We start from the raw sequence: 144,179 nt of genomic DNA, 5'->3' as shown, positions 1-144,179 counted from the left end.
ATGCCCCCTACCAGCTGGCTATCCAACACTGCCAAAGCTTTGAGAAGTGCATCGCTTTGTGCTCTCAGCTGTGAAATGGCGCACAAACATTTGTTAAAATGTAATTGTATAACAATGATGGGTTTAATGCTTACGTTGGTTAAACTGAGGACAGGGTGAAACATTATTGGCCAACTCAACCCACAGTTAACTTGTTTGGCACTCATTGCACATACTGGTCTATTGTTGCTCGAACGGATTAGTTCACAGAAGAGAAAGAGCTCAGAAGGAGGCCTTTCATCCAATCATGTCAGCACCAGCAGCTAAAGCACAGCAGTCCACCCCAAACTATTGGACCACTGGGTAACAAAGAGAGTGTTTTCTGGATTGTATTTTACTTCTTTTTTTTTGATTCAGATATTTGAGGTCGATCTATTTTTTTTAGAAACAGTGGGTCAATTAATCATGTTCCTGAGAGGACTTCATTGTTCTGTGGCTACAGTGACCAATGAGCATATCTGATTGTCTATGAATGAGCTTTGTCATGTTGCCACTTTGTTATCAAACCACAAGCTGTGAGTATGTCGGGGCTGGTTTAGCACAGGGCTAAATTGCTGGCTTTGAAAGCAGACCAAGGTAGGCCAGCAGCGCGGTTCAATTCCCGTACCAGCCTTCCCGAACAGGCACTGGAATGTGGCGACTGGGCGCTTTTCACAGTAACTTCATTTGAAGCCTACTTGTGACATGACCTTTACTTAACTTCTGGATGACCAGCTCTGTGCGGGTAGATAAGGCCTTTATCTGAGTCCCCACATGTGTCGGCTGGAAATCGTCAGGTTTGTCTCGGCTGTGGCTTGTCTCTCTCAATAACGATCGCGGGTCTTGAACTTGGCTGGTCGTTATGCTGCAATTGGTGTGGGCACAGGCCAATCCCACAAGAGACAGGAATCATGGCTGCATTATCTTTTAACTGGCTTGAGTTTTCCCCGCCCCTTTTGTGGGCAGTTTCTGGGTCACTGTCAATCAATTCCTCAGGGCTCCACACTCTGATTGGTCATATCACTTTTGGTGTGGGCACTCAGTGGCCAATCCTATGAGGGCTCCGAGCAGGAGCTCGGTGCCGCCCAGTCTGGAAGATGATGCGATGGACCTGATGGTCCCATTGTTACTTTAATCGCCTTGAATGGCCCATTTGCAGGTGTGAATTCCTGCATACTTCTGGGCTGCCTTTTGCAAAGATACAAGCTGCAGCTTGTCTGTGTCCCAAACCTGGCCACAATTCCCATCATTCTTTGCGGACAGCCATTTTAGATGGCCACAGTCAGAATAGATGGGGAGCAGCTATCCTGCATGGATTTTCTTTCTTTGTTTCAACACTTTGGTCCAGAATTAATTTGGCAAAATGTTTGGACTGGTTATTTTCAAATGTTACCACTTACAGCTGACAGGCAATCGAACAGGCGCCAGAATGTGGCGACTAGGGGCTTTTCACAGTAACTTCATTGAAGCCTATTCGTGACAATAAGCGATTTTCATTTCATTTCACAAATGTCCTCATCTCTTTGAATGATAAGGTGGTAAGGGAAATATAGGAAGTGAATGGCAATATCTATTAACATCACACCCCACAAGGTGTGAAATCTGTTAAAATCTCAGTATGTTGTCAGCTTAGAAACGGGTTTCACAACAACATAGAATTCCAGCACTAATTACTTAGCATTAGTTCTGACAATGAATGCAAACATTGGCAAATAACTAGAATTTGTAACATATAACATTGGGCTGGATTCTCCGGTCCCTTAGCCTGTGTTTCTCGGAGGTCTGCCATTCGCTAGTAGCGGGATTCTCTCTTCCCCCTGATTGTAAATGGGATTTTACATTGAAGCCACCCCGTGCCACCTAGAAACCCACGGGTAGGGGTGCTGCACTGCCAGCAGGAACAGAGAATCCCAACGGACGGAGAATTCCAGCCAATGTGTTTGTTTCCTCCAAATTCCCTGTTGCCTACCAAACTATGCAAGGAACAAGTTCTGGTGAAGTGTTTGTTAATCACTTACAGTGACTCCACATTCCATTCGAGTTTCCTGGCGCTCTTGTAAGAAGCAGAACTTCCATCTTCCTTTCAAGGTAAATGAGGCTGGTAATGCAGAGGTGGATCCAAGTCTACCTAAGATAGAATTCCCACTCCTGAGACTCACTGGGGACCCAGCATTCTAGTGCTAGCTGGTCGGACAAGAGAGATAAGTGGTCTGCACTGCTGGACTTGGACTCTGTCCAAGCAATCCTTTTCGGAAGGGACTAAAATGGAAAGATAGATGTTATTAGTTCCATTCCACCACTACTTTTGCATTGAGAAGTGAAGAACTGATCTGGCTCTGATATGTTAGTTGAGACCATCTTTTCCAAGACATCATATAGTTCTTGGGCTTCAATGCAGGACTTTCAAATTACACCATTGGCTGTTAGCTTACAAACATTTAACATAATTCCTCTCTCTCTCAATTTAAGTTGTTAATATTATATGGCGCATAAGTTTCAATCGTATATCTGATGGAAAAATGACCAGCATTTTTCTAGCACCTTTTATGACACCAGACATCTCACAACACTGCAGCAAGAGCTAATGAAACACAAGAAACACAGCAGGAGTAGGCTATTTGGCCCATCAAGCCTGCTCCATTATTCAGTACGATCATTGCTGTTCTTGGGCTGCAACTCTATTTTCCTGCCTGCTCCCCATATCCCTTAATTCGCTTAGAGACCTAGGGCGGGATTCTCCAACCCCCCGCCGGGTCGGAGAATTGCCGGGGGCTGGCGTGAATCCCGCCCCCGCCGGTTGCCGAATTCTACGGCACCGGATATTCGGCGGGGGCGGGAATCGCGCCAGTCGGTGAGCCCCCCCCGGCGATTCTCTGGCCCGCGATGGGCCGAAGTCCCGCTGCTTGAAAGCCTGTCCCACCGGCGAGAATCAAACCACCTCTCTTACCGGCGGGACCAGGCGACGCGGGCGGGCTCTGGGGTCCTGGGGGGGGGGCGCGGGGCGATCTGGCCCCGGAAGGTGCTCCCATGGTGTCCTGGCCCGTGATCGGGACCCACCGTGGGGGCACTCTTTTCCCTCCGCCTCGGCCACAGCCTTCACCATGGCCGACACGTAAGAGACACCCACCTCTGCGCATGCGCGGGGATGATGTCAGCAGCCGCTGACGCTCCCGCGCATGCGCGGACTTCCCCCGGCCAGCGAAGTCCTTTTGACCCCGGCTGCCGTGGCGCCAAAGGCCTTTCCCGCTGGCCGGCGGCCCCAAAGGTGCGGAGAAAGGTGCCCGACGCCGGAGTGGTTCCCGCCACTCCATCCCGCCGGGACCCCCCGCCCCGCCGGGTAGGGCAGAATCCCGGCCCTGGTATCTGTCTGTCCCAATTCAGAAATCTATTGTATTCAATAATGGAGTATCGACAACCCTGTGTAGTAAAGAATTCAAAAGATTCACATTAACATTTGCGCCAAAGAAATGGTTCAAACTCTCTATCATGCAGAATCAGGCAACTGGCAGCATAACACCGTAAACCTCAAATACTTGATTTTATTTCACTCTGGAATTTTATCCCACCCTGGATCGGGAATGGTGAGAAAACGTGAACGTCACCTGGCCAATTGACGCTTGTCGGCGGATGCGCTTCTGTATCCCGCGTACCCGCCAACTGAAACACTGCATGAGGGCGTCATGAGGTCAGGATGTGTGCCCAAAATCTTCTCACGCAATTTTACGCGAGTTTAGGTCGGATGGGGGCCCACATAAGCTGCATAAAATTCTGCCATGGTTTCCATTTGTGAGAGAGTTCTGAACATGAGGCAGAAATATAAAATCGACTGTTTGTCGATGTACCATTTGTTAATGTACTCTGTTGATTATTCTTTATGTCTACTATGTACGTACTGTGTACGTTCCCTCAGCCACAGAAAAACACTTTTCACTGTACTCAGGTACATGTGACAATAAATCAAATCAAATCAAATCAAAATGGCAGCTAACAGATTCAATGAAGAGCCATCGACTCCCCACAATGCAGAAGGAGGTAATTTGGCCCATCGAGTCTGCACCGACCCTCTGAAAGAGCACCCTACCTAGGCCCACAACCCGCCTTATTCCCGTAACACCACCTAACCGTTGGAAACTAAGGGGCAATTTATCATGGCCAATCCACCTAATCTGCACATCTTTGGACTGTGGGAGGAAACCGGAGCACCCGGAGGAAACCTACACACACACGGGGAGAACGTGCAGACTCCACACAGACAAAGGGACACAAGGCCGAAATCGAACCCGGGTCTTGGTGTGTGAGGCAGCAGTGCTAACTGTTGTGCCGCCCAATAATAATAAATTAAAGAATTTCAAAAATAAACAGTACTGTTTTATAGTGAGAATGTAGAGCTTGCTGCCACGTGGAGTGATTTATGCAGGCAGCATTGAAACATTGAAGGGAAAACATGAGGCATACATGAGGGAGAATGTCGGGACACAAGTTATACAAGTGCGGGAGGAAACCCAAGTGATGCATAAACACAAGCATTGGTCCAAATGACCCATTTCTGTGTTGCATTCTCAAAGCTCTTTTCTCACTGGAGATCCCAAATGTGCATAGACAGCAGTTAAAATAGGGCATTCTACCAAAGATAGCACTGAGGATTGCATTTTTTGTCTAACTATTTTACAAATTGATTCCAGTTGCAGCAGATGATTATCTCACATGAGAACGCTCTCCAGAAAAGCTGAAAATATTGAATTGACTCTTCAACCAAGCAAATTGATAATTAACTGAGAGTTTATTATTTTTGAATTGAAATGGACAATAAATTTTCCGCCTTCATTTGAAAAAGCCGAGAGACAAAAACCGGCTACGAAAATATTAACAGTCAACATCAGGTATATTAAACTAGCTATTCTAGATTTCCTAGGTTACCCAATTTGGTGTAATTTTTACAAAATAGTAATAAATTCAGCAGCATGATGTCAACACTGGCATGATAAGGCATATCTTCAAAAACCAATGGGGAGGGACTTTCCACCCTCCCAGCCGTGAGATCCTCCGGTCCTGCCAAGGGTTTCTCTCCCCTCCACCCACCCTCGTGGCAGGGCGGGCGGAACATACAAAATGCTGTAGACATTGGCTGGACCAGAAGATCCTTCCAGCGGCCAGTGGGAAACACATCTTTGGTATAAGGTGTTAGTGAGGCCATACCTGGAGTATTATGTTCAGTTTTGGTCTCCTTACCTGAGAAAGGACGTACTGGCGCTGGACGGTGTGCAGAGGAGATTCACTAGGTTAATCCCAGAGCTGAAGGGATTGGATTACGAGGAGAGGTTGAGTAGACTGGGATTGTACTCGTTGGAATTTAGAAGGATGAGGAGGGATCTTATAGAAACATATAAAATTATGAAGGGAATAGATAGGATAGATACGGGCAGGTTGTTTCCACTGGCGGGTGAAAGCAGAACTAGGGGGCATAGCCTCAAAATAATGGGAAGTAGATTTAGGACTGAGTTTAGGAGGAACTTCTTCACCCAAAGGATTGTGAATCTATAGAATCCCTTGCCCAATGAAGCAGTTGAAGCTCCTTCATTAAATGTTTTTAAGATAAAGATAGATAGTTTTTTGAAGAATAAAGGGATTAAGGGTTATGGTGTTCATAGAACATAGAAAAATACAGCACAGAACAGGCCCTTCAGCCCACGATGTTGTGCCAAACCGGGCCGGAAAGTGGAGCTGAGTCCACAAAAGATCAGCCATGACCTCATTGAATGGCGGAGCAGGCTCGAGGGGCCAGATGGCCTACTCCTGCTCCTAGTTCTTATGTTTCATTGAATTTACAGAGCAGAAGGAGGCCATTCAGCCCATCGAGTCTGCACCGGCTCTTGGAAAGAGCACCCGACCCAAGGTCAACACCGCCACCCTATCCCCATAACCCAGTAACCCCACCCAACACTAAGGGCAATTTTGGACACTAAGGGCAATTTATCATGGCCAATCCACCTAACCCGCACATCTTTGGACTGTGGGAGGAAACCGGAGCACCCGGAGGAAACCCACGCACACACGGGGAGGATGTGCAGACTCCGCACAGACAGTGACCCAAGCCAGAATCGAACCTGGGACCCTGGAGCTGTGAAGCAATTGTGCTATCCACAAGGCTACCGTGCTGCCCCTGTTCTTATGTTCTTTGGTGGGGGAGGGAGGGAGTTGGCAGGAAAATCCCTCCCAATGCATTTGTTTTTTTATCCCCAGATAGATTTATCCCGTACTACTTAATTTCAACAAACTTGGAAAAGCAAAGTTTGATTTATCCATTACTAAGCGTGTGGGGAGAGAGGCTGCCAGAGGTTTTCCGATTGGCAAGTGTTGGGAGTACAACAGGCTTTGTCTCTGGGGATAGTTGAGGCAGGGACCACTGCAATGTTTCAGGGAAAGAAACCCTTGACGCCTGCATTGACAGAGGAGAGAACAAAGAATTGGGAGTACCCTTGAGGTGCTCAAACAAAGAGTCAGCACTGAAGCAATGGTTGTAAAGTTCGATAGTTTTACGATAACGGACATTTTGCCCAAAAAGGTTTTCTCAAGGTGACACAATTAAATAGACGTGTATCCTGCTGGGATTCAAACCCAATCTATTGAATTGCCTAGATTAATCCAACAATTGCTAAAAGAAGCTCTCCTCACCATTCCAGCAACAAACATTGCTTACATACACCTAAAATGTCAACAAAATCAAATCTTGTTTGGAATCTCCGACCTAATTGACCGAAATACTCAGCTCATAAAATGCATGAATAAATAACTTTAGGAGCATTCCATTTTGCTTCAATGAAAATTGCCAAAGTGAGAAGTGTGATAATTACCATTTCATGAGTTGAACAGTCGCCATATTCCACATACCAACTGGCATCGCACAATTAAGGTGCCGACTGTTTTACCCCAAAATGTGGAAGAAAATGTTGATCCGAGTATAGCACTGATACAATATGCGATGACATAAAAATAAAAGTTCAATTTAAATAAATAAATAGATACCTGTTGGTTAAGAAGGTTAATTTGATTTTCATTCAACTTGCTTAAAATCATCATTTATAAATCCCTCCAGGGTCGGATTCCACCCTATCTCTGTAATCTCCACTAACCACACCCACACCCAGTGGTTGCCTGAATTTGAATGATTACATGTGCCTTCCCTTGCTTTATGCCAGCATCAGAGACAACACCTTCAGACAACGCTTTAGAATTCTCATTCCTAACTATGCCACCTTGCGGTGGAGCAGATGGATCTAGGACTATGGGCGGGATTTTCCAGCCATTCACACCCATGGGATGGTCTGGTGCCAGCAAAGTCAACCAGGATTTGAACGGCTCGCCACATCTGCCGTGGGGAAACGTGCTGCGGTGGGCCCAGAAAGTCTCGGTGTTTCTGTACACAAATCGTCGATGGTGATAGGACAGGCTGAGAAAGGAGTTAATACAGCATGAAGGATTTATAATTAATTGTATGCAGTCCAAAAGCTAGGAAGTGTTACAACCAGGATAGGAGGAGTGGACAGTTTATCCAGTCCTACTACACCATAGGTCACATCAATAGTGTGGTTTAATCTACTCATCAAAATGGCCAATTAGTAGCCTTCACAAATATTGAGTGTGATCTACTGACCACACTGCACCCGAAAAGGGGCGCGATGCTGCGCAACATGGTTGGCAAATACCGGGAGACCGAGCCATCTCACGGGATCCACCTGGGTTGGTACACCTCGTAAGCTATAACACGAGCTATCAAGATGCTGTGATGTGAAGCCCGTCCATTGTGGACGGGATCATTTATTGGCAAATCTGCATATTAGAGCGAGAGCACTGCCAAGGGGTTCATGTGGCATTACCAACTGGCAGAGGATGCCCTTATACATGAGTTGGGGCTTGGGGGGCATTTGGGGTCATGTTGGGGACTCGCAGGCTCCTCAGTACAGGAGATGGGACTAGGTAGAGCCTGGGCCGCATGTCCCCCGTTGAGGCCTGGTGTCTAACCGGAGTCGCGTTAGATAGTGGGTGGTATTCTCCGGCTGCCCGCGCTGAAATCGCGTTCGGCAATCGGCCAGAGAATCGCAGTTTGCGCCAAAATAGGGGCGGTGCCACTTTTGCAATGCTACGCTCCCTCAAAAACAGCAAAATCGGGTAGTACGGCGCATGCAGTATGGACGGCCTCAGGACATCGCCTGAGGCCCTCCCCCGTAGGGCCGGGGTCCTGATGCTGTGGGTCACTCATGTTATATTTTTTTTGTGGACCCTGTGTGGCGGCTGTGAACTGAGTCCAGCGCCACCACAGTAGGGGGGGGTGGGGGGGGGGGGGGGGGGGGTGGGGGGGGGGGGGGGGGGGGGAGTTGTTCCGTGGGCACGGGGGGGGGGGTGGCTTTGGCAGAGGCTGAGGGCCACTGGTGGGAGGGTGGTCCGGGGATAGCGAGGGGGGTTACTGGGGAACAGTATGTGGCAGGCCAGTCCGTGCATGGCCGGCGGCGTGTTACACGGGGCGGCCGCTGCCGTACGCATGCGCGGCCACGGACCCGGCAATTCTCCGGCCATATCTGCAGGTAAAGCCGGGGTCTTTACACTGCATGGCTGCTGGCCCCCCAACGGGTGGAGGATCGGTGCAGCTGTTGCGCTGTTTTTTTCTGACGTAAAACACCACTGTTCCCACGCCGGCATCAGCACTTAGTCTTCAAATCGGAGAATCCAGGCCAGTGTTTTTTTTCTTGGCGCTGCGAGTGGCAGAATGCACCCGGCTCAACGTGTTTGGTATGGGACATAGTTCCCATTTGGTTTGATTGCACCCATTATACCCAAAATAAAATAAACTTTAAGCAGGCTTCTTTCGATGAACTTTAAATTATTGAATTATTATAAAACAAAACTTTATTTAGAACCAAGTTACAAGAACTGGTTAGTACACAGCTTGTAATCTGGAAGTGTAACTATCTATGTCTTAAAATACCCCGGCACATTGTAGCCACCTGAGTTGGCCAATTCCCGATTTAAAATGGCGAACGGCAAAGGCTGAAGGGAAATTCAGCCAACACAGGGAGAAACCAGCAGATGCAAGTTTGCTGTGTATTTAACTCTGCAAAGGCCCAGACAGCATCAATACTAGCAGCCACCTGCATAATAATGGAGCAACAATCTACATTCTAATAAGCAATCCCCGGGAACAATAGCAACATTTGGGACAAACAAAACTAAACCAGACTCCCCGGCGCCAGCAGGAGCCAACACAAAAGAGGTTAACGGACACCTCAAGACTGCCCATCGATCAGGGAACCGCTCCAGTATTGGAGAAATCGAACCAAGCGATTGGAACGAAGTCCAATCACCTAGAACCAGGTACAGGGTCCGCCCCGAAAGGTGGGAAGCCCCTGGGGACTATAAAGTTAAGCCCCCAAGTTCAAATCGTTCTTGTTGACTGGGTCACCCAGCAACGCGAACCAACATTGACCGTGACCGGTTCAACGGCCGCCGAGAGATCGTAAGTCTTAAGTCAACGCTTGCTATGAGATAGGCGCTCCTAGCTATCAATCCGTACCAACTTCGAATCCCGCAGACTCAGAACCCGAACAAAAGGCTATTTGTTCCCCTGACCTGGTAGGCCAGTCCGAAGTTAAGTACAGGCATGTTATTCGTAGAAGTAGCTTAGACGTAGAATTTGTGCATGAGTAGCGATTGCTGTGTATAATAAATGTGCTTTGATTTAAATCTTACTAATCGTGTATTGAGTTATTGGTCATTACTCGAACTTGAACCTCGTGGCGCTATCATAAAGATACCTGGCGACTCGAGAGCAAAGGTTATAAAACAGAGCCAAGTGAACCAACCAAAAGTTAGCAACAACATAAACAAATACACACACACATGAATAAAAGACAAACAAATCTGGGGGTGAATCTCTGCCGGCGGAATTCTCCGTCTGCCGTCAGCGCACCACGGCTTGCGGGTTCCCAGCGACATGAGGTGGCTACAATGGTAAATCCCATTGGTCGGCGACAGGAATGGAGAATCCCGCTGCCAGTGACAGTGCGCCACTGAAGAACATGCGGCTGGGGAGGTGGAGACTTCACTCTCGCGTCTCTGCATATATTGGCGGGTAAAAAATGTAATGAAAAGGATAAAGTCGCAGGGTGTTGATGCTGTCAATCTGACGCTTCCTCGAATGAATATAGATCACTAGACTCAGTAGTCTGGAGGTTCTCAACAACAGCAATTCAATGTGGAGGAGAATCGAGCCAGATCAATTCTTAGGACCTCCCTCTGATTTTCAGCCTCTCAGCTTTCCAAATGCTGACAAGTTCAACTGAGATGAGGATTGCTAGCTGGATACTGATATCACTGTTGCTTCACAGTGCCAGGGTCGCAGGTTCAATTCCGGTTTGGGTCACTTTCTGTGTGGAGTCTGCACGTTCTCCCTGTGTCTGCGTGGGTTTTCTCCAGGTGCTCCAGTTTCCTCCCACAAGTCCTGAAAGACATGCTTGTGAGGTGAATTGGACATTTTGAATTCTCCCTCAGTGTACCCGAACAGGTATCGTAGTATGGCGACTAGGGGATTTTCACAGTGACTTCAGTGCAGTAAGCCTCCTTGTGACACTAATAAAAAAGAGATTATTTATGCAAGGCAAAGAGAAAACAAGTTGAGCCGTTTTCCCCTTTTCATTTCCAACTGGGTTAAAAAAAAACAAGTTCAAAACATAAAGCTCACCTTCAGCAAGTGATCCAGTAAATCACCAACGAGTTTGCTTTAAAACATTTTCCCTCGCAACCAGTAATATAATTACAGTTCAAATAAGCAAATAACTCCCACCTTCAAGTGCCATGATGTACGCATTCTTGGAAAAGGTATGCACAATCTAAGGTGAACCAGATTCCCTGACATCAAAATCGTGTTTGGCGATCAGCCGGAGAATCCACTTTTACGCTGAAATTGGGAGTGGCGCCGTTTTTGTGATGCTCCGCCCCCTCAAAAAACGGCATACGCCGCACGCCATCTGGACGGCCTCACCTGAGGCCCTCCCCCGATGCTCAGCTCCCGATCGCCCGAGTCCCCGACGGGGTCACTCACGTGTGCTCACACCGTTCGGGGACCTCGAGTGGCGGCTACAGACTGTGTTCAGTACCGCCATAGTTGGGGGCGGGGGAGCCATTCCACAGGCAGGGGAGCTTCAGCGGAGGTCGGAGGGGCTGGTGGAGGGTGGTCCGGGATGGCGAGAGGGGTTACAGCAGGGCAGCTTTTCCAGTGGCCATATCTGCAGGTAGAGCCGGGGCGTTATGCTCGACCATTTTAATGGGCAGTTAAGAGCAACCACATTGCTGTAGGTCTGGACTCACATCTAGGTCAGATCAGGTTAAGATTTCAGATATGTGTTTCTATGACAATCAATGATAGTTAAAGACAAACTTTCAATTCCAGATTTTATTAATTCAATTTCACAAGATGCTGTGATGGGATTTGAACCCACTCTCACAAAGTTTTAGCCTGGGCCTCTGGATTAATAATGCTACCACCTGTCATGATATCCATATTAACATATCATGGTGCAATCACACACGCACACTGGTGGACAGGTTGACGGACCAATCAACACACACACAACATCACAGCCAATCACCAGTGAGAGCACACGCACTATAAAACAGGGAACACCACAGTTCCGCTCATTCCACCAGGAGATAGCTCAGAGCACAGAGCTCACAGCGTGCCACTCAGACATACACCATGTGCTGAGTGCCTCACTAAGATAGTGATAGGGCTGGGTCCACAGGTTAACTGGTGAAGTACGAACCACAGCCAGAAGTTAAGAGTTGTTATTATACAGAATAATAAAACAGAGTTGTACCATCTACAACCGCTTTGGTTCGTTTGTATATCGGAACACCCAACACGACATGATACCAGGTTTGGAAACTCGCCAGAAACTGTGAAACCTACCTGCACATCTTCAGAGATCCGCCATCCTGCGCCATGGACACCATCAGCCCGCCGCAGCCGCTCCAAATCACTGGAAATCTCGGCGTCAACTGGAAGCTGTTTAAACAGCGCTTCCAACTCTTCCTAGAAGCCACAGACAGGGAGAATGTATCGCACACCAGGAAGATCACCTTCTCCTCTCCACGGCAGGGCAACACGCCATCCACATCTACAACTCCCTGGCATTCACGGAAGACGAGGACAAGACGAAGTACAAGACGGTCCTTCTAAAACAGTGTCGAAGTGAATGAGAGCTTCGAGAGGTACCTCTTCCAGCAGCGCCTGCAGGGTAAGGATGAGCCTTTTCAATCCTTTTTGACACACCTCCGTATCCTCGCGCAGTCCTGCGACTATGTGGCCACCTCCGATTCCATGATTCGGGACCAGATCGTTTTTGGGGCCACCTCGGACACCCTATGCCAGCAGCTCCTCAAAATAAAGAGCCTCGCCCTAGCCATCGCAATCGAAACCTGCGTCCTCCACGAAAACGCGACCAACCGGTACTCCCAATTCCAGGCGGCTGAATCGGCATGGCAGGGGTCCTACGAGGCCGAGCGGGTCCAGTCGATCGAGTTCCTCCCGGCTCGCGGCCCGGACAGGGGCGGCCATTTTGCGCGCTTTCTGAGGCCTCCCGCGCTTGTACGTGCCAAAAGAGGGGACGTCGACACAGAGGGACGTGACGCGCAGGCTGGCTCTATGCAGGACCGTCACGACGTGCGGCAACTGTGGATCCGCACACTTAAAGCGGCAATGTCCAGCCAAAACTCGACAATGCCTCCGCTGTGGCAAGATGGGCCACTACGCTGCCTGTTGTCGAGCAGCTCAACCTGCCAACGCTCCGCAATTCCGCCAGCCTCGCAGGGACGTGCGGGCCATTCAGCCTCCATACACCGAGTCATACCCTGACGACGTACAGGTGATACCGACAACCGGGAAGCCTTCCGCGTTGCGGTAATAGACAGAAATCGGATGTCCCCAAATAGGACCCACCAGCCGTTGCCAGTGCACAGCGTTAATCCGGGCGATGAATGGTGTGCCACCCTAACGGTCAACCGATCACCAACCACATTCCGTTTAGACACTGGTGCCTCCGCCAATCTCATTGCATGGTCAGCCTTCCACACCTTGAAGGTCAAACCACAGATTCGGCCATCCCGCTGTCAGTTGGTCGATTACAACGATAATGTTATCCCGGCCATGGGGTCTTGCCAGCTCGAGGTTGCACACAATTCATACACAGCCACACTGTCTTTTGAGATAGTTGGATCATCGAAGGACTTTCTGCTAGGCGCACAGGCGCGCAAGATCCTCCACCTCGTTCAGCAGGTACACACTCTGTCTCCAGAAGGTACGTCCGATTTCCCGGATGCAGACTTTAGGGCACAGCTCCACTCGCTCCTCGCCCACAACCAGGAGGTTTTCGAGGGCATGGGCACACTGCCCTACACTTACAGAATACGGCTCAAACCGGATGCCACCCCGGTCATTCACGCACCCCGTTGAGTCCCAGCACCACTCAAGGACCGCCTCAAGCAGCAGCTACAGGATCTGCAGGAGCAAGGAGTGCTTTCCCGGGTCACGGAGCCCACGCCATGGGTCAGCTCCATGGTGTGCGTAAAAAAAAGCCCTCTGGCGAACTCCGGATCTGCATCGACCCGAAAGACCTGATCAATAACATCATGAGGGAACACTACCCCATACCCAAATGGGAAGAAATCACGAGCGAAATGGCCCGGGCTAAAATTTTTACCAAGCTTGATGCCTCAAAGGGCTTTTGGCAGATTCAGCTGGATCAGTCCAGCAGGAAGCTGTGTACTTTCAACGCTCCCTTTGGCAGATACTGCTACAACAGAATGCCGTTTGGCATCATCTCGGCATCCGAGGTGTTTCATCGAATCATGGAACAGATGATGGAGGGCATCGAAGGGGTGCGCGTCGATGTTGACGACGTCATCATCTGGTCCACCACACCACAGGAGCACATCAGTCGTCTCCAGCACGTCTTTGCTCGGATACGAGAACACGGCCTGCGCCTTAACCGAACCAAGTGTTCTTTTGGCCAAACTGAGCTAAAGTTTCTGGGGACCACATATCCCGGTCAGGGGTGCATCCAGATGCAGACAAAGTGACAGCTATTGCAGCCATGCCGCAGCCGGCAGACAAGAAGGCAGTGCTATGCTTTCTCGGGATGGTCAACTTCCTGCGGAAGTTTATTCCCAACCTTGCCTCCCACACAACGGATCTTCGCCACCTGGTCAAGAAGACTATGGAGTTCCAGTGGCTGCCCGTACACCAGAAGGAATGGGAGGAGCTCAAGATCAAGCTCACCACTGCCCCGGTATTGGCGTTCTTCGACACTACTCGAGATACAAAGATCTCGACTGATGCCAGCCAGTCCGGCATTGGGGCGGTACTCCTGCAACGGGACGACACTGCATCATGGGCCCCGGTCGCCTATGCCTCGCGGGCCATGACCCCTACAGAACAGCGCTATGTGCAGGTTGAGAAGGAATGCCTGGGTTTGTTAACCGGCATAGATAAATTCCACGACTATGTGTATGGTCTTCCTCAGTTCACCGTGGAGACCGACCATCACCCCCTGGTCGGCATCATACAAAAGGACCTCAATGAGATGACCCCTCGCCTCCAGCGCATTCTGCTCAAGCTCTGGAGGTACGACTTCCAACTTGTCTACACCCCGGGAAAGGACCTCACCATCGCGGATGCCCTGTCCAGAGCAGTGAGCACACCGCCCGAATCGGGGGGTTTCGTCTGTCAGGTCGACGCACATGTAGCCTTCACATCGGCCAATCTGCCAGCTACTGATGCAAGTCTGGCCCACATTCGCCGTGAGACTGCGGCTGACCCCCTTCTACAACGTGTGATGCGCCACATGACGGAAGGGTGGCTCAAGGGGCAGTGCCCACAATTCTACAATGTCCGGGATGACTTGGCCGTCATTGATGGTGTCCTCCTAAAGTTGGACCGGATTGTGATCCCACACAGCATGCACAGGCTGGTCCTCGAAAAATTGCACAAAGGCCATCTCGGGGTTGAAAAGTGCAGGCGGAGGGCCCGAGAAGCTGTGTACTGGCCGGGCATCAGCGACGACATCGCCAACATGGTGCTCAACTGCCCCACCTGCCAAAGGTTTCGGCCGGCGCAACCCCCTGGGATGCTTCAGCCCCATGAGTTGGTAACGTCCCCCTGGGCAAAGGTGGGTGTGGACCTTTTTCATGCGCTCGGCAGGGACTACGTCATCATAATTGACTATTTTTCCAATTATCCGGAGGTCATACGCCTGCACGACTTAACATCACCAGCTGTAATCAGAGCATGTAAAGAAACCTTCGCTCGCCATGGCGTTCCACTTACCGTCATGTCGGACAATGGGCCCTGTTATGCGAGCCAAGAATGGTCTTCTTTTGCCGCCGCTTCATATGGCTTCACACACGTAACGTCCAGCCCTTTGCATCCCCAGTCAAATGGCAAGGCGGAAAAGGGCGTCCACATCGTGAAGCGGCTCCTCTACAAGGCTGCTGATGCCGGATCTGACTTCTGTTTAGCCCTGCTGGCCTATCGCTAGGCCCCACTGTCCACAGGCCTCTCACCAGCCCAGCTGTTGATGGGTTGCGCCCTCATGTTCCTAAACCCGACCATGCTCCAGTACTGCAAAGGATGCGACAGCAGCGTGCTCAGCAGAAGGTGGCACATGACACTCAGGCAACTGATCTTCCTGCCCTGGCGCCTGGAGACAACGCCCGCATACACCTACCAGAGGGTGGCTGGTCGGCAACTGTCGAGGTTCTCCGCCGCGTGGCTCCCCGCTCGTTCTTGGTTCGCATGCCTGATGGCACCATTCGCCGGCGTAATCGGTGTGCCCTTTGGCTGCTTCCGGGCTCGCTACGTGATCATGCACCGGTGCCACGCCCTCCTGTTGTCCCTGATGTCGACTTTGTGGAGCTTCCTGCCACTCTGCCTATTGCTCTATCGCCCGTGGCCAGGCCCATTCCTCAGCCGGTGGATCCTAACCCACCCTTGAGGCGGTCAACCCGAATTCGTCGCCCACCTACTAGACTGGACTTATGAGCCTGTTTGCACATTGGACTCACTGACTTGTTGTGCAACAATGTTAACGTGTTTATCTTTTTGTCGTTCCAGGAGTTCTCTTTCGATATTTGATGATTGCACTTGTTTTGTTTATGGTACAACCTCGTTGCTATGTTACACCTGACACCTTCCTATGTATATAGTTTAGCCTCATGTACATGTTGTAAATATTGCACACACATACTCAGCCGCACTCAGTACACACCAATATTTATTACCATGTAGGCACATATTCTTGTGAAAAGGGGGGATGTCATGATATCCATATTAACATATCATGGTGCAATCACACACACACACTGATGGACAGGTCGACGGACCAATCAACACACACGCAAGATCACAGCCAATCACCAGTGAGAGCACACGCACTATAAAACAGGGAACACCACAGTTCCCGCTCATTCCACCAGGAGATAGCTCAGAGCACAGAGCTCACAGCGTGCCACTCAGACATACACCATGTGCTGAGTGCCTCTCTAAGATAGTGCTAGGGCTGGGTCCACAGGTTAACTGGTAAAGTACGAACCACAGCCAGAAGTTAACAGTTGTTATTATACAGAATAATAAAACAGAGTTGTACCTTCTACAACCGCGTTGGTTCGTTTGTGAATCGGAACACCCAACACGACACCACCTTCCCCCTCAAGGGATACCAAAGACACATGCTCGATAATTAACCATGCCCCTAGCCAAGATGTTCCAGTACAGCATTGGTATCTATCTGACAATGCAGAAAGTTGCCCAGGTCGTTCCTGCCCGCAGGCACAGGACAAATCCAATGCAGCCAATTTCTGCCTCCAATCAGCCTCCTTTCTACCTCAACAAGGGGTCACTGATGGTGCTATCAAGTAGCACTTACACATGAATAGCCGGATCCCTGCTGCTCAGTTTGGATTCTGCCGGGGCCACTTGGCTCAGTAGAACCTCGGTTCAAAGCTGGACAAAAGAGCTGAGTTCAAAAGAGCAGTTAATAGTGGTGGCCCCTGACCTTGTGACAGCATTTGACTGAGTGTGGCGTCAAAACAGATGACTCCAGCTACTTCATCGATGGGTCAGAAGTGGGGATGTTCTCTGATGATCGCAGTGTTCAGATAATGAAGCAGCCCATTGTCCATTTGACCCGGACAACATTCAGACTTGGGCCAATAAGTGGCAAGTAACACTCGTGCCACACAAGTGCCAGGCAATGACCATCTCTAACAATAGAGCACCTAAACATCTCCCCTTGCCACTCAATGATATTACCAATGCTGAATCCACCTGGAAACTCCCCTTCAAGCCACACACCATCCTTTCTTTGAAATATATCACTGTTCCTTCAGTGTCGCTGGGTAAAAATCCTGGCACTTCCTCCCTAACAGCACGAACAGATGGACTTTCTCAAGGACAATTAAGGGTCAGCAACAAATGTTGGCCTAGCCAGCGATACCAACATCTCATGAAAAAAAGAAGCAAATGAATATCGGAAGGGTTCCTTACAGCTGACGCATTTAAATACTCACATTTTGTGCAAGCAGCGTTTTTTTGGGACAACTATAATTTTATTCAGTGAACGAATCACACTAAGGGCGAGATTCTCTGGCCTCCCCGCGGGTGTGTTTCCCAGCGGCAGGAGGCAGCCCACTGTCGACCGGTCGCGGGATCTTCTGGTCCCGCTGCCGTCAATGGAATTTCCCATTGAATCCACCCCACGGAAAACTCGCAGGGAGGGAGCACAGTCAGCAGGAGCGAAAGATCCCGCTGGCGTGAACAGCGGACGATCTTGCCCTATATATTTAAACACAAACTGCAGTGGTAGAATAGCTAACACCAAGCTGCCAGACACATTTTCCTTATGTTTAAAATTTGCGAGACAACCAATGTGCTTTATGAACAGCGAAGCAACATTGAGATTGGTTTTAACGGGTAAGTAGCTGCCAACTTTTCCATACTCCGCACATTGTTTACGGAATGAATGATGCATGAATTAAAGATACTTGATTCTTAGCAGCAATCAGATGGTGGGCGGGATTCTCCAATAATGGGGCTGTGTCCCCACACCCGTGAAAAAACGCGGGTGAATCAGTCCGGACTTTCCTGAAGAAAGTCCGGAGTGATTCACGTACCTGAAAGGGGCTAGCAAGGCCCTGGGGTACTTTCCACAGCTCCGACTGCCGATACGGGGCCCTGCACTTCCAGTCGGGGGTTGGCGTATGCGCACGGCGGCCGCCTGTGGCGGCCGCCCCGCGCGAAATGGCGGACCCACACCACGGACCGGCACCGAAAACATAGGACCCTCAGATCGCGCGTGCCCGCGGATCGGTGCACCCCCGATCGGTCGCCTGGCCATCCTGGAGGCACCCCCCCCCTGGTGAGGGATCCCCCTTCCCCCCACCAGGAGCGGCCGTGGACTGAGTCCGCAGCCGCCACGCCGAGTTCCCGACGGGTGGGACCATGAGAGAACCACGCCATCGGGAACTCGGCCAGTTGACGTTGGAGTGTCGCCGCGGGGGCCTCTTTCAATGGCCCCCGACCGGCACCACGTAGACCGCGCATGCGTGATTCGCGGCGTCGGACCCGACCTTAGGTTTGATGCCCATTCTCCGCCCCCGCGCCGTTTGTGATTTCGGCTCGGAGAATCGCGCCCGGTAAGTTTGCGAAGGCTGATCAAAGTGGAATGGGCGGAAAAAGGAGAGGAGTCGTTGCATTTGCATAGCTTCTTTCTTGACTTCACAAAATGACAAAGTGTTTTACTTTGCCAATAAAGTTATTCTGAAACAATCAATTTTCTCACAACAAGCTCTCACACAAATTTCAATCAGATAATTGACCAGATTGTCTGTTTTAGTGATGTTTCTGGCCCAAATAGTGAAGCTTGGTGGTAATGCTGAAGTTATGCGGCGTTATACACAACGTGACCACACGGCATTGCAAATCGGTCTTAAGAAGCAATTTAGCAATAAGTAGCATTTTGCAAGTTTCATACAGTGGCAGCGCACAAGGGTTTTAGATATATGTTTACAGAAAGATTTTATTCTTGCGCAATAATTTTGCAACCTATGAAACCCTGGTGGAATAATTGAGCAGAAGATAAAGAGAAGAATTCAGTATTCAAAGCTGCTGTAACACAATTTGTAGCCAAACTGCTATAATTACTTCATCCTATACCTCCATGAAGTACTTATATTGTATTTGAAGTGATTGCTAAAAATGGAACGCCGACAACATAATGATGATCGACTGCTGCATTACAATGAAGAGGAAAATTATCCTGCTGCATTTTTTATTCATGCAATTGATCAGTCATACTAAAGTTACTCGAAACCTGAACACAAGTACAGTAATTTCAGCAATTATAACACATCCGTACATGCACTTCAACTGGCAAACAATGTTATTGCCAAACTGCGTGGAAAATAAAGCTCACCTCAAAACTTTCAATGAGAATGAGAATGTTACACGCTCCATCTACAAGTGCTTCATCTTGCCATTTTTTTCTTTTCAGAGGGTGGACTTAAGCTCTGAATGCTGTTTTCTAATTGCCTGCGCAGTGCCAAGTATGACAATTTCCTATTGAAACACAAAATGGGCAAAAGACCAGACAACTATATTGGATCAGAGTGCATTGCCAATACTTGGAACAGTTTTTACTGTATTACACACAACGTGAAGCCAATTAAATTGCTGGGGAATAAGGCTCTGTTTAAAAGCTAGAGGAGTGTAGCTAAGGACGACATGGAAGTAGACAGTTAATGATCTTCCACTCACCAATTAAAGATAATTCCATGTGTGTTTTATAAGGCCACGAAGGAGTCCACACCTAGTAGTTCAAGAAAACTTAGTTTATTTACAATAACTATTATATACATCACACGGTAAATCCCAACTGGATCTGCCTTGCTGGTTCCAAACTGTCTGGCTTTATATACCCTATAACTATACATTGTTTAGAGGTCCCCCGCCTCTTAATGGGGAGCTCATAGTCTACAAGGTTCATGGAGAAGTTAATTGTTCCTATCCTGTGTAGTGATATCATGGTTGTGTTGTAATTCACCGACTGACCACTAGGAGTCTCATTAGTATATCAGTGAATGTTAGAGTCTGATGGCCTCAGACTGACTAGAGAGCTGGGTGAGTGATTGCTTGTGCATGTTCATACTGTTATTCATCTGTTTTTTTGCATATATTTGACCCACAGTTAATGTTAATAAATCATTTATAGGTTTAGCTACAGTGCTCAGAAAATCAGACTAAGGTAAGTTCGAAGCCTATACCCCATCAGCATTTCAGCTGGGGCCACCCCGTTCACTGCGTGTGGGGTGGTCCTCTCGCAAAATAAGCAACAAGCCAGCCTTGTGTCCATCAAACTTGAAGATTGCGTCTTGAGGCCGCTTTTGAATGTCTCTACTGCCCTCTCCGCTAAACTATTAGAAGCCGTGTGGTATGGGGCGGTACGAAAGTACCGTATCCCATTCACTTCCAAAAACCCTGAGGAATCCTCACTCGTGAAAGGGGTCCCATTGTCTGTAACAAGCACTTCAGGGGTGTCGTACGTGCAAAATGACAATTGCAACTTCTCGATGGTTGCCCTGGAGGTGGTCGCCACCACCTGTGGATGTCCGGCCATTTCGATTGGACGTCAGTTATTAAGAGGAAGATTGAAATGGACCAGCAAAGGCACCGTCCTGTCCTGGTCATTCCTAAGGGTGAAGGGGCGCAGCCAGTGGGAGTTGCTGGTGCTTCTGATAGACTGAACATTGCTAGATCATCTTCTCAATGTCCACATCCAGGCCCAGCCACCAGATGTAACCGTGTGCCAACATCTTCATTTTGGACACCCTGGATGTCCATTGTGGAGGTCCTTTAATATCAACTCCTGGCCTTTTTCTTGAATGATGACGTAAGTACCCCATAGCAGCATATCGTTCTCCACGTGTAATACTGACAGTGAGACAAAAGCACCCTTAACTCGCCTAGTGGCAGTCGATGTTAACCTCCATACAACACAATGTGTCAAACCTTTGCGAGAACCAGGTCTGTTGAGTCCATTCACTGATCTGAGACACCATGACAGACAAGGAGTCCATGAAGTTTAGAGCAGCGACCACTTCATCCGGCCGGGGGCGCGATGTGGAGCTAGTCAGTAAAGGCAAACGGCTCAGTGCATTGGCATTCGGTATCTGGGCCCCGGCCGATGTTCGAACGAATAATCATAGCGGCCAACAGCAGGGCCCAACGCTTGTTCCTCATGGAGGCAACAGGCGGGACCGCTTTGTCTTCATTAAAAAGTCTAAGTAAAGCTTATGGTCAATAATGATAGCGAAATGGTGGCCATAAATGTACTGATGAAATGTTTTCACTGCGTTGTTTACCGCCAGACCTTCCTTTTCGATCTGTGCATATTTCCATTCTTCCGCAGCCAGTGCCCGAGAGGCGAAAGCAATCGGCCGTTCCCCGCCATTCTCCATCCGGTGTGGCAGGACGCCCTCAATACTGTAAGGCAATGCGTTGCACATGATGAATAGGTTTGGCAGGATCGTAGTGGGTCAGTAATCCGGAACTCAGTTGCGAGGTTCAAGATGAACTTGCCGCAATAGTTAACAACTCCTAAAAATGAATCAAGTTCTGAGGCGTCTGTCGGAGTGGGGGCCTGCTGAATGGTGCACACCTTGTCCACGATGAGTTGTAAGCATTCGCGGGCCACCCCATAACCGAGGTACACCACTTCCATTGAATTGAGGACACATTTCGCCCGCCACAAGCAGACACCCGACTCAGAGACACGTTCCAGGGTTCTCCAGATGCTCTCGTTTGGTCGCTCCGTGCACAGCACGTCATCTAAATAAACCGCCACGTGTAGCAACCGCCTCAGGGTGTTCTCCATGACTCGTTAAAATATAGCACAGGCAGAGGACACCCCGAAAGGCAGCCGAGTGTACTTGTACAGTCCTCTTTGAGTATTTATTATAACATATTTCTGGAAGGCCACATCCATCTCAAGCTGTCAATATGCACGGCTCATGTCGAGCTTAGTGAACAAACGTCCACCCACCAGCTTCTTGTAAATATCTTCAGCGCGGGCATGTGGTAGCGATCCAACATTAAAGCTGTTTTGTCTGGTTTCAACAGTGGCACCACCAACGCTGCGCAATTTGCAAAACTAACGGGTCTGATTCCACCCAGATTCTCCAACCTACTGAGTTCAGTTTCTATTTTTTCCAACAAAGCATAGGGGACTGGCCATGCCTAGAAATATCGAGGTTGGGCTCCTGAGTCAACATAAATGCGAGCTACCGCCCCTTTTATCTTCCCCAGTCCGGGTTGAAATACTTGGGGGTCCAAAGATGTGCAGATTAGGTGGATTGGCCATGATAAATTGCCCTTAGTGTCCAAAATTGCTCTTCGTGTTGGATGGGGTTACTGGGTTATGGGGATGGGGTGGAGGTGTGGACTTCCAAGAGCCGGTGCAGACTCGATGGGCCGAATGGCCTCCTTCTGCACTGTAAATTCTATGATAATCTATGATAATCTATGACTTGCCAAACACTTTGCTTTAGCCCCCTGACCCAACTGGAGGATGCACTACCAATTTCGCTGTAAATGGCTCAACCAGTCACGACCCGACCCGAAAAACTGGAGATTTGTCCCCTGATCACAATAAATGAGAGGCGCATCGATTGGCAACCATAAACCCCCGGAGTCATGGTAATACCTGCAATGTCCAATGACTCACCATTGTCGGTGGCCAAACTAGGCGTTGAATCGGTTAGGTCCAAATTCTGTAGTTCTTGTTTAATGCAGTCGAACATACTCTGCCCCACAAAGGAAACTGCCAAGCCTGTGTCCAGTTCCATGTCCAGCAAATTTCCGTTCACCTGCACCATAATCCTGATGGGGGCCAGCCGAGGCACCGTCATGCAATTTAATTGCATTCAGTCATCCTCTCCAGGCTCATCCATGTGGAAGGCACAGGCTCTGGGCTGATGTCCACCTCTACCGAGGCACCTGGATCTCTGGTTGGGCTGCGTTCTGCACTCTCACCTGGACCAGTGACCACACACCTCGCCCTCAGCGGATTCTGGGGAGGTTTCCCGTTAGGACGACTTATCCTTTGGCCAATGGATCGTGCCTTTCGGGCACTTGGCCCAAGGCAGGATAGTGGTCAGGGAGGGGTTCTGTGCCGGGAGGGGGCGCAACCTCAGGCATCTGCTTCCACGCCTTGTATTTCCTGCACCCCTCGCTCTGCGCTTCCTCAGGACAGCAAACTTTGTATGGCTTGTTGTACATTCATGGAAGTTCAGCCAATAGTTTCTTATGGGTGGCTACATTGTTCATGCCGCACACTAGACGGTCTCACAGCATTTCCTGCAGGGCAATGCCATATTCACAAAGCTCGGCAATCTTGCACAGCCTAGACAATTTCTCAGTGACGGACTCACCCGGGGTCTTCTCTGCAATATTAAAATGATACCGCTGTATGATAATGGATGGAGTTTGGTTAAAGTGCTGCCCCACTAAAGTGACTAAATTGTATCACTCTGAGCGTATGTGTGCCGCAGGCAGTCAGCAAGATGGATGATCTGGCGATCATTCTCTGTGATATTGTTTGTCCTGAAAAAGTAATGCATTCACTCCATATACTGATTCCAATCTGCCAAGCTGGTGTCAAAGAATCTAACCATCCGATAGAGGTATAATGAAGAGAAAATTCCAACAGGGACCAGGAGATGGCTTATCCAATAGTGTAGCGATGTTGATAGCTACTCAGTTTGACCCTCATCGCCAGTTTTATAAGGCCACAAAGGAGACCACACTGAGTAGTTCAAGGAAACTTAATTTATTTACAATAACTATTATATACTTCACATGGTAGATCCCAGCAGAGTCTGTCCTGCCAGTGTCTAACAGGCCATTTTATTATATATCTTACTCTGGGTCTGTGCTCGATAGCGTTTAGAAGGATGAAGGGGGATCTCATTGAAACTTACAGAATACGGAGAGGCCTAGATAGAGTGAATGTGGAGAGGTTGTCTCCACTAGTCGGAGAAACTAGAATCCGAGGGCACAGCTTCAGACTAAAGGGACGATCCTTTAAAACAGAGAGGAGGAGGAATTTCTTCAACGGTGACAGTCGGTTATCAAAGCTAGTATATAATATCATTCTCCACAACAATTGGTGCATATAATTTCTAGGATAATCTCTCGCTCCCACTCCTGCCACTCAGAATGTGGAACTGAATTTGGTCCTTTATTTAAAATAGATAAATTAAAATTAGTCTTTTGTCAGTTTCTGACCATTTTCTGAGACTGTTTTATTCCATTGCACTAACAGTGCCAAGTTAGTGGGATCAACAGTATGTGGCAGTACCAACGCATAGACACAGAACAAAACCGGTATCCAAGCCACAGGTTTTGCTCATTTTGAACTGTTTCAATCTTGGATTAAATGTTCCCTTTAAAAATAAAAATGACTCGTATTGTACATATGCTATTTTAGATGTCTCTCGACCAGTCTTCTGTAACTATGGTGGTAAGCATCAGTTTCTGGGTTTTTTAGATCCAAGGTATGTGGCCTGCTAACTAAAGCAATTGCAAAATATTTCCACCCAACAGAGACTCAACTGTGCAAATCTAGAATCTTGTTTTTCGTGGTGTACAGGGCAGGAAGGGTGCAGGGGGCATGATGAACATGGCACAGCCATGGGTGTGAAGGCCCCTCTTATCGCGCACGATCCCACTGCTTACAGGTTTGTCAAGACAGTCGGTCACTGCTCCCAGGCTTCAGGCTAAATTTGACATGGTCTCACCAGGAGCCAATCAAACCTGTCCTGCCTATTTAAAGTTGGATCCGCTCCACTTTGGGCGGCCCTGTGACACAGTGGTTAGCACTACTGCATCACAGCTCCAGGGACCTGGGTTCAATTCCAGCCTCGGGTAACTGTATGTGTGGAGTTGCACTTTCTCCCTATGTCAACGTGGGTTTCCTCCGGATGCTCCAGTTTCCTCCCACAGTCCAAAGATATGCAGGTTAGGTGCATTGGCCATACTAAATTGCTAAAGTGTCCAAAAGGTTAGGTGGGGTTACTGGGTTACTGGATGAAGGCGTGGACTGAAGTAGGGTGCTCTTTCCAAGGTCCAGTGCAGACTCGATGGGCCGAATGGGTCTCCATCAGCACTGTAAATTCTATGATTCTATGATTGCTGCTGGTGTCCTACTCGCCTGCTTAAATGAGGATATCAATTTTGCCCCCACAACCCAAAAATGTGCAGGGTAGGTGGATTGGCCATGCTGAATTGCCCCTTCATTGGAAAAAACGAATTGGGTACTTTAAATTTATGAAACAAAATGAGGATATCGAGACAAAGTGAGAAGGCACTGGGATTGGACAGTGCAAGTAACTTCTCTTATTTTAATTCCTCCTGTTGCCACCTAATCTCTGTCACGTTGCCACAGTTAAATCAGAGCCACAGAATGTTTGGTAAATAGCTGGCAGTTGATGGAGGATTAATGGAGTTTAACTTGTGTGAAAAGGGGAGCCCCAGTGTAAGTAACCCCACATAACTGAATAGTATTTGGAAATTGAAGTTGGAGGTGTTCCACAACTAAGCCTGGGATTTTTGATAATGAGTTTCAAACTATTGTCTTGTCCTTCAGTCAGGCAGTTTAACTTTAATCCCCTTGACTATACTTCCATCGTATCTATCATTGCTTCGTTAAAGAAAAATGGATTTTTATTCAAAGCCTTTCGACACTGATATTTGATGCAGTACAATGTCACATTACCTGAGAAAAGCAAGTAGTTCAACAATGCATTATTTGTCAAGTGGCTGCATTCTTTATAGTGCAAAATGTCAATGCAAGTGATTTCCCACTGTTGAATAGAGACTATTTTTCTTCTGTGGAATCTCACTGTATAATGTTGAATTATCCATGAAGGTCACTTTGTAAGCACATCTTTGAAATGTGTATCTGAACAATGAGATAAAGTAAGTGCATTTACATAAAGACTTTCAAAGCACTAGAAACAAAAATAAGTTTGCAAATAGAACATGAAGAAGATTCTTGAATGGTTGAATCATGGAGCGAGAAAAATTCCAGCAGTCTGGAACAAAAGTACGGACTGTAAAAAGAATTTGACTGGGCAAATCATTAATTTAACAAATATTGTTTCATTCTTTTTTTTAATGTTGCTAATTTCTCTCCAAAGGTTTTTCATGCTTCCTTCTTATGCTGAAATGATTGATTCAATGTTGTGGAATAGTTCCGTGGGACAGGTCACCCTCTGTTAACTTGCTCAGTTAGTTAGTTGTTCATTTGTTAACTTTGTGAATCGGAAGAGGCAACACGGTGGCGCAGCGGTTAGCACTGCTGCATCTCAGCCCGGGTCACTCTCTGTGTGGATTGGATTGGATTGGATTTGTTTATTGTCACGCGTACCAAGGTACAGTGAAAACTATTTTTCTGTGAGCAGCTCAACAGATCATTAAGTACATGGGAAGAAAAGGGAATAAAAGAAAATACATAATAGGGCAACACAAGGTATACAATGTAACTACATAAGCACTGGCATCAGATGAAGCATTCATCGAATTGGCACATTCTCCCCGTGTCTATGTGTGTCTCACTCCCAACACCAAAAGATGTGCAGGGTAGGTGGATTGGCCATGTTAAATTACCCCTTAATTGGAAAAAGAAAGAATTGGGCACTTAAAATTCAAAAAGAAACTTTGAGAATCGGTGAGCAGCGAGAGCCGGTGTTTAGCATGAGATGCCATCGTGATAAAACAGCTCAAGCACACACTAGGAACAGTTGCCAAGTAGTTGCTAAGGGGCTGCTTGACAATTGCCAGTGACCACAAAGGAGGGCACTCGGTGAACTTGGGTCACTAAAAAGTAACAGCATTATGATGGCCCTCTCCTGACAGCAACCAGAGTTACCGAAAGGGATACTCACTTTTCATGTTCACTTGCAGCTGGACCTGCGAAGAGCATCTCAGAAAGACATTAGGAGACTGTCTGAGATACTTTGTTAAGAACTCTATGTGATATCTGTGTAGAGGTATTCTGGTACCTGGTAATGCTGGAACCCATTGGCTGATATTGTATGTTTCCTATTGGTCAAGCTGTATGGTAGCTCCGCCCTGCAAGGCGGGGTATGCAAGCCCGTGCCATTCTGTACCTGAGCTGCTGGGGGAAACATCTAGCTTATTAAAGCCTTCAGTTGGACTACAACCTCGCTTTAGTGGTCATTGATCGTGCATCAATTTAATGAGCTAGATTTAAAAGGATGGAGTTTCGAGTCAAGCCGGAGTGTCTGCAACTCAGCCCCCATGCGACGAACTCAGCGGCAATCTTCAAGCACTGGCTGGCGTGTTTTAAAGGGTATCTCGGAATGGCCGAAAACACACCCACGGCAGAACAGAAAATGCAAGTCCTGCACTCGAGGGTGAGCCCTGAAATTTACACCATCATCGAGGATGCGGAAGACTTTGATGCAGCAATAGAGCTGCTAAAAGGGCATTATATTCGCCTGGTAAACCAGGCCTACGCTCGACATCTGCTAGCAACGAGGCGACAAATCCCTGGGGAATTGCTGGAAGAATTCTACCGTGCGCTCCTGGTGTTGGGGAGAAACTGCAACTGCCCGCAAGTTTCGGCCAGCGAGCACACAGAACTCTTGATCCGGGACGCTTTCGTGGCAGGTATGCTGTCCTCCCAAATCCGCCAGCGATTGCTGGAAAAAGACACCCTATACCTCAAGGAGGCACGGGCCCTTGCAGGTTCCCTGGATGTGGCCTCCAGAAACGCCCGCGCTTACGTTCCCGGCCACGCGGCAGCCCCCTGGGCAACATGGAACCCCTCCGCAGCCGACCTCGAGACATCCCCCATCCCCCCACAAGTTTGTGCTGCAAGGCAGCCTGGCAACCCCGGGAGGCCCCGCAGCTGCGTTTGCGGGCAGGCCAAGCGCCCCCGGCATTGCTGCCCGGCCCGCGCATCCAGCTGCAAGGGATGTGGTAAAAAAGGTCACTTCGTGGTGGTATGTCAGGCCCGTGCGTTCACCGCGAATGCGGACCGCCACCACAAGCCTCTCCACGGTCCCTGTGTGGCCAGCGGGCGCCACCATCTTCCTACTCCAGGGCCACGTGTGGCCCCCGGGCGCCGCCATCTTGTCCTGCGGATGCCACGTTCGATGGACAGGCACCGCCATTTTGTGCACCCCCAGCCATGTGTGACCAATGGGAGCCGCCATCTTGGATGGACTCCCAGGACCCCAGCTCGGCTGACCGCACACCCCCCGAAGGGAATACTCAACTGCTGAGATTAGCCTCGGTGACCCTGGATCAGACCCGGCCTCGAACACTCTCAACTGCTACAACAACAGTACTAACCAACGGGCATGAGAGGTCCTGCTTAATCGACTCTGGGAGCACGGAGAGCTTCATACACGCCGACACGGTAAGGCGCTGTTCTCTCCTCGTCCATCTTGTTAATCAAAAAATCTCCCTGGCCTCCGGTTCCCACTCAGTCGAGATAGAGGGGTTTTGTGTAGCAAACCTCACAGTCCAGGGAAGGGAGTTTAAAAATTACCGGCTCTACGTCCTTCCCCACCTCTGCGCGGCCACACTCCTAGGTTTAGACTTCCAGTGTAATCTCCAAAGTCTAACTTTCAAATTCGGCGACCCTATCACTGTCTGCGGCCCCGCGACCCTCAAGGACGATCCGCCTTCCCTGTTTGCGAACCTCACCCCGGATTGCAAACCCGTCGCCACCAGGAGCAGATGATACAGTGCCCAGGATCGGATCTTTCTTAGGTCAGAGTTCCAAAGGCTACTGAGGGAAGGAGTCATTGAAGCTAGCAACAGTCCCTGGAGAGCTCGAGTAGTGGTGGTAAAGACCGGGGAGAAGCATAGGATGGTCATCGACTACAGTCAGACCATCAACAGGTTTACGCAGCTGGACGCATACCCTCTCCCCTGCATATCCGACCTGGTAAACAGGATCGCGCATTACAAGGTCTTCTCCACGGTGGATCTTAAGTCCGCCTACCACCAGCTCCCCATCCGCAATAGTGACCGCAAATACACTGCCTTCAAGGCAGATGGGAGGCTCTATCACTTCTTAAGGGTGCCCTTCGGTGTCACCAATGGTCTCGGTCTTCCAGCGCGAGATGGACCGAATGGTTAACCGGTACGGTTTACGGGCAACATTCCCGTATCTCGATAATGTCACCATTTGCGGTCACGACCAGCAGGACCACGACACCAACCTCCGAAAATTCCTCCAGACCGCAAAGATCCTTAACCTTACATATAACAAGGATAAATGCGAGTTTAGCACCGATCGCCTAGCCATCCTCGGCTACGTAGTGCGAAATGGAGTTATAGGCCCCGACCCTGTACGCATGCGTCCCCTGATGGAGTTCCCCCTCCCTCACTGCCCCAAGGCCCCGAAGCGCTGCCTCGGGTTTTTCTCTTACTATGCCCAGTGGGTCCCCAACTATGCGGACAAGGCCCGTCCCCTGATCTAATCCACAGCTTTTCCCTGTCGATATAGGCCCGCCAGGCCTTCAGCCGCATCAAAGCAGACATTGCAAAGGTCACGATGCACGCCATCGACGAGTCCCTCCCCTTCCAGGTCGAGAGCGACGCGTCTGACGTAGCTCTGGCGGCCACCCTCAACCAAGCGGGCAGACCCGTGGCCTTCTTCTCACGTACCCTCCACGATTCCGAAATCCCCACTCCTCAGTCGAAAAGGAGGCCCAGGCCATAGTAGAAGCTGTGCGACATTGGAGGCATTACCTGGCCGGCAGGAGATTCACTTTCTTCAATGACCAACGGTCGGTTGCTTTCATGTTCGATAATGCACAGCAGGGCAAGATACAAAACGATAAGATCTTGCGGTGGAGGATCGAACTCTCCACCTACAACTACGAGATCTTGTATCGTCCCGGGGAGCTAAACGAGCCTCCTGATGCCCTGTCCCGCGGCACATGTGCCAACGCACAAGTGGACTGCCTCCGAGCCCTCCACGAGGACCTCTGCCACCCGGGGGTCACTCGCTTTTTCCACTTTATCAAGACCCGCAACCTGCCCTACTCCATCGAGGAGGTCAGGACAGCCACCAGGGACTGCCAAATCTGTGCAGAGAGCAAACCGCACTTCTACCAGCCAGAGAAAGAGCACCTGATAAAGGCTTCCCGTCCCTTTGAATGCCTCAGCATGGACTTCAAAGGCCCCCTCCCCTCCACCGACCAAAACACGTACTTCCTGAACGTGATTGACGAGTACTCCCGGTTCCCATTCGCCATCCCCTGCCCCGACATGACCGCAACCACCGTCATCAAGGCCCTCCATAGCATCTTTATACTGTTCAGGTTCCCCGCTTACATACATAGTGATAGGGGGTCCTCCTTTATGAGCGACGAACTGCGTCAATTCCCGCTCAGCAAGGGCATCGCCTCGAACAGGACGACCAGTTACAACCCCCGGGGTAACGGACAGGTAGAGAGGGAGAACGGAACGGTCTGGAAGACTGTCCTACTGGCCCTAAGGTCCAGGAATCTCCCAGTCTCCCGCTGGCAGGAAGTTCTCCCGGATGCCCTCCATTCCATCCAGTCACTGCTTTGTAGCACAACCAACCAAACACCTCACGAACGTCTCCTTGTCTTCCCCAGGAAGCCCTCCTCTGGGACCTTGCTCCCGACCTGGCCCGCAGCTCCCGGACCCATCCTGCTCCGAAAACAAGTGCGGGCACACAAGTTGGACCCGTTGGTCGAGAGGGTCCACCTTCTCCACGCTAACCCCCAGTATGCCTACATGGCGTACCCCGACGGCCGACAAGATATGGTCTCCCTATGAGACCTGGCACTCGCCGGAGCCCCAGGCACACCCCAGCCACCAGTCCCACCCTCCCTCCCACCAGTGCACCTTACAGGAGGATTGGTTCTTCCGCCGGCCCCGCCTAGGCCCCTCCCACCCACCGACGCACCCCGCAGACGCTCCCTTCCCAGGTCAACCGTTTTCCCCACCAGTGCCGCCTAGGTGTGTCAAAGCTGCCACAGAGACCAAGGCCACGCTCCCGGAGTCACAGACGCCCGAGCCTCCACTGGAGTCACCACCGAAGCTTTGACGATCACAGAGGACGACCAGGGCCCCCGATCGACTGACTGCTTCATTTTAAAGTGTATAGTTAATTATGAATCATAAATTGTAAATAGTAAATAGAATTGTAAATAGTTACAAAACGCTGTACGGAGGTATTACGGTACCTCTATAACTATAATTTCTACCTCGTTACCATATTGTAATATCAGGCCACCACCCCCGTCGGACTCTTATTTAACAGGGGGTGAATGTGGTAGTCTGTATAGAGGTATTACGGTACCTGGTAATGCTGGAACACCATTGGCAGATATTGTATGTTTCCTATTGGTCAAGCTGTACGGTAGCTCCGTCCTGCAAGGCGGGGTATAAGAGCCCGTACCGCCCCAGCAGCCTTCATTCTGTACCTGAGCAGCTGGGGGAAACATCTAGCTTATTAAAGCCTTCAGTCGGACTACAGTCGGACTACTCGCTTTAGTGGTCATTGATCGTGCATCACTCTAGCAATACTTCATCTGAAAATTCTTTGAGGATATCACTTAAAAGGAGTAAGTGAAATGAGTTAAGTGTCATGCTATTCCACTTTATGGTTTGCAAGTCACCAGGAGAAAGAAATTGCTTGGCCTTCTTGATCTGGATGAGGTGCGAGAGGAGGAAAAAAGGGTGGTCAGAGCTGCACTCGCTGCTCTAGGGCTGGAGGCAGGAGAGCATTGATGTTGCTCCTTGAAGACATGGGACATCCTTTTCTTCTGAAGTATAATATCCTTGTTCTCATTGTAGTGACGCAGAATATTCAGGGGCTGTTTAGCACAGGGCTAAATCGCTGGCTTTGAAAACAGACCAAGGCAGGCCAGCAGCACAGTTCAATTCCCATAACAGCCTCCCCGAACAGGTGCTGGAATGTGGCGACTAGGGGCTTTTCACAGTAACTTCATTTGAAGCCTACTTGTGACAATAAGCGATTTTCATTTCATTTTTCATTTCATAGAGTCTGTTGAGGAAAGGAAAACATCATCTTTATTGGAACCCATCTTATTCACTACTGCTTCTCACCATCAGGGTGTACAAGAGAGAGCAAGATCATGAAACATTGCATCATTTCCTGTGATGATGTATAATGTGTTTCATGAGCAGATCACACAGTTAGAACCTATTGTACAACATCTCCCCAAGACTCTGATTCTCCCCATAACACATTTCACCCCCACTACCCCACGTCCAATTCTCTGAATTCAATTTCTTATTTTTATTGGGACAATTGCAGTGCCCATCTATCCAAACAGGTTCACAGTTCCTTTGAAGGAGATTGGGGTCCTGCAGGTAATCTATCAGTCGCTGCTGAGCAGACAGAGAATTTGTAGATGACTCTCGTTCACCAAACTGGTTGTCATTGGGACCTCTCGGTGAATGCAGCATCTCTGGTCTGTTCAGTTGGACTGATTTATCCATGTAGGAGGTTGCTTCTGTGTAGCAACTTGTGCATGTCTGTTCCTTTTCACCATATCATTTCCAGTTTGAATGAGGTAGGACTGTGGATGTGATGTCTGCTTGGAATGTTGTGCAGTTTGTGACATTTGTCATCATTTCACATCTGGCTGCAATGATACTCATCCTCTTTCTCCACCACTGTTTCTAACTCATCAGTTTTTACTCCTGGCATGAGTATGTGTGGGAGGGTAGGAATTTGAGATCCTGTCTCTTTCCCATTGGGAGTTTACATGGTGCTAAACTATACTGGAATAAAGTTGAATGAAAGCTCAGAATTGCAATGGATGTTATTGCTCTTTTTCAGTAATGCTTTCACTGAACACATTCCTCTTTCAGCTTCATCACTGACTTGAGGGTATCTTGGTGAGCAAGTACTATGATGTCAATAACTCTTCAAAGTATTCATAGACAAATTGTGGTTCATTGTCTGAGATTGAAAGCTCTGGGATTTCATGTGTTGCAAAAATCTCCTTCAGCAATGTAATCACTGCTTCCGAAGTGGGACTCTTTAATGATTTGACTTTTATCCATTTGGATAGCTCTCTGCTACAATCAAGAATATCTTACCTCAGTGTTCAAAGAGATTTATCCCAAGACGTTCCCATGGCGGCATGGTGGCACAGTGGTTAGCACTGCTGCCTCACAGCACTAGGTTCAATTCCAACCTCGGGTGACTGTATGGGTTGAGTTAGCACTTCTTCCCCGTGTCTGTGTGGGTTTCCTCTGGGTGCTCCAGTTTCCTCCCATAGTCCAAAGATGGGCAGGTTAGGTGGATTGGCCATGCTATATTGCCCCTTTGTGTCCAAAAGATTAGATTGCTTCAGGAGATCGGGTGTGGGAGTGGGCCTAGATAGGGTGCTCATTCCAAGGGCTGGTGCAGACTCGATGGGCCGAATTGTCTCCTTCTGCACTGTCGAGATTCTACGATGATTCTATGGTCTTGATGAAAGATTACATCAATGGTTCCTTTATCCCCTGAAAGTGAATAAATAGCACAAGCAATAAAGTTTGAAATCATCTCTCCTAATAACTTACACAGACCTGGCCACCTTGCTCAGGCTTGCCAACTTGCAAATCCCAAATGTCCCTTCTGCAATCATTCTCGGAATGACCATTCTCTCGTCATAGATGAGTAAATCATCAACTACACTGAGGTATTGTCTCTCTTCACAGAGAATGGGATTGTGTGGCATGTATGTTGGCTATCCTTTGGCGCAGTACAGTACTGTGTGTCCTGAGCACATTCTTCCTCAGATTTCTCGGATTCCCTTCAGTCACTTAGATTGTTGCCGGTAGATATGGGCTGTTGTCGATGGAAAGGCTTAAGACCATAAGACATAGGAGCGGAAGTAAGGCCATTCGGCCCATCGAGTCCACTCCACCATTCAATCATGGCTGATTTCAACTCCATTTACCCGCTCTCTCTCCATAGCCCTTAATTCCTCGGGAAATCAAGAATTTATCAACTTCTGTCTTAAAGTCACTCAACGTCCCGGCCTCCACCGCCCTCTGTGGCAATAAATTCCACAGACCCACCACTCTCTAGCTGAAGAAACTTCTCCTCATCTCTGTTCTAAAGTGACTCCCTTTTATTCTAAGGCTGTGCCCCCGGGTCCTAGTCTCCCCTGCTAATGGAAACAACTTCCCTACGTCCACCCTATCTAAGCCATTAATTATCTTGTAAGTTTCTATTAGATCTCCCCTCAACCTCCTAAACTCCAATGAATATAATCCCAGGATCCTACTAGCTTTGCAACAAGGGCACTATCACCTTGTTCAGGTCTTGCCACTTGGATAGGGGACAAAGCATCCGCTGTGGTGTACTGTTTTTCTGGGACATACTTTGCCTTTGCATCAAACGTCATTGTCTTCAGTCTGAATCACTGTGCTACTGTGCCGCCCAGGACTCATTGTCAACAGCGAGATTGGGCAGAGACTTTCCGATCTGCTCTATCATATCAACGAACCTCTGCATCTCAGTCATGATCCAAGGAGCTGGAAACTCTGACACCGGATACATCCACAACATTCCCAGGGAACTTGACAGGCAGCTCGGGGAATTTGCATTTCTGGGTTAGTGCTTCCTGTCGGCTTTGGAGCGCAGCTCGCACTTTAATCTCACATCCTTATGAGTGCAGTAAGAAGTCTTACAACACCAGGTTAAAGTACAACAGGTTTGTTTCGAATCACAAGCTTTCGGAGCACTGCTCCTTCATCAAGTGAGTGAAGAGATGGGTTCCACAACCACATAGGCAGACAAAGTCAATGATGCAAGATGATACTTTGATTGGAAGTATTTGCAGGTAATTATGAGTGGGCACATGTATCAGGACATCATCCATGCGACATACAACTCCAGCCAGTCCCTCCAGATACTTGACATTGACCTCTGGAAGATTTCTGCTGCTGACGTGATGCCAAAAGGTAATCTGTTGGAAGAAAAACTTCCCAAATGGTATGATAACGGTTATGAGAAACTCAGTGGTTGTTGCCGAGACCACAATTTGCATTGTGCTTTGTAAAGATTGAACTCTTTCCCAATTTGGCTTTGTGCTCATCCACAGACAGTTTTTCTCACCTCTGTAAGATCTACTCAAATTCCGATAGATCCGTTGGGTTTTAGGACCAGGTCCATCCCCGAGCACCAGCTTGTTAGTTTCTAACATAGGTGAAATAACCGATTACTTCAACAGGGAGTCGATTTTCTTCTTTACCTTTGACAAGAGTGGGTGAGGACCTTTTCTGGATGCACACAGATCTACTGGCCTTGTTTCTAGATATGGAGTGATGTGGAATGCTGTCTTCAGTTTTTCCAGTCCTGTGAAAAACTGTGGAATTTCAGCCCTGAATTTTTATGACTGATCTCAGTTCTCCAGTTCCTCTAATCTGCAAATCAGATGGAAGTGAGTGCAGGCTTTCCTGCATCAAAGTGAACAGCCCTTGTTCAGCTTCACGTATAAAGTTTGAGTGTGCTTTCTCTCTCTATATTGCATACGAACATACAAATGTATGACTTCGGAGAAGCAGGCCACTCGGCCCCTCCGTCCTGATCTGCCATTTAATAAGATCATGGATGATGTGATTGTAAACTCAACTCTACATTTGCATTTATCTTTCACCTCCTTGCTTATCTAGAATGTATCTACCTCTGGCTCAAAGGGGCAGCATGGCGGCACAGTACTCTGCATAGCTACCTCACAGCGCCAGGAACCAGAGTTTGATTCCGATTTCAGATGACTGTGTGGAGTTTGCGCGTTCTCCCCGTGTCTATGTGGGTTTCCACCGGGACCTCTGGTTTCCTCCCACAGTCCAAAGATGTGCAGGTTAAGTGGATTACCCGTGCAAAATGGTCCCTTAGTATCCAAAGGTTGGGTGGGGATAAGGGGGTAGGGCTTAAACAGTGACTCATAGTTCTAGATTCTTCCACAAGAGAAAACTTCCTTTCTACATCCACCCTGTCAAGGCCCATCAGGGTCTTACATGTTTCAGTCAGGTTGCTTCTTACTCTTCTGAACTCCAACAGATACAATCCTAGCCTGTCCAACCTTTCCTCTTATGACAACCCACCCATTCCAGGTATTAGTCTAGTAAACCTTCTCTGAACTGCTTCCAATGCATTGAAGGGTTGCATTCAGTCCTATGATCTTGGCTCCTGGCATGTTTCATCTTTTAAGCTGCCATATTGAGAGTTCTCTGCAGGTCCATACAGATCGTTGATAAATATGTCAATACTTTTCCCTTGTCATTGGAAATGCTTGTTAAATTTAGCTTGCGCAACAATGGTATTCTTTCCTACGGTAGAAGTCAGCATCAAGTGCTTTTATTGGTTCATCGTATGTTGTTTTTACTTTGTCGATTCCTTGCCTGTTCAAGACATCATCTGCACAGCCACACATCCTGATGCAGTGCATTATCTGGTAAATCTTCGGTGCCAGTCAGCCATACCTCTGCTATGTTGAGGCCTGTGACCTGCTCAAAGCTTTCTGGTAAAGGCAAAGAGTTCTCTATTCTTGTTCTTTCACTCACAGCCACCATGTAGTATTTTTGATCTCGTTGTGCTCATGCAGTATATTCACAGTCTGCTGACTTCGGGAAAGCATCAACTGTTTTGGAAACATCTTACTATGAATCTCACCATGAGGATGTACAGGAAAGAACAAGATCTTGAGACATTGCATCACTTCCGGTGCTGTGCATACAGTGCCTCATTAGCAAATTACCCAGTTCGAATTAACCCCCTTGTACTACATAAACCTCTGGCGTCCCTTGGTCCCAGAGCCATCCTGCAATGTGCTGCTGTGTGCTAGCCAGTACACTGCATGCCTTCAGTGAAAGTTGACGCAAGGGGCCCACACATACTGCTCCATGAAATTTTGTCTACATGGCACTTGAGTGCTAAACTGCAGGTGTCTGTTTTAGCACCTCCAACAATTAGAATCAAAATTGTGTGCCAAATCTGGATTTTCAAACTGATGTGTGTTATTAGCACAGCACTCATTTTCTGCCTATTTTTACTCTTTCATTAAAATAAATCCCACAATCTTTGATTTTGTTTCTACTTTTTCATTGTCGTACAATAACAACAACTTGCGATTTTAAGACCTCTTTAACATATTAGAATGCCCCAAGGTGCTTCACAGCAAAAACAAAATTAGACCCTGAGATACTGATGGATATATTCGGATCGATGAACGAAAACTTGTTCGAAAAACGGTACGTTTTTAAGGATTGCCTTGAGAGGAGAAAGGTGGGTGGAAATGTTTAAGAAGGGAATTTCAGAACTTAGTTAGAAGCCTGGCATCTGAAGACACGGCCATCGTTGGTGACGCTATATAAGTCGGCCAGAACTGGAGGGTGCAAATATCTATCTCAGAGATTTGTGAGGCAGAAGGAGGTGACAGAGAGGGGGAGCCGAAAGAGCATGGGCTGTATTCTCCATCGGCGGGCTTCTCCGTTTCGCTGGCAGCGCACTCACGCCCGTGGATTTCCCCCACAATGGAAAACCCTATTGGCCGGCTGCCAGGATGGAGGATCCCATTGCCAGCGGGGGCGCGCCGCACCAGAAAATAGGCTCTGCAGGATGGAGAATCCCGCCCCATGTGTATCAGAGTTGAATATTAATAAATAGATAGTAAAGAAATGATGGGCTTATAAATTGAATTGTTTTCTTTTGTAAATTATTAGGCAGCACCTTCCAAACCCACAATCGCTTCCATCTCGAAGGACATGGACAGCAGACACATGAGAACACCATGTTGCCTGTAAAATGTCAGACACTTTGACCAGTTTATTATTCAAATGTTTTACCCAGGTGCTCTTATTTGCGAGATGAACAAAGGACATATACAAGCTTATAGTTCAACCAAATTTATGATCAAATACAGTAAAATAATTACCCCCCCCCTTAAGTTATCCCAACTACAATAAACCAAGATTATTAATATTATTTGTGCCGATGAACTCAATCGAGCTGCAGATCTAATCCTGCAGATCAGGCCCCCGTCCATGAAGGTGGATCTCGCACTCTGCTTCCATCCATCCTCTGATCCACCATTGAATCTTCGCTGGTGCCTCTGCACTGAGTCTGTGCTAGGGGGGGGGGTCTCTGGATTCCTCTTACTTATACCCCTCTTCGTGTCCTTCCAGAACCATCTCTGGCCTTCAACCAATGCGGTCTCGGGGCAGGGGTTGCAACACCCAATGGAGGTGCCAAATGCAACTCTGCAGGACACCAGGAACCCACCCCAGGGGCCATCTTCAGGTATATTATGCACACATAACCTTACTCCATATATGGTAATGGCAGGAAATCTGGGTGCCAGAAAGTCTGGCTTCATCTGTGCAATCCACAACAATCGATCCATTTGAATGGGGCCGATTTTCACCTGATGTCCTGTTTGCAGGGTAGGCCCAGACTTGTCTATCTCTGCTCAGTATTCAAACTTGGCTGTTAGAATTCCCATGCCTACCTGTGGGCTGACTGTGGCTGTGATTTAAAATGTCCAATTCTTAATATAAAGTGTCCAATTAAATATCGAGCCTAAAATTCAGGCAGTTGTCCACTTTACCACAACCGCCACCTGGGAGTTCTACTCCAAGTCACTCACCATCATGACTTGGAAATATGTTGCTGTTCTTCACTGTCACTGGGTCAAAATCTGGGAACTCCCTCCCGAACAGCACTGTGGGTGTACCTACACCACATGGACTGCAGCCATTCAAGAAAGCAGATCACTAGCACCATTTGAAGAGCAATTGAAGATGGGCAATACATGCTGGTCTCGCCAGCGACATCCAAATCCAGCAAATGAAAAGAAGAAAAATAAACTCTCAGTGCTCAGGTTCCATATTTGCACAATTTCAAGAAGTTAAAGAAGTGGGTGAAGATACAAGAATGCAGGAGTTCCTCAGGATAGTGTCCTAGGCCCAACCATCTTCGGCGTCTTTATCAAAGACCTTCCTTCCATCATAAGGTCAGAAGCTGATGACTGCAAATGTTCAGCACTATTCGCGATTCCTCAGATACTGGAGCAGTCCATGTTCAAATACAGCAAAACCTGAACACTATCCAGGCTTGTGCTGACAAGTGGCAAGTACTATTCATGTCACGCAAGAGCAGGCAATGACCTTATCTCCAACAAGAGAAGATCTAACCATTGCCCCTTGACATTCAATGGCATTACCATCACTGAATTCCCCCACTATCAACATCCTGGGGGTTACCGTTAACTAGAAACTAAGCTGGACTAGCCATATTAATACTATGGCTACCAAAGCAGGTCAAAGGCTCCTGTGGCGAGTAACTCACCTCCTGACTCTCTAAAGCTTGTCCACCATTTTTGAGGCAGAAGTCGGGAGTGCAATGGAATATTCTCCACTCACCTGGATGAGTGCAGCTCCAACAACATTCAATAAGCTCACTCCATACAGGTCAAAGCAACCCCCTTGATTGCTGCCCCTTCCACAGACATTCAATCCCTCCACCACTGACGAACAGTGGCAACCTAGTGTACCATTTACATACATAGAATTTACAGTGCAGAAGGAGGCCATTCAGCCCATCGAGTCTGCACCGGCTTTTGGAAAGAGCACCCTACCCAAGGTCCACACCTCCACCCTATCCCCATAACCCAGTAACTCCACCCAACACTAAGGGCAATTTTCGACACTAGGGGCAATTTAGCATGGTCAATCCACCTAACTTGCACACCTTTGGATTGTGGGAGGAAACCGGAACACCTGGAGGTGTTCACCACGCACACACGGGGAGAATGTGCAGACTCTGCACAGACAGTGACCCAAGCCTGGAACCGAACCTGGGACCCTGGAGCTGTGAAGCAATTGTGCTAACCACAATGCTACCGTGCTGCTTACATTGCAGGAACTCACCAGGTTCCTAAGGAAGAATTTTCCAAACCCACAACTACTACCATCTAGAAGGACAAGAGCAGCAGATACCTGGGAACCCACCACTTGAAGGTTCCTCTCCAAGTCCCTCAACATTCTGACTTAGAAATGTATCACCATTACTGCATTGTTGCTTGATCAAAATCCTGGAATTCTCTCACCAGCATCATTGTGGGTACAGCTACACCTCAGGGACTGCTACTGTTCAAGAAGGCAGCTCGCCACACCTTCTGAAGGGGAGCTAGGCATGGGCAATAAATGCTGATCTAGCCAGTGACGCCCACATCCTGTAAATGAATAAAAAGAGGTACAGGTGAGTGGGCCTCGGACACCTCCTGTGTAGCATTAGTTACCATAAACCTTTTCCTCACTTTATCTTACAAGTACATCTGGCATCTCACTGGTGTTGGTAATCATAAAAAAACAGTTGGTATGTCAGCTAATTCAAATCTAAGTCCCAGCAAAAACAAATTATGAAATGATTGGAATGTACTTACATTAACATCACAGCATCCTTATCATTATAGAGTACTTATCATAAACATTAAAAGCTAGTGAACAGGTAAAAAAAAAAATTAAACGGCGAATGAAATGTTAGCCTTCACCTCACAAAGGGTGGATTAAGGAAGGTGGAAGTTTTTTTAAATTTTTCCAATTCAGGGGCAATTTAGAATGGCCAGTCCACCTACCCTGCACATCTTTGGCTTGTGGGCGGTGAGACCAATGCAGACATGGAGAGAATGTGCAAACTCCACACAGACAATGACCTGGAGGTCAGGATTGAACCCAGGTCCTCGGCGCCATGAGGCAGCAGTGCTAACCACTGCACCACTGTGCCGCCCCTGGAGAAATGGAAGTTATGGGGCGGGATTCTCCGTGAATCGGCACGATGGCCCGAACCCGGCGCCATAAACGGCACGAATCACTCCGGTGTCGGGCCCCCCGAAACGTCGTGGGTTCTCTGGCCGGCAATGGGCTAGTAGCGGCGTGACGACATTCGCGACGGCGTCACCCGTCACGGACACGCGTGGCGTCACTGCACAAAAGACGGCCCCCACTCCCCCGGAGACCCGGCAAAATGGCCGCCTGCCGCGCAGCGCTAAGTGAGACCCCCCACTGCCTGCCCCTTTCCCCCATCCCCAACCCCCCTTCCCCCATATCCCCCTTCCCCCATATCCCCCCTTCCCCCATAGCCCCATTCCCCCATATCCCCCCTCCCCCATATCCCCTTCCTCCTATCCCCCTTCGCACATATCCCTCTTCCCACATATACCCCTTCCCCCATATCCCCATGGGCAGCACGATAGCATTGTGGATAACACAATTGCTTCACAGCTCCAGGGTCCCAGGTTCGATTCCGGCTTGGGACACTGTCTGTGCGGAGTCTGCACATCCTCCCCGTGTGTGTGTGGGTTTCCTCCGGGTGCTCCGGTTTCCTCCCACAGTCCAAAGATGTGCAGGTTAGGTGGATTGGCCGTGATAAATTGCCCTTAGTGTCCAGAATTTCCCTTCGTGTTGTGTGGGGTTACTGGGTTATGGGGATAGGGTGGAGGTGTTGACCTTGGGTCGGGTGCTCTTTCCAAGAGCCGGTGCAGACTCGATGTGCCGAATTGCCTCCTTCTGCACTGTAAATTCTATGATGATATTGGGGAAGGGTGATATGGGGGAGGGGGGATATGGGGGAAGGGGGGACAGACCCAGCCCATCAGGCATATGACACCCCCAGGACGTTCCAGGGATATTGGGGAAGGGTGATATGGGGGGAGGGGGGATATGGGGGAAGGGGGGACAGACCTGGCCCATCAGGCATACGATGCCCCCAGGACGTTCCAGGGCGGCCACGAGCCAGGGAGACCCGGAGCACCATGCGGACGCCGCCCACATCTAGTACGAGTGCGGAGACGCCGGCGGGCCACACCTAGCAACGAGGAGAGCAACCACAGCAACAGGCCCCCGTCGCAGCCGACCCAGGGCACTGACGCACAGGACACTGACGCCCAGGACACTGACGCCCAGGACACTGATGCCCAGGACACTGACACACAGGACACTGACACACAGGACACCGACACACAGGACACCGACACACAGGACCCTAACACACAGGACCCTAACACACAGGAGCCTAACGCACAGGACACTGACACACAGGACAACGTGACACAGGATACCAACACACAGGACCCTAACACACAGGACCATAACACACAGGACCCTAACGCACAGGACACCGACGCCCAGGACACTGACGCACATGACACCCACACACAGGGGACGGATGGACAGAAATAACCACTGCAGGGGACCCCGGACTTCGGGTCGGATGAGAACCACGCCATTACACCATTGCTGTCTCCTACACCCTCCACCATCGCAGAGACACTCACCTCGGTTGGGCACTTTAGCAATGGGGCATCTGGGACACTAGCTGGTGTGCACAACACAGCCATCCTGGTACAGCAGGTCGAGGCAGGAGCAGCCGAGGGGCCGGGCAGTCGGAGGGCAGCCCGGCGCAGGCAACCATCTGCCGCCCAGACGGGTCCCGGGTTCCTCAAGTTACCACACCCACCCATAGACCCGATGCAGTCACAGACAAACAGACGACCAAAGGGGGTTACGGCCGGCTTGCGGCAGCTGCAGACGCAGGTGGAGGAGTCCACCCCCGTGCAGGTGCAGGTAGTGGTGCCGGTCATGTGTGCCACCCAGGCTGACACCGCATTGGTGGCCTTGGCGATAGAGGCAATGTGTCAGACATGAGTCGCAGTATGCAAAGTGTGAGCCTTTCCATGCAGGCGACGTCCGTGGCCCAGGACATGGCTGCCCTCTCACAGGAAGTCATGAGCCAGAGCCAGCAGCAGATCGCAGAGGCGCTCAACGCCATGGCCCAGTCTCAGCAGGCAATGGCCCAGTCACTGCAGGCCATCGCTGAGGGCATCGGCGCCATTGCCCAGGTGCTGGCCGGCATCGTCCAGACACAGACAGGGATGGCCAACTCCCTGAGCTCCATGGCTGCAAATTTGCAGACCCTTGTTGATACCAGGGCGGGCCTCCAGGACTGGCAGCGCAAGGTGTTGTGGGGCGTCGGGTGCTTGGTCCGTTCGCAGCCCCGACCCATGTAGAGGCCAGGGGGCCATCAGGCACCTCGAGGGAGGAGGAGGTGTTGGGGCCCGTTCTGGGTCCCCCTGTAGGGGAGGTCCCGGAACACCGTGACACCTCGGACTCCTCCCCCTTCCGTGCCAGGTGCATCTGGTGGGCAACGGGCAGGACAGGCTGGCAGCTCGCCATCCCAGTCGCCCGAGGAGCAGCCTGGCCCATCCAGCCAGACCGCCCTAGGAAACGGCCATCAAAGGGGTCCCTAATCACAGGGCAGGAATCACAGGAGTCCACCTCCAGTTCTGCTGTACCGTCTGGGGAACCACCTAGACGTAATCATAGGGCCCCTAAGGCCAAAAAATTAGACACTGAGTAAGTTGGCACGGGTGCAGCCCGGAACGGTGGGCAGCCTCCCATCCATGTCCAGCGCGTCTGTCCTGACCATTGCCCCCATCCTCCACATCTGGGGAGATCTGCGCCTCGTCTTGTTGCTCCTCCCCTTCCCCCTCCTCTGCCTGCAGCACATCGCCCCTCTGCTGGGCAATGTTGTGCAGGACGCAGCAGACCACAACGATGCTGCCGACCCTATCTGGCGGATACTGGAGGGCTCCTCCAGAGCGGTCCAGGCACCTGAAGCGCATCTTCAGCAGCCCAAAGCACCTCTCAGGCACACCTCTGGTCGCTGCATGGGCATCGTTGTAGCTGTTCTTCACGTCAGTCTATAGCCTCCGTAAAGGCGTCATCAGCCACGACCGCAACGGGTAACCCCTGTCGCCCAGCAACCAGCCACTCAGCCGGGGGGGGGGGCGTCCCTCGAACATGGTGGGACGAAAGATTTCGCCAATACGGATGAGTCATGAACACTGCCCGAGTACTGGGCGCAGACGTGCAGTATCCTCATGCGGTGGTCACAGACCACCTGAATGTTCATAGAATAGATCCCCTTCCTATTCGTGAACACGGCCCTGTTATCCGCAGGTGGTCGCACGGCGACGTGCATCCCATCAATCGCCCCCTGGACCGTGGGCATCCTGGCCACCGCAGCGAAGTCCGCTGCCCGGGCATCCTAGCTGGCCCGGTCCACAGGGAACTGGATGTAGCGGTCCGTAATGACATACAGGGCGTCTGTCACTACGCAGATGCACCGGTGCACCAACGCCTGCGAGATGCCGGACAGGTCCCCACTCGGCGCCTGGAATGACCCCGTGGCATAAAAGTTCAGGGTCACCGTAACCTTGATGGCCACGGGGAGAGGGTGTCCTTCCCCAGTGCCATGCGGTGCCAGGTGTGCCATCAGGTGGCAGATATGGACGACGGTTTCCCGACTCATCCGGAGTCTCCTCCTGCATGCCCGGTCCGTGAGGTCCTGGTACGACGAGCGGGGCCAGTACACACGGGGCCTCATCGGGCGTCTCCGTCGCCATGGCACCACAACCACCTCCTCCTTTTCCTCCTCGTCCTGTCGTGCAGGCGGCCCTCCAGCCTGGGCGGCTGCCACCTGCCTCCCTGCGGCGCGCGCCTCTTAGGCAGCCTCCGCCGCGTCCCTGGCATGCTCCTGCTCCAGCTCCCCCAGGGCAACATGTAGAAGTGCGGCTCCCGCCACGGCATCGCTGGGTGATGACCAAACATAACGGCCTGCAGGGGGTGCAGGGTGGGGATGGGAGGATAGACGACACCCTCCCCAACCCCCACCCCTCTCCTCCCCGGCACGCACCCTCCCCAACCCCCACCTCTCTCCTCCCCGGCACGCACCCGCCCCAACCCCCCCGCTCTCCTCACCGGCACACACCCTCCACAACCCCCCAGCTTTCCACCCCGGCACGCACCCTCCCCAACCCCCACCTCTCTCCTCCCCGGCACGCACTCTCTCCATCACACGCCCTCCCCGCCCCCCCCCCCCTCTCCTCCCCGGCACGCACCCTCCCCAACCCCCACCTCTCTCCTCCCCGGCACGCACTCTCTCCATCACACGCCCTCCCCGGCCCCCCCCTCTCCTCCCCTGCACGCACCCTCTCCATCACGCACCCTCTCCATCACGCACCCTCCCCAACCCCCCCTCCCCTCCCCAGCCCCTCCCCCCAGCCCTACCCCCCTCCCCCCAGCCTCTTCCCCCATCCCCCAGCCCCAGCCCCTCCCCCCTCGGCACGCACACTCCAACGGCTCCTGCGACCCTCCCCCACCACCTCCGGCCGTGCCGTCACTTCTCCGGAGGACGCTCCACCCCGATCCCTACCTCCGCGCTGGCTGGTGTCAACCAGCACAATTGGTTGATGCCGTTAAATAGGTGGTTTGATTCACACCGGCGTGACCCGTGGTCACGTCGGCGGGACTTCGGCCCATCCGGCCCGGAGAATTGTGGCGGCCCCGGGGCCCATTGCGTCACGCCAGTCCTCGACATTCTCCGAGGCGTGCGGCGTGATTCACGTTGACCGGATTTGGGGGGGGGGGGGGGGGGGGGGGGGGGCGGAGAATATCGTGGGGCGGCCGGGTGGGATTTATGCCGCCCTTCAGCGATTCTCCGACCCGCCGGGCTATACAGACTCTGTGCATACAACATCTGCAGTACTGCATTCAGCTCTGAGCTGCACACGCTCAGGAAGGATGTATTAACCTCGGAATAGGCCCAGCATCAGTTCACCAAGATAATATCAGAGCTAAAAGGGTTATATCCTGAGGACTGGTTACATCGACTCACTTTGTATTCCCTGGCATATGTAGAAAATGAAGGGGTGATCAGATTGAGGTGTTTAAAATGATTCAGAAGTTCGATAGGATAGAGAGGAACAATTTCTTCTCGAAGGAGTGTCCAGAATAAGAGAACATAATCTTAAAATTAGAGCTGGGATGTTCAGGAGCGAACATACTTCTTCATACGGGTAGTGGAAATGTGGAACTCTCTCTCTCCCACAAAATAGCTGTTGTGACAAGGTCAATGAACATTTTGAATGATTGTTTATTTCGGCCTGCATATTCGGGGGTACGGAACCCAAATGCATCGATGGAATTAAGGAATAGATCAGCCATGATCTGATCGAATGGTGGAACCGTCTCAACAGACTGATTGGCCAGTATCTCTTCCTATGTATCACTTGACAAAGAGAGAAAGCAACCTCCATCCTCGCTCGACATGAATATTAAAGCAGGAGGAAGAAAAAGAAATAGGAGTAATGTGGGTGAAATACCTTGTGTAAACAAAGGCAGGAGAGGATTTGGACACAATGATTTGATTAAGACTAGTTTAATTCTGTCAGACAGCAACGTGAAGTAAATTTATACAACAAAGATCAAATTGATATGGAGTTGGATTACATGCCTATGTTTTCTTTCTATTGCACAGGAGGTGAGGTGAAATACATTTAGAACCATGTTGAAAACAAAACTGAAAGGTAGAAGTGACTCATCTGTCAGTGAGAAGGAAAAAAGCAAGGAGACAGCACGGAAGGATGTAATTCTTTGTGTGGCATGGGAAGGGAGTCCCAAACTGACCCTCACCAACATCAAAATGTTTTAAATGTGCAATGTCTCTTCTGGCTTTCCCTGTTGTCATTCCTGTGAGTTGACAAGAATGTAGAATTTAATGGCATTTCCCTTTAACCTGACTTTCAGCTTATGCCAAGGAGCCAACGTGGACTTTGACAGATATGGGAACACAAGTGCACAGCCATCTCCTACATACATGATGTCAATGCCAGCTCGTCGGAAGGTGATTATTGCAAATTCTTTGATTTTTCTGCATAAAAAAGTTGAGGAATTCCTAGCATGACATAGAAACATAGAAAATAGAAGCAGGAGGTGGCTATTTAGCCCTTTGAACCTGTTCCGCCATTCATTATGACCATGACTCATCGTCCAACTCAACAGCCTGATCCTGTCTGCCCCCTAAATCCTTTGATGCCCTTCACCCCAAGTGCTATACCTAAACTGCTTCTTGAAGACATCAATGTTTTGACCTCAATTACTTTCTTTGGTAGCAAATGACCACTCTTTGAGAGAATAAATTTCTCCTCATTTCTTTCCGAAATGGTCCACCCCATATCCTCAGATTGTGACCCCTGGTTCTGGACACACCCACCATCGGGAACATCCTCCTCACATCTACCCTGTCTAGTCCTATAGAATTTTATAAGTTTCTATGAGAACCCCCCTATTTTCCTGAACTCGATGATTTGCTTCCTCTGAGAACGCCTGACTTACCTTGAACAGTGCAGACAGAATAACATGTTCATTTTCTTCTGATCGATCAATTTGAGGTCTTGCTGGGTAGTTAGAGTACCAACAAAGAATGAATGGTGTTAGCTAAGTAACCAAAGATCAAAGTTATATCGCCTGAATTAATCTCCACAGCATTATTTCACACGCATCCGTAGACTTTTAGCCATCTTGGCTTTAGCAAATTCATTTTGATGTGAATGACTTTTCATTCATTTAGCAATCTATTACACGTATCTGATGGCTGTTAAATTGAGCGTGATGACTAATGTTAGTGCTCCTCTAACTGAATGGCATCAAGCAATTAGCAGCTCAACACGAATGAATATTAAGCTCTTCTCCCGATTTCAAACCTTATTATTGATATAGGACTTACAGAAGATTAGATAATTGGGTTATTTTGGTAGGGGGCCCACTAAATGCATCCACTGTAATAGGCTTTATAATCGATGCAAGCAATCGGTACTGAATCGTTTAGAAAATGGCAAGTGAAATTTACGCAATGCACTCGTGGATAGCTGGCCCATGTAGTTGGAGGTCATGCTTTTGCAAAAAGGTGGAAACTGCAGTGTGAAGGGGGGGAGAGAGGGAAGTGTACATCTCCACTGAGAGGATTTTGAAAGCAAGTTGCAAGTGCTATGTTCAAGGAGTGCAATGTCAATGTTTCTTTAAAGGCAGAAATAGCTCCGTTGCTGATCCAGAGCTTTGATAAATGAGACCACAGGTCAGAGATAGGGCGACAACATTCTCACTTCCATTTGGGCAGTACGGTAGCATTGTGGATAGCACAATTGCTTCACAGCTCCAGGGTCCCAGGTTCGATTCCGGCTTGGGTCACTGTCTGTGCGGAGTCTGCACATCCTCCCCGTGTGTGCGTGGGTTTCCTCCGGGTGCTCCGGTTTCCTCCCACAGTCCAAAGATGTGCAGGTTAGGTGGAGTGGCCATGATAAATTGCCCTTCGTGTCCAAAATTGCTCTTAGTGTTGGGTGGGGTTACTGGGTTATGGGGATAGGGTGGAAGTGTTGACCTTGGGTAGGGTGCTCTTTCCAAGAGCTGGTGCAGACTCGATGGGCCAAATGGCCTCCTTCTGCACTGCAAATTCTATTCTATGATTTGCATTGTGAGCTTGCATCAAACAAGGCACCACACCTGTTGCAGTAATTTGCATTTCTGCCTTTTAATTGTTTGCTGAACCAAAACAGATCAATGAACAAATCTCTGCACAGATTTTATAATACAAAATGTACATTTCTCTAACCTGCATTAACATAGAAAAATACAGCACAGTTCAGGCCCTTCAGCCCACGATGTTGTGCCGAACCTTTGTCCTAGATTAAGAACAAATTAATCTACACCCCATCATTCAACCGTAATCCATGTACCTATCCTGCATCATCACCTCACGGCTCTTAAATTCAATCCCTCTACTAATGAATGCTAGCACACCATAGGCCTTTTTCACAGCTCTATCCACTTGAGTGGCAACTTTCAAAGATCTATGAACATAGACCCCAAGATCTCTCTGCTCCTAAGCTAAAGTGCATTCATTTTCTTTCTTTAAACCATTGGATCTTTTTCCCCGATAAACATGAACCATTTGCCTGAGAATTCTTTCTATGTTTCCTTCATGGCTTAACAAATGAACGGTGATGCTCTGAATAGAAATTATCCAAATTTATATTTCCTTAGTAATGATCAAGTAATATGGGCGCAATTTAATGGGGAAAAAAGAGTCCCAATTTGAGTGCGTTTAGCGGGGTGTTTCTTGGTGCCTGCAGTGCCAAGAATGACCCCACTATCAAATGGCGCACTGTTTGTTTTGGGCCTTGGTGGGGAATGCCCCGTGAGGCCACACGCAACTTCATTGAGATCAGGGCAAAATTTTTTAATGCCGCCCCGATCTCTGGAGCCCCACTGCAGCTTCTAGGTCCCCCCAATGTCCCAATATACCTGTTAGGGGTCCTCGAGCCCCCCCCACCCCACCACCACCTTACCCCACCTAATAAGGGCAGGGCTCCCCTGGGCCCGATCCCTGGCAGTGCCAACCTGGCATCTGGACACCTTGGCATGGCGAGGCTCACACCCTGGCAGTGCCCTGACAGCCTGGCAGTGCCATCCAGGCACACTGGAAGTGCCAGTGTGCCAAACTGGCAGTGTCAAGGTACCAGGCTGGTAGTGCCAAGGTGTACGGGTGGCAGTGGGAGTGCCAGGATACCACCCTGCCCAAAGCTCTAATAATTGCGCCCCTAAAAGTTGTAGTCATTAACGCTTTTCGATCAATAGGCCTGTCCATTGTACTCTGATGGTCACTTCTGCTGTCAATTGTAAAATAAATCCTTAAGAGTTGTCGCAAGGCTCTCTTCGACCCACTGTGATATTTGTGGGAAGACCACAAACTCACTCCCCAGGCTTCTCAGAGAGGCGGAGGCCTCAGATGGAAAGCATTGTTACTTTTCAAATAGAGATTGGACAATTGTATCATGAGGTTTATTCACTCTTTTTCGCATTTTCACATTTTTATAATGCCTTTGTCCAGTTCTTCAAAGTAATATATCTCAGTTCGCTGAACAACTCAAAATTGCAGTCAAAGGAGATTTTCAAACAAATATCTGGAGAGATTTGGCCAATTCCCTTTCTTTAATCGTAAGCTATTGCTGCGTGCCAATTGCCCTTAGTGTCCATGTTGTTTTCATCAGCCTTCAGCAGCTCCTACAGCCCAAGACAGCAAAGCTCTTCAAAATAATACCTCTATCAGAAATATAGCCTCTTCTTGTTGGTATATATATATAGAACCCAAGATGTACGGCACAATTCCAGATTATGCACTGTCACGGAAAAAGGGAATAAGCTTGAAAGAAGGCAAATTGCAAGGCGCTGAGCCCAGCTTGACGTAAATACAGCCAGGCAGTAAATTATCTTGATGCTTTCTAGCTCTGATCTCTCAACATAGCTGGCACTCTGCGGCAGAAAATATACTGATAATCATTTTGGAACTCATTTCTCAACTGCTGCACGTTCTTGGAGTTCCATAGTCTTAAGAAATAAAAAACCAGTTTGAAGAAAGCATAATTAATCTGACGGCTGACCACAGCAACAATAATGATGAGCAGAAAAACTAGAAATCAGGACAATGGATTTACTACAGCTTTGGTAACTTTGAAAACGAACATTTGCAGTTGATAAATGTTGTTTTGATCCCCTTTTGCTTGTTGGGATTTCACCATAGAAATAGAATAGAAGCCCGATAGAGCAGAATGAGGCCATTCGGCCCATCGAGTCTGCATTGACCCTTTGAAAGAGCACCCTACCTAGGTCCACTCCGCTGTTAGCATGGCCAATCCACCTAACCAGCACATCTTTGGATTGTGGGAGGAACTGGAGCACCCAGAGGAAACCCACGCAGTCATAGGGAGAACGTGCAAACTCCACACAGACAGTCACCTGAGGTCAGAATTGAATTCAGTTCCCTGGCGCTGTGAGGCAGGAGTGCTAATCACTGTGCCACTGTGCCGCTAGCTTTGAAGAGTTTCACATTTTGCTGTTTTAGAGCATTTATTTTAGCCATAATCACTGTCCCTGTATCTCCTGGAATGGCAATCACTCTAGCACTTACCATGGAGAAATTCAGCACAGATATCTTGTATGGGGCACGAGTTAAGCAAACATTTAGTTTCTGCAAAATGCAATTACGTTGTTTCGATAACGAACAATTTGATTAAATTCTCGATTACAAACACCCATGATGTATGTTTGCATACCCCCCATTCTGCTGCACTCAGATTTTCAGGAAGCCAGGAGACTTCCACAAATTCACTACTGATGTCGCCCCAACCATTGGTTTGCACCTGCCATGGGGGAAGATTGGGCGCGGTGGTCTCGAGAACAGCAGGAGACCTACGGGGCTGTGTTTTTGCTGCCCTTTTCCATGAGATCCCAGCTGTTTAATAACTTTAATCTGACAGTGCTTGCGCACAGAAGGCTGTAGCTGACTTTCTCTTCATTGTTAACAGGCGCGATTCAAACAAAAACGGGCAGCACGGTAGCATAGTGGTTAGCATAATTGCTTCACAGCTCCAGGGTCCCAGGTTCGATTCCCGGCTTGGGTCACTGTCTGTGCGGAGTCTGCACATTCTCCCCGTGTGTGCGTGGGTTTCCTCTGGGTGCTCCGGTTTCCTCCCACAGTCCAAAGACGTGCAGGTTAGGTGGATTGGCCATGCTAAATTGCCCTTAGTGTCCAAAATTGGCCTTGGTTGAGTGGGGTTACTGGGTTATGGGGATAGGGTGGTGTGGGCCTCGGTAGGGCGTTCTTTCCAAGAGCCGGTGCAGACTCGATGGGCCGAATGGCCTCCTTCTGCACTGTAAATTCTATGAATCTAATCTATGAAAACAAATCTATGTCTGGTTTTGGGCGTACAGCGGGGTGTTTCTCGGCAGCTGGAGTGAAACTTTGCCATCTTTTGGGCCTGCGGGAGTTTCTCTCCACAGAGGGAGCACTTAGAGTCATTTCCTGATGGCAAACCCAGCAGGAAAGGAATTGCGCAGATCGGGACGCCATTTTGTCTAGCTGCCAGAATCGTCCCCCCCCTCCCTCTTTCAGCAGCCCTCCCATACCCATTTTCGACCTCCACATCTGCCACCCCCCCCACCCCCCAACCTCGGGGAGGCTGCCGGGAACACCCCCTCACCCCACCAACCGCCTGGTAAGGGTGCCAGCCTGAGAGTGCCAAGGTGCCCGGGTGCCAGAGGAGGTGTCCTGTCCTGTCCCTGACCATCTGGGGGTTTCCAATGGCCTGGGGGACCCCCTCCAGGTCCCATTACCAATGGTCCACATTTTGGAAACCAGTACTAAACGCCGCCCTGGGTCGGTCGCCCAGACACTGCCGTTAGGTCGTGGGTGCCGGGAGAATCCCGTAAACGCATATTTAAATGAGCCTAATGAGTTATTTAAATATGTGATGGACCATCAATTCACACGAGTCGAGTTGTAGAAGAGAACAATGGTTTTAATAAGCTAAGAAGTATGCCAGCCTGCTGCTGCTCCCGCACTGAGAGCTGGTCACAGGTCTGCCAATTATATACCTCCCCCGAGAGGCGGAGCCAACAGAAGCATCAACACAACAACAGTAAGTAACAGTGAATAAGAACAACAGTGAACATATATGCAGTGGTGGATAACAGTAGGACGAATAACGAATAACGGTAAATATATATATATAGTAGCAATACATGGTTTACCACAATATGCTGATCTGAATCACACCAGAAGGTCCAGATCGCGATGTCACACGAGACTCCGTTTAATCTCGCGAGGCGTTTTGCGCATCACAGATCTCGCCAGAGGCACCTCGTGTAGTTAACCACTGTATTATATTGTACATACTGTTCTTACTTATTGTACTTACTGTTCTTACTGTTTATTACATGTCTGGGTTTGTCCCTGCTGGCTCCGCCCCTCGGGCTCAAGTATAAAGGTAGCTAACCTCCAGCCCTGCCCTCATTCTGGGACCGGCTCCCAGCAGGTGTCTTTTAGCTGATTAAAGCCACAGTTTACTCTTCCGACTCTCGTCCGTCGTCATTGATGGTACATCAATTTAATCAGCTAAAATTTTAAGATGGATCCATTGCTCAAGCCTGATCGCCTGGAGCTGGACCCCCAAGCAGCCGCGCCACTGCCACGTTTGAGCACTGGCTAAGCTGCTTCAAATCTTACATTGATTCCTCCGCCGTTGCCGTCGCTGAGACCCACAAGCTGCGAGTCCTCAACTCCCGGGTGAGCCCGCAACTTTTCCTTCTTATCAGAGATGCTACCTCGTACGAGGATGCGATAATGTTGTTGAAGGGGCAGTATGTTAAGGAGGTCAACGAGGTGTACGCTAGGCATCTCCTTGCCATGAGGCGACAGCGCCCCGGAGAATCGAAGCTGAATTTCTGTGCGCCTTGCGGGTATTCGGCCGGAACTGCAGTTGTAAGGCAGTATCGGCTGTCAAGCTCACCAAATTGCTGATCCGGGATGCCCATCTCGCAGGCATAAAATCTAATTACATCCGCCAGCGCCTACTAGAAGGGGGTACACTCGACCTCCACAACACAGTACAACTCTCGGACTCGTTGGAAGTGGCCTTCCGTAACATGGATGCCTACACCTCCGACCACGCGGCACCCTCGTGGACGTCATGGTCGCCGCCATCACCCGACCCAGGGGCGCCGCAAGCCTGTGCCGCGCAGCGACCCGCCAACTCCAGATGCCCGAAATGTTACTTCTGTAGCCAGGGTAAGCACCCCAGACAACGCTGCCCAGCGAGGAGCGCGATCTGCAACGGGTTTGGAAAGAAGGGCCACTTCTCTAAAGTCTGCCAGGCCAGACCTGTTTCTAAACCCAGCAGCGCTGCGTGTAGCCCGCGGGGACCACCCCAATTTTCCACGTCATCCGCCACGTGCGACCCGTTGGGGCCGCCATCTTGGAATCACCACTCCGTCTCCCGGAACCCCAGCTCACCAGATCGTACGCTGGCCTCCGCTACCCTCGATCAGCCCACCCACCTTCCGAAGCTCGTCTCCATCACCCTCGACCAATCTCGACCTCATCACCTCACTAAATCCATGATGGCTATCCGGATCAACGGCCACGAGACGACCCGCCTCTTCAACTCAGGGAACACGGAGAGTTTCATTCACCCAGATACGGTACGGCGCTGCTCCCTCCCAATTTTACCCGCGACCCAGAAAATCTCCCTGGCTTCCGAATCACATTCCGTGGAAGTCCGTGGGTACTGTTTTGCAACCCTTACAGTATGGGGCGTCCAGTACAAAAATTTCAAGCTCTACGTCCTCCCCCAACTCTGCGCTGCCCTACTACTAGGTCTAGATTTCCAATGCCACCTCAAAAGTCTTACCTTGGAGTTCGATGGACCCCTGCCCCCTCTCACCGTCTGTAGCCTCTCGACCCTTAAGGTCGCCTCACCCCCGCTCTTTGCTAACCTCACCCCAGACTGTAAGCCCGTCGCCACTAGGAGCAGACGATACAGTGCTCGGGACAAGGCCTTTATCAGCTCGGAGGTCCAGCGACTCCTGCGGGAAGGGATTATAGATACCAGTACTAGCCCCTGTAGAGCCCAAGTGGTGGTTGTCAAAACTGGGGAGAAGCACCGGATGGTCATCGACGACAGTCAGACCATCAACCGGTACACAAAACCCGATGCGTACATGGTCAATCAGATTGCGCAGTCCCGAGTCTTCTCCACTATTGACTTGAGGTCCGCGTACCACCAGCTCCCTATCCGCCCGGAGGACCGCCAATACACTGCCTTCGAGGCAGATGGCCGCCTCTACCACTTCCTCAGGGTCCCCTTCGGCGTCACCATTGGGGTCTCGGTCTTCCAACGTGAGATGGACCGAATGGTTGACCAGTACGAGCTGCGGGCCACGTTCCCGTATCTGGATAATGTCACCATCTGCGGCCATGACCAGCAGGACCATGGCGCTAACCTCCAACATTTCCTCCACACTGCCAAGCTCCTTAATCTTACATACAGTCAAGAGAAATGCATTTTCCGCACAATCCGCCTAGCCATCCTTGGCTACGTTGTGGAAAACAGAGTCCGAGGGCCCGATCCCGACCGCATGCCGATAGAAGTGCGGTTTGGAACTTCCACTCCACCACTGCCCCAAGGCCCTGAAGAGATGCCTAGGGTTATTTTCCTATTATGCCCAGTGGGTCCCTAATTATGTGGACACTCATTAAATCCACCATTTTTCCCCTGACGGCTGAGGCCCGCCAGGCCTTCAACCACATCAAAAGAGATATTGCCAAAGCCACGAGGCACGCAGTAGACAAGTCCATCCCGTTCCAGGTGGAGAGCGATGCGTCTGACTTTGCTCTGGCCGCTCCCTTCAACCAGGCGGGCAGGCCCGTGGCTTTCTTCCCTGCACCCTCCAGGGCTCCGAAATTCGACACTCCTCCGTCGAAAAGGAAGCCCAGGCCATTACGGAAGCTGTGCGACATTGGAGGCATTACCTGGCAGGCAGGCGATTCATTCTCCTCACTGATCAACGGTAGGTTACCGCTATGTTTAACAATACGAAGCGGGGCAAGATCAAGAATGACAAGATCCTAAGGTGGAGGATCGAACTCGCCACCTTATAATTATGATATCTTGTATCGACCTGGGAAGCTCAATGATCCCCCAGATGCCCTATCCGTGGTACATGTGCCAGTGCACAAGTAGACCGACTTCGGGCCCTCCACAATGACCTCTGTCACCCGGGGGTCACACGTTTTTTTCATTTTATCAAGGCCCGCAACTTGCCTTACTCCATCGAGGAGGTCAGGACCATGACCAGGGACTGCCAGGTGTGCGCTGAGTGCAAACCACACTTCTATCGGCCGGATAGAGTACACCTGGTAATGGCCTCCCGCCCCTTTGAGCGCCACAGCATCGATTTCAAAGGGCCCCTCCCCTCCACTGACCGTAATGTGTACTTTCTCAACATCATTGATGAGTACTCACATTTCCCTTTCGCCATCCCGTGCCCTGACATGACCTCTGCCACAGTCATCAAGGCCCTGCACAGCCTCTTCACCTTGTTCGGTTTCCCCACTTACATCCATAGCGATCGGGGTTCCTCCTTCATGAGTGATGAGCTGCGTCAATTCCTGCTTAGCAAGGGCATCGCGTCAAGCAGGACTACCAGCTACAACCCCCGGGGAAATGGACAGGTGGAGAGGGAGAATGCGACGGTCTGGAAGGCCGTCCTTGCCCTATGGTCTAGAAGTCTCCCTGTCTCCTGCTGGCAGGAGGTCCTTCCCGATGCGCTCCACTCCATTCGGTCGCTCCTGTGTACCGCCACCAATGCGACACCTCACGAGAGAATGTTTGTCTTCCCCAGGAAGTCCACCTCAGGGGTCTCGCTCCCGTCCTGGCTGACAGTTCCAGGGCCCGTCCTCCTCCAGAAGCATGCGAGGAATCACAAGTTGGATCCCCTGGTCGAACGAGTCCTTCTCCTCCATGCTAATCCTCAATATGCCTACGTGGCACACCATGACGGGCGGGAGGACACAGTCTCCCTTCGGGACTTGGCACCCGCAGGTTCCCCAGCGACCATCACCACTACCCCCTGACTCTAGACTGTCTCCCTCCATTGCTACTCACGACTCTACACCGTCTCCCTCCGTTGCTACTTATCCGGAAGGCGACACGCTCCTGGATACGCAGGCCTCAACACTTCATCCGACACCTGCGTCCTCACCACAGCCGGGGCTGAGGCGGTCACAGCGGAAGGTCAAAGCCCCCGACAGACTCGATCTCTAATTCAACCTGTCCACTTCACCCCTGCCGGACTTTCTTTTTAACAGGGGGTGAATGTGGTGAACCATTGTTTAATATTGTACATACTGTTCTTACTTATTGTACTTACTGTTCTTACTGTTTGTTACATGTCTGGGTTTGTCCCTGCTGGCTCCGCCCCTCGGGCTCAAGTATAAAGGTAGCTAACCCCCAGCCCTGCCCTCATTCTGGGACCGGCTGCCAGCAGGGCTGGAGGTTTGCTACCTTTATACTTTTAGCTGATTAAAGCCACAGTTTACTCTTCCGACTCTTGTCTGTCGTCATTGAAGGTACATCACCTCGCACGATTCAACGGCCTCGTCCCGGCACCAAATCGGACGGGACGAGGTCATTAAATCATGCCCAGCATCCTTTAGGAAACTACCAATTGCCAATCTGTACGTTTGTTTAAACTTTGCAAATGTCTCTACAACATTATCAGTTTCCCAATTCATTAAAGGCAGTAGCTGTGCATTCAGTGCTCTGCTGGTCGACATTTTGGTTTTTTTTCTTTTGCACAATTTACTCAGATTTTCTCCAGGCACTAGTGTGGGTTGATTTGCCAAATCAGGTTTATATTAATTTAAAATACTACAGGTTTACTCACCAGACCCAACCTGCCACCATGATATATGCTGTTGCAGCCTTCTGGTTACTGGATGTTGTTAATAATCATACTTTAGGCTCTGCAAGGTAAGAACTCTTTCAGTTTAATATTGTCATGCTGCCTTGAACAATAGAAAGTCCCAGATTTAACTGGTACTGGTACACATCACATCAATCCCTCGCGTAGCTGGAAATTGTGGCCCTTGGCACACTGCACACAACACATTAGTTCCCAGCCATTTATGGACATTTACATATAATACAGCAATATATAACAGCAGTGAGATAAGGAACTTGCAATGGTCAACTGATAATAAAGAGAGTTGAAATATTCTTGGACCTGTTCAGCACTTTGGTCAGACAATTGCACATTTCTGAGTAGTTTATATCATACTCTGGAAGCATCAGATGAGCATTGTTCCCTGAAATATGGAAGGATTTTAGCCTAAAACAAAACGATTGAAAAGCACTTATGTCAGTAAATTCAGCATTTAAACTGTTACTTGTTAAACTTAAAACGCGTTGGATTTGAATTTCCAGCTGAGGATGGACACTATGTAAAAGCAGGGATGCATTTAGTGTAATGTTTGACTGATCAGAGCTATTGAAAGACCACAATAGACGGAGAAGACCTCAGTCCTAATTCATTCTCTATGGCATGGCACTCTTTAAAATGAGACAATTTAAGGAGTGCACCCATCAGTCCAGTGCAGTAATGTGTGCTCAGTGGACAGAAGGAGCAACACTGAAAAGGGTGCAGTACATAATCAATAAGACAGGGAGTTAGAGGGGCTTTGCATCTGTGAGACCTTCAAGACATCTTTAAATATTGGGGAGACCCATAACAGGGGCAACCACAGCTGCAGCCTGTCTGTCCCACCAAACTCTCCCAGGACAGAGCCCTGCTGCTGCTTCTCTCATAAATGTCAATTTCATCCTCTTTGACTTTGAGCAGCCTCTGTGAAATGAAAATGAAAATCGCTTATTGTCACAAGTAGGCTTCAAATGAAGTTACTGTGAAAAGCCCCTAGTCGTCACATTCCGGCGCATGTTCAGGGTGGCTGGTACGGGAACAGCTTCACAGCTGAAGGCGATTTCAAATGAGGAATTCACCTTGTCAGTTGTGATAGCACTTCACGCTCCTGAGCTCCCAGCTGAGCAGAACAGATGCCATGTCTGAAAGTTAACATTGCCTGACAAAATGCGAAAAGATGAAGTAATTATGGCGGTGGTTAAGCATTTAAAGTTGCCTGAGATAGAGTTTGACTCATTGGAAATGGCAAACATTCAGCTGCAAATGAAACAAATGGAACATGAGAAAGAATTAAAGCAGCTTGAACACGAAAGAGAGGAAAAAGAGAAAGAAAGAGAGAGAGATAGAGAGGACAAAGAAAAGGAGAGAGAAGAAAGGAGGAAAGAAAGAACAGCCCTAGCAGAACAAAAAGAAAAAGAAAGGGAGATACAGATCAGGGAAAAAGATAAAGAGTGAGAGTTTGAACTTCAGAAAATGGCCATGAAACATGACAGTCAGTTAAAATTGGCAGACGTGAAGGGAAACATACAGTTGGATGACAGTGATGAGGATAGTGAGAAAGAGCGTCATAGTCAAAGGCATGGTGGGGATCATAGATTATCATAGAATTTACAGAGCAGAAGGAGGCCATTTGGCCCATCGAGTCTGCACCAGCTGTTGGAAAGAGCATCCTACCCAAGGTCAACACCGCCACCCTATCCCCATAACCCAGTGACCCCACCCAACACTAAGGGCAATTTTGGACCCTAAGGGCAATTTATCATGGCCAATCCACCTAACCTGCACATCTTTGGACTGTGGGAGGAAACCGGCGCACCCGGAGGAAATCCACGCACACACGGGGAGGATGTGCAGACTCCGCACAGACAGTGACCCAAGCCAGAATCGAACCTAGGACCCTGGAGCTGTGAAGCAATTGTGCTATCCACAAGGCTACCGTGCTGCCCTGGATCTATTTAAAAATTCCAAGCAGTGCCAAGGTTTGATGAGAAGGACGTAGGAGCCTTTTTCATTTCATTTGAGGAGGTTGCGAAACAAATGAAATGGCCACAGGACATGTGGGTATTACTGATTCAAACAAAGCTGGTAGGTAGGGCTAGTGAAGTGTTTGCATCACTACCGGAGGAGGTATATGGGACGTATGAGGAGGTGAAGAAATCCACCTTAGGTGCATATGAACTAGTGCCTGAAGCTTACAGACAAAGGTTTAGAAATTTAAGGAAAGAATTTTGTCAAACAAACATGGAGTTTGAAAGGCTCAAACAGAGTAATTTTAATAGGTGTATAAGGGCTTTGAAAATAGACCAAACGTATGAAGCTCTCCACCCCCACAAACTTCTGAGCCTCTGAAAGAGCCATTGGCCACAACACACTCCCCACTTAAACTAAAATACCACACCTGAAAAGCAACCACAATATGCTCACCCCTCACTGTCTTTAAGTTCACTAAGCCAATCCAATGGATGGACTTTTATCCCCCTCGAGCCCCCAATTGTTATGGGTCAGAATTTAGAGAATCCCAAAGTGTATCATGGAGTTCACCTGACCCACAACTTTTAATAGATTGTGGTATGGGGAGCACACGGCCCACTCTACAGGTGTGGTACTTCAGAAATGGAAAAGTTCTTTTTTAAAGCAAAACAATCTTTATTCTATGAACTCAAGTTAACCTTTTTAAAACAAACAGTGAATATCTTAGCAACCAGGAAATCAAATACACCCCCCAAAGAATACAACACCAAGTAATCTGTATGCTGTCCTTTTCACCCAAAAGACTTAACAAACCTTTAAACAGAAGCACATCAGGGTTTACATTCAATACTGAAAACATTTAAATTTCTGAATTCACCAAATGATCAAGAGATAGTCCTTCATGGCAGAGAGATCAACAGTACAGCTGCTTTGGCTGACTTCAGCTGCAACACACTGAAAAACAAAAACAAAAAGACAGACAAACCCAAGCTTTTCTCAAAGTGAAACTAAAAAGCAGAAGCAGAGTTCAGCTCCACCCACACTCTGACATCACTGCAGTAACATGAGCAGCTAACCATTTCTTAAAGTGACATTCTCATGACACCTCCCCCCAAGAAAAGAAAACCATCAACTTCAAGATGGTTTCATTTTTCACCTTTTCACCATCCTTTAAGGAATGCACACAGTAAATACACCTTATCGTTGCAAAAAACAACACACGCAAACAGGTATAATAATAGTCCATTTTTTTTCAGTTCTTCTTCCTCCAACTGAAACACCTTCTCGAATGACAGTCTCTTTGAACAAGAAGGTCTCTGCACGATCCGTCCATTGCTCTACGCCTCGGCATTTCTCTTTAAAGTCAGATACTTTAGCTCAATCTGATCGCAGAGTCCCTTGTAATTTCCCAACACAGGAGCATTGGTTTTCACAGCTTTCAGGCTGTCAAATGCCTGTTGAAAGTCCGCTGTCCATTGACATTTTCGACGTTTCGTCAGCAAGTCCATCAGTGGAGCAATCACGCTACAAAATGTTTTCACAAATGTTCGATCAAATCCACTCATGCCAAGAAATAACATTATTTCCCTTTGTCTTGAGAGTATCGGAAACTCCTCAAGGAAAGTGACTTAAGCTTTTCCAAATTCACTTTTGGCTAGGTTTATCACCAAACCCGCCTCCTGAAGTCGATCGAATAACTCCATCAGATGTTTTAAATGTTCTGTCCATGTCTGGCTGAAAATTACCAGATCGTCAATGTACACCGCACAATTGGGTAATCCTGAAACAACTTTGTTAATTAACCGTTGAAATGTGGCTGGGGCATTTTTAATGCCAAATGGCATAACTTTGAATTGGTATATACCATCTGGAGTCACAAAAGCTGAAATCTCCTTCTCCCTTTCGGATAACGGTACCTGCCAGTAACCTTTAAGTAAATCCAATTTGGAAATAAAAGCGGACTGTCGCACTTTCTCAATGCAATCCTCCAAACGTGGGAAAGGATTAAAGTCCGTTCTTGTAACTGCATTAACCTTTCTATAGACCACACACAACCGTTGGGTGCCATCTGGTTTAGGTACCATCACTATGGGTGAGCTCCATTGGCTGCAACCCACTTCAATTATGCCATTTTAAAGCACACTCTCAATCTAAAGTCTATATGGATGTTGTTTGTTTGGAACAGCATTTCCCACATCTACATCACGTATAGCTATTTTAGTACTTCCCAATTTATCTCCACAAACTTGCCCATGGGATATCAATAACTCTTTCAGGTCAGTTCATTTTCCTCTGGAAGATAACTCAACAATTTATCCCAATTTTTAAGAACATCCTCATTTTCCAATTTAATTTGAGGTATGTCAAATTCACAGTCATCTGGATTTGGTTCGTCACTTTGAGTTAGAATCATTTAAACTTCCTCCTTTTTCTTTCCTTCCCTTTCAAAGTACCTTTTAAGCATATTCACATGACACACTTGGTGAGTCTTCCTTCTCTCTGGTGTTTTTACCACATAATTCACCTCACCTAATTTCCTTTCAATCTGATAAGGTCCACAAAACCTCGCTTTTAAAGGCTCACCTACCACTGGTAACAACGCTAAAACTTTATCTCCACTGGCAAAACTACGAACTTTGGATTTCTTGTCCGCTACCCGTTTCATCACATTTTGTGCAACTTTCAAATGTTGTCTAGCCAATTCACCTGCTCTATTTAATCGTTGCCTAAAATTTGACACGTAATCCAATAATGTAATTTCCGATTTCTCACCCACTAATTTTTCTTTAATCAATTTAAGTGGTCTTCTTACCTCATGACCAAAACTTTGTTCAAAAGGACTAAATTTGGTTGACTCATTAGGTGCATCCCTAATTGCAAACAGTACGAATGGAATTCCTTTATCCCAATCCTCTGGATAATCTTGACAATAAGCCCTCAGCATTGTCTTTAATGTCTGATGCCACCTTTCTAACGCTCCCTGCGATTCTGGATGGTACGCAGTTGATTTAAATTGTATTATTCTTAAGCTATCCATAACTTCTTTGAATAACTTTGAGGTAAAATTTGATCCTTGGTCCGATTGTATTTCGAAGTAATAGAAATATCTGGTAAAGAATTGAAGTAACTCCTCCACAATCTTTTTAGCTGTAATATTATGTACTGGAATGGCCTCTGGAAACCTAGTTGACACATCCATTATAGTCAAAAGATATTGATACCCACTTTTTCTTTTAGGAAACGGTCCTACGCAATCAATTAGGACCCTTGTAAAAGGTTCCTCAAATGCTGGAATGGGTATTAAGGGCGCTGGTTTTATCACTGCTTGAGGTTTCCCTATCACTTGACATGGGTGACATGATTGACAAAATTTAACTACATTTTTATGTAGTCCAGGCCATTAAAAATGTTTCTGGACTTTAGCTTGAGTTTTCCTTATCCCCAAATGACCTCCTTCTGGTACCTCGTGTGCAACTCGCAACACCTCCTTTCTATACCCTACAGGCAATACTACTTGATGAACTTCTGCCCACTTTTTATCCGCCTGCATATGTAAAGGTCTCCATTTTCTCATCAAGACATCACTTTTACGGTAATAACACTCTGGTATACACTCAGATTCCTCTTCCGTATATGCTTTCTGATAAGTCCGTTTTATTTCTATACCTTTCTGTTGTAACTCCGCCAATTTTCCTGAACTAAAAGTATCCGCCTCATCCTCCACCTGTTCTTGTTCTTTTTCAACCATCTGATCAAAAATCGTTTCTGATAATTGCACTTTAACTTCATCTTCGCTCTTTGATTTTCCCCTTGTCTTAACCTGTGACTTTGCGACCTTGTTACTACACAATCCTGAAATATCCCAGGATATTTGTCCTTCAACACTTCAGTTGTCTGATTTTCCACTGGCTTATCAACCACAGTAGGCATCACTCCCACTTGTGATCCAGCTATATCATTACCCAAGATAAACTGTATTCCTGGACAAGATAGTTTCTCTATTACTCCTACTACCACTTCACCACTCTTCACTGGACTTTCCAACCTTACCTTATATAATGGAACGCTACTCCTCTCACCTTGTATTCCACATATTACCACCTTCTCTGGCAACATTCTTCCCAAACTACATAACTCCTCATCTCTTACCATTAACGATTGACTAGCTCCCGTATCTCTTAAAATTGTGACTTCTTTACCTGCACCTCCTGATACACATGAGTAAAGTTTACCCGCACAAGTAAATTCTTTAAAGAGATCTGGCACCTTCTTATCAATCACCTCTTGAACAGTCTGTACAATCTTTTGCACCTCCTTCACTTCCCTTGGGCTTTCCTTTACCACTCTAACAAACCCCACTGTCTTATCCTGTTTTACCACATCAGCCTTCCTAGTGCGTTTCTTCAACCACCAACACTGTGACTTTACATGGCCTAGTTGATTACAGTGAAAACATTTGAAACTTTTCATTTCTTTTCCATCCTCCTGGATTTAAAAAAAAATCTGAGGTACACTCTCCTTATTATCTCCCATCATGTCACCTTTTCCTTTACCACTTGAGTATTTCTCACATCCCCAGTTTCTATCCCTCACTGGCTGAAACTGATGTCACAAGCCAAGCTTTGATTTATGAACTAATTCATAATCATCTGCCATTCCTGCTGCTAATCTCACAGTTTTAACCCTCTGCTCTTCCACATGAGTTCTCACTACATCAGGTAGTGAATTTTTAAACTCCTCCAAAAGTATAATTTCTCTGAGAGCTTCATACAGTTGGCCTATTTTCAAAACCCTTATCCACCTATCAAAATTACTCTGTTTGAGCCTTTCAAACTCCATGTATGTTTGACCAAATACTTTCCTTAAATTTCTAAACATTTGTCTGTAAGCTTTAGGCACTAGTTCATATGTACCTAAGATGGATTTTTTTTTACCTCTACATATGTCCCAGATACCTCCTCCAGCAGTGATGCAAACGCTTCACTAGCCCTACCTACCTACCATCATTGTTTGAATCAGTAATACCCACATGTCCTGTGGCCATTTCATTTGTTTTGCAACCTCCTCAAATGAAATGAAAAAAGCTCCTACGTCCTTGTCAAACCTTGGCACTGCTTGGACATATTTAAATAGATCCCCACCACGCCTTTGACTATGACGCTCTTTCTCACTATCCTCATCACTGTCATCCAACTGTATGTTTCCCTTCACGTCTGCCAATTTTAACAGACTGTCATGTTTCATGGCCATTTTCTGAAGTTCAAACTCACTCTCTTTATCTTTTTACCTGATCTGTATCTCCCTTTCTTTTTCTTTTTGTTCTGCTAGGGCTATTCTTTCTTTCCTCCTTTCTTCTCTGAAAACAGCGCGGGAGGAGAGTGAGCCGTGACAGTGAAAACAGCGCGGGAGCTGAGAGAGCCGGGAGAGTGAAAACAGCACGAGAGCTGAGTGAGCCGGGACAGAGAAAACAGCGCGGGAGGAGAGAGAGCCGGATGAGTGAAAAAAGAGCGGGAGGTGAGTTATCCGGGACAGTGAAAACAGCGCGGGAGGAGAGAGAGCCGGGACAGTGAAAACAGCGCGGGAGCTGAGTGAGCCGGGACAGTGAAAACTGTGCGGGAGGTGAGTGAGCCGGGACAGTGAAAACAGTGCGGGAGCTGAGTGAGCCGGGACTCTGAAAACCGCGCGGGAGGAGAGTGAGCCGGGACTCTGAAAACAGCGCGGGAGGTGAGTGAGCCGGGACAGTGAAAACAGCGCGGGAGGTGAGTGAGACGGGACATTGAAAACAGAGCGGGAGCTGAGTGAGCCGGGACAGTGAAAACAGCGCGGGAGGTGAGTGAGCCGGGACAGTGAAAACAGCGTGGGAGCTGAGTGAGCCGGGACGGTGAAAACAGCGCGGGAGGAGAGAGAGCCGGGAGAGTGAAAACAGCGCGGGAGGTGAGTGAGCCGGGACTCTGAAAACAGCGCGGGAGATTTAAAAAGCGCGGGAGCTGCGAGTCGGAGCGGAGATTTTAAAAGATCGCGGCCTAGTTTCGGGAGCCGTTCGGAGGAGGAGGAGCAGTCTCTGTCAGGGAGAGAACCTGAGAACATCTAAGACACTCAGAGGGTAAGAAGGTAAGTAAGTGATTTTTACTCATTTTTACTTTTATACCTTTTTCAAATTGTGTGTGTCGGGGGGAAACTGAAGTGACATCACAGAAAAGCTGTGGCCTGAGTGGCTGGTTGGGAATCTACACTAAATTAAAAAAATTAAGCATTGGTAACTAATTAAACATAATTACTTAATTATAATTTAGAGGGATATCTAAGCCAGAGATCGGAGAGTACTATATTTAGCTTTCGCATTTCTATTAGAAATCTAGTGCTAGGAAACAGATAGTTAACAGTAACTTTGAAATTTAAAAAAAAAAAAAAATTTTAATTTTAATTTTAATTAATTGATGCAATGTCAGTTAGAGGGGTGCAGTGCTCGGACTGTGAGATGTGGCAGGTCCGGGAGGCTTCCAGCATCCCGGATGGCTTCATCTGCAGAAAGTGCACCCAACTGGAGCTCCTCACAGATCGCATGGTTCGGTTGGAGCAGCAATTGGATGCATTTAGGAGCATGCAGGTGGCGGAAAGCATCATAGATCGCAGTTATGTAAATGTGGTCACACCCAAGGTGCAGGCAGAGAAATGGGTGACCACCAGAAAGGGCAGGCAGTCAGTGCAGGAATCCCCTGTGGTTGTCCCCCTCTCGAACAGGTATACCCCTTTGGATACTGTCGGGGGGGATAGCCTATCAGGGGAGAACAGCAGCAGCCAGAGCAGTGGCACCACGGTTGGCTCTGATGTTCAGAAGGGAGGGTCAAAGCGCAGAAGAGTAATAGTAATAGGGGACTCTATAGTCAGGGGCACAGATAGGCGCTTCTGTGGACGTGAAAGAGACTCCAGGGTGGTATGTTGCCTCCCTGGTGCCAGGGTCCAGGATGTCTCCGAACGGGTAGAGGGCATCCTGAAGGGGGAAGGCAAACAGGCAGAGGTCGTGGTACATATTGGTACTAACGACATAGGCAGGAAGGGGCATGAGGTCCTGCAGCAGGAGTTCAGGGAGCTAAGCAGAAAGTTAAAAGACAGGACCTCGAGGGTTGTAATCTCGGGATTACTCCCTGTGCCACGTGCCAGTGAGGTTAGAAATAGGAAGATAGAGCAGCTAAACACGTGGCTAAACAGCTGGTGTAGGAGGGAGGGTTTCCATTATCTGGACCACTGGGAGCTCTTCCGGGGCAGGTGTGACCTGTATAAGAAGGACGAGTTGCATCTAAACCGGAGAGGCATAAATATCCTGGCCGCGAGGTTTGCTAGTGTCACACGGGAGGGTTTAAACTAGTATGGCAGGGGGGTGGGCACGGGAGCAATAGGTCAGAAGGTGAGAGCATTGAGGGAGAACTAGGGAATAGGGACAGTGTGGCTCTGAGGCAGAGCAGATAGGGAGAAGTTGCTGAACACAGCGGGTCTGGTGGCCTGAAGTGCATATGTTTTAATGCAAGAAGTATTATGGGTAAGGCAGATGAACTTAGAGCTTGGATTAGTACTTGGAACTATGATGTTGTTGCCATTACAGAGACCTGGTTGAGGGAAGGGCAGGATTGGCAGCTAAACGTTCCAGGATTTCGATGTTTCAGGCGGGATAGAGGGGGATGTAAAAGGGGAGGCGGAGTTGCGCTACTGGTTCGGGAGAATATCACAGCTGTACTGCGGGAGGACACCTCAGAGGGCAGTGAGGCTATATGGGTAGAGATCAGGAATAAGAAGGGTGCAGTCACAATGTTGGGGGTTTACTACAGGCCTCCCAACAGCCAGCGGGAGATAGAGGAGCAGATAGGTAGACAGATTTTGGAAAAGAGTAAAAACAACAGGGTTGTGGTGATGGGAGACTTCAACTTCCCCAATATTGACTGGGACTCACTTAGTGCCAGGGGTTTAGACGGGGCGGAGTTTGTAAGGTGCATCCAGGAGGGCTTCTTAAAACAATATGTAGACAGTCCAACTAGGGAAGGGGCGGTACTGGACCTGGTATTGGGGAATGAGCCCGGCCAGGTGGTAGATGTTTCAGTAGGGGAGCATTTCGGTAACAGTGACCACAATTCAGTAAGTTTTAAAGTACTGGTGGACAAGGATAAGAGTGGTCCTAGGATGAATGTGCTAAATTGGGGGACGGCTAATTATAACAATATTAGACGGGAACTGAAGAACATAGATTGGGGGCGGATGTTTGAGGGCAAATCAACATCTGACATGTGGGAGGCTTTCAAGTGGCAGTTGAAAGGAATTCAGGACCGGCATGTTCCTGTGAGGAAGAAGGATAAATACGGCAATTTTCGGGAACCTTGGATGACGAGAGATATTGTAGACCTCGTCAAAAAGAAAAAGGAGGCATTTGTCAGGGCTAAAAGGCTGGGAACAGACGAAGCCTGCGTGGAATATAAGGAAAGTAGGAAGGAACTTAAGCAAGGAGTCAGGAGGGCTAGAAGGGGTCACGAAAAGTCATTGGCAAATAGGGTTAAGGAAAATCCCAAGGCTTTTTACACGTACATAAAAAGCAAGAGGGTAGCCAGGGAAAGGGTTGGCCCACTGAAGGATAGGCAAGAGAATCTATGTGTGGAGCCAGAGGAAATGGGCGAGGTACTAAATGAATACTTTGCCTCAGTATTCACCAAAGAGAAGGAATTGGTAGATGTTGAGTCTGGAGAAGGGGGTGTAGATAGCCTGGGTCACATTGAGATCCAAAAAGACGAGGTGTTGGGTGTCTTAAAAAAATTAAGGTAGATAAGTCCCCAGGGCCTGATGGGATCTACCCCAGAATACTGAAGGAGGCTGGAGAGGAAATTGCTGAGGCCTTGACAGAAATCTTTGGATCCTCGCTGTCTTCAGGGGATGTCCCGGAGGACTGGAGAATAGCCAATGTTGTTCCTCTGTTTAAGAAGGGTAGCAAGGATAATCCCGGGAACTACAGGCCGGTGAGCCTTACTTCAGTGGTAGGGAAATTACTGGAGAGAATTCTTCGAGACAGGATCTACTCCCATTTGGAAGCAAATGGACGTATTAGTGAGAGGCAGCACGGTTTTGTGAAGGGAAGGTCGTGTCTCACTAACTTGATAGAGTTTTTTGAGGAGGTCACTAAGATGATTGATGCAGGTAGGGCAGTGGATGTTGTCTATATGGACTTCAGTAAGGCCTTTGACAAGGTCCCTCATGGTAGACTAGTACAAAAGGTGAAGTCACACGGGATCAGGGGTGAGCTGGCAAGGTGGATACAGAACTGGCTAGGCCATAGAAGGCAGAGAGTAGCAATGGAAGGATGCTTTTCTAATTGGAGGGCTGTGACCAGTGGTGTTCCACAGGGATCAGTGCTGGGACCTTTGCTCTTTGTGGTATATATAAATGATTTGGAGGAAAATGTAACTGGTCTGATTAGTAAGTTTGCAGACGACACAAAGGTTGGTGGAATTGCGGATAGCGATGAGGACTGTCGGAGGATACAGCAGGATTTAGATTGTTTGGAGACTTGGGCGGAGAGATGGCAGATGGAGTTTAATCCGGACAAATGTGAGGTAATGCATTTTGGAAGGTCTAATGCAGGTAGGGAATATCCAGTGAATGGTAGAACCCTCAAGAGTATTGAAAGTCAAAGAGATCTAGGAGTACAGGTCCACAGGTCATTGAAATGGGCAACACAGGTGGAGAAGGTAGTCAAGAAGGCATACGGCATGCTTGCCTTCATTGGCCGGGGCATTGAGTATAAGAATTGCAAGTCATGTTGCAGCTGTATAGAACCTTGGTTAGGCCACACTTGGAGTATAGTGTTCAATTCTGGTCGCCACACTACCAGAAGGATGTGGAGGCTTTAGAGAGGGTGCAGAAGAGATTTACCAGAATGTTGCCTGGTATGGAGGGCATTAGCTATGAGGAGCGGTTGAATAAACTCGGTTTGTTCTCACTGGAACGAAGGAGGTTGAGGGGAGACCTGATAGAGGTATACAAAATTATGAGGGGCATAGACAGAGTGGATAGTCAGAGGCTTTTCCCCAGGGCAGAGGGGTCAATTACTAGGGGGCACAGGTTTAAGGTGAGAGGGGCAAGGTTTAGAGTAGATGTACGAGGCAAGTTTTTTACGCAGAGGGTAGTGGGTGCCTGGAACTCGCTACCGGAGGAGGTGGTGGAAGCAGGGACGATAGTGACATTTAAGGGGCATCTTGACAAATACATGAATAGGATGGGAATAGAGGGATACGGACCTAGGAAGTGTAGAAGATTGTAGTTTAGTCGGGCAGCATGGTCGGCACGGGCTTGGAGGGCCGAAGGGCCTGTTCCTGTGCTGTACATTTCTTTGTTCTTTGTTTGTTCTTTGTTCTCTCCCCTTTTCTTTGTCCTCTCTACCTCTCTCTCTTTTTCTTTTTCCTCTCTTTCATATTCAAGCTGCTTTAATTCTTTCTCATGTTCCATTTGTTTAATTTGCAACTCAATTTTTGCCATTTCCATAACCTCAGCCAGATTCGGATTTGATGATAACGCTCCTGTGAATCACGCTGAGACACTTTACCACATTAGAGGAGCTACAAAAATGTCATTACCGTTTTTATTATGCTTGTCTGTCTCCCTGAGGCCAGAAAGTCAGATTGCTGGTAGACCCAGCCAGAAATCACCAGAATATAATAGTTGCTTCTTCAGAGAAAGCTGCAGATTTGGTCTGATTTAGGTTACAAGTCAGAGGCAACCAACATTTTCAGATGATGTATGCGTCAGTATTCAGGCATGACAATGAAAGGGGCAGTCGTGCATTCTGATAGATATGAACAAAATCTTAAAATATTACATGTGCTTGCACTTCCTGCTTGCAAAACCTTTCAGCCTTGTGCCTAATCTTTTTTTACAAATTTGCTTTTCAATGTACTGCACAACAAATGTAAATCTTTGACACTGTAATTACACCCCCCCTGCCGCTAGTGGCAGTCAACACCACAGTTTTACATTTCCAAGCACCTTGGTTTTGATCGGCAGCTGCTCCAACCAGCATTGCTTCCCAGATTCCCAAATAACCATGGGGTTTCCCTGTTTAACAATAAGCAAAATTAAATTACTATGTTTTGAAACACAAGGATAAAATGTATGCATTTAAAAATGAGGAATGAATTATGTCTGCGTGCCACAATCAGGATATCTGCCTCTTTAAATTTGCTTGACGTGAATGCTACACTGGGAGTTTGACAATAATTGGAATGGGTACATCAGGGGTGGGACAAACATTTTGGTTGGAAGGCCAAATCTGGGAAAGCAGATTCCACATGAGGTGATTGACTCATCAAGAAATGACCCTCAAGAAATGAATAATTCCATTAAATTTTGGTGCAAATAAAGATGGCCGGGAGGCTTCTTCCAATGCCGTGGGAGTAGCAGGGGTGGTCAGGAGGTGGGCTGTGGGCTGTGGGGTCAGCCATGAGTATCAGGAACGGACAATCCAGTCCTTAGTCTCAGGAATGGACAATCGTGACCAAAATCCTAATTATTATGATGACCATTCCATCATAATGATGCATTACATAAAATACTGAAACCGTACCATTTTTCTCATGCCTTCTCGATTTAATGTGACCAATGCCTTGTAGTCTCTTTACAATGTTCGCTCTCAATCTTCCTTCTCTCCCCATAAAAGCTGCAAGACCTGCTGAGTAGTTCCAGCATTTTCTGTTTTTATTTCCGATTTCCACAATCCACACTATTTGGCTTTTATTGGCAATGTAAATGCTGCTTTCTTGTGAACTACGATTTTGTGTTGCAAGAACCATAAAAGGAAACACAGTAAAGAAAAGAGAAATAAAATATGAAGAGACTAAAAGACATTCCAAAGTCAGTCAGCATACTTCTGGGAGGTTACATTGATCTGTATCCTCTCCCTATCTCTAATTCTGAGGGCTTGGATGTAATACATTTTTAACGGTACACATTTGTAATCTGCTCCACATCCATCAAGGATCATGTCCCTGGTTTTCGATTTTCCCAGATAAAACCCGAACCGATAACCACCAACTCCCCACTTTCCATTACAGGCCTCGTCCTCCCGAAAATCTGAACCTTGGTTGCACAAGTGACCGTATGAGCCATGATCGTGTTGAATGACAGAGCAAACCCGATGGGATGAATGGCCTACTCCTGCTCCTATGTCCCCATGCCCATCTCAAATGGCTAAACCAAGAATGCTTATTCTTACACACCTTGGGACTCACTGCAGTTAGCAACAGTTCTGTTTTGATATATATTGCCTCGTCTGCCAATAGATTTGTAGATGAGGTTTTTGCTGGGCCTACAGATCTGCTCGCCATTGGCATTTTAGCCAATTATCTTGGGCCAGCATGGTGGTGCAGTGGTTAGCACTACAGTCTCACGGTGCCGAGGTCCCAGGTTCGATCCCAGCTCTGGGTCCCTAGATTATAGATGTAATACCATTCTAGTTGGTGATGGCATTATTCAGTGCATTACTATGTGGACCTACTGAAGCTTCCTGTCAACGTGGACCTGAAGGTCCCAGGTTCAAGACTGTCAGTACCCAATGGTACCAGAGCTCAGCCATTCAGTGAGGGAAATGGAAAAATTAGGAAACTAAACTGTATGAGAGTTAACTTGACTTTTCATAAAGGGTATTAAAACCTAAGTGAAAATACGTAGAAGCTTTGAAATGACAGTGTATATACTTGCAAAGTTGGGTGGGATGGTGGCACAATGGTTAGCACTGTTGCCTCACAGCGCCAGGGACCCGGGTTCAATTCCAGCCTAGGGTGAGTGTCTGTGTGAGTTTCCGCCGAGTGCTCTAATTTCCTCCTACAGTCCAAAGATGTGCCAGTTAGGTGGATTGACCATGCTAAATTGCCCCTTATTGTCCAGGGATGTGCAGGTTTGGTAATGGGGATAGGGTGATGTGGATTGGGGATGGACCTGTATGGAGTACTCTTTTGGAGGGTCAGTGCAGTCTTGATGGGTTGAATGGCCTACTTCTCCACTGTAGGGCTTCAGTGATTCTATGACAAACAAAATACAAAACAAGTTTGCCGTAAATTAATAATTAATTATGTGCGGCACACCTTTATTATGATAGCCACACACAGCCTCCCCAAGAAAGGCCCACCTCCAGTCTCTGATCATTGGTCAACTCCAACTTACCTGGAAGGACCTCTATTGACCTTGAAGTACTGCCCCTTGAAGCTCTTCATAAGATCCATATCCTCATACTCATCAACCAGGTGCCCAGAACTGTTAAGGTTACACACTCACCAGTGTCCACTGGTGCATGTGCAACCCCTCACATCTCTGGTCAGCACCTCTGGTGCATCCTGCATGCTTTCTCTGGTATATCTGCTGGCCAGAATAGAATCTCCCATAAGGCTGAATGCAACTCACAGGCTGAAGCTTGCCTGGGTCTGACACAGGGGCTCAATAGGTGTGTTACAAATTCAGGTATGCCGTAGGTACCTTCTCATCTTCAGAAGTATTAGGAAAACAAAGGTAGTTTTAAGGGATTTATATATGTATTGGTAAACATTAGATATAAGGTGTGGCTTAAGTGGGCTTAATTTAATGTTTTTTTACCAGCAAGTGTAAAGCCTATAGTTAGATTCATGCTGGACAAGGATAGAGAGGGAACATCTCTGTCAGCTTTCCAAGACGAAAAGCCATAACATGGAGTAATAGTAAAGAAAACAAGTGCGGAGATCTGAAGGGCAGCTAGTTTAAGAAAACTCGAGAAATGAAGAGAAATTTCCAAGAAGTCTGAGGTTCAAGGTAATAAAACAGAACACGGTTCACTAAATGCAGACAGAACTGAGAAGAAGGCTGAGATGCCAGAAAGGTATCGGAAGTGATTTTCAGGTTGTGAGATTTCACTGCAGCATGTGGAACGTGAGTTGAAATAACTGAAAGGACTGATGTCCTTGGTCAAGTATTTTGCTTGTATGGTTGGGGCAAGTACGATTAGAATGGTAACGGGTTAGGAACCTAAGCAGGGTGTCAAGGAAAAGAGAAACAAGGACAGTAAGAAAGAACATTAAAATTCAAAAACGGTAGATAGGGTAATCAAGGGCGAGAGGCAATAGGTCCACAATACAAAGAAAAGTTAGGATGGTTAAAAACAGCAAAAAGACAAGGCAAAAGGCTTCGTATCTCAATATTAGGAATATTGTTTATCCAGTATTAGGAATAACTGACGGTGCAAATTGTGGTAAATCCATATTCTGAAGGGCCTTGACAGGATAAATGCTGAAAGGATGTTTCCTCTCGTGGTAGAGTCTAGGCCAGAGGGCATAGTCTCAGGATAAGGATTGCAATTCAAGATGAGGTGAGGAGGAATTTCTTCTTTCACAGAGTTGTGATTGTTTGGGACTACTTGTCAGAGAGCTGTGGGGGCCTTGTGTATATTTAAGGCTGAGATATCTAGATTCTTGATCAGTAAGGGAATCAAGGGTTATGGGGAAAGGGCAGGAAAGTGGACGTGAGGCATGGCATATCAGCCATGATCCTATTAAATGGCGGAGCAGGCTTGAGACTTGAATGGCCTCCTCCTGTTCCTGTTTTTTCTGGTCTTATTACCAAGGACAACAGGGTTGGAAGCCCCGCCACTTCCTGATAACTGTCACCAATTGGAGTCTGGCAACTATGCTTTGCAGGCAGCGCCAATTGGAGTGGTGGCAACTGCTGGTAATGCATCTACAAGAGGCCCAGAAGCAGCAGGAGACCCAAGGAAATGGCCAGAGATGGTGAGGGCCATGGGGGCGGGGGAGAGGAGTCAGCAAGAAATGTCTCTCAACATAAACCAGCCCCACCCCCCCTCACCTTCCTGATGCCATGTTCCTTGATTCGGCACTTTGTGAATGAGGGATGTTCCTCCCTCACCATCTTGCTTTTCAGCTTTCCCTTATGTCGACTCCCCACCCACTAATGGCTGATTAACAGTAGTTTCACGATGAGGCCATTAAGTGGTTATTAATTGCAAGCTCAAGGTCTCAACTGGTGGTGGCATGGGAAGACCACCCATAAGGCTCCCTGCCCATATTTAATCGAGGCAGAGACTTAAAGGTGGCAAGGACCCTACCCACCACCCTCCTGCCCAATTAAATACCCCTTCCACCACCAAACACGTCCCTACAGTCACGTTTACACCATGGTCTGTGGAATCATGTGAAGCCGCTGATTGTCTTATGGCCCTGTTGTGTTCTTCCAACATTCTATTATTTTGTGCTAATCCTTTTCCATTCAGTACAGCGAAGCAAAGCCAACACACAATTCCCCAATGTGGCAACGGATGGATTTCCAACAATCACAGATGCATTGCTGTTTTCTTTGTCAATTAAATGCAATGTACACATTCAATTCCATATCCTTGCAATGCGGTTACTTACAGTTAGTAAGGTCATTGTTTCTTAAAAAAACCGGAATGCAATTGTTTTTGGTTAGACTCTGGGATTGTACTAAGTATCCTGAAACTCACTAAATGAGAACTGACTACAAAATGTGCCTGAAGCCTCATTTATTACTGCTGGCAAGTCCAAAATGTATTAACAGCTAACTACTTGTAGAGGTAGTCTGACTCCAGAGTCAGCACAATAATAATGCCAGGGAGATAGTGTCACTTCTCCTGAATTGTAAATGGGACTAGTTCACACATAACGTCAAGGAGTCAGAAGAAGCAATTTCATTCTGGCCTAAACAAATCAGGGTTATGTGAAGGAAACAGATAATGGCAAGATTGTGTCAGCAGACTGAAATGAATGTGCTCCATAATTGGAGCTGCCGATTTGCTCCTGTAATAATAAGCAATCCTCATTTGCCTTCTGAAGCTATTGCATGTTTCATTATCACTTCATAAAAGGATGCACTGAATGGATTATTAAAAAGAAGAACTGTGGCCAATTTAAACAGGGCATAATCACACGTATGAGGGGAATGATCGATGGTAAAAGAGATCAAGGTAGAGCAAGGGTGGTCTTTCAAAAGAGCCTCGCTAACTGGATGAATGCACCCCCAACAAAGATGATGCATGCCTCCAGAGCAAAATTGCCATTGAGGTCCATGCTCGCCAATGCTCTCTGATGCGACCATCAATTCACACGAGACGATTAGTAGAAGTGAACAGTGGTTTTAATAAGCTAGATCTGTGCCTGCCTGCGACTGCTCTGTACTGAGTGCCGCCTACAGGCTGCAGATTTATATACCACCCCCAGGGGATGGAGCCACAGGCGGAGTCCACAAGGGCATCAACATAATACAATACAATACAGTGGTGAATTGTAGCAGCAATACGTTCACCACACTCTCTTAGGGCACAGTAGCTGTAAAACGTGAGAGCGCTCACAGCCCAACCCAATTTTGTGCAGTTGTGCCATCTTCAAAATCACACATAAAGTTGGCAGCTAGCCTCTATCAAAGTTCCTGGATCATACTAAGAGGGGAGCATGGTTTGATCCATGTTCTTAATTCTTACTCCATTTGACAATTATTTTACCAGTACCTCCCTAGATGACCCTGCTGAGATCAGCCACTTCTCATTGACAGCCCATCTGAACACCAACTGGGCTGTTCTCTTATTCTTTTTTGTTTCACTATTTTAAACAGGAATGCACAGAGGTAGTCAATGTAACAATCACAGAACCAGACCTTTAACAAGCTCCTGTTACATAATCTGCCATAACAGCAGACGGAGAATCCCGCCCAGTGTTTCTAATTGAATTGGCATCAGGATTATTGAGTATTCATGAGGCTGGCCAGCTTGTCTAACCAAATTCCTCATCTTTGCTCAAAGTACAGCAAATATGACAGGAGACGGCAGATTGAGTCAACACAAGGTTCTCTGGCTTCCCCACGGCATGGGCGGGATTCTCCCATCGGCCGGCTAAGTGTCAACGCCGGCGTAAAAACAGGAGTGTTTTCCTCCGGCGTCAGCGCCCGTTCTGGCACCCCATTCTCCAGCCCACAGGGGACTAGCACGGCGCTGGAGGGGCCCACGGCGCTGGAGGGGCCCACGGCGCTGGAGCGGCCCACGCCGCTCCAGCTGCTGATCCCGGCCTGAACCCGGAGGCGCGGGGTCCCCGCTTGCGCAGTTGGGCCGGCGCCAACTAGCGCATGCGCAGTGGCCTTCTTCCCTGCGCCAGCTCCGCCATATGGCCTCCAGCCAGAGAGGCCGGCTCGACGATTGGTGGGCCCCAATCACGGACCAGGCCACTACGGAGGCCCCCCCCCCCCCCCCCCCCCCCCCGCCCACCCCCCACACAGGCCGCCCCTGGAACCTTCAACGCTGAGGTCCCACCAGCTCAGAGGGTGTTACAACGGAGCCGGCGGGACTCGGATTTTTTGTGACGGCCCCTCAGCCCATCCGGGCCGGAAAATCGGCAGGCCGGCCCAGGCCGGAGAGTCGGCGCATACCCCGACCGGCACCACGCCGGCTTCGATGGCGCCGATTCTCTGCTCTGCGGAGAATTGCATCCCGGTGTCAGGGCGGCGTGGCGCAATTCGTGCGGCGCCGCGCCGATTCTCCGACCCGGTGGGGGGGGTGGGAGAATTCCGCCCCATGTTTCTCGGTGGCGGCTGGAGACAGCTCACCATTAATCGGTGGCCAAATTTTCTGGTCCCGCGACTGTTAACGGGATTTCCCATTGAATCTACCGCACACGCAGGGAATCCGGTGGAGGGTGTGACCATCTAAAATGGCCGCCCGCAAAGGATTATGGGAATTATGGTCAGGTTGGGACACAGATGATACATAGCCCCTGTGTGTTGCGCAGAGGAAACCACACCTACCCAGATACTTGCACCTTCTAAAGGTCAATCACCGATTTCCACAGAACAATAGGACACAGATTGAAACATGGCAGCAGCATCAGACTTGGGGGCGCCTAATTACCTTATTTGGGAGTGCCTACGGCCTTGGACAATAACAACTAGGACCTGCCCAGCTCTCAAGGTACCCGCCCCTAATTGGCCAGAATCGATTAGGGTGATCGAAATCCTATCGATCCATTGAATCCCGAGTTGGGACCGCCCAAAAGAGCACGAAAGATCGGAGGATAAGAAGAACTGCATGACCAACATTCTTTCTCTTTTGGGACCGGCCTCTGCCCCACCAATTGCAGCGCCTCGACCAGCCAAGTTCAAGGACCCACGATCGCTATCTGAAGGACGAGCCGCAGCCTGGACGCACCTGCTGACTTCCAGCCGCCACACGTGGGGATTTAGACAAAGGCCTTGTCTAACCTGCACAGAGCAGGTCAGTTGAAAGTTAATGAAAGGTCATTTAAGCCGTTAGGTATAGTTTAAAGTGTAACCACCTGCAGATTATTAAGCATAGAACCAAGCCTGTGTTAAATAATAAACAATAATTGAACTAATAAACTGGTTGTGTGGTCATTTGTCCAATACAAGGAGCATACGTGCGTTTTGTGGTTCTTATTAATAAAGATAAAAGAGCAACAAGAGGGGAGCGTAGTCGGCGGGACTATAAGATCCCGCTGGCGTGAACAACCGAAAGATCTCGCTTCATGGTTCCAACATTACAGCAGTCACTGCGATTTCCAAATTCTTAATTGGTTGTAAATTGCCTTTGAAAGGTCCTGTGGTCACATAAAGTGCCAGAAATGAAAAGCTCCCTTCTATCATTAACACCATCCCACATTCTGGGCCGCACAGGTATCAGCCCAGACACCTCGGGCTATTTAAGTGTTCAGGGTCAGGAGATAGCATATGGCGAAGCTCACAGCATTAATGAGGAAAAACAAATGGAGATGACAGCTGAGTAGCAGGAAACAACTGCATGGAGACCAAGGCCTAAACAATATTTAGCTGCAGGGGCCAGTGATCCTCACCTTCTATGACAGCTGCCTAGTCAAAAGACTACATGAATAAATGGGCGGAGTATTATACTGTCACTTGAGAGCTTTAAGCACACCCACAGTTTTAATGTATGGTGAATGATACAATAGGACTCTTCATGTCAGAGTCACCTTACAGACAGCTGAATGTCCTGTCAGTCAATGACACATGTGTTTGGAATCATAGCGATGCGCTGGACCACGAAATGACCTTCTGATATGGTGAGCAGGAACACACACACTCACATTACAAAGTGTATCGCTCAAATGTCCTGTGACATTGTTCAACAAAGTTAAGGCTCAGCAATGCATCCCTGCGCCCAAAAATAGACTCACCTGAGCTTCAAGACCTTGGTCTCGCCGGTACTAAATCACCTTCAATGTTTCATCCTCATCTGCTTCCTCTTCCTTTTCTATTAGGATCGGCACAGTGGCACAGTGGTTAACATAGCACCAGGGACACAGGTTCAATTCCGGCCTTGGGTAACTGTCTGTGTTTGCACTTTCTCCCAGTGTCTGCATGGGTTTCCTCCGAATGCTCCCTTTTCCTCCCTAGTCCAAAGATCTACAGGTTAGGTGGATTTGCCTTGCTAAAAATTGCCCCTCAGTGTCCAAAATGTGCAGGTTTGGTGGGTTTATGGGGTTACAGGGATAGGGTGGGGGAGTGGGCATAAGGTAGGGTGCTCTTTCAGAGGGTCAGTGCATACTCGATGGGACGAATGGCCCCCTTCTGCTCTGTAGGATTTCTTTTTTTTTAGAAAATATTTTATTGAAGTATTTGTAATTTTCACAATTTAACATATTGATTTTTCTACAACAACCGCGCGTCGACGCACAAAATACCCCCTAAAATAACAACAAACAATAGACCACGTACCCCACTTCTCCTGTCCTATCCCCAATTACCTGTATACTAAATTCCCTATCCTTATTTAACATTACCATGCCTCCTATTTCACCCCCCCCGCCCCCCCCCACTTTTTCCTTTTCCCCCCTTACTACTGATGTTCAGTTTTTCTTAAAGAAATCGATGAACAGATGGCAACTCCAGGCGAATCCCTGTATTGATCCTCTTAGAGCGAACTTCATTTTCTCCAGACTGAGAAACTCTACCATATCGCTGCCCAACACTTCTGATCTTGGGGACTCCGAGTCCCTCCATCTCAGCAAGATCCGTCTCCGGGCCACCAGGGAGAAGAAGGCCAGGATATCAGCCACCCCCCGCCTCCCACCCCCCCCTCCCACCCACCCCCCCCGCTTCCCCCCGTTCTCTGTAGGGATTCTATGAATACTTAGACAATGGCCGACTCTTCAGTCTGTCAACCCTTTCAAGTAATGGTAGAATGGAGGACCATTGTCAGAATAAAAGCTTGGTAACCTCATGGTGCTCACTTGTATGATTTAGCTCTTGCAGCCTAAACCTCCTTTGTTGATATAGGATTGTTATTAAGGAATCACCAGTGGCGAACATGCACTTCTGCAAAGCGTGCCGCCTGGTAAATGTGCTCATGCTGCATCCTCATTGTAGCGGAAGTGATGGAAGTATTTCTCACTGACATCACGGTGACTGTTGATTGTTTTCTATATCAGGGCAGGCAGGATGAATGCTGAGAGGTTGCTTCCCCCAGCTGGACATGAATTGGGCATCATTGTTTCAGAATAAGGGGCCGGCCATTTGGGACTGGGATGAGGAGAAATTTCTTCACTCAGAGGTTTGTGAAACTTTGAAGCTCTCTATATCAGAGATCTGTGGATGCTCAGCCACTGTGCATATTCAAGATGAGGTGGATAGGTTTTTGTGGGGGACTACAGGGAATCGAAAGATCTGGGGATTGTCATAATATACACCAGTATATCATGGTGCAGACACACACTGATGGACACACAGTGGGACCAATCAACACACACAACACCGCAGCCAATCACCAGTGAGAGCACACGCACTATAAAGACAGGGGGCATCAGAGTTCCCGCTCATTCGAGTTGCAGCTAGCTAGGAGGAGAGCGCTCACGGCCTGTAACACAGACATTCAACATGTGCTGAGTGCATCGACTGGTTAGGACAAGGCAAAGGTCTTTAGTTAAAGCTAGTATCGTATTCACCCACAGTCTGAGTATGTTTAAACAGTTAATGATTCAATAAAATAGTGTTGCACTATTTCAAGTGTTGGTGACCTGTATGTGATCCAGGTCACCCAACACATCATGATACCAGGAGTTGAGGGATATTAGAACTTCTTAGACCTACCTGCAAGTGATCTGCCTTCCGCCACCATTCCGTCATCCTGCAACATGGACAACATCAGCCCGCCGCTGCCGCTCCGCATCGCCGGCAACCTCGGGTCCAACTGGAAGATTTTCAAACAGCATTTCCAGCTCTTCCTCGAAGCCACAGACAGGAAGGGCGCCTCGGATACCAGAAAGATTGTTCTTCTCCTCTCCACGGCCGTGGACCATGCCATCCACATTTTCAACTCTCTCACCTTTGTGGATGATGAAGATAAAACAAAGTTCAAGATGGTCCTCCTCAAGTTTGACACTCACTGCAGTGTAGAGGTGAATGAAAGTTTCGAGCACTACGTGTTTCAGCAACGTTTGCAGGGTGAGGGTGAACCTTTCCAATCCTTTCTCACGCACCTCCGCATCCTTGCGCAGTCTTGCACCTCCGACTCCATGATACGCGACCAGATCGTTTTTGGTGTTCAGTCGGACCCCCTACGTCAGCAGCTCCTCAAAGTAAATCAACTCACCCTAGCGACCGCCATCGAGACCTGTGTCTTACATGAAAACGCCACGAGTCAGCATTCCCATAGACAAGTGGCTGAAACGGTGTGGGAAGGTCCGGAGGCGGAATGGGTCCAAGTGATTGAGCACCTCTAGGGCCTCAGCCTGGATGAGGGCAGGTATTTCGCGCGCTTTTCGCGGACTCCCACGCTTGTGCGCACCAAACGAGGGGACGGCAACGTGGAGGAACGTAATGCGCGGGCGTGCACCACACACGACCACACCATGCATGCGCGGTGACGCAGCGAACGTGCTGATGTCACGACGTGCGGCAACTGTGGCTCCGCCCATTTAAAATGGCAATACCCTGCAAAATCTCGACAATGCCTACGATGTGGCAGACTTGGCCACTATGCTGCCTTCTGCCGAGCAGCTCAGCCTGCCAACTCACCTCGCTTCAGCCAGCCTCGCAGGAATGTTCGGGCAATTCAACCCACGGTCACCGAGTCCGATGCGGACCTCCCACACAGCCGTGACATCGAGGACCAGAAGGCGCCTTTTCGAGTCGGTGTCGTAACGAAAAACAGGCTGTCCCCGAAGCAAAGACACTAGCCGCTGTCGGTATACAGCATCAATCCAGACGATAAGTGGTGTGCCACCCTGACGGTCAACCGGTCCCAAATACGATTCCGCCTGGACACTGGTGCCTCCGCCAATCTCATGGCGTGGTCTGACTTCCAAAGCCTTTGTGTCAAACCAACCATCCTTCCATCAGCCTGCCAGCTATTAGATTATAATGGCAACGTCATTCCTGCTAGCGCTCGTTCCAACTTGAAGTGACGCACAGGGCACGCAAAGCCATCCTTCCTTTCGGGATCATGGGCTCCTCGAAAGACTCCATGCTTGTCGCACAGGCATGCAAGCTGTTGAACCTCATTCAGAGAGTGCACTCTCTCTCTCCTGATGACACGTCTGCCTTCCAGGACGCTGACTTCAGGGCGCAACTCGACGCCATCATCGACCAGCACCACGACGTCTTCAAAGGCATGGGCACGCTCCCATAGACTTACAAGATCCTACTCAAACAGAACGCCACGCCTGTGGTGCATGCACCTTGCAGGGTCCCAGTACCCCTTAAGGACCGCCTCAAGCAGCAGCTGCAGGACCTCCAGGACCAAGGAGTGATCTCCAGCGTTACGGAACCAACCAACTGGGTCAGTTCCATGGTGTGTGTAAAAAAGCCTTCCTGCGAGCTGAGAATTTGCATTGATCCCAAGGATCTGAATCGCAATATCATGAGGGAGCATTATCCAATTCCCAAGCACGAAGAGATCACATGCGAGATGGCTCGCGCCAAGCTCTTCACCAAACTCGACGCCTCGAAAGGATTCTGGCAAATCCAACTCGACAAATCCAGCAGGAAACTGTACATTTAACACCCCCTTTGGCAGATATTGTTACACCAGGATGCCATTTGGGATCATATCTGCTTCAGAGGTGTTCAACAGGATCATGGAACAAATGATGGAAGGCATGGAAGGTGTTCGCATCTATGTCGACGACATGATCATTTGGTCCACCACCCCGCAGGAGCGTGTCAGTCGCCTCCAGCGCGTGTTCAAACACATACTTGAGCAGGGCCTATGCCTCAAAAGAGCCAAATGCTCGTTTGGTCAGACGGAACTCAAGTTCCTAGGGGACCACATCTCCCAGTTGGGTATGCGGCCGAATGCGGACAAGGTGGCTGCTATCACAGCCATGAAAACGCCAGAGGACAAGAAGGCGGTCCTCCGATTTCTGGGCATGGTCAACGTTTTAGGGAAGTTCATCCCTAACCTCGCCTCTCATACCACAGCTCTCAGGAACCTGGTCAGGAAGACGATAGACTTCCAGTGGCTTCCTGCTCACGAGCGCGAATGGAGAGAACTCAGAACCAAACTCACCACGGCCCTGGTCTTAGCTTTCTTTGATCCAGCCTCACCTTGCTGGCCTATCGCTCAGCCCCACTGTCCACTGGCCTGTCGCCAGCCCAGCTGCTCATGGGTCACACCCTGAGGACTGTCGTGTTGGGTGTTCCGCTATACAGACGAACCAACACGGTTGCAGATGGTACAACTCTGTTTTATTACTATCAATAACAACATCTGTAGACTTATGACTGTGGTTTGTTCTTTACCCTTTAAACTGTGGACCCAGCCCTGACACTATCTCAGAGAGGCACTCAGCACATGGTGTGCGTCTGAGTGGCTTGCTATGAGCTTTGTGCCCTGAGCTGTCTCCTGCTGGAATGAGCGGGAACTGTGGTGTTCCCCATTTTATAGTGCGTGTGCTCTTGCTTGTGATTGGCTGTGATGTTGCGTGTGTGTTTATTGGTCTGTTGATCTGTCCATCATTGTGTATGTGTGTTTGCACCATGATGTTTATCTGAATATCATGACAAGGACGACGGTGCCGTCCATTCATGTCCCAGACCTCGACCACGTTCTGGTCCTTTAACGAATGCAGCTGTCTCGTGCACAGCACAAGGCGGCTCATGACTCCCATGCAGCTGATCTCCCTGCTCTGGCTCCAGATGACAATGTCCGCATCCATCTTCCGGATGGTGGCTGGTCTGCAACCGCTGTGGTTCTTCGGCAGGTGGCCCCCCCTCGTTCCTGGTTCGTTTCCCGGATGGCTCCATTCTGCGCCGCAATCGACGTGCCCTTTGTCTCGTTCCGCGCTTGCTACATGATCCTCCACCATTGCCACGCCCTCCTGCTGACCCTGACCTGGACTATGCAGAGATTCCGGTCACTCTGCATCCTCCTCACTCTGACGCAGTCCAGTCCCTTCCTCAGCCGGCGGCTCCCAACCCACCCTTGAGGCAGTCAACCAGAATTCGTCGCCCACCTCAGAGACTTAATTTGTGAACTTTGTGGACTTATGGACTTTCTGATTTGTTCTGTTCTTCCGTTTAATCGTTCAAGTGGTTTGTATATAGTGTACATCTCGTTATTCTTGTGACACACTGTTTTTCTGCACCAGGCACCTTCCTATGTAAATAGCTTAGTTTTTATGTACATAGTCCTGTAAATATTTCACACACACGTAGTCAGGAACATTCACCATACACTATTGCCACGCAGGTACATTTTTTATAAAAGGGAGATGTCATAATATACACCAGTATATCATGGTGCAGACACAGACTGATGGACACACATTGGGACCAATCAACACACACAACACCGCAGCCAATCACCAGTGAGAGCACACACACTATAAAGACAGGGGGCATCAGAGTTCCCGCTCATTCGAGTTGCAGCTAGCTAGGAGGACAGAGCTCACAGCCTGTAACACAGACATTCACCATGTGCTGAGTGTATCGACTGGTTAGGACAAGGCAAAGGTCTTTAGTTAAAGCTGGTATCGTATTCACCCACAGTCTGAGTATGTTTAAACAGTTAATGATTCAATAAAATAGTGTTGCACTATTTCAAGTGTTGGTGACCTGTATGTGATCCAGATCACCCAACACATCAGGGATCAGGTGAGAATGTGGACTTGATGTTGATCACCCATTGCCTCATTAAATGGCAGCGGAGGTTTGAGAGGCTGTAAGATCTACTGCTCCTATTTCTTACATTCTTAATACACAAAAGACTAATTAATTATGCCGATATCCACAGTTGTGATTGGGAAGGAGTGGGGAGGTAAAGGTTTCTACTCTGGTTATAGCCATAGACTGAGCTGTCACTGTGATGGAAGCTGTTAAAATGGGAGAAGTGACTTAGTGACTGCCTCCCTCTTAAAGGATATTTAATGTTCATTTTCATTTCATTTCATTTTCATTTCATGAAGATAGCTGGCCTTTTTTGGAAATATCTAGGTAGATGTGCCGAGACCTGAATACCTGCCCCCTGGGATAATAATAGGTTAAATTGCAACAGCAGTAGGTACATTTGCCTTTTATTAAGTTGCTCCTCACACAGCATATCTTGAAGCACCATAAGGATGTGCAAAGGACAAGGAGGCAAAATGAGAAGACATTGCACTTTTACCTAGTGCGTGTTTTACCTAACATGTAAACTTCCCACTGTTGGCTGCTGAACAAGTTACTTATTTCAGTGGAAATAGCAGTGCCAGAAAGAGCGTGGACAAAAGAATTGGGAGGAAACAGGCTCACACTTTAATAAAATGTCGCTGAACACCAGCAGGAAGCAATACCATTTGGATATGTGGCTACCCATTAAGCATAAGCTTTTCAAGATAATACTAAACAATGACATGTACCTTTAAGAAGTAAACCTTCAAATAAAACAGAGCAGCGACTCCCAGTAGTATGCATTTTAATTGGACAAAGCAGTTTTAATGGAATGAAAAACTCAGTGGGGTAGAGTTTGGCTTTTTGTGTGATGGTGTAAAACAGGTGACAGTAAACCAGTAGCACACTTTACATCTCTCCTGGCTTTGAGTCAATGGAAATAAATTTGAGAGATTTGCAAAGCCAGTGGCTTATTTTCCATCACTTGTTTTGCATCAGCACACAATGTCCAAATTAACCCAAGTGACTTTGGCGTGGAACCAAAGTGACTTTCAACTAAGAGCTGTAATGGGCCTCCAAAACCTTTGAAACATTTTGCGTCACTAAATTTGGATTCTCTTGGGTAATTTGTGATTCACAGATTTGCAGTCCCAGGATTTACAGAACCCATTTTTTGAATCAGCCTGACAGTCAACGCCTAATTATAACATACCCTGCTATTTCAACATTCCCGATGCTAAAGTCCTGCTATAATGTGCAAAGGAGCTAAAAGCTCTGAGTGCCTGATTAAAATGAGCTGTTTTATTTTCCTGAGCTTGGGGTAACGAATGAGGTATGTTAAATAAAAAACAGAACTTTGCGGAAAAGCTCAGCAGCTTTGACAGCACCTGTGGTGAGAGAAACAGGGGTCGGAATTCTCTAGCCGTTGCAATTCACTCTTCCCGCCGGCAGGGCACCCCCGCCCATGGGTTTCCCAGTGGTATGAGGTGCCTTTAATGGGAAATTCCACTGACAAGCGGCGGGAAGACAGAATCCCGTCGCCAGTGAATGGCTGCTGCGGAACCGGAAACTCCCGCCAGTGTTATGTTTCGAGTCCGTATGACTCTTCCTCAGAGTTAAAGAGAGGGATACATGTGATTAATTTTGTATTGTTTAAGAGGCAGTGGAACAGGTGGAGCAAAATAGAACCTCAGGGATAGGTGGGAGGTCAGGAGACATTTGACAAAAATGTCACAGACACAAGACAAGGAAGTGTTAATGTTAAAGACTAAATAAGGTGCTGATAGTGGCATAGAGGTGAGATAGCAGAATGTGTTCATAGCAGGACAAGGATCAGTGTTCTGTGAAAGTAAAACTTAAGAACAAGAGACAGATGGCTCTGTGGGGGTGGAGGGGGGGAGAAAAAAAATTAGATTTTAAAATGGGGACAAGGTGGAGGAGGGAGTTCATGGTCTGAAGTTGTTGTACTCAATATTAAATCCGAAAGGCGGTAAATTGCCCAATCAGATGATGAGGTGCTGTTCCTCTAGTTTGGATTGGGATTCACTGGAGCATGGCAGAAGGCCAAGGACAGACACATGGGAATGAGAGCAAGATGGTGAGTTGGAATGGCAAACGACAGGAAGTTTGGGGTCATGCTTGTAGGTGGAGCAAAAGTGTTCCGCAGAGTGGTCACCCAGTTTGCTTTAGACTCCCCAATGTAGAGGAAATCACATTGGAAGCAGAAAATGCAGTAGACTAAGATTATGGTGGTGTAAGAGACACGCCACTTAACCTGAATGGAGTGTTTGATGCCTTGGACAGCGAGGTGGCATACCTTCTGTGATTGCGTTAGATGGAGTCTTCGGAAGGGGAGGAGGAGATAGCGGTAATGGAGGAGTGGACCAAGGTCTCACCAGTGAAGGGGAACCCTCAGGACAGGAAGATGGAAGACATGTCAGAAGTATCATTTTGAAAAGTAGCATCATCAGAACAGGTGTGATGGGGGTGGAAAAACTCGAAAATTGGGATAGAGTCCTTACAGGATGTGGGGTGTGAGGAGCTGTAGTTGAGATACCTGTGGGAGTCGGTGGGCTTGTAATGAATATTGGTAGACAGCCTCTGGAAATGGAGACAGAAAGGTCCAGGAAGGGAAATTAAGTATTGGAGATGGACCATGTGAAGGTGAGGGTAGGGTGGAAATTGTTTAAAAAACCAATCATTGTTTCCAGGTCCAAACGAGAACATGAAGTGGCAACAATACAACCATCAATGTAATTGAACAATGGCTGTGGGAGGGGGCCTGAGCAGGATTGGACCAAGGAATGTTCCACAATACCCCACAAAAAAACAGGCATAACTGGGAACCCATGGAGGTACCCATAGTCGCACCTTTTATTTGCAGGAAGCGAGAAAGGCGTAAAGGAAAAATTGTTGAGTGAGAGAACAATTTCAGCCACATGGAGGAGAGAAATGATGGATGGGGATTGTTCGGGCCTCTGTTCAAGGAAGCAGTGGACAGCCCTCAGTCCATCCTGGTCGGTGATGGAAGTGTAGAGAGATTGGGTGAGATCCTCCAGTCCCCACAGCCCCGTGTCTCTCGGCAGCATGCCGGTCGCTGGTGGAGGGATTCTATCTTCCGTCACTTGTCAATGGTATTTCCCATTGGAACCATCCCGTGTCTCTGCAAAACCCACTGGCGCGGATGCATTGAATCCCAATAGTCGGAGAGTTATGGCTATTGAATGTCCATAGTGATGTTAGGGGTATATTATTTAGATATATAAGCACTGAATTAATTTGAACTTAAAAAAATTGAAAACAAGAAATATTTTTCTTCAAGCAAAACCTCTTTGACTTGATCAAAATTGATGTGTAATTAATACAGTCCAAGTACAACCTCCGTTAAATATGACACACTGGGAATGGAAATGATTCATTGTATTTCTGGAATACAGAACTTTCACCAGGATACCTCAATTTGATATTTCACTATTCACATTTGACACTGACATTTTAAAATCCAATTGATTGATCCATGCACTTAAATTTCCCTAAAGGATGTAATTCTCGATTGCTGTAAATGCTATTCACAGAAAGATAAATATCAGCATCAAGTGAGACTGTTTGGTTCACTTCACTGGCAACACAATGCTAGCTCTTCAACCCATTTCCCAACCCTGAGCGATGGGGCCGAAACAAGTCAACAAGCCCAGTTTCACAGAGATCGGGAAACGTTTTTAAAGGTTGTCCGATCTCAAAATGATGTTAAACCCCCCCCCCAATTACGGACATTTGGACACCGCCCACCCAGCCCCAAGGATCGCAGGCCTCTTCCCTCCCAAAGGGTCACAGGCATCGGATCAATGGAGCCCATCCAGTTTGTCTCCCTACAAGACCCGCCCTTTCAGGCTCAGCACCCTGCAGGCCCTGCCCCTTCAGGTCCCTCCCCTTGACATTGCCTACTTGCACCCTGGCAGTGAACCAGGGGGCAGTGCCGGGTCTCTGCCCTGCCATGCCCCCATTCACCCAGAGGCTACAGTGGCCTCAGAGCCTCCCCGCATGGTCAACACATCTGGTCTCCATTTGTGGAGACCAGTAGTGATTGCTGCCAGCACCATGTCATGCTGGAGGGTGGGAACAACATTGCATGTTCCTGGAAGATTTGGCATTAAAATGATTCTGAATACTCAATCAATTGAAATGAATGGGAATCAGTCCACACCCTCGCTGGGAATGAACTTGATTATGTCTGCTGGGAGGGCCCAGGAACATCACAATCTGTTTGGTGCCCGGCGCAAATCCCATTTCCGACCTCTCCCTGAATTTTCCTGGCAGAGCAGAATTTGCACCGGGCGCAATGCCACCACACCAGCAGAAACAGATCATTTGGTCTGTATTTATTGTGACCTTCTTGTAGATTGATGTGGTTGCCCATTGCAAGAATGATTGCAATTCAAAAGAAATGCGTTGGTTCCAGCCTGCATTGGGGTGTGCTCTGGTGTTCTGCAAACAGAATTTCTTCACTCACCTTTCCCTGATGCAGGGGCAATCCTCAGAGAATTGGTCAGTATGGGCAAATAATCCGTGTGCTCATCTCTCTGGCAGTACTTGACTCTTTAGACACATTGGGGTAGATGTTTATTAGATAAAGGTTAACTGGTGGAGCATTCCACCTGCTGGCTTATAATGCTGATGGGACATAGCTCATTTGAGGGCAGGGACTTGTTAACTTAAAAGGGTTGAACTGCACACACTGGCATCCTTATGTAGAGCACTGGCTCAATTATCAGCACCCCGGACGCCGTTTGACACTGAAGAAGCATGGCCTTGAGATTCCAGTGATCTGCCACTTTAATTCTCTCCCTTGATCTCACACAGACATCACTGTCCCTGGCTTCCAATGAGCTGTAAAACAAGAATGCTCCAGCAATACCCCGCTCCTCTCTGCTCTCACAGCTTTAGCAGCACCACCATTTACCTGTGCCCACCCCCCTCTCCCCGCTACCCCCACCGAGCGCCCAAGTTTTTTGCCGATTCTGAAGTGGCTCTTAAATTTATCAACAAAGGTTGCTAACCTTGTCATCAAACCACAAGCCAATTAAGCAGTGTTGAGGCCATCGATGGACCTTCCCTTGAAGTCTAAACCCAGGGCCAAACGTCTTGCATACTAAGAGTTGCCGGCCAATCAGAGACCAGCAGCTCTTACAGACATCAGCACCACGGGGAAGGTCATGGTTTGCTGCCGGAAGGACAGGGGGAAGGAAGGAAGGGGTGGCATGGTGGCACTGTGGTTAGCACTGCTGCCTCACAGCACCAGGGACCCGGGATCGGTTCCAGCCTTGGGTGACTGTGTGGAGTTTACATGTTCCCCCCATTGTCTGCGTGTGTTTCGTTGAGGTGTTCTCTGTTTCCTCCCACAGTCCAAAGATGTGCAGGTTAATTGGATTGGCCATGCTAAATTGCCCCTTAGTGTCCAAAGGTTAGTTGGGGTTATGGGGCTAGGGCAGGGGATCGGGCCTGGGTTCACTTTTGGGGGGTCGGTGTATACTGGGTGGCCGCCTTCTACTTTGTAGGGGTTCAATGATTCTATTACACCCTCTGAGGCCCAGGATTGCGGAGGACCCAGGTCGCAGATGTTATGTTGTGGGGGGCGGGGAGGGGGGTGCGGGGGACTGGTATTCGAGGGGTGCGATGCACAGGCAGGGGCTTGTTTCTCAGCGGGATCCCTTCTTCTCAAGGTGCAGGTCCTCAATCAGGTCCTATTTGCCTTCAATTCGACCCACAACCGAGGTGACAAGGAGCCTGCTCAATTTCACCTGTTATCCATGCTGCATAGCAACAGGCTCTCTTGCAGCTGGACTCACCCCTACACTGGTGGGACATCAATCGGCCAATTAAGTGCCTCAATTGTCAGCAGGTTGGGAAGGTCGATCAAGGACCTTTCTGCGCAGAACTTGATTCTGGTGGAGGTGGGGAGGTTGCAGTGTTCAGGTTGGATACCACTCCGCCGAATGCCCGCCCACCCCCAGTGACTGCAGAAGCTTCCACCCTTGCTCTGTGACATTGTGTTGGGAGGCTGAGGTTACTGTATTGTTGTTAGATAAGGAACAGTAGGTAAAGCATTCTAGATGGTTGTGCTGCATCAATTACTCTACAGATCCCCTCCATATTGAGATGGTGGTCCTCTTCCAGGATTCTATAGACTCTGAAGCAGTCCCTGAAGATTGGAGGGTAGCTCATGTCACTCCAATATTCAAAAAGGGAGGTACAGAGACAACAGGGAATTATGGACCAGGAAGTCTACCGTCGGTAGTGGGGAAAATCCTCAAATTCAATGTCAAGGATGCTAGCGTGGAGCATTTAGAAAACAGTGGCTGGATCAGACAGAGTCAGCATGGATTTATGAAGGGAAAATCATGCTAAACAAATCTATTGGAATTCTTTGAAGATGTAACTAGTAGTGTTGACAAGAGGGAGCCAGTCGATGTGGTATATTTGGACTTTCAGAAAGCGTTTGACAAAGTCCTGGATAAGAGATTATCGTGCAAGATTAAAGTGCATGGGATTGGGGGAAATGTATTGAGATGGACAGAAAGCTGGTTGGCAGAAAGGAAGCAAAGAGTAGGAATTAATGGGTCCTTTTCAAATTGGCAGGTAGTAACTAGTGGGGTGCCACAGGGATCGGTGCTGGGACCCCAGCGATTCACAACATATATTAATGATTTGGACGAGGGAACAAAATGTAACATCTCAAAGTTTGTAGATGATACCAAGTTGGGTGGGAGGGTGAACTGTGATGAGGATGCAGACGTCCTTCAGCATGATCTGGACAGGTTGGGTGAGTGGGCAAATCAATGGCAGATGCAGTATAATTTAAATAAATGTGAGGTTATTCACTTCAAGTAAAAACAAGAAGGCAGATTACTACCTGAATGTCTGTAAATTGGGAGAGGGGAGTGTACAGCAGGACCTGAGTGTCCTTGTGCACCAGTCGCTGAAGGTAAACATGCGGGTGCAGCAGATAGTAAAGAAGGCAAATGGTATGGTGGCTTTCATTGCGAGAGGTTTCGAGTACAGGAGCAGGGATGTGTTGTTGCAACAGGTCCTTGGTGAGGCCACACCTGGAATATTGTGTGCTGTTTTGATCTCCTTTTCTGAGGAAGGATGTTCTTGCTCTCGAGTTTGTGCAGCGAAGGTTTACCAGACTGATTCCAGGGATGGCGGGCCTCATTTATGAGGAGAGGTTGACTAAGTTAGGGTTGTTTTCGCTGGAGTTTAGACGAATGAGGGGGGAAGTCATAGGTACTCATAAAATTCTAACAGGACTAGATAGGGTGGATGCAGGGAGGATTTTCCTGATGGTGGGTGTGCCCAGAACCAGGGGTCACAGTCTGAGGATTCTGGTTGGACCATTTAGGATAGAGAGGAGACATTTCTTCACCCAAAGAGTGGTTAGCCTGTGTAATTCATTACCACAGGAAGTAGTTGAGGCTAAGACATTGAATTAATTCAAGAGGCAGCTAGATATGGCACTTGAGGAGGATGGGATCAAGGATTATGGCGGGAAAGGAGGGTAGGCTATTGAGTTGGACGATCAGCCATGATCATGACAGGGCAGCACCGTAGCACAAGTGGATAGCACTGTGGCTTCACAGCGCCAGGGTCCCAGGTTCAATTCCCCACTGGGCTACTGTCTGTGCGGAGTCTGGACGTTCTCCCCGTGTCTGCGTGGGTTTCCTCCGGGTGCTCCGGTTTCCTCCCACAGTCCAAAGACGTGCAGGTTAGGTGGATTGGTGATGCTAAATTGCCCTTAGTGACCAAAGAGGTTAGGAGGGGTTATTGGGTTATGGGGATAGGGTGAGGGCTTAAGTGGGTCGGTGCAGATTCGATGGGCCAAATGGCCTCCTTCTGCACTGTATGTTCTATGTTCTATGACGAATGGAGGAGCAGGCACGAGGGGCCGAATGGCCTCCTCCTGCTCCTATGTTTCTATGTAACTGCATTTTTTGGTTGCTTATCGTATGATTCTCTCTGCTTCCTGGACATGTCCAAATCCCAATCAAGTGGTTCCTCAGATCTTACAGTTCCAGCAAAATCAATAAATAACATTCAAAACTTAGTGATCAGGAAATCAGAAAGTGAAAATAGTTGCAGAATCTGCTGTCGTTTTAGATATGATCTGTGCAAACCTGTGGGGAGTTATTTCAAATATTTTAACAGTAGTTTGATGTAAAAAGCAAAGGTGTGATACATCACCCCAGAGGCAACAGTATCCTCTAATCGATTGAAAATGTTAATCTTCAGCAGAAATCTAAAAACCTAAGAAGTGCTTTTCTTTTAAGTAGCAGGGATGACATTTTAAAAAGATCCTCTTATCTCAACTCTTTTACCAGAAATTACATCAGGTCTCAGCACTAAGTAAAAAAAAAACTTTCAAAGATTTCTTTCATCGCTATCTTGCTATATTGACTAATAAGGATTTAATAAGCACCTCCACTAAAAAATAATTCATTCTGAGGATAAACCTGATCGTTAGTGAAGAATTAATTTAATTCCCAGGGCAGTGTGCCATAGAACTCTCAGTAAGTTGATTCACATTAAATGGCACACTAGCGTGAACAGAGGAAGAACTCATTTATCTTCTCCGTGATAGTCACCGAAGATGTATTCCCAGACATATTTGGGGCACTGGGAATTACTGAACGCAGACTTAAGGTGCAAGTTCATGAAGGGCAAATGTGAATGCACCAAACACCGAATATCAGTTTGCAATTGAGTGAAGACTAAAAAGCTCAGTCAGTAATTGTGTTCAGATCATGTAGAGTTTTACAAGTTGCAAGCATTTCCCTTTCCAAATTAAATGGGGGACATTCTAAACAGGTTATTTCTTTAGCCTTTGAATGAATGCAGGGTGTTCATTTGTTGAAAATGCAACTGAGAGGGCAGCACGATGGCGCATGGTTAGCACTGCTGCCTCACGACACCGAGGTCCCAGGTTCGACCCCGGCTCTGGATCACTGTCCTTGTGGAGTTTGCACATTCTCCGCGTGTTTGTGTGGGTTTCGCCCCCACAACCCAAAGATGTGCAGGGTAGGTGGATTGGCCACGTTAAATTGCCCCTTAATTGGAAAAAATGAATTGGGTACTCTAAATTTATATTAAAAAAAAGAAAATGGAACTAAGTTCTAATTAAAAACATGGGTTGAAAGGCTGCTTACTGTTTACTTGACCTTTGTTTACACCAGTTCCGGAATAGAATGCTGCCATCAGTTAGATGCACAGAAACACTCCTCCTGCCTGCTGACCAATGCTGATAACTCGACAACAAGACCAAGCTTTCAAAATTAAGAGAAGGATTTCTTTCTCCTGGGTGCAAATTTGTATGAATGCTGATCAAAGATTAAATCATTGCATTTTGAACCCTTTTTACAAAGTGTTTATTGTTTATTTGACTGCGGGAGTACTTTTGATCAGACCTGCTTTTATGCTGCTCAGTCGCTGAGTAAGGTCACATTTATCCTCCCCCTCAGTGAGTTTTGAGGTGCGGGGTTGGGGGCGGGGGGGCATGATATTTTATGCAGCGGATTCCCTCTCGGCGTGCCCGACCCCCATGCCATTTTACAGTTGGGTGGGCAGAGCCTCAAATGGGAAGCTTGCCCTTGACACAGTTAAGGCACTTATATGGTCTTAGAACAGGCACTTAAGGATCTTTTTGCACCAAACCTCAAGATTTAGGCTGGTGGGTGCCGAATAGATCTGGGGGGGAAATATAAATTTTTTTAAATCTTCAATCTCGGGCAGAAAGTTTGGATGGGGTGGGCACCTCCATCGGAAGCCCCCTTCTGACTGTGGATACCCTGCCCTCAAGTACCGGACATCCCCAGAATTCCTCTCCCTCTCACCCTGGCCTATCCAACAATACCCGCTCAGACCCTCCTAGGAGTCCCCTACCCTTCCCTCCCAGGGACACAAAACACATAGCTTGCCTCCATATCTCAGGCATGTCGCTGAAGTGTCTCTTCCGGCCTCTGCCAGTGCTTTGCCTTGATGGGCTGGAGAGCTGTCGGCCTGTCTGATCAGCTGGCATCTCTCCAAGGTGGACTTCCTTCCAAGTGCAAAGTGACGAACACTCATTAAAGCGGGAAATGGCGGCAGGTCTGTAGGGGTCAGCAGGGATGCATTCTCCACCAACACTCTGGGAGGCAGAGGTTGAGCCCTCGCCATCTGAAAAATTCAGGCGCAAGACTTTGGAAATTAGGTCTTGGTTAGGATTCAATTATCCAACAAAAAAAGATAAGCTTTCAAAAGGAATTCATCAAATGCACAATAAGGGGAACGTCTGGAGAATCTCTACCTGGCAGAGACTGAACGCAAATTCTCTGAAACCTCCTCTGACCTTCTGCTGGACACCGTGGATATTGTTTCTAAGACTGTCACTCACCTCTGGAAATCTCTCCAGCACCAATAGGAATGCCTTGCTAAACCTATCATTTCAGTCACTTCTGTCCCACTGAACTGATTTCTTCCAACTTGACTCTGTTTATTCTCTGCTCGTCTAGTCTCTTCCCACCTACATCTATGATACTTCCCACACCCTCCCTCTCTTTAACAAGTTCCAGTTTCCAGGCCCAAACCATCTCCTCATGCCCAATTTATCTATATCTCCAACTCCACCACCCCCCCCCCCCCCCCCCCCCGCCCTCCCTCGGCCACAATCAGGACAAACGTGGGGCTTTCTGCTTATTCTTTGTAAGGAGGCCCAATCACTTCATCAATCACCATTCTCCTCTCCCTGGCGCAACTTGTTCCCACTCTGAACAACCTCTTCAGCTTCACTCACTTATACTAGGTCAAAGATTTTGCAAGTGGTACCCACATAACTCCTCTCTGTCTTTTTTGTGGTATATGTCCAAGATTTTTCATGCCAAACTTCTCTCCCGGGTCGAGAGCGCAGAGTTGGGAAAATTCCCGACTCCACAAACCCAACTCGGGAGTAAGTACCCCCGATCTTCATATTTTCATTCCAGGGAGCAGGTGTTAACTCGAGTCGCACCTGCTGCCCTTGAAAACAATGTGGGTGTAGCCACAGGGGCTGCTGGTTCTGGGGCAGGCTGATAAAAATGGGCCACCTCGATGCACTGGGACTTCATTTGTGCAACCAACATAAAAAGAACCAGCCCTGAACCTATACCCTTCATACCCCCTCATTCCACTCACTCTCCATGCTCCATCCATGTCACCTCATGCCCCCACCCATCATGGCTCCTCATATTCCCAGAGCTGGTGTATTCCATATTGGCTTGGAAGATGTCAGATTCCCTTCCATTTGCCTTCCCCCACCATATTTCCTCCAGCCTCCCACCCTGAAGACACAGGGTTGGGAACATTCAGTCCTCTATTTATACCCACCTCCAGAGATGCTGCTTGACCTGCTGAATATTCCCAGGGTTATCTGTTTTTATTTCAGATTTCTAGTATCTGCTGCATTTTGCAATTATAGAATCCCTACAGTGAAGGAGGAGGCCATTTGGCCCATCGAGTCTTCACCGACCTTCCGAAAGAGCACCCCACCTCGGCCCAGCCCCAAATCCCATCCCTGTAACAACACCTAAGCTTTTGGACATAAGGGGCAATTTAGCATGGCCAATCTATCTAACCTGCACATCTTTGGACTGTGGGAGGAAACTGGAGCACCTGGAGAAAACCCACGCACACACGGGGTGAACATATAAACTCCACGCAGACTGTCACTCAAGGTCAGAATCAAACCCGGGTCCCTGGCACTGTGAGGCAGCAGTGCTAACCACTGTGCGACCATGTTGAATGAAGCAATTGTGATTTATTTGAGTGAACTTCTTTCAACTTTCTCTTTTTTTGCTGGGTTAACTAGTTGAAGTTACCTAAGTATGTGGTCATGACACTTCTGCGAGGATTAATAGCAGTGATGATGATCTGCTGTTTTATACTATTTATAAAATAAAACATAATTTGGATTGTGTTGTTAAACCAGAATGGCTGTTGCTGTTTCAAATGGTAACAGGACATTATAAAAAACATTCATTCATAAAAAAATTAACTAAAGAACCTTAGAAGGAAGCCATTCACCCCATCATCCTTGTCCTAGCTGTTTGGACCCAATTTCTATTCTGCACTTCTTCTCCATAGCCCTTCAAGCCTTTTTTCTTTTTGAATATATATTGATTTCCCTTTTAAGGTTACAAATGATTTTTCTTCTGACACCCTTTCAGGCAACCAGATCATAACAACACGTCACGTAAGAAAAGTCTGCTTATCTCTCCCTCGGTTCTTTTGCAGATTATCTTAAATCCCTGTCCTCTTGTTATCAGCCTTTCTGCCATTGGAAACACATTTCTCCCTATCGACGGTATCAAATCCATCATAATTTTGAAAACCTGTACTAAATCTCCCCTCAAACCCCTCTGCTGCAAGGTGAATAATCCTAGTTTCTCTAGTCTTTCCGCGTTATGTTCCATATCCCAGTTTCTATTCCAGTAAAGCTCCCTTGCTCTCTCCCCAAGGCCTTGATATAACCTTCCTTTAGTGTGGTGGTCTGTAAGTGGACTCAGTAATCTAACTGAAACCTAACCAGTTCACACAGCGAGTAGTTAGGAACTGGAATGCCCGGCCCCAGAGTGTGGTGGCAACAGGTTCAATTGAGGCTTTCCAGAAGATATCAGATTGTTGTCTTACAAGGAGGAATAACCAGTGCTACAAAGAGAAGGGCAGACTGACTTCCCTCCCTCCCTCCTTCCTGGGTTGACCACCCCCCCTCCCAGAAAATGCCCCTCCCTTCCGGACTGAATCCCCTCTCACTCCCGCCCTCACTCCCAGAAAAAAAACCTTCCTCTCTCCCTCCCGAACTGAATCCTCCCCCCTTCCCTCCCTCCCTCTTTCCTTCCCCGACTGAATCCCCCCCTCCCTCTCTCCCGAACTGAATCCCCCCTCCCTCTCTCCCTCCTTCCTTCGCCGACTGAATCCTCCCCCTCCCTCTCTCTCCGACTGAATACCCCCTCCCTCCTGCAAAGATGGACGCCCCGTGCCCCCTGCTTTGAAAAGGGGGAAAGTCTTACCTCTCTGCCCCCCAGTTAGCCCACGACGATACTGCCAGGGGCGCGTTTCACTGCTTCTATCTCACCCAGGTTGAGTGAGGAAGGCTGATTGAGACAGGGGATAAGGAACCTAAGTGCAGCTAAATCTGGTGAGAGTGGCGATCCGTCGGAGATTGCCACTCTGCGGAATTTACGGGCCCACGGGATCAAATTATGTCTTTCTATGCTGGAACGATTCTGTCATTTTACACAGGCTTGGTGTACATTCTTTGGTTAAATGCTCTCTGCTTCTATGACTGACATCCAGGATCCTGTTTGCATTTTTAACAGATTTCTCAGCTTGTCCTCCCACATTCAAGAAGTTGTGAACATACAGTTCCAGCTCTCTCACTTCTCCCTGCAAACCCTATAGAATTGTACCTTTTAGTTAATATTGTCTGCCCTAATCACCTCTTTCAAAATGCATCACTTCAGATACTGTGCATTTGACTTCAGCGGCCATTTCACTGCCCATTCCATCAATCTGTCTCAATTCTCTTGAAGTCTGTTTACTACTTTTCTTTTATCATCTGCAAATTTTGAAATGTTATTTTTCTGTAATATATATAAACAGTTGACACACTATTCACATTATGAGATGTTGCATGCGGACTGGTTCAATATAATGACTCAGAAAAATATCAACAGTACAAGTGAAGGAGCTTCTATTCAAGTGTAACTTAAAGAAAAGCTTATTCCAACCTGGACACCGAGACTTTCAATATATTTCGTCTTATTTTGCTTTATCTTCAGCTATTCTCTCCAAACAAATCCACCCTGAATTGCAGTGTCCATGTGAACAAAAATGTTGCTGTGATGTGGGGATCAGAACTTATTTTACTCATTCCTGGGATGTGGGTCACTGGTTCGGCCGGCATTTCACGACCATCAAAGAACAAACAAAGAACAAAGAAAAGTACAGCACCTGAACAGGCCCTTCGGCCCTCCAAGCCCGTGCCGACCATGCTGCCCGACTAAACTACAATCTTCTACACTTCCTGGTCCGTATCCCTCTATACCCACCCTATTCATGTATTTGTCAAGATGCCCCTTAAATGTCACTATCGTCCCTGCTTCCACCACCTCCTCCGGCAGCGAGTTCCAGGCACCCACTACACTCTGTGTAAAAAACTTGCCTCGTACATCTACTCTAAACCTTGCCCCTCGCACCTTAAACCTATGCACCCTAGTAATTGACCCTTCTACCCTGGGGAAAAACCTCTGACTATCCACTCTGTCTATGCCCCTCATAATTTTGTAGACCTCTATCAGGTCGCCCCTCAAACTCCGTCGTTCCAGTGCGAACAAACCGAGTTTATTCAACCGCTCCTCATAGCTAATGCCCTCCATATCAGGCAACATTCTGGTAAATCGCTTCTGCACTCTCTCTAAAGCCTCCACATCCTTCTGGTAGTGTGGCGACCAGAATTGAACACTATACTCCAAGTGTGACCTAGCTAAGGTTCTATACAGCTGCAACATGACTTGCCAATTCGTATACTCAATGCCCCAGCCAATGAAGGCAAGCATGCCCTATGCCTTCTTGACTACCTTCGCCACCTGTGTTGCCCCTTTCAGAGACCTGTGGACCTGTACACCTAGATCTCTCTGACTTTCAATACCCTGAAGGGTTCTACCATTCACTGTATATTCCCTCCCTGCATTAGACCTTCCAAAATGCATTACCTCACATTTGTCCGGATTAAACTCCATCTGCCATCTCTCCGCCCAAGTCTCCAAACAATCTAAATCCTGCTGTATCCTCTGACAGTCGTCATCGCTATCCGCAAATCCACCAACCTTTGTGTCATCTGCAAACTTACTAATCAGACCAGTTACATTTTCCTCCAAATCATTTATATATACTACAAACAGCAAAGGTCCCAGCACTGATCCCTGTGGAACACAACTAGTCACAGCCCTCCAATTAGAAAAGCATCCTTTCATTGCTACTCTCTGCCTTCTATGACCTAGCCAGTTCCGTATCCACCTTTCCAGCTCACCCCTGATCCCGTGTGACTTCACCTTTTGTACTAGTCTACCATGAGGGACCTTGTCAAAGGCCTTACTGAAGTCCATATAGACAACATCCACTGCCCTACCTGCATCAATCATCTTTGTGACCTCTTCGAGAAACTCAATCAAGTTAATGAGACACAACCTCCCCTTCACAAAACCATGCTGCCTCTCACTAATACGTCCATTTGCTTCCAAATGGGAGTAGATCCTGTCTCGAAGAATTCTCTCCAATAATTTCCCTACCACTGATGTAAGGCTCACCGGCCTGTAGTTTCCTGGATTATCCTTGCTACCCTTCTTAAACAGAGGAACAACATTGGCCATTCTCCAGTCCTCCGGGACATCCCCTGAAGACAGTGAGGATCCAAAGATTTCTGTCAAGTCCTCAGCAATTTCCTCTCTAGCCTCCTTCAGTATTCTGGGGTAGATCCCATCAGGCCCTGGGGACTTATCTACCTTAATATTTTCAAGACACCCAACACCTCGTCTTTTTGGATCTCAATGTGACCCAGGCTATCTACACACCCTTCTCTAGACTCAACATGAACCAATTCCTTCTCTTTGGTGAATACTGATGCAAAGTATTCATTTAGTACCTCGCCCATTTCCTCTGGCTTCATACATAGATTCCCTTGCCTATCCTTCAGTGGGCCAGCCCTTTCCCTGGCTACCCTTTTGCTTTTTATATACGTGTAAGAAGCCTTGGGATTTTCCTTAATCCTATTTGCCAATGACTTTTCGTGACCCCTTCTAGCCCTCCTGACTCCTTGCTTAAGTTCCTTCCTACTTTCCTTATATTCCACACAGGCTTCGTCTGTTCCCAGCCTTTTAGCCCTGACAAATGCCTCCTTTTTATTTTTGACGAGCCCTACAATATCTCTCGTTATCCAAGGTTCCTGAAAATTGCCGTATTTATCCTTCTTCCTCACAGGAACATGCCGGTCCTGAATTCCTTTCAACTGACACTCGAAAGCCTCCCACATGTCAGATGTTGATTTACCCTCAAACATCCGCCCCCAATCTATGTTCTTCAGTTCCCACCTAATATTGTTATAATTAGCCTTCCCCCAATTTAGCACATTCACCCTAGGACTACTCTTATCCTTGTCCACCAACACTTTAAAACTTACTGAATTGTGGTCACTGTTCCCGAAATGCTCCCCTACTGAAACCTCTACCACCTGGCTGGGCCCATTGCCCAATACCAGGTCCAGTACAGCCCCTTCCCTCTTTGGACTGTCGACATATTGTTTTAAGAAGCCCTCCTGGATGCTCCTTACAAACTCTGCCCCATCTAAGCCCCTGGCACTAAGTGAATCCCAGTCAATATTGGGGAAGTTGAAGTCTCCCATCAGAACAACCCTGTTGTCTTTACTCTTTTCCAAAATCTGTCTACCTATCTGCTCCTCTATCTCCCGCTGGCTGTTGGGAGGCCTGTAGTAAACACCCAACATTGTACTGCACCCTTCTTATTCCTGATCTCTACCCATATAGCCTCACTGCCCTCTGAGGTGTCCTCCCGTAGTACAGCTGTGAAATTCTCCCTAACCAGTATCGCAACTCCGCCACCCCTTTTACATCCCCCTCTATCCCGCCTGAAACATCTAAATCCTAGAACATTTAGCTGCCAATCCTGCCCTTCGCTCAACCAGGTCTCTGTAATGGCAACAACATCATAGTTCCAAGTACTAATCCAAGCTCTAAGTTCAGCTGCCTTACCCATAATACGTTGTGCATTAAAACATATGCACTTCAGGCCACCAGACCCGCTGTGTTCAGCAACTTCTCCCTGTCTGTTCTGCCTCAGAGCCATACTGGCCCTAGTCCCAAGTTCTCTGTTTAATTTTTTTAATTTAATGTAGATTCCCAACCAGCCAATCAGGTCACAGCTTTTCTGTGATGTCACTTCAGTTTCCCCCACACACACACACACAATTAGAACAGGTAATAAAAGTAAAAATGAATAAAAATCACTTACTTACCTTCCAAGGGCATCCTAATTGCCCTTGTGAACGTGGGGGTGAGCCGCTTTGTAGAACTTATGCAGTCCATGAGGTGTAGGTACACCCACAGTGCTGTCAGGGAGGGAGTACCAAGATTTTTTCCCAGCAACAGTGAAGGAATTGCGATTCAGGGCGCGATTTAACCAAAATGAAAGGGTGCCATTCTGAGCAGAATTAGCAGGGTCGTTCCCGACGCTTGTCGCTATCCGCACACCGAGGCCGCACTTAACCGCATTCACTGCACTGAGGAGCTACAACAATCCCACTTCCCCCACTCTCCCTACCAATGCCCCAATTCAACGGACAGGTGGTCCTCGAGCACCCTCCCTCCCCTCACCCGCACCCCATCACATACGGGCAGGGTACCCCCGGACCTGATCCCTGGCACTGCCAGGGTGACCAGGTGGCACTGGCTGGGTGTCAGGCTCCAGTGCCAAGATGCCCGGGTGGCACCAGCAGTGCCAGAGTGCAACCTTGTCCGAATGCTGAACACCCGTGCCACCCTATCCAGATGCCGAACACCCGGGGCATCTGATCGCCTGGCAGACCCAGCAAGGTGCTGCACTGCCTGGTGGGACGCCTGGCTAGAATCTCCCCAGCGAGGCCGGTAGATGCCAGGTGGCCATTCAATCCGGCGAAGGCAGAGATAAGTTGGCTTCCAAGCCGATTTCACACTGTGAGACTGGATCCCTCCCATTGTGGGAGGGATTGAGATCGCGACCTCTCATGAGATCTGGTTAGATCTCGCAAGGCCGAACGGTATTCGAGAAGCCTGGGGGAGGCCTCTTCCAGCATCTACCGACGTGTTGCGGCCCCTTTAGGGTGCTATGTGGCCAATAGATCATGCCCTTTTTTTCAAGTCAGGATAGTAAGTGTCTTGAAGGAGAAGATCCGGGTGCTGGTGTTCCAATGAATCTGCTGCCCTTGTAATTCTAGATGACAGTGGCCGTGGCTTTGGAAGATGTTGTCAAAGGAGCCTTGTTGAGTTCCTGCAGTGCAGCTTGTAGATGGTACACATGGCTGCTACTGCGCATCGATCACAGAGTAATTTTATTTTGTGTGGTGGGATAGGAATCAAGTGGGCTGCTTTGTCCAGGATGATGTCGAGCTTCTTGAGTGTTGTTGGAACTGCACTCACCCAAGCTGGTAGAGTATTTCATCACACTCTTGACTTGTGCCTTGTAGGTGGTGGACAGACTTTGTAGTGTCAGGAGGTGAGTTACTCAATGTAGGATTCTTAGTCTCTGACCTGCTCTGGTTGCCACAGCGTTTATTACTGTCCAGTCAATGGTAACCCCCAGTCTATTGATAGTGGGGAATTCAATGACGGTAATGCCATTGAATATCAAGGAGCGATCGTTAGATTCTCTCTTGTTGGACATGGTCATTGCTTGCCATTTGTATGGCCCAAATATGTTATTGCAACTTGTCAGCCCAAGCCTGGATATTGTCCAGGTCCTGTTGCATTTGGACATGGACTGCTTCATTTTGTGAGGGGTCATGAATGGTGCTGAACATTGTGCAATCATCAGTGAACATTCTCACGTCTGCCCTTATGATGGAAGGAATGTCATTGATGAAGCAGATGAATATGGTTGGGCCTAGGACACTACCCTGAGGAACACTTGCACTAATGTCCTGGTGCTGAGATGATTGACCTCCAACAATTACAGCCACCTTCCTTTGTGTCAGGTATGACACTAGTGAATGTTGGTTAATTAACCCCCGATTCCCATTGACTCCAGTTTTGCTCGGGCTCCTTGATGCCAGACACAGTCAAATGCTACCTTGATGTCAAGAGTAGTCACTCTCACCTCACCTCTGGGGTTCAGCTGTTATGTCCATATTTTAACAAAGGCTGTGATGAGGTCAGGAGCAGGGTGGGCCTGGCGGAACCCAAATTGGGCATCAGTGAGCACATTATTGCTACGCACGTGTCACTGGATAGCACTGTTGATGACCCCTTCCATCACTTCTCTGCTGATTGAGAGTATACTGATGGGGTGGTCATTGTCCAAGTTAGATTTGTCCTGTTTCTTATGTACAGGACATACTTGGGCACATTTCCACATTGCCGGGTAGATGCCAGTGTTGTAGCTGTGCTGGAGCAGCTTGGTTAGGGGTGCAGCATGTTCTGGAGCACATGTCTTCAATACTTTTTCCAGAATATTATGAGGGCCCATAGTCATTGCAGTATCCAGTACCTTTAGCTGTTTGTTGATTTCACATGGGATGAATTAAATTGGTTAAAGATTGATGTAGAGATGCCGGCATAGGACTGGGGTGGTCCTGATGAAGGAGCTATGTTCCGAAAGCTAGTGATTACAAATAGGCCTGCTGGACTTTATGCTGGTGTTGCAAGGCTTCTTACTGGTTAAAGATTGGCATCTGTGATGCTGGGGACCTCTGGAGGAGGCCGAGACGGATCATCCACTCGGCACTTTTGGCTGAAGATTGTTCCGAATGCTCAAGCTGTATCTTTTTTACTGGGGTCCTGGCCTCCTCTATCACTGAGGATGGGGATATTTGTGGGGCCTCCTCCGCCAGTGAACTATTTAATTGTCCGCCACCCTACACGATCGGATTTGCTGGGACTGTAGTTCTTCAATCAGTTTTGATGGTTGTGGGGTTGCTTAGCTCTGTCTGTCACTTGCTGCTTATGCTGTTTAGCATGCGAATAGTCCTTGTAGTCTTGTAGCTTTGCCAGGCTGACATGTAATTTTTCAGTATGCCTGGTATTATTCCTGGCGTGCTCTTCTGCACTATTCATTGAACCAGGGTTGATCCCTGGCTTGGTGGTGATGCTAGAGTATGGAATACGCTGGGCCATGAGATTACAGATTGTGGCTGAGTACAATTCTGCCACTGCTGATGGCCCGCATACCTCATGGATGGCCAATCTTGAATAGCTGGACTTGTTCAAAGTCTATCCCATTTACGTGGTGGTACTGCCACACAACGCGACGGAGCGTATCCTCAATGTGAAGACGGGTTTTTGTCTCCATGAGGAGCGTGTGGTGGCCACTCCTACGAATGCAGTTATGGGCAAGATGCATCTGTGACAGGCAGATTGTCGAGGATAACTTCAAGTATCTTTTTCCCTCTTGTTGGTCCTCTCACCATCTGCTGCAGACATAGTTGAGCAGTTATGCCCTTCAGATGTCGGTCTGGAGTCACATGTAGGTCAGCAGATTTCCTTCCTTAAAGGATATTAGTGAACAAGTTGATTTTTTTATGACAATCAATTCATGGTCATCATGAGACTTTTAATTCAAGATTTTTAATTGGTTCAAAAGATGAATTTGAATCTGTGTCGCCAGAACATTAGCCTGGGTCTCTGGATTACTCGTGTAATGACAATACCACCAATACTATTGTCCACCTGCTCTCCCGAATGATCACTTAGCATGTTGCCACTTAAAGCCAAACAAAATGGAAAGCTCAGATCACCAATTTTAACATTTGCATTCGAATTTTGCAAAGTAAGAAGGGCTTGTGGGAAGGTTCACAGGATTCTATGGGGTAAGACTTTGCTCTGCTCATTAATTGCAGAAAGGGCAACCAACGTTTTCCTTACACATGTGTTTCTGATTATACCACAAATAGCAAACACAGAAAGTATCCCTTGGTTTCTGTCTACTTTAATCCAGTAGTGTGGCTGGGGAATGGGCAGATAGTATTAAACACATATCAACCATTCTATCAGATATCTTTTCAGACTTACCTCGGTATGAATGTTAACTGAAATGAAATGAAATGAAATGAAAATCTCTTATTGTCACAAGTAGGCTTCAAATGAAGTTACTGTGAAAAGCCCCTAATCACCACATTCTGGCGCCTATACATGTTCAACTGTGGGTTGACACTATGCTGACTTGACTGGAGACCTGATACTAGCCTAACCAGACTTACTAGCTGCCACATGGTGTTTGCACTGGCCAGCTCACCAACTCTGACTGTCTCAGAGGCTGGGTCCCGAGAGAGCAGGAATACTGGTGCCCTCTGGCTTTATAGTGGTCGTGTCCTGTCTGGTGATTGGCTGCTCTGTTCTGTGTGCTTACTGGTCATCCTGTGTGTCAATCACTGCCTGTCTGCACTCCATTGTATACATAGATGTATATTATGACATCTCCCCCCCTTTTTTTTTCTTTTTTTGTATTGTGTGTGTTGAGATAATAAATATTAAGGTGCATGTGCGTGTGGATGTGTATATATGCGTGACTATATACAGAATGTGCATATAGATGTATATTATGACACCCCCACTAATCCATAAAGATTAAAAAACAGTGTGGAAGGGCAGCACGGTGGCTCAGTGAAAATGAAAATCGCTTATTGTCACAAGTAGGCTTCAAATGAAGTTACTGTGAAAAGCCCCTAGTCGCCACATTCCAGCGCCTGTTCGGGGAGGCTGTTATGGGAATTGAACCATGCTGCTGGCCTGCTTTGGTCTGCTTTCAAAGCCAGCGATTTAGCCCAGTGCTAAACAGCTAAACAGCTAAATTAGCACTGGGACTACGGCGCAGAGAACCCGGGTTCGAATCCTGGCCCTGGGTCACTGTCCGTGTGGAGTTTGCACATTCTTCCCATGTCTGCGTGGGTTTCACCCCCACAACCCATAGGTGTGCTGGTTAGGTGGATTGGCCATGCTAAATTGCCCCTTAATTAGAAAAAACCCATAATTGGGTACTATACATTTTTTTAAAAGTGTGGGTGTAAAGGTAATGCTAAAAATAGCCTTTGGTCTTCCACATGTAAAATTCTTCTCTCATGCTGTCTGTCTGCCTCTTCCTCTGTAAAATAAACTGAGACATTGGGCCAGACATTGCAATAAGAGTAACAGCACAGTAAATAGTTCATAATCAAGTAAATCAGACTGCATTTTCTGACATCCACACGTGCTGTTAGATGCATAAATCCAGAAGATGCTGTCAGCGATACACTCACTGCTCCTTTCCAAGATGCACTGTTGCAATTCTTGTTGATGGATGTTGTGATAACCATCACGAGGACCAAGGGGAGCAGGGTGGGGGTGGGGGGGTGGTCACTTATCGACCTCCCCATGGAGCTCCTAGAGTATAGGTTCCCATGGTATCGGGTGGAGGCCCACTGTAGAAGCCAACTATTTTCTAATACACCCGATAGGTAAAAGATTGCTATTTAGTGTAAATATTAAGCCCCAGTTTTTAAATACCCATTTTAAATTCACTCATAACCCCAGGTCATCTCAAAACATACAGAGACACAAAACAGCATGAAACAGCATAATTCCATTATAGATTAAAACAGCACATTTGCAAGACAGTTTGACACTATACTTGTGCTGTCAGATCAAGGACAGAGCAACACCATAGCAACGCCATAATAATATGAAGGCACCATTGTTCACAATGCAGATAACAGCTAAGTCAGCAGAAGACCAATTTAAGCTGGTCACGATAACAGCACAGAATCGCATTCCATAACATGCACAAGTATTCAGACAAGAAACAATTAAAACTAATGTTGCACATTGAAGATTGACAGCTAACCGTAAAAACAAACTCACCTGATTCTAACCCAAACCAATTAGGATTACATCGGGGTGTAGATAGATGGCGTAAGACTGATATGATTTAGTATAACCGTGTGGGTCCGGAAGGCCATTTTTATTCGGATCATTCTATACTTTGATCTAAACTATTCTCTATCTCTCTACTTTTACTTTTCCACTCTAACTCTTGAAGTAAATGCAAGCTGTTTTCCATAAGCAAGAAACCATTTCTGTATTATTTTAAAAGGTAAATTGTGTACAAGTTGCTTCTCTTTAAGTCCTTTTTGCTAGCCGGACTTATTCGAGAATAAGAGTCAAGTGATTCTCAATTGTAATCAAATAGAGGCAATAAACGATTCTTATTTGCACCCGAGAAGTTTTAACTCAAAGTTCTACTGAGTTTTAGTGTTCGCAAGTGCCACTAGATCCGCATGGGAGATTGCTATACCCACCCAGCTTGGACTTGTCAGTGAGCCCTTTAAATGCTGCTCCCAGGCCGGGAGTTCTGATAGTCCCGGGTTGGGGCATTTGTTTTGCACACTACGGCAGCGACTTTATCTGTTGAGTTAAAATAAACCTAATAAGCCTCACATCTCCTGGATAATGTGGTACTGAAATAAATGCAGTGACAATAATTTGGTTTCACACGAAAAATGGCAGCAAAATCTAGCCTCATACATTCAGTTTTCAATGGCTTAAAAGGTACTCATTATTGTAAAACAGCCTCTCTGATCTTGAAAAGGTAATTTTACAAGTGCGAAGTCTCAGAAGATAATAGGCACGATCGAAATGTGAGGATGCCAGGCTGGCAGTGCCAAAGTGCCCGAGTACCAGGATGCCTGTGCTGGGAATCGGGCCAGGGCCCATGAGTGCCCTGACATTATGAGGTGGGGTGAGGAGCAGCTTGAAGACACCCTAATCGGTACATTGGGGCAGTGGGGTGGGGGGAGCTCTGGAGGCCGGGGTGGGAGGGGGTCAAGAGATCAGGGCAGCATTTAATAATTAGGTAAACGTAAGGTAAGTGTGGCCTTGGCAGGGTCTTTCCCGCAGTGGCCTCCCCCAAAAATACAAAGCCCCGTTTGATAGCGGTGTCGTTCTCAGCCCTGCAGGTTCTGAGAAACACCCTGCTATTTGCCCCCAAAACAGCCTTTGTTTGTTTTTCATTTAATCGCGCCCAATAAGTGCTGGATATTAAATGCATACATGTGTGTATACGTTATTTATATTCCTTCTTACTTTTTCTGTCTGTGACTTTATTTCTTTGTCTCATAATTCCAGTTGTTTTTTCCAATCTTTATTTTGCTTTCTGCCCATGATTTAGATCTAATCTGCACTTCCTACTTTATACTTCCTGATTCAGAGACTGCGTATCTCAGTGAGGATTCTTCAGTTTGATTGGTTGTAGATCCTCCCTCTCACTTTCCCTGCTGTCTGAAACCACAGATGGTCTGCAGGTGGTGCAAAAACCCGCAACAAACCTTGTAGACACCTGTCAACAAGATGAAAGATGAGCAGTGTTCATTCTGCCATGGATCACAACAGGTCATTTCTTTTGGATATGAGCAACGGATGTAATAAACTGGCCACAAATGACAGGATTCAATAACCATGCCCTCCAACACACTGTGACTGTTGTATGTATGATGTACAGTGTGCAGGCCAATGACTCACCATGGTTAATTTCACAGCACCTCACTTCCTGTGAATGCTGCCAGTAACCATCACAAGGTCAGTCAGATAATAATAATTACCTCTTTGTCCACCCCTGTTTGGTTTTATTGCTCACCTGCCCTTGTGAAGTGGGAGAACTAGGGGTCATGATTTATCGCTCATTTAAGACAGAGAAGAGAATCTTTTTCTGTCAGAGGGTTGTGAGTCTCTGGAACTCTCTCCTTCAAGAGGCAGGGGAAGCAGAGCCGAGTCTTTGTATATTTTTTAAGACAGAGCTAGATAGGTTCTAGAATAACAAGGGGTTGAAAGGTTATCAGGGGGAGCCAGGAATGTCGGGTTGAATAACTGTCATGTTCTTGTGCTATGGCCGGTAGGAATGATGTACCATAGAACAGCTAGTTCTTGACTAGTTAAAGTAATTTATTATAAAACAAATGCGTGGTAAAGTTAACTAGAAAAAATATATTACAAACGACTAATACGAACAAATTATCCCAGAGCGACTGCAAGTATGACTGTCCACTAACATGGCTAGCTCCCAACTCCTCAAAGTACAGAGTCACATGGTAGATTTTCACTGCCACCTGCTGGTTGGAGGTTGTGTACATGATTATATACATGATTGGATTGGATTGGATTTGTTTATTGTCACGTGTACCGAGGTACAGTGAAAAGTATTTTTCTGCGAGCAGCTCAACAGATCATTAAGTACATGAGAAGAAAAGGGAATAAAAGAAAATACATAATAGGACAACACAACATATACAATGTAACTACATAAGCACTGGCATCGGATGAAGCATACAGGGGTGTAGTGTTAATGAGGTCAGTTCATAAGAGGGTCATTTAGGAGTCTGGTGACAGTGGGGAAGAAGCTGTTTTTGAGTCTGTTCGTGCGTGTTGTCCGACTTCTGTATCTCCTGCCCGATGGAAGAAGTTGGAAGAGTGAGTAAGCCAGGTGGGAGGGATCTTTGATTATGCTGCCCGCTTTCCCCAGGCAGCGGGAGGTGTAGATGGAGTCAATGGATGGGACGCAGGTTTGTGTGATGGACTGGGCGGTGTTCATGACTCTCTGAAGTTTCTTGCGTTCCTGGGCCAAGCAGTTGCCATGCCAGGCTGTGATGCAGCCTGATAGGATGCTTTCTATGGTGCACCTGTAAAAGTTGGTAAGGGTTAATGTGGACATGCCAAATTTCCTTAGTTTCCTGAGGAAGTATAGGCGCTGTTGTGCTTTCTTGGTGGTAGCGTCGATGTGGGTGGACCAGGACAGATTTTTGGAGATGTGCACCCCTAGGAATTTGAAACTGCTAACCATCTCCACCTCGGCCCCGTTGATGCTGACAGGGGTGTGTACAGTACTTTGCTTCCTGAAGTCAATTACCAGCTCTTTAGTTTTGCTGGCATTGAGGGAGAGAACCACTCCACTAGGTTCTCTATCTCCCTCCTGTATTCAAACTCATTGTTATTCGAGATCCGGCCCACTATGGTCGTATCGTCAGCAAACTTGTAGATGGAGTTGGAACCAAGTTTTGCCACGCAGTCGTGTGTGTACAGGAAGTAGAGTAGGGGGCTAAATACACAGCCTTGCGGGGCGCCGGTGTTGAGGATTATTGTGGAGGAGGTGTTGTTGTTCATTCTTACTGATTGTGATCTGTTGGTCAGAAAATCGAGGATCCAGTTGCAGAGTGGGGAGCCAAGTCCTAGGTTTTGAAGCTTTGATATGAGCTTGGCTGGGATTATGGTGTTGAAGGCGGAGCTGTAGTCAATAAATAGGAGTCTACTGTAGGAGTCCTTGTTTTCGAGATGCTCTAGGGATGAGTGTAGGGCCAGGGAAATGGTGTCTGATGTGGACCGGTTGCAGCGGTATGCGAATTGCAGTGGATCAAGGCGTTCTGCGAGTAAGGAGGTGATGCGCTTCATGATCAACCTCTCGAAGCACTTCATTACGACTGAAGTCAGGGCCACTAGTCGGTAGTCATTGAGGCACGTTGCCTGGTTCTTCTTTGGTACCGGTATGATGGTGGTCTTCTTGAAGCAGGTGGGGGCCTCGGAGTGGAGTAGGGACAGGTTAAAGATGTCCGTGAATACCTCTGCCAGCTGGTCCGTGCAGGCTCTGAGTGCACGACCAGGGATCCCGTCTGGGCCCGTCGCCTTCCAAGGGTTCACTTTCAGGAAGGCCAATCCGACTTTGGAAGCTGTGATGGTGGGTATGGGTGAATTATGGGCTGCTGGGGCACTCGCCAGCAGATTGATGGTTACCTGCTCGAACCGAGCATAGAATGTATTGAGTTCATCGGGGAGGGGTGCGCTGCTGCCAGAGATACTGTTCGCCTTCGCTTTGTAGCCCGTTATCTTGTTTAGTCCTTGCCACAACCGCCGAGAGTCTGTCTGTGACTCTAGCTTGGTTTGATATTCTCTCTTGGCATCTCGGATGGCTTTGCGGAGGTCGTACCTGGATTTCTTGTATAGGTCAGGGTCGTCTGCCTTGAACGCCTCAGATCTGTCCTTCAGTAGGGGGTCAATCTCGCGATTGAGCCATGGTTTCCGGTTGGAGAACGCACGTACTGCTTTCTTTGGCACGCAGTCGTCCACACATTTGCTGATGAAGTCTGTGACGGTGGTGGCATACTCATTTAAGTTGGTCGCTGAGTTCTTAAATATCGACCAGTCCACTGTCTCTAAGCAGTCATGTACCACCATTGCTTGTGCATAACATCACAGTTACAACCAGATCAACCAGGATCTTTTGGAATTCCAGAGCATGATCGAGGAGGGGCATTCACTTCTGAACGCGATTGGACTTAGTTTTCCTGAATCTGGCAGGGGTGGTTCGAGGCATGCAGGCCAACAGAGGAAAAATCACGTCTTGCACAAAGGAGACAGGTCGTTTGAAGTGAATTACTCCTCATCAGGAATTTTGCCTCAGGCTCACTTTGGCTACCAGGCAGAATTATATCAAAGGCTGGTCCAGCCTCATACCTGGTGGATTTGAATGATAAATCAGTGCGGAAGCACGTTGACCCTATAAGAAGCCGGGGGACAACAGACCCAATCTCGGAACAGTTGGGGCCAGCAGGCAGCACCAGTGCTCCCATGCTGGAGCCAGAACAGAGGGAAATTAGGAGTTCTGTGGAGGCCCTGCCGTTGACTCAGGAGAGAACTGGAAAAGGGAATGCATCTGCTGGAGCGGTCAAATCTCAGAGACAATCTTCCACAGATGACAACGCTGCTAACTCAGAGTTGGGGGAGCCGATTGGGGGACTAAGACAGTCGACAAGACCCAGAAAATCCCCCAACCGATTGACATTGCTGTTGCGAACTTTTGGTTGGCTCTTAATTCGTAATTTGCTCTGTTTGTTTAACCTTTGCTCTAGAGTCGCCAGGTATCTTTATGATACCACCACGAGGTTCAAGTTCAAGTAATGATCAATAACTCAAAACACCAATTAGTAAGATTCAAATCAAAACACATTTATTATACACAGTAAATCATTACTCATGCATAAACTCTACTTTCTAGACTATTCCTATCACTAAAAGACCTATACTTAGCTTCGGAATTGGCCCACCAGGTTAGGCAAACAAATGGCCTTTCGTTCAGGTCCTGAGTCTGCAGGATTCAAAAGCTGGTATGGACTTGTAGCTAGGAGCGCCTATCTCGTAGCGAGCGTTGACTGGAGACTTACTTGGTTGATGCGACAGCTTAGACAGTTCACTCTCACGGGTTGATTAAAGTTGCTGAGTGACCCTGCCAAAGAAGGACGATTTGAACTTGGGGGCTTTACTTTATAGTCCCCAGGGGCTTCCCGCCCTTCGGGGCGGACCCCGTACCTGGTTCCAAATGATTGGACTGCGTTCCGATCATTTGGATCGATTTCTCCAATACTGGAGTTGTTCCCTGATCGTTGGGCGGTCCCTAAATGTCCGTTGGCCTTCCTTTGTCTTGGCTCCTGCTGGCGCCGAGGAGTCTGGCTTGGCTTTATTCACCTTGAGTGTTGCAATTGTGCCTTGGAATTGCTCATTACTATGAAGATGGCTGCTGGTTTCAATGCTGTCTGATTTTTGCAAGTTTCAATACACATGATTTCTGCGCTTGCTCAATTTTGCCTGTGTTGACTGAATTTCCCTTCAGTCTTTGCGGTTCTCCATTTTAAGTCAGGAAGTGGCCAACCCAGGTGGCTACACTGCGATGAACTGTTACGGACTCTCTCCCCTTGTATTTCAGAACCTTTTTATTGTGTAAAGTAACTGAACATAATCTGTTCTGCAAATATGTTCTTGACTGAGTTAAGGGAGGAGGGCTGTGGTAGCGTGTTCAGCACTGTTGCTTCACAGTGGCAGGGAGCTGGGTTCGATTCCCAGCTCGGGTCACTGTCTGTACAGAGTCTGCACGTTCTCCCCGTGAATGCATGGGTTTTCTCCGGGTGCTCCGGTTTCCTCCCACAAGTCCCAAAAGATGTGCTTGTTAGTGAACTGGATATTCTGAATTCTCCCTCAGTGTGCCCGAACAGGCGTGGTAGTTCCGCGACTAGGGGATTTTCACAGTAACTTCATTGCAGTGTTAATGTAAGCCTACTTGTGACACCAGTAAAGATTATTATTAAGAGGTGAGCCCTCGCGGTCCATATGACTGGCTCAGGGCCTATCGCACAGGAGCTGGTGAACCTCCACCAATGGGGAAGAGGTTTGGGGCCCTGCGAGCTGGGTCCCGGCAGAGTGAACCCTGGAGCCATAGAGTGAAGGCCTGGTCGGTGACTCTGTGCCTGTGTATAGTTTACCTTTCCCTATTGTTACCAATAAACCCTTGTTCAGTTATACTGGAAGTCTCCCTAGACCACCACACTGCCCAATTAAGGGAACTGGCGTCGGGAAGTGGTGGGGTGGGGGGATATTCTAAGTCACCCCTCCTGCCATTTCCTCCATGTCTCCTCAGTCATGCTGCACGCCACCCCCCCCCCCCCCCCCCAACCACCCCCACCGCTGCACAACACATCACCCTCCTCGCAGCCCCCATCCTGCCCTCACTCACCTGTGAGCTGAGTGCCAGTGTCAGTCCTGGGGTGCGGCCTCAGCATAGCCTGTGACTGGCCAGCTGATAAAGATGATGCAATTTCCTCATTTGGGCTTCATAATCGTGTTGGTGTCCCGACACTGGTCACTTAAGTGCTAGGTGGTCACTTAATTGCATTGAGCCTTCCCATCGGAAGCGATGTAGGGCTCCCTCCAGCTGGGAAACTGGTGGGACTAATTCCGCCATCATGTCCCTCCTACCACTTTGCCTCAGTTCAGCAGAGAGACTCTTCCTTGTATGGTAGTTTGTTTGTCATTGCATTGTCAAGTGACTCCATGAAACAGCTCTCTAACAGGGGAAGCCTCGTTCTGCGCCCAAACAATTCTGTGATTCTTTGAAAAAATGCTCATGGAAAGGAAAAGCTAGTTGAAGGGCAGTAGGTGTGGGTGTTCCAGCAACACTGCAGCGGTTCAAGGAGGCAGTGGAGGGGAGACAATGGTGTAATGGTATTGTCACAGGACTAGTAATCCAGAGCCCCAGGGTAATGCTCTGGGGACAAGGGTTCAAATCCCACCATGGCAATGGTGAAATTTGAATTAAAAAGGCTAATGCTCACCATGAAAACCATTGTTGTTTGTCACAAATACCCACCTGGTTCACTAACATCCTTCAGGGAAGGAAATAAGGGCAGCACGGTGGCACAGTAGTTAGCACTGCTGCCTCACAGCGTAAGGGACCCGGGTTTGATTCCAACCTTGGGTGACTGTGTGAAGTTTGTCTGTCCTCTCCATGCCTGCGTGGATTTCCTTCTGGTGCTCCAGTTTCCTCTCACAGTCCAAAGATGTGCAGGTTAGGCCATGATAAACTACCCCTTAGTGTCCAAAGGTTAGGTGGAGTCACAAGGTTACACGGATAGTGCGGGGGAGTGCGGAAGTAGGGTGCTCTTTCGGAGGGTCAGTGCGTACTTGATGGGCCGAATGGCCTCCTTCTGCACTGTAGGGAGTGTATGAAATCTGCCACCCTTACCTGGTCTGGCCTACAGATGGCTCCAGATCCACAGCAATGTGGTTAACTCTTAAATGTCCTCTGAAATGGCCTAGCTCGCCACCTAGTTCAAGAGCAATTAGGAATGGGTAGTAAATGCTGGCCCAGCCGGCGACAACCACATCCACTGAATGAATGTAAATACTTTTAAAATCCCCTTCTCATGACCATTGAGGATGGACAATAAATACTAACCAGCAACGCCCGCCTCCTGAACAGATAAACAAAAGAAATACTTTAAAGAGGATTAAAACAAGAAGCATCCGTATTTATGTTCTTTTTTTCCAAGGTTCATTTCAGTTTAAGACTGTAATTGATAATATATGCATGGAGTATTAACAATAGATCCATTGAGCTTGGGACTACAAAGCAGATTCTGGAACCAAGACATTAAATGCAGCGTAACAGCAGTTCTTAGTCAAACTTCAAAGAGGAATACACTGATAAAAGAATTGTAACATTGCAGCTTTTAACCAGGGTTTTTATATTATAGTCCTTTTTATTATTTCTGCCAAAATTTGCATTAACAAATGGAGATCTGATTCAGAGCAGACTGTAATTTGAAGATAAATTGTTGCTTGAGGATACATGCAGACTGTACTTCCTTTCTATTAACTATGTGTCCGTGGCTCCTGTTGATAATTTTGAGTTGTGTCCTTAGGTGTTTCATATTAATTATTTTTACAGTAATGCAGAAGCTGGAAACAAGTGAAAAGGTGATCAAAGAACCTGGGTGGATGAATCGGGCCCAGCTTAATAACGTCGGGTGTTTTTTCTCACAGGGGGCACATTCCTGAAAAATGGGAGCATGACTAAAAGGGTGATGGAGGCGGAGACCACCATAACATTTAAGAAGTATTTCAATGGGCACTTGCAATGTCAAGGCATGTGAGGCTGTGCGAAAAGTGCTGGAAAATGGAATTAGAATTAGAATTAGGTGGTTGTTTTTGAACGGCACAGAGCTGATCGGCCGAAGGGCCTTTTCTGTGTTGTAGACCTCTATGACTAATACTCTATGGCTCGTATTTGTTCCTTCAAAAGCAAGATAGGTAAGGAAAGACTACCCGTGATCTTCTATAGGTGTCAGGAATGGGGGATCTGCCAGAACCAGGTTGAGCGGATTGTTAAGAAGGCATACGGTGTGTTCGCTTTTATTGGGAGAGGGATTGAGTTTCGGAGCCATGAGGTCATGTTGCAGCTGTACAAAATTCTGGTGCGGCCGCATTTGGAGTATTGCGTGCAATTCTGGTCGCCGCATTATAGGAAAGATGTGGAAGCATTGGAAAGGGTGCAGAGGAGATTTACCAGAATGTTGCCTGATATGGAGGGAAGATCTTATGAGGAAAGGCTGAGGGATGAGGCTGTTTTCGTTAGAGAGGATGTTAAGAGGTGACTTAATTGAGGCATACAAGATGATCAGAGGATTGGATAGGGTGGACAGTGAGAGCCTTTTTCCTCGGATGGTGATGTCTAGCACGAGGGGACATAGCTTTAAATTGAGGGGAGATAGATATAGGACAGATGTCAGAGGTAGGTTCTTTACTCAGAGAGTAGTAAGGGCGTGGAATGCCCTGCCTGCAACAGTAATGGACTCGCCAACACTAAGGGCATTCAAATGGTCATTGGATAGACATATGGACGATAAGGGAATAGTGTAGATGGGCTTTAGAGTGGTTTCACAGGTCGGCGCAACATCGAGGGCCAAAGGGCCTGTATTGCGCTGTAATGTTCTATGTTCTATGGGGAGAGGGGCCAACACTCTAGCCTTTGCCTCCTCGATGGCCCGCTGGACAATCCTGCTCGGCTGGCGATTGGCAGCACCGCACAAGACTGCCGACTGGCTGCCCAACCTGGTGGAATTTCTCAGGCTGGAGAAAATAAAATTTGCCATCTGCGGATCCGGAAGGAAACTTCCATAGGACGTGGAAGCTTTTCATCAACTTGTTTCAGGACATGTTTGAAGCCGGCAACCAGTAGATCAAGAGTGGGGGAGGGGTGGGGGGGGGGGGGGCTCTGAGGGAAGGGGGGGCAGGGAGGGAGTTAGCGAGGGGGTGGAGAGGGGTGTGGTGAAGGCAAACAAAAAGTAACGTGAGGTACGAGCAGAAGGGGCAAAGCCGCAAGGGACCAGTCCAATGGCAAGCTAAGGCCCAAACTAAATTGCATTGAAATGCCTGTAATTATGTGTCTCAGCCAGATTGGGGAATGTAAAATAAGTATGCCGGTGAAGTGGGGGGGGGGGGGGGGTAGGGAGGGGAGGGGGACTCATGGCCACAGTTGTTATGAAGATGCTCACTTGTAAATATACATGTTGGTTTTTGCGTGTTTTTTTCTGACAATGTGATAATTTATCATTTGTGGATATATAATATGAAAATAAATTTAAAAAAACATTTCCCCAAAAAAAAGAATAGGAGAAGCTCCCGAATGACAATTGAACATCAAGAAAATAATGGCCTTCAACTAGCTCTTCCTTTTCTTGAGCATTTTTTCCATATCACAAAATTGTTACGGTGCAGAAGGCCCATCGTGTGTGCATGACTGTCCAAACGAGCTTCATTACTTAGTGCACCCCAGAAGAAAAATAACATTAAAACGCGGGAAATAAGAATACTGGTTCAAATCATTTTTTTCCTTCCAGGTACCATTCCCATACCTTTTCCCCATAGCCCTGCACATTGTTTCTATTCAAGTAATCATCTAACACCCTCTTGAATGCTTGGATTGAACCTGCCTCCACCACAGTTCCAAGCTGTGCATTCCAAACCCGAACCACTTTTCGTGTGAAAACGTTTTTTCTCGCTTCACATTTGCATCATGCAGATTGAGGTCATCCCTGAACAGATATGCCTCTTAAAGGAACATTCCTGTGGATCAAAGTGGGCTGGATTCTCTGCCTCACGACACCAAAAATGCAAATCGCGTTCGGGCGGAGAATCGGGCGTCATACAAAAATCAAGGTCTGCGCCCACACCGGTGGGTCATGCAAAACTGGCATTTGCATGCATTTGAATGTGAATCGCAGGATTGGGTACAGTCTGCTCTGCCCTTCTGTGATGCTCCGCCCCCCCCCTGTGATGCTCCGCCCCCTCAGGCAGAAGTCAGGCGGGCACAAATTAGTGCAATTATTTAAAAACTGGCGGGCTTGCTGGAGGGTCGCTGCCTGGACCAGGGGGAGTCGCGGGACAACAGGTCTGTGGATTCGGAGTATCCCCCTCGGGATTGGGGTGGCCTGGTTCAGACCCCCATTGCTGCAGTTTTTGTTTTAAATGCACCTCTTCATTGAGAGTTACAGGTCCCTGACTGCTAACTGTGTCCTGTAAATGTTTAGAGAGTTTCTGATTATTTGGGAGCCCACCCCGGCCACACCTCTGGAATCCATCAGATCCAAGCTGACACATCAACAGGATGTGTGTGGCTAAACTCAACCATTGGCCCGCCAAGTGCTGGCACATCTTCGTGTGGGGCGGGGGGTCCCGGCGGGATGGAGTGATGTGAACCACTCCAGCGTCGGGCCACCCCAAAGGTGCGGATTTCTCCACACCTTTAGGGGCCAAGCCCTCACCTTTAAGGGCTAGGCCCGTGCCAGAGTGGTTGCCGTCCCGCCTGCTGGCGTGGAAGGCCTTTGGCGCCTCATCAGCCAGGGCCGAAGGGACTCCACCGGCCGGCGGAAGTCCGCGCATGCGCGGGAGCGTCAGCGGCTGTTGATGTCAGAGGGGGGGTCACCTCCACGTCGGCCATCGCGGAGGCTATGGCCGACGTGGATGGAAAAGAGTGCCTCCACAGCACAGGCCCGCCCGCGGATCGGTGGGCCCCGATCGTGGGCCAGGCCACCATGGGGGCACCCCGCGGGGGCCAGATCGCCCCGCGCACCCCCCCAGGACCCCGGAGCCCGCTCGCGCCCCCTGGTCCCGCCGGTAAGGGAGGTGGTTTGATTCACGCCGGCGGGACAGGCATTACAACAGCGAGACTTCAGCCCATCGCGGGCCGGAGAATCGCTGGGGGGGTGGGGGGGTCCCGCCGACTGGCGCGGCTCGATTCTCGCTCCCGTCGAATGTGGCGGCTGGCGGGGGCGGGATGCGGGATTCACACCGCCCCCCCCCGGCGATTCTCTGACCCATCGGGGGGTCGGAGAATCCCGCCCCAGAGGTACAACCTCACTGCAGGGGAAGAAGGGAACTAGCAGAGCTCAGCCCTAACAAAGGACATATCCCATGTCCCTCCTCCCTTCACTGCACCAACCCTGTCCCACTACCCTTCACTCAATCTCACCACCCCAGCTCCTCCTCCCCCTCCGAGGGTCCTACTGGCATCATCACAAGTGTTGGCCCTGAGTATGATAGCCTGGTGCCTCAGAGGTGGTGACTCACCTGAGCTGCACTAAGGGGGTCGTCCATCTTCTTGCAGCACTGCAGGCCGGTCCTCCACATCAGGCTGGTAGCACTCACCGCTACTGCGACCTCCTCCCAGGCCCAGTTCAGGATGGCAGGCTTGAGCCTCCTGCCCACCCTGGGGTAGAGGATCTCCCGCCTCTCCTCCGCTACGTCCAGTGTCCTGCCTAACTCATTTTCAAGGAAGAGGAGGGAGGGGGACAAGTCTCTTCTGTGCCAAATTCTTGGCTGGAATGAAAGTGCGCAGCTCCAGCTTGGAGAATTGTTCGAGATTCCATGTAGACAGAGTGCTGGCCCATTAGCATTGCTTCCTGAATAGCGCCCCCCAAAGAGCGCAAACCACATTCAATTCATCCAAGTGCCAATGCTTAGGGTTGGATTCTTCGTCCCCGCCCGGCCCAAGATCGCCACAGACAGGACGGCGCCCATGTTAACCATGGCAGCAATTTCCGGTCACAGGCGGGCGTGGCCGAAAATCCCACTCTTGGTCGCCCAAACGAAGTATCCCGGCCCGTGCCTTTATATTGCTGTGTACAGCACAACAGATCTGAATCCGTAGCAGAGGTTTATAAGCAGTTTGGAATAGGAATCCTCAAGACAAATTTAAAAAAAATTTGAAGTACCCAATTCATTTTTTATTCAATTAAGGGGCAATTTAGCATGGCCAATCGGCCACCCCTGCACATCTTTAGGCTGTGGGGGCGAGACCCACGCAGACACGGGGAGAATGTGCAAACTCCACACGGAATGTGACCCGGGGCCGGGATCGATCCCGGGTCTTCGGCGCTGTGAGGCAGCAGTGCTAACCACCGCGCCACCGTGCCGCCCGATCCTCTGACCAAAATGCCTTTCTGCTTTGCCTTGTTCTGCCTGTTTTAGTATATTTTGTCTTGTGAATGAAAACCAGAATAACATTTTGGAAATCAATGAATGTTTCAATTTGATGCTCAGCAGAAAAGAATTTTACAATTCATCTTTTTAATTTTGCTCTTCTGAAGGTGAAAGATGGCTCCGAGGAATAAAATGTTCATTTGTAACATTATTACAACACAGATCACACTCAATTTGGCACTTCTCCTATTTCTCAATACTTTGCCTTAAAATCAAAGCATGCAAACATACTTCCCGTGACACCCGTGACATTTCTGTTTCCAGTTCTAACAACAAGCATATTGCAAGTCCATGTCAAATCTCTAAACATTTTTCTTTGCTGAAAGCTCACATCCACTAGCAACTGTGGAGACTATCCAACGACATTTCATTTCTGTCTTTTAACTGGCATCAGGTTGGATTGAAACTCTTACGTTAGAGGACTGTGCATCACACAACAGCCTCAACTGATCTTTAAGTTAAAACCAGAGCAAACCCGAATTGACAGCCCGGTGCTACATGAAGAGATTATTCATAAACACAAAAGGCTGAGTGAAGACATGACAATCAACTACATTAAAGTTGGGTTTTTCTTAGAAATTAATTTGTCATTTACAGTTAATATTTTCCTTTTCTTCATTACGTTCTGGGCCCAAACGTGCCTAATAGGAGCATTATCAAACAAAATGTTCGCACTGAGCCATCTCAGAGGATATTAAGACAGGTGATCAAAAACATGCACCTGGATTTGCATGTGCTCCCGGGAAAACCCAACCTGTGCACTGACACACTTCCCAAGATGCACACCAAGGACCTGTGAGAGATTTTTTTTAGTCTTTTCACACTGGGGTTGCAATTGCAGTACATTTTGTGAGCTGCGAGACATTGGGTGAGGAGTGTGGGCTGGTTCGAAGTCCTGGCTCATTTCTCCGACATAGTGGCCCAGCTCCCAACATCAAAGACCACTTAGGTCTCACTCCTTCTCTCCTCTCCCCTTCCCTCCCCACCCATCCCATGTGCTACCCCATGCCCTCTTAAATTACCCATTTCACCTCCATGCCACTCTCCTCCACCCATCCCCATGCTAGTCCTTGCCAGCTCTATTTTCTGACATATCTTCCTTCATCAAAAGCTATTGATGAAAATAGCTTTTCATCAAGTATCCAGTATGTGTGTTTCTCAGGAGATATTGTTGCCAGATTAATGGAATACTGTTCCACCAGCGTCACCAATAATGTTGCTCTTTAAAGTCACCAATATGATACTGAGGCTCTTTTTATGATATGATGTAATGTCCCAACAGCGTCGCCAATACTGTAGGTGTTTCTCTTTCTCTTACTGAACCACAAGGCTTTCCCATATACCGGTCAAATGACCACACAACCAGTTAGTTAGTTCAAGTTCAAAGATGGTTTATTTACACACAAGGGTTACTTCGACATGCAAGCACAATATACTACAAGTTAAACTACACCCATCAGCTACAATGATCAATACTTAACTTCAGGATTACCGGCACTGTGCAAGTGGATAAGGCCTTTATCTTGATCTCATGTGGCTGGTTTGAAGAAGTGGCTCTGCCTCTGCTGGGCTGATCCATCAGGTAGCGATCGTTGGTCTTGAACTTGGCTGGCTGTTCCTGCTACAGTTGGCTGACACGGGCCAGATTCAAAGGAGGCTGGCACAGGCAGGGTCTAAAAAAGGCAGAACATATGGCTGTGTCCCCTTTTATCCCTCTGGGAGTTTGCGCTCTTTGGGGCGGTCCTTGATCTTGGACCCAATAGTTCGACAGGGCTCTGATCACTGCCTTCAATTTTGGCCAATAAAGGGGCGGGTGCCTTGGTGGCTGGGCGGGTCCTTAGCGGTCATTGACCTTGGCGGTTGGGCTCTCTGAGTAAAGGGAATGGCGCCGATCAGTCTGTGTCTGTATCGGTTTCTTGAGTGCAGTCCTATTGTTCTGGGGAAATGGGCCATTAGAATGCAAATGAGCGGGAGTTTCAATCAGGTCTAGCTACCTGCGTTTCAAATACACAGAAGCTCTGTATCTGTCTGAGTCCTGGGTTGGCCATAACTCCCATGGTACTTTGCAGGTGGCCATCTCAGATGGCTACAACATTCTATAGCAACAGAGAATTATTTTAAAATCTTTGTGGGAAAAATTAAAACCCTAACAATCTAATGAAATCCTGAATTCAAACACACTGGGGGCATTTTCCTAGCCATGGGTGCATATTCCATTATGACCGTTAAATCTCGCCATTATGCGATTTGTGTTGACGAGATCGTGGTATGATATTTATGTAAGGGGCATTGGAAAGAGTCCACACAGAGTTGTGGAGAAAAACAAAATGTACTTTTATTTAACACGTTAACTATGATATACAAGGGCAGCACGTTGGCGCAGTAGGTTAGCACTGTGGCCTCACGGCGCCGAGGTCCCAGGTTCGATCCCGGCTCTGGGCCACTGTCCGTGTGGAGTTTGCACATTCTCCCCGTGTTTGCGTGGGTTTCGCCCCCACAACCCAAAGATGTGCAGGCTAGTTGGATTGGCCATGCTAAATTGCCCCTTAATTGGAAAAAAAATGAATTGGGTGCTCTAAATTTATAAAAGAAAACTGTGATGTACAGCTCCAGTAGTTCCCTACCAGGTCTTCTCTAGTCAGTGCATGACTGACCGACTCCATTTATACAAATGCACATAGACTTAGTTAAGGTCCTCCCCACAGCCTCTTTGTCGGGGGAGCTCATATTCTGCAAGCTCCACGGCCGACCCATCGGTGATGTGATAAGGTTGACACCCAGAAAGGCATGAACTTGATTACTATGAATTTTCATATAATTGAATGGCTTTACGCCATAGCATCTGGCCCCATGCAATGCTTCTTCACCCTGGTAGGACCCCCCCCCCCCCGCCCCCCCGGCTGTGTGGCATTGATACTGGTGTTCTGGAGAGAAACACATCAGTTTTCAGTCAGAACCTGACACTTTGCCCTTTTCTTTTGAAAACTCAGTGATCCAGGGGGGAGGGAGGGGGGGGGGATTTCCAGTGCAAAGAAATATTGTAATTCTTTAAGTGCTCTTAGGTTTGCAAACAGTTGAGAAACTCATCAAAGACAAATTATTTTATCACAGCATCTTAAAAGTTCAGAAGTTCCTGGATCAATAGTCCACCTGGGTTTTGGAATGAAGCCAAGCATTCATACTGGTTACAGCTGTCCCAATAAAATCTTCAAGCTACATTGCCTGAACTTGACACAAAAGAATGGTGTTCCAGTTCCATTTCAAGGCAGGGAGTTTGTCAATCAATAGGGAGCTACAACTGCTGAGACTTCTTTTAGTTTTCAAAAGGAGGATTTTTTTTAACAAGAATTGTCAATCGATTTAAATCATGGCACAAAACAGGACAGCAGATGCTGAGAGGACGAGTTTCCATTGTTAAATGCATTACTGCACTTGTTGTGATGAAAATGTACCACACTGTATGCCAACATTTACAAAATGGTGGTCAATGTTTTCATTTTCAATGTAAAAGTCAACTTACATTTGCAGAACTGATTGCAAAGATGAATCACTGCCTTAAAAACACATCTGACGATTATATAGCATCAGATGGTGACATCTGAAGCTGTCAAAACATGTTAAACGCACCTTTCAGCATGTTCTGGACTTCTCAGCTTCCCCCAGTGGACACAGACTTTCCTGAGAGGTGTATTTCCTTTTATGAATGATAAAGCCCACATCAGCACACAAAAATAATGTTCATGAGGACGGACAAATGTCGCTGTGGTCCTCACAAATGGGGCCCCCGAACTCAAAAAATGTACGTCTGCTTTGAACCTAAGGCCTTCCCGACCCGACAGACGTCTACATGAGAATGGTTTGGGATCAGGAAGGCAGCAGAAAGTTGTTTTTCCAAAGCTTGGTGTTCCGCCATCTGATTCATGCCTCCTTGGAGAGAGGGAAATACAGTCCCTCAGATAGTTTTTAAAGAGGATCTCAAAGGTGAAGAGAGAGGTAGAGGTTGGAGGTGTTTAGTGAGGGAATCCCACAGCTTAGGGCCCCCAGGAGCTGCCAATGGGACTGCGATGTAAATTAAGGGTGGGTAAGAGGCCTGAAGGGAGAGGTGGAGTGGTCCAGTGGGATTGTGGAACAGGAGGGGGTTACAGAGAAAGGGATGGGCGAGACTATTGAGAGAGGTGGAAATAAGTGTGAGAATTCTAAAGCTGAGATGTTGCCAGAACAGGAACCGGTGTAGGTCAGTGAGCACATGGGTGATGGGGGTGAACAGGAATTGGGATACGTTGCTGGGCTTGTTGACACAGTCAGTTTATAAAAACAACATTCTTTTTCTCCATCATGAAGGATGAAATGTGACTAAGGGAGGGAGGATCTAAGCAGATGGCAGCCATAATGCCCACCTGTGCTATTCAAAAACTGGCAAATGTGGCAGGTCTCAGATCTGGGAGGTAGGAAGGTTAGGACAATATCCTTTCTAAATGTGTTGATAAAGACCAGCGTTTACAAACTTGTGCTATCAGTGGTTTGTGTGTGGAGCACAGGTCCAGATCATCTGATTATATGTTATCTTTTGTTGAAATAGACCAATAAAAGAGGCCACAATTCTGAATTCTGAGTGCAATACTGGTCACTCTATTTCCTACAGGTGGTCAGAGAAGAGTAATGAGCACAATTTCAGAACTTTTCATCATGAGAAAGGACCCATGGAACTGAACTTGTTTTGATGAGAGGCAGAGATGATGTCAGAAAAAGCAGCCGGTATTCTGATTATCTGAAATTAAATTGCTAGATTAAGACGAAAGGCCATGGGTTCAACATAATAAAAGGTATTAGAACATAAGACCTACTAGAATGGCCAATGTGCAGAGTGAACTGCTAGATAGAACAGTAGAGCCAAAATATCTGGAATCAATTGTATGTTACAATGAAGATTGATTGATATTTATTGTCACATGTACCGAAGTACAGTGAAAAGTATTTTTCTGCGGCCAAGGGATCGTACACAGTACGTACATAGTAGACAAAAGAATAATCAACAGAATACATTGACAATGGTACATCAACAAATAGAGATTGGTTACAGTGCGGAACAAGGGCCAAACAAGAGCAGCATAGGGTGTTGTGAATAGTGTTCTTCCAGGGAACAGATCAGTCTGAGGGGAGTTGTTGAGGACTTTGGTAGCTGAGGGGAAGAAGCTGTTCCGATGTCTGGATGTGCGGGTCTTCAGACTTCTGTATCTTCTGCCTGATGGAAGGGTCTGGAAGAGGGCAAAGCTTGGGTGTGAGGGGTCACTGACAACACTGTCTGCCTTCCCGAGACAGCGGGAGGTGTAGACAGAATCAATGGGAGGGTGGCAAGGTTGTATAATGCGTTGGGCTGAGTTTACCACACTCTGCAGTTTCTTGCGATCTTGGGCTGAGCAGTTGCTATACCAAGCTGCAATGCAGCCGGATAGGATGCTCTCCATGGCACATCTGTAGAAGTTTGTGAGAGTCCATGCCGACATCCCAAATTTCTTTCTCTTCTGTAGGAATTAGAGACATTGTTGAGCTAAAAGGCGCTCCTGATTCTCATGGTTTCAACGCAATGAAAGCATAAAGAAGCTATAAACCTCCCTTTGCTCCATAGATACTTGGAAGTCATCAGCTTCCAGCTGGATTGTCAACATTTTTTGGGGGAAATGAAAGCCTTGCTGATGAGATGGAATTCTCCCTTGCCGCTGCAGCGGGTTCAATGGCAGTTGGGGGAGAGAACTTGGCAGGAGGCCGAGAAATTGGTTTCAAGACGGAACAAATTTCCTGTGGGAACTTCCGCTGATGGCCCTCCCTCCCCTATGGCAGATTGGGAAACCCGCTGGGGTCCGGCATGAATCGGATTTGTATCGTACTAATGGGATGCAGAATAAGGCCTGACCAGATCTCACCCCCAGGCCTGATTCTCTGTGATGCCAACGAGATAACACTTCAGTGCAAAACACATCTGGAACAACGTGGCATTCTAACGTCGGGACTCACCTGAACAATGCCTCCAGCATCCAAAATGGAGGCCGCCAGCAATCCTGGACTTCTGAACACCACAGCACTGGGTGAGGGGAAGCAGCTACAGGTAGAACTCCAGCTTGGGTGTCATCAAGAAGGTCCATCTTCCAACCTCAGAATGTCTATCTTCATTTTCAGGAGGATCATCTTCTTTCTCAAAAGTGTGTCAGTGATGTTGTGTACTTTTCAATATGGCAAGCAGACACAGACCTGCTCCTTCATGGAATATGGTGCACAACACCTGGTTGCATGAGCAATGAGGTTGGGTTCGGAGGATGTAGCATGGTTCCTGTCGGCCTCCTCAGCGGGAGGTGCTCCCAGTCCCGCCACGGGGCTTAGAATCTTTGATAGGAGAATTCCAGCCATTGTGACTGGTTAATTGATCTTTCCAAAGTTCGTCCTCCATTTACCCCCACTGCCCTGAAAAATTCTGTCAAGGCAAAGTGCAATTTCTCTCCTCCCCCGGCCCCATGTACAATGCTGGATGGACACTTCCAGACAATTGGTGACATTTTCAGAATTATATACTTATTACTCTGCTGATAGGATTGAGGCAACAGCATACCTTGAATGTTCTTCGAATAAACTGCACGAGCGATCCATTCATGACTTGTTATTTCCACATAATAAAAACAAGAAGAACATCAAAATCACATTTGCAAAATGCATTTTAATTTAAGTCACAGTTCAGATGCAATTGATCTGACACTAAAATGGTTTGCGGAAACAAGATTTTAAACAGACGATAATAAGGCCTTAACTGAAAAGTAAATTAAAACGGAACTAGTCAGCATAGTTTCCTTTCGATTTTTGGTTAATGCTGCTCTTTATCTTGGAATGTTAGGCAAACAAATGAAGTATATTAAAGAAAGGCACAGGGGACTCCTGTATTTATTGAAAACAAGGTATTTTCATTGAAGGTCGATCAAGCTTGACTTCTGTCAATAATACAGTGACAGGAAGCTCCTCTCCAAAACCTCCACTTCTGAGCTATTGTGAAGGATAGAATCACACCATCTGAAAATGTTGGCGTTGTTGGACCTCATTTCAAAGTAATTTGAACCACAAGTTACATAGATTTTCAGCAAACCAATTGATTGTATCAAGTTCACATAAAAGCAAGTTTAGCATCTAGTTTAAAAAGTGATCTCCGGAAAGCTTCCTGGCATTGTGGTATAAGGAATTGTTTTTTTTCACACATGCCTGCCCAGTGGTGCTTTCTTATCTGAGCAGAAAACATTGCATCTTTCAAAGAGCTGGTAGAAAATGTTTGTTCCTCGGTGAATATGCACAAGCAAGACCCGCGACCAAATGTGTCAATGCCAATGAACGCCAAGGTGAACAAAAAGCTGGTGCAACCATCAGTGGTTACCCTAAATTAAACGTAACCTCAAAGAAAATTGGTTACCCTATGAAATTTCCCACAAACCTTGGTACAGAAATGTGGGGCGTCATTCTCCGACCCCCCGCCGGGTCGGAGAATGGCCGTTGGCCGCCGTGAATCCCGCCCCTGCCCCCGCCGAAGTCTCCGGTACCGGAGATTGGGTGGGGGCGGGAATCGGGCCGCGCCAGTTGGCGGGACCCCCCGTTCAATTCCCCGGCCCGGATGGGCCGAAGTCCCGCCCAGAAATTGCCTGTCCCGCCGGCGTAAATCAAAGCTGGTATTTACCGGTGGGACCAGGCAGCGTGGGCGGGCTCCGGGGTCCTGGGGGGGGCGCGGGGCGATCTGGCCCCGGGGGGTGCCCCCACGGTGGCCTGCCCCGCGATCGGGGCCCACCGATCCGCGGGCGGGCCTGTGCCGCGGGGGCACTCTTTCCCTTCCGCCTCCGCCACGGCCTCCACCATGGCGGAGGCGGAAGAGACTCTCCCCACTGCGCATGCGCGGGAAACTTTCAGGGGCCGCTGACGCTCCCGCGCATGCGCCGGGAAACTGTCAGCGGCCGCTGACGCTCCCGCGCATGCGCCGCATTTCCGCGCCAGCTGGCGGGGAATCAAACGCCATTTCCGCCAGCTGGCGGGGCGGAAATCCCTCCGGCGTCGGCCTAGCCCCTCAATGTTGGGGCTCGGCCCCCAAAGATGCGGAGCATTCCGCACCTTTGGGCCGGCGCGATGCCCGTCTGATTGGCGCCGTCTTTGGCGCCAGTCGGCGGACATCGTGCCGTTGGGGGAGAATTTCGCCCGTGATTCTTGATGGTGGGCATGAAGTCAGTGTATTAGCCCTTAACGTACAATATGGTATCCAACTTCATTGGGATGATTACCTCTGGGGTGTTATCCAATCAGTTGCTGATGTGGGAGAATGATTCCTTGGAAAGACAATGTCAAAACAATGCCAAGATTATTTTCTCATTAAAACCAAGCAAAATTTGCTCAAAAGAATACACTTGGTCACTCTGATGTTACTCTTTTTCCATCACTGGCTTGGCAGATGTGTTGTTAGAACTATCATTGCTTTGTTCTTGATGCCATCAGCAACAAGAGGGTGGTTAACACCTCATCTGATTAAAGTAGTGACCAAATTATTCCAGGCAGATGCAGCATAAACTGCACAAGCTGGTAAATCAAACAACAAAGAACAAAGAAAAGTACAGCACAGGGACAGGCCCTTCGGCCCTCCAAGCCCGTGCCAACCACGCTGCCCGTCCAAACTAAAATCTTCTACACTTCCTGGGTCCGTATCCCTCTATTCCCATCCTATTCATGTATTTGTCAAGATGCCCATTAAAGGTCACTATTGTCCCTGCTTCCACCACCTCCTCCGGCAGCGAGTTCCAGGCACCCACTACACTCTGTGTAAAAAAATTGCCTCATACATCTACTCTAAACCTTGCCCCTCGCACCTTAAACCTATGCCCCCTAGTAATTGACCCCTCTACCCTGGGAAAAAGCCTCTGACTATCCACTCTGTCTATGCCCCTCATAATTTTGTAGACCTCTATCAGGTCGCCCCTCAACCTCCGTCGTTCCAGTGAGATCAAACCGAGTTTATTCAACTGCTACTCATAGTTAAAGTCCTCCATACCAGGCAACATACTGGTAAATCTCTTCTGCACCCTCTCTAAAGCATCCACATCTTTCTGGTAGTGTGGCGACCAGAATTGAACACTGTACTCCAAGTGTGGCCTAACTATACAGCTGCAACATGACTTGCCAATTCTTATACTCAATGCCCCGGCCAATGAAGGCAAGCATGCCGTATGCCTTCTTGACTACCTTCTCCACCTGTGTTGCCCCTTTCAGTGACCTGTAGACCTGTACATCTAAATCTCTCTGACTGTCAATACTCTTGAGGGTTCTACCATTCACTGTACATTCCCTACCTGCATTAGACCTTCCAAAATGCATTCCCTCACATTTGTCCAGATGAGGCACGATCAATTTGATTTAAAGACGAAAGTTCAATCCAAACTGAGGCTTTATTGGTATCAGATGTGTGGCCTTCCACAGCAGCTGGCGAAATGGCTGCAAGCTGAAGGACACACATATTTATACCCTGCTTCCTGGGCGGAGCCAGCAGGCAGGGGCCACAGGCGAACCTGTAGTGCTGGTTCTACCGTACAACCTCTAATATAAGTACAACAGTGGTTTACCACATTCACCCCCTGTTACAATTGAGTCCGGCGTGGGTGGTGGTTAACTATATACAATCATGATTTTAATATTTACAGCGCACAACAAATGCCTCTTGGCGTCTGGTGGACCGGTCAGTGGTTAAACCGGTCCCGGGCCTTGATGGTCCTTTGAGAACGACAAAGTGGTGACGTCTATGTTGGTGCTGACCTGGTCGAGGGTGACTCCGAGAGCGTGCCAAAATCCTCTTCAACAACGGGCGTGGGCAGGGGGAGGACGGACGGTCCTGGGGAGGGGGGGGGGGGGGTTGCGAGCGACAGGGGAGGGGAGGGTGGTGCCGGGGGCGACGGAGGTGGTGTGGGGGTGGAATCTGCTGGTGCCAGGTCCCTGAGGGAGACAGTATCATGGCGGCCATCGGGGAACGCCACGTAGGCGTACTGGGGGTTTGCGTGGAGCAAGTGTACCCTCTCCACCAAAGGGTCCGCCTTGTGGAGTCGCACATGTTTACGGAGAAGCACAGCTCCAGGAGCTGTGAGCCAAGTAGGGAGCAACACCCCAGATGTGGACTTCCTGGGGAAGGCAAAAAGACGTTCATGCGGTGTATTGTTAGTGGCGGTGCAGAGTAAAAAGCGAATGGAATGAAGTGCATCAGGGAGGACCTCTTGCCAGCGGGCGGCCGGGAGATTTCTGGACCATAGGGCCAGCTGGATGGCCCTCCATACCGTCCCATTCTCCCTCTCTACCTGTCCGTTTCCCCGGGGGTTGTAGCTGGTCGTTCTGCTGGAGGCGATACCCCTGCTGAGCAGGAACTGACGCAGCTCATCACTCATGAATGAGGATCCCCTGTCACTGTGGATGTAGGCGGGGAAACCGAGCAGAGTGAAGATTGAATTTAGCGCTTTAATGACGGTGGCAGACGTCATGGGGTGGCAAAGGGGAACCTGGAGTCTTCGTCGATCACACGGAGGAAATATGTGTGACGATAGGTGGAGGGGAGGGGGCCTTTGAAGTCCATGCTGAGGCTTTCAAAGGGGCGGGAGGCCTTCACCAGACCCGCGCAGTCCGGCCGGTAGAAGTGCGGCTTGCACTCCGCACAGACCTGGCAGTCCCTGGTGATCGTCCTTACTTCCTCGACGGAATAGGGCAAATTTTGTGCCTTAATGAAGTGGTGCTACCGTGTGACCCCTGGGTGACAAAGGCTGTCGTGCAGGGTTCGCAGTCTGTCTACCTGTGCGCTGGCCATGTACCTTGGGTTAGGGCATCTGGGGGCTCGTTGAGTTTGCCAGGGCAATACCTAATCTCGTAATTATAGGTGGAGAGCTCGATTCTCCATCGCAAGATTTTATCATTTTTGATCTTGCCCCGCTGTGTGTTGTTGAACATAAAGGCTACCGACCGTTGGTCAGTGAGGAGAGTGAATCTCCTGCCGGCCAGGTAATGCCTCCAATGCCGCACAGCTTCAACGATAGCTTGGGCCTCTTTTTCGACAGATGTGTGCTGAATTTCAGAGGCATGAAGGGTGCGGGAAAAGAATGCCACGGGCCTGCCTGCCTGATTGAGGGTGGCAGCAAGGGCGACGTCTGATGCGTCGCTTTCTACTTGGAAGGGCAGTGTTTCATCTACAGCGTGCATTGTGGCCTTGGCAATATCAACTCTAATCCGGGCGAAGGCCTGTTGGGCCTCGGCCATCAGGGGAAACTGGGTGGACTGTATGAGTGGGCGGGCCTTGTCTGCATAGTTTGGGACCCACTGTGCGTAATATGAAAAGAACCCCAGGCAGCTTTTGAGGGCCTTGGGGCAGTGGGGGAGGGGGAGCTCCATGAGGGTCGCATGCGGTCGGGATCGGGCCCCAGAACTCTGTTCTGGACCACACAGCTGAGGACGGCTAAGCGGTTTGTGCTGAACACACACTTCTCCTTGTTGTAGGTGAGGTTTAGGAGAATAGCGGTGCGGAGAAATTTAGCAAGGTTGGCGTCGTGGGCCTGCTGATCATGGCCGCAGATGGTGACATTGTCTAGGTACGGAAACGTGGCCCGCAAACTGTACTGGTCGACCATTCAGTCCATCTCCCTTTGGAAGACCGAGACCCCGTTAGTGACGCCGAAGGGGACCCTAAGGAAGTGATATAGACGGCCGTCTGCCTCGAAGGCGGTGTATGGACGGTCCGATTTACGGATGGGGGAGCTGGTAGTAGGCGGATTTCAGCTCCACCGTTGAGAAGACCCGGTACTGTGCAATCTGGTTAACCATGTCAGATATGCATGGGAGGGGTGACACATCGAGCTGCATGTACCTGTTGATGGTCTGGCTGTAGTCCACGACCATTCGGTGTTTCTCCCCAGATTTAACCACTACCACTTGAGCACTCCAGGGGCTGTTGCTGGCCTCGATGTTGCCTTCCCGAAGCAACCGCTGGACTTCGGACCTGATGAAGGTCTTATCCTGGGTGCTATACCGTCTGCTCCTGGTGGCGGCGGGTTTGCAATCTGGAGTTAGATTAGCAAAGAGGGAAGGTGGGTCGATCTTTAGGGTCGCGAGACCGCACATAGTAAGGGGTGGTAAGGGTTCGCTGAATTTGAGGGTTCGGCTCTGGAGGTTGCACTGGAAATCCAGGCCGAGGATAAGTGCAGCGCAGAGTTTAGGGAGAACGTAGAGGCAGAAGCCATGGAATTCTATGCCCTGGACCGTGAGCGTGACCGTATAGTACCCCCGGATCGCTATGCAATGGGATCCGGAGGCCAGGGAGATTTTTTGATTGGCGGGGTGTATCGTGAGGGAGCAGCGCCTTACTGTGCATAAAGCTCTCAGTGCTCCCGGAGTCCAGCAGGCAAGTGGTCACATCGGCGTCGACTTTCACGTTGGTGGATGCGTTGGTTAGGTTATGCGAGCGAGACTGGCCGAGTGACATGGAGGCGAGCCTTGGTTGGTCGGCGGGTACTGGGGCGGCCGTTGAGTTCCGGTCTTGGAATGCTGGTGGTGTCCATGTGCTGAGGGGCAGACAAGATGGCGGCGCCCGGAGATCTTGGGGGTTACAAAATGGCGGCGCCCATGAAACGCAGCTGTTATGCGGAGGGGAAGATGGCGGCGCCCACTGATCACACATGGTCTGGGGGGGAGGAGAAGATGGCGGCGCCCATTGTCCGTGACTGGGGGGGGGGGGGGTGGGGGCGATCGCGGCCACTGAGCGGGCCTGGCACGCCGCGTCGAAATGGCCCTTCTTCCTGCAGGCTTTACAAAGTGCAGCGCGGGCCAGGCAGCGTTGGCGGGGGTGCTTTTGCTGGCCACAAAAGTAGCATCGGAGCCCCCCGGGGTTTGCTGGCTGGTGTGTAGCGCAGGTGTATTGGGTGGGCAGTGCCCCCGCTGGGGCGGTTGCCTGTGAGGTCCATGAAGCGTAGGAGGGGTGGGTCACAAGGCTGGGGGCGTAGGACTGGACGTTGCGCAGGGCGACCGTCGTGGAGAGCGCTAGCGTTTTAGTCTCTGCGAGGTCACGCGTGGCCCCTTCTAAGAGCCGCTGACGTATGATGTCTGATCCAATTCCAGTCACAAAGGCGTCCCTCATAAGGAGGTCTGAGTGTTCCTTAGCTGTAACGTCCTGGCAGTCACAATCCCGGACTAGTGGGATTAGGGCCCCCCAGAAGTCTTCTATGGACTTACCCGGTAGTTGAGAACGAGTTGCGAGCGGGTGCCTGGCGAAGAGCGTGTTTGTCTTCTGCTCGTAATTGTCCTTGAGTCGAGTCATGGCTTCGGCATAGTTTGGCGCATCCTGGATCAGCGGGAAGACTTTAGAGCTGAGCCTGGAATATAAGATCTGGGTCTTTTGAGTCTCTGGAACAGGGGTCGGCGCCGCGTTGATATACGCTTCAAAGCAAGCTAGCCAGTGCTGGAAGTCTTTTCTGGCGTCGCTTGAGTGCGAATCCAGCTGCAGGCGATCTGGTTTAATACGGAGGTCCATCCTTCGAAACTGATACCAATAAATTGAGGCACAATCAATTTGACTTAAAGACGAAAGTTGAATCCAAACTGAGGCTTTATTGGTATCAGATGTGTGGCCTCCCACAGCAGTTGGCGAAATGGCTGCGAGCTGGAGGACACACATATTTATACCCCGTCTCCTGCGCGGAGCCAGCAGGCAGGGGCCACAGGCGAATCTGTAGTGCAGGTTCTACCGTACAACCTCTAATATAAGTACAACAGTGGTTTACCACACCGGATTAAACTCCATCTGCCATCTCTCTGCCCAAGTCTCCAAACGATCTAAATCCCGTTGTATCCTCTGACAGTCCTCATCGCTATCCGCAATTCCACCAACCTTTGTGTCGTCTGCAAACTTACTAATCAGACCATTTACATTTTCCTCCAAATCATTTATATATACTACAAACAGCAAAGGTCCCAGCGCTGATCCCTGCAGAACACCACTAGTCACAGCCCTCCAATCAGAAAATGAAAATCGCTTATTGTCAGAAGTAGGCTTCAAATGAAGTTACTGTGAAAAGCCCATATTCCGGCGCCTGTTCAGGGAGGCTGTTATGGGAACTGAACTGTGGGTCAAATGGCCTGCCTTGGTCTGCTTTCAAAGCCAGCGATTTAGCCCTGTGCTAAACAGCCCCATCAAATATTATGTTCGGCTTTGAGAAAACCAGATGATTAAATCCGTTGAGAAAAAAACAGGCAAAGAATGAGAATCACATGAATGATCAGTTTTACCATTTTCCATGAATAAAACACTCGCCAGATTTTGTACCTGTCCAGCAATGGAGCTTTGTAGGGTGTTTTGTAGAGGCGAGAGAAAAAGGACGTCATCTTTATAATAAGATTTAGTGCAGGTTGATGCATATAGACCAAAATATCTCATGAGACCTGTCTGATTCATGGCAGATAATGCATCTGCTTATAACGTCAGAAACTGTTGATCTAACTTCTGGTCCTCAACAAGACAGTGGCTGTTGCAGCATCGGAAGAATTGTTGACATTTAAGACAGACTTTCTGTGTTTATTTAAGAAGCACAGGATTAACTGTACTTATACCTGAACCTTAATATCCTGGTGTCAGTCAAAAGGATCGTCAGCAAATAGCAGCAACAAAGATGTACAAACCGTTTCTCTTATTTGTGGAACTTTCTTCTGGACAGTACAGTTACCTGTAGTTCTATCCTTTCATGCAGGAATTGAAATACAGAAGTAGCTATTATTTATTTAGTTAGCTTTGTTGCACCATGTAGCATGGAGAAATCTGTAAGCAGTTCTGTCCCTTCAACAACCACATGGGTCAAATTCAGAATATGGAGCGAATTTTCTTATGCCACATATTCACATTCACCTTCCCACCACGTCACACACACACACCCATACATCTCAGATAATAGAATGGGTTGCTTTCTAAACTCTTTTCCATTATGGCTTTTAAAGCAATCCACAGCACAGCAAGCAAATGACTTCATGTCATATGCTTGCTTGAGTTTACAATGAAATCCTCTTAGTGTCACCACATGTTAGTGCCGCTTGCTGCTTCTCTGATGGTAGAGTGTGCGCTCTACGAATGGGTGAAACAAGATTCAATCAGTTTTTTTCTTATCCTCATAGCATCTTAGAATCCCTGCAGTGCAGAAGGAGGGCATTTGGCACATCGAGTCTGCACCGACCCTCTGAAAAAGCACTCTACCTAGGCCCCCACCCTATCCCCACAATTCAGTAACCCCACCTAATCTTTTGAACACTAAGGGGAAATTTAGCCTGGCCAATCTACCTAACCTGCACATCTTTGGACAGTGGGAAGAAACCGGAGCGCGCGGAGGAAACCCACGCGGACACAGGGAGAATGTGCAAACTCCACACAGACAGTGGCCCAAGGCTGGAATTGAACCCGGGTCCCTGCACATTCTTCTTTTTCCGACAATGATTCCCTCTTGGATGCCTCAATTAAATCTGCTTTCCCTGTCAGGCAGTACATTCTAGCCATTAACTGTGTGAAAACGGATATTCCTCATGTCGCCATTAATTCTTTTGCCATTACCCATAATTCTGTGCTCTTTGGTTCACAAATACTCGAGCCCAAAGCGGTTCCAATTTTGAGAATGGCTGATTTGCATAAATTTGCATCTCATAAGATTTTGGAAGTTGTGCTTCAAAGGATATTTCTTTAAAACCTGTGCAATTTGATTAATGGAGCTGAAAATGGACTTTTCACAATAAATAATTTTTCATCACAGTACAATCTGTGAGTCATCCAAACTTAAATGACTTGAAATGAATCATGAGGAAACCCTCTTCCAACTGGAAACAATTACTCAATACACGGGTGCAAATTCCATTAACATGAAAGCTAAACTTAATACAGTATTCAATTTGGAAAAGCTTCAGGAGATGCCGTTAGGCTTATGAGGATGGATTTTGTGAGGCTTTGTTCCCATCATGGAACATTGCTGAACGAGGGAATCAGAGATAAGGATGTTTCATTCCCCATACTCCTGATCTCCGATGATTAAATTGAAGCTGCACGTTGCTCAAGCAGAGCCGGACACAATTCATTCTGCAGGTCATAATGACCAGGAATCACAACTTGCAGGTCAGGCCTACCATGAACTTGTCTTGGGGGGGGGGGGGGGGGGTAGTGGGGGGAATATCGGCCAAAGACTATTTTGAATTTTACCAGTAGCAACATCTCACAAAATCAAAAATGACCCTTAAACCACTTGTCAAATCCATCATCTGTTCTTCTCAATTAAGTTTTTCTTTTAACTTTTGCTTTGGTTTAGTTTAGGAAATCAGGAAGGGAAATCACTATTTTGATGTATGTTTAGTAACATTAATTGAAGAAAGTTAGATTTTCAATCATAGGGTGCCTCATTCAGCACAAGATGCATCAATGTGCAGACAGGGCATCCTTTATCCATATCTTTCAGTGTGGATTATATTACGGATTTCAGATCATTTTTATTTTTCGAGGTTATACAGGTTGAAAATCCCTTATCCGAAATACTTGGGGCCAAGTGTGTATCAGATTTTGGATTTTTTCAGACTTTGGAATATACTGCACATCTGAGGTGCATGCTGGGAACTGCACATGTACTGTGCGCATTCGGAACTGCACATGTGCGGTGCATGTTGGGAACTGCGCATGTGCGGTGTGCATTGGGAACTGCACATGTGCGGTGCGCATTGGGAACTGCACATGTGCTGTGCACATTGGGAACTGCGCATGTGCTGTGCGCTTTGGGAACTGCACATGTGCAGTGCTTATTGGGAAACTCACATGTGCGGTGCGCATTGGGGACTGCACATGCGCAGTGCTCATTCAGAACTTCACATGTGCCATGTGTGTTGGGAACTGCACATGTGCGCTTTGGGAACTGCACATGTGCGGTGCGCATTGGGAACTGCACATGTGCCATGCGTGTTGGGAACTGTGCATGTGCGATGCGCACTGGGAACGGCACATGTGCGGTGTGTTTTAGGAACTGCGCATGTGCTGTGCATGTTGGGAACTGCACATGTGCAGTGCGTGTTGGGAACTGCGCATGCGCAGTGTGAGTTGGGAACTGCACATTGGGAACTGCGCATGTGCGGCGCACATTGGGAACTACACATGTGTGGCACGTGTTGGGAACTGCGCATGCGCAGTGCACGTTGGGAACTGCACATGTGCGGTGCGCATTGGGAACTGCACATATGCGGTGCGCATTGGGAACTGCGCATGTGCAGTGTGTGCTGGGAACTGCGCATGTGCAGTGCGAGTTGGGAACTGCGCATTGGGAACTGCACAAGTGTGGTGCGCATTGGGAACTGCACATGTGTGGCACGTGTTGGGAACTGAGCATGTGCGGTGCGAGTTGGGAACTGCACATGTGCGGTGCGCATTGGGAACTGTGCATCACGTGGAAGCCTTGTGGGATTTCCCTCAGAGTGACGCCACATTGATGCTCGAAAAAAAGTGAGGACTTTGCAATTTTTGAGTTTTCGGAATTTCGGAGAGGGGATGCTCCAGCTGTATATAAATTTACGTTACAGTAACCTAAGCCGAGTCTAAAGTAAATAAAATGGATGGAAAGGTAAGATGCATGACTGAATAATCAATACAAGGCACCTTTGATAGGTTTATTTTCAACACATTCACCACAAAAATCATAAGATTAACAGTGCAGACAATCAACCAGACTTCTCGCAATAAAGATTAATGAGGTTTCAAAGAAATTGCAGTTTTTGGATGTGTTCGGATGTTGGATTTACAGACGAAGGATAGTCAACGTCCATTCCATATATATGTTCCATTGAGTTTTTAAATATTTAACAGCACATATATCCAAAATAGCAACCAGCTCACTTGAAATATTTAAAATGGCACCTTTTAAGTTTTTCAATCAGAAATGTTGGTCCTCCCAAATCACTTTTAAAAATCAACCATCATGGATTTTAAAGAGCAAAAGTTGTTTTATTTTTAATTTAAATAAAATCATTGCATAATAAAAACATTAAAGTCCTTTGATTAGATTGTTATGCACACAATTTCAAGTTATTTTGAACTGTTTGTCACTTTATTATCCTCATAACACTGATTTACAAAACAACACCTGAGGCAGCATGGTTTACTCATTGCACACTCACTAACACTGTAGTTTTCCAATGTGGTTTAATGCACTGTAACATTAGGATTAGAGAATAAAATCCCCAATTCAGGCCATTATTTGGATAGATTGCTTTAGGGTTAGTGGGATTATTATGTTGCTAAGTGTATTTTATAGGTCATGAAGTAGCGAGGTGATAGGGGAGCAGGTTTGCAAAGCACTTAGCTGGGAGATGCAGGGACTATTGACTTGTAGCAATGGGACAGTTTAATTGTCCAATACTGGGCTGGAATTTGTGGTTTGGATCAAGCCTTGCTGTGCGGATCAAATACAAATCCCATCCGCACACTGTGCCAGGAACAGTCACCCGGCATGGATTTTGCCTTGATTGGCCAATTAGTGGCTGCCCAATAGCGTGCAGGTCGTCATAACTGGAGGACAAATAGGAGGAGCTGCAGCACCGAAGGAGCTGCGGGCCTGATGTTTGAGTGACGGACAGAGAAAGAGTGCCTCCATCTTTGAGGAATTATTTCAGCAATTTTAAAAGGTTTGAACAAAACTGAAATGGCCACAGCTGCTAGAAGACAATTGTAAATCCCTCCACAAGGTGTGCTTGCAACTGTGACCAGATAGGTGTTGTGATGGCCTCAAAGGCATCTTGGAGAAATGGCCTACTGGTCTGCCACGGGATGGTCACCTCAAGGTAGCTGATGCTGAGGAGGGCTGCAAGCTGACTAGAAAATCCCAGTTAGCTTCAGATCATTGGTTTAATTGTCCTGTTAATTAGTTACTTTCAAATGCTAAGTGGGGAGTGTGGTGTTCTTTGTGTTGCTTATTTAGGATGGTTGGCGTAGTGTTCCACAAAGACCACAGTATAGCTTTTACTGAAACAAAGCTGTGATTTTATTTACACTACTAAACTGGTTTCAATACATGGTCCTTTTCGACTACAGAATTGATCAATAGCATCTAACTACACTCATCTACTGCTAATCTCACTACTGGTATAATCTATAATCTAACCTTCTCGCACTAACTGCTCTTATAACCTTCACTAGCTGTCTCCTGCATACAGTTCTCCCCAGAGGTGATAGGGGAGCAGGTTTGCAAAGCACTTAGCTGGGCAGCATGGTAGCATTGTGGATAGCACAATTGCTTCACAGCTCCAGGGTCCCAGGTTCGATTCCGGCTTGGGTCACTGTCTGTGCGGAGTCTGCACATCCTCCCCGTGTGTGAGTGGGTTTCCTCCGGGTGCTCCGGTTTCCTCCCACAGTCCAAAGATGTGCAGGTTAGGTGGATTGGCCATGATAAATTGCCCTTAGTGTCCAAAATTGCCCTTCGTATTGGGTTATTGGGTTATGGGGATAGGGTGGAGGTGTTGACCTTGGGTAGGGTGCTCTTTCCAAGAGCCGGTGCAGACTCGATGGGCCAAATGGCCTCCTTCTGCACTGTAAATTCTATGATTCTAAGGTCTAGCATCACTGCTTTATATAGCAGTAGCTGCAGCTCCCTCTAGTAGCTATTCATGGTACTACATTAACCCTTGTAATGCTGCGAGTTATGAAAATGCCGCCGGGGGTGGTCGGGGGGGTAGGCTTTTCATCCCCAATCCGGCTTTCCGAAAATGGCTTGGAGGAGATAGTGTCAGTAAATGGGCCTACCTGCCCCCATTACCGGAGACCCACAGTCTTCCACAACCATCCACAAAAATTCTGCCCATTGAGTGAAGCAGTGAATGCGTTAAGGACATGGGAGAGGAGCAATTTTTGCAGTGTGTTCAGAATAATTTTCTTTATCAATACGCCTCCTGCCAAAGAGAAAAGAGGCACTGCTGAACCTAGTCCTGGGGAATGAAATGGGATCAATTGGAGACTGTCACAGTGAAGCATCACCTCAGGAATAGCGACCGTAATAATATTGTCGAGATTGGATTTGTGGAGAAAGGCACGGAGGGATATAAAATAAAAGACTTAATCGGAGGAGGCTAAATTCAGTGAATGGCGGATGGATCTGGTGAGGGTATGTTGGAGCCAAAACCTGACAGGCAGAGTTATAATGGAGCATTGGCCGGCCTTTGAAGAAGCGGTGGTTTGGGTACAATCTAGATATATTCCCACGGGAGGAAAAGAGAGGGATGATCAAGGAGTTAGTGAGTCAGATGCAGCAGAAAAAGAGGGAATGTCATTGATGCAGCTTGATAATACAGGTGAGAATCAGGCTGAATATAAAATGTGCAGAGAAATTACATCAGCAAAGAGACCATCTGAGAATAGATTGGTAGCTAACATAAAAAGGAATCTAAAATTACTCCATAGACATAATTATAGTAAAAAGGTTGCCAGAGGAGTGGTGGTGTCAATTATGGTTCAAAATGCAGATCTATTGGTGAAGGCAGGAGGCATGGCTGAAGTATTAAATGAACACTTTGCATTGGTGCTTACCAAGGATGATGATTTTGTCAAAGCTACGGTAAAGGAGGCGGTTGCCTGGATACTGAATGGGATAAAAATAGAAAAAGAGGAGGTACTGAAAGGCTGGCAGACCCTGTCCGAATACGATGCAGCTTAGGTTGCAGATCTGCGTAAGGGTAAACATTTTCCACTTAAAATTAGTGGTTACACTAATTCCAAGTCATGATGATACACAAAAAATGTTATTTTCTGCACATACGTTCCTGCATGTGTTAAACCATTAGCATGAAACCTGCTGACTGATTTCAGGCTGCAGATGAATTAATGGTGTGAATGCTATGAAACTGATGCACAAGACTGTAAACCTTCAATTTATCTTTTTATTTTATTTACAGCAAGTGTCTGTAGATCAAGACTGAGAGAGCTGCTTTGTGGGATACCAACATTTTTCTAACAGTGTATTGGTGTACTGTAATTCCAAAACCAAATTGCAGTGTAGTCAGACTTAGAGGGCTGGATTCACTGATTCTGCAGCTATGCCCGCAGGGTCCATCCGATCCTCCGGTCAGTGGGGGGCTAGCAGCCGTGCCGTGTAAAGCCCCCGGAAAGGCCGGGTCCATGACCGTGCATGTGCACGACGGCTGTCTGCGGTGGCCGTGTCCGGTCCCAACCTGCCAAAAGCTGCCTCCCTGTAACCTACCTCGCCACCCCCAGAACACCCCCCCCCCACCCCAGACCACTCCCCACCTGTCCCCCCAGCCCCGCCGAAGCCCCTCCTGCCAGCGGAATGGCTTCCCCCTCCCCCGACTGTGGCGGCACTGGTCACAGTCCGCAGCCGACACGCGAGGTCCACGAAAGTTGTGAGGACACATGCCCCATGCCAGCAGGGACTCAGCCCATCGGGGGGCGGAACATTAGGGGAGGGCTTCAGGTGACGTTCCGACGGCATGCGGCGTACTTCCCGAGTATGCCGTTTTTGAGGGGGCGGAGCATCAGAAAAACGGCACCGCCCCCGATTCCAGCGTAAAAGTGGATTCTCCGGCCGCTCGCCGAATGCGATTTCGGCACCAGTGATCGGAGAATCCAGTCTAGGGTCTTTGCTGCTGATATGAATAATACAGAAGTAGCAAGCATTGTGATTATTGGTTCTTGCTCAGTGTAAATATTGGTAAGGTATAACAATTTAGGAGTAATATGTGTTACCTACATGTCTGTCCAAAGTACAAATTGGACGTTTGGGAATATACGGCCTACAATTGTCGAACCATTATTTACCGATGTGTAATTATCTCCAACTTTTTAACCACTTATCAGAAACTAAGGGCTTTTGGAGAAGAATTTGTGCAGGCCGTTAACTGTTTGTCTACAATCTGCTCAATGTTCCTGCTCTCAATTTTAAATCCAGCATCAAATTGAGGAACATGTAGTCCTGCTGCCCACTTCAATAAAAGGTACTTTAGAAAGTTTCTTTCCTTTCTTGACTCTAATAACTTGGGTCTTTAGGTAACCCAACTGTTCTGTCATAAAAATGCATGTTTTGGCTGAATGGGTTTCTTCAGCAGAATATATAATTACATTCTTCAGAATGATTGCACCATAACTTGGAGTGGATTACTATTTTCTGTCTTTTGCTGCCACAATGGAATAAGTCTTTCTTAGCTGCACAGCTTAACTGGCTCAGTTCCAGTTGTAGGAACGGGAAGTTGAATAATCCTAACCACCTTTCCAATTGGTGTTTTAAATACCGTCAACAGTAAATTAATATCCAGTGCTTGAGAAAAGTGATGATTATTTGACACTAACTGGACTGGGTTAACGACTGTTAAAAGGCCAAGGCGAAAAACAATGATCCTTGATTAAGTGAATTTGTTTCAGAGGTTGCCCTCACGTTCAGCACACCAATGTTACATCACTGCATCATGTCAATGTCAGGCACTTCTCATACAGAAATAGTAGCGTGTTAGTACATGGTAAAGCATCCTCTATATTTCTCCAACAATATGTGTTAATCCCAACTTTAATGACACGGTTTCAAATATTGAGTAAAGTAGTCTCCCAACATTAGTCTACTTAAAAGTATTTCACATTCTTTCTATGATTAGTTCCTAATTGACTTGGTAAATTTATTTATTTGCTTATAGGGAATGGCCGTCGCCGGTAAGTCCAACATTTATTGCCCATCCTTAAATACCCTTTAAAAGGTGGGTGGGTGCTGTAAAATGCCTTAAAGGGAGAACTGCATGATATCACTAGAAGGGAAGTGTGTCATGGAATCCAGTTTTGGTTTCACTTTGGGCCTGTGAGCAGATCACAGCATAGTGCTGATGTCTTCAAGATTTCTCCCTTTGTATAAATGTGCTCATGTGTCGAGTGTCAATAAATGAACCCACAACATGTTTACCTGATCCTTTATGAGTGATATATCAATATAACAACACAACAATGGGAGCCCACTTATGTCGTTCAGGTGGTAAAGGTACACCCAAGTGCTGCTCAGAAAGGGAGTTCCAGGATTAGGGCCCAATTGCAGTGAAGGAACGAAGACACGTTTTCAACTCAGGATGATGTATAAATTGGAGGAGAAATTGCAGACACTTGTGTTCCCATGTGCCTCCTGCCTGTGTTCATTCATCCATGAGGTAGAGGTTGTGGGTTTGGTGGTACTGTCAGAGGAGCCTTGATGCGTTGCTGCCATTTTATAGATGGTTCTCACTGATGTCATTGTGCTCCAGTGGTGGAGGGGATGCACAGGCAGAATTCTCCCAAGACCCCACCAGAGTGTTTGATGGCAGGTGTGGCGGGAAAATATGGGGGGGATGAGTCAGAAACTGGTTTTACGCTGGCATAAATTTATAGCGGGATCGTCCTCTGATGCCTGCCACAGTGGATTTGAAAACCCATGAGAGGATGGCATGAACCTTATTTGCATCCACCATGCCAGATTCTTCCATGATGCCGGTGGGAAAACACGACAACGTGAAACATATTCGGACAACGTGACGTGCAGATTTCAGGATTCATCTGAACAATGCTTGAGGCTGCCCCCGGAGTTCAGAATGGAGGCCGTCCACAACCCTGAACCCCAGAACGTCACAGCAGTGGGTTGGGGGTGCAACCTCAAGTGGACCTTCCAGATCATGAGTGGGATTCTCTGATCCTGAGGCTACGTGTTGGCGCCATCGTAAACGCCGTCGTGTTTCACGGCGGCGTCAACATGCCCTCAGGAGCAGCAATTCTGACCCCGACAGGGGGCCAGCACGGCATTGGAGCGACGCACGCTGCTCCAGCTGCCGTGCTGGCATCAGATGGGCACTGCAGTTCTGTGTATGCGCACTGCGACCGGCGACAATGCGTGCATGCGCAGTGGCTCCCTTTTCCGCGCTGGCCCTGGTACAACATGGCGTAGGGCTACAGGGGCCAGCGTAAAGACAAAGAGGCCCCCAGCCCGAGAGGCCGGCCCGCCGATCGGTAGGCACCG

Source organism: Scyliorhinus torazame, chromosome 21 (assembly GCF_047496885.1).
Source record: "Scyliorhinus torazame isolate Kashiwa2021f chromosome 21, sScyTor2.1, whole genome shotgun sequence".
NCBI lineage: Eukaryota > Metazoa > Chordata > Chondrichthyes > Carcharhiniformes > Scyliorhinidae > Scyliorhinus > Scyliorhinus torazame.
The sequence above is the reverse complement of the archived record's forward strand: the minus strand, read 5'-3'. Positions refer to the sequence as shown.